The following is a 144179-nucleotide window of genomic DNA, read 5'->3' as shown; positions in this document are numbered from 1 at the left end:
TGTTCTTGATTTGAATATAAATCAATTTATACCAGTTTTTGGAAACACACATAAAAGACCCAGCAATTTGGTTGGGAGACACAAGACCTGGTTTTTAGCTCCTTCTTGGTCGTTAACTAGCTGTGTGATCATAGGGCAAAATCCTAAACCAATAATATGAGCATTACTAGTAATTGACATTTGCATATCATGTTGAAGTGTATAATGAAATTTCTCTGGGCCTCAGTTTCCTCACCTGCAAAATTTAGGAGGCTAGATGAGATGATCTATATGGTCTCTTCTATCTTTAAACTTATATTATTTTGTAACTCTGCGACTTCCTTAGGTTACTCCTTGTACTTGTTTAGGGGTTCTAGAGTAATACAAAATTGTTACATCTCCTTTGAGAAAGTACCAGTCTTGATGGGTATTCATTTATATGACTATATATTGTGGAGCTAGCTGTAGGATATAAATCTGGGAAGTTCTTAAGGATTTCTATAGCAGGAGAGCATTAGCGGTGACTTCATCATGTTGAGAGCAAGAGGAAACTCATTCAGTGTTGGTTGGTACTTGTGGCATGATGTGATGTCCATAACTTATGCTGGAAAATCTGATGGTGCCAGATCATTAGGTAAAGTTTCCATTGCCCCCCCCTTTTTCTCCCCCTCCACCCAGAAAAAGTAGTCACTAGACAGAATTTACAGAAAATCCAGACTGTGGAGTATTGTACTAGCCACTTTGTCAAGGAAGAAAGAAGATACAAAGAAATGAGATCACATGAAGAACCATGAGGAAAATATCATCTACCTATAAGTACAAGGTCATTGAAACTTAGAATCAGGATGTATCCTCAAGACTAATATAACAAAATCAGAATTTCAGAGGTGGAAAGGACCTTGGAGACCATCTACTATTACTGGTTCCAAAAAAACCCTCTATAACATTACTAGCTTTAGTTTGAAGCACTCAGGGAATAGGGAACCCAGAATCCATCCCATCCAGCAGGCATCAGGAAGTCCATTCTACTTTTGGATAATTCTAAAGGATTAGAAATTGGTTTTTTTTCTTTAAATCAAACTTAAATTTGCCTTTTTACTATGTGCTCTCAGTTCTGTCTTCTGGGACTAAAAAGAATAAATCTAATCCATCTTCCATATGATGAACCTTAAATTGTTACAAGTAACTATTAATCACTTATTCAATAAGCATGTATTAAGCATGCCAGGCACTAGACTAAAAACTGAGGATAATATGGTACTTGTTGTCAAGGAGGTCACAGTCTAAAGAGGGAGATAAAACATACTCTGTACAAAACATAAAACAACTCTGTACAAAAAAAGAGGTATACAGGATAAATTGGAGATTATCAACAGAAAGATGGGCACTAGGGTTAGAAATGAGTAGGCAGATTAGGTAAAAGATAAAGAATCATTCTTGTAGAAGCTGGGGTTTGAGTTGGAATTTGAAAAAAGCCAGGGAAGTCAGGAGGTGGCTAGGAAGAGGGAGAGAATTCCAGACAGGAGATGGGAGTATCTTGTTCAAAGAATGACAAGGAGGTCAATGTCACTGGATTGCAGAGTATGTGCAGATCAGGTGTGAGAAGATAGAGAGGTGGGAAAGTCAGATTATTAGAGGGCCTTGAATGCCAAACAGAGGATTTTATATGATTCTTTCTTCCAGTCCTATTTGTTTTTTCCTCCAGGCTAAACAATCCCAAGTCCTTCCATGACTCAAGTGACAAGATTTTGATACCATTTGCTATCTTGGTTGTTTTCTTCTGGATGCTTTTCAGTTTATCATTCTTAAAATGCGATGACCAGAACTACAGCCAGGGCTCAAGATGTAGTCTTACTAGGAGATTCAATGCTGCTGCAATCTCTTCCTTTTCATATTTTTTAAATGTTTATTTTATTTTTAATTTATGAAATAAAATAAGTATTTCCATAGCATAAGTATAATAAAAAAGATGATTGCATATGAAACTTCAAACCTACTATGCATAACTTGCTATTCTTTTAAAATATGCAACAAAGTTATCATGTCAATTTTTTCTTTTTTTTCTTCCTCCCACCTCCCCCCATGGCCAATTAGACACAAACAGGCATATATATATATATATATATATATATATATATATATATATATATATATATATATATGTATATATATGTGTATATATATATATATATATGTATACATATATATGTATACACACATATATATGTATACATATACATATATATATGTAAAATTACTCTATACATCTATTTATCAGTTCTTTCTCTGGATGCAAATAATCTTTCTTCATATGTCCTTCATAGTTAATCTGGGTATGTATAATAAAATAACATTTGCTCAAAGGCATTCTTAAAACAATATTGTTTGCATACATTTCTCCTTTCTCCATAATACCTCACAAAATTACCAAAGTCAATTCTCCTCTTCCAACACTCCCCTCCCCGCCCCCAACTCCCCCAACTTACTTATATCAGGGCAGGAAATAGGGCTTTATAATGTATGATTACATTTTAGGGAAGATTGGAAGGGCCTCCCCCAACTTCTGAATTCCACTATTCAGATAATCTTTTTATCTTAAAGCTTTGATCCCAGGTAAAATGCAAATCTCCTTTATCATCAATCATTTACACCATAGTGTGAAAAGAGTACATTTTGAAAGAGAATGAGAACTGTGGCCAAAGTTTAACTACTTCACAGTGTTGCCTGGTTCTCACCCAGATTCCCACAGAAAAGCCACAGTTCTTATTTTTTATCCACTTCAGTTATTTTCCTGCCCTCTTTATTTCATCCTTTAATTTACTTTCCTATCCTGCTCAAGATTTCCTGGCCCTTAAAACTTTGTTCCAACAGTTCCCCAGGGAGGGTAGGCACCACACTTGAGAAGGCTTAGTAGGGAATATTCAAGTTTTGGATTGCCCAGTGAACTCAGATATTTTGTTTCATGTCCAAGGTTAAGATAGCTTTCTTCTTTGCTTGTTATCCCAAAAAATGTGTTTTAATAATGACTTGTGACCAGAAAAAGTAATCAAGCACCTTCTGCCTTCTAATAGGAACATAGAGAGAGCACACATTGCAAAGGAAAGGGGAAAAGAAATATTTTCTGGCAGTCAGAAGAAACCTTAATCTCTTTCCAGTTTAGGCGGTGTGACAGGAATGTCCTACTGAGGAATGAGTAAGCAAAATGCCCATCTTATAAAAGGAGTGGGAGAGAGAGAGAAAAAAAATACAAGGCTTTAAGAAGTTCACTCTCTAGGCAGATTACTGTAAGTTAGCAGTGATCTCATTTTTAGCCCCCAAAGTTGGCCAAAAATCAGAATATTGAAAAGTGATGAAAAACAAAGGACCATATTTTGTTTTTGAATTCATTAGTGTTAATATTAAATTAATAAGTCTTCCTTAGCATCTTCTGTCCCCTTTTCTGAGAAAGGAAATGGCTCAGTTATGGATCAGAAATGAGGAATAACAGATGGACAGCCCAAGTTCAGTACTAGTGTGCAGAAGTTATTAATAATGGCTAATAGTGAGCACTTATGGGGTGCTTCAAAATTTGTAGAGCACTTTACATATTTTATCTCTTTTGATTCTCACAATAAACCTCTGAATTTGCTACTGTTATTATCTCTATTTTACAGATGAGGAAAACTAGGGCCCAGGAAAGGCCTTAGGTAGATCTTTAAGGGGCTGAGAGGTGGGGTTGTAGGGAAAGATGTAAACAACAACTATTGGGGAATGAGAAGGCTTAAGTGCGTTGTGATCCATTCATATCAGTAAGATTAAGGGTTCATCCAAATATGGAATGCTAATAATGATATCCTCCTTAATGCTAGTACTTCCTTTTTTTTTAAATCTTTAATCTGTTACATGTCTGATCTCATTGTTGTGTGCCTGTGAAACCTGGACAGTATACCAGCACCATACCAGGAAACTGAATCACATCCATTTAAATTGTCTTAGGAAGATTCTGAAGATTATCTGGAAGGATAAGGTATTGGACTCTGAGGTCCTTTCTTGTACTAAATCACCAGGCATTCAAACTCTACTGCAGAGAGCAAAATTCCAACAGGTTGACCATGTTCAAATGCCAAACATACGCTTGCCTAAAATACTATTTTATGAATAATTCACACAAGGTAAGTGCTCAAATGGTAGTCAAAAGAAGCAATACAAGGACACTCTCAAGGTTTCCCTGAAGAACTTTTGAATTGATTGTGTGACATGGGAGAATCTGGCAAAGGACTGCCGCCTAGTGTGGCATTCCTGCCTCAAAGAAGGCTCTGAGTTCTATGAACAAAGCAGAATTGAAGTAGCTCAAAAGAAATGCAAGATGTGCGTGTTTAGAGAACTCATCCTAAATGTTCACTTGGATTATTTGTGCCTGACCTATGGGAGAGCATTCTGAGCTCCTACTGGTCTGATCAGCCACAGCTGGACACAAGGTAAATTGACTCTAACATAGTGATGTTATTTTGGTCCACTTCAACAATGAGGGATAACAACCAATCAACCAATACACCTTGTTTGTATAAAATTGTTTGCATGTTGTCTTGCCCATTAGACTGAAAATTCCTTGAGAATAAGGATTGCCTTTTACTTTTCTTTGTATCTCCAACGTTGAGCATAGTGTCTGGTACTTAAACACGTACTGACATTTACATAGCATTCTAAGTTTTGCAAAGCACTTTATACACATTATCTCATTTGCTCTGTCAGCATAGCCATGTGATGACTGTGGTTGAAGTATATAAGTTCCACCCCTCTCTCGGCTCTCTGCCACTTCCAATCATCCCTTTGTCCCACACTAAGTAACTTCTTGTTTGAGCTCTGCTCTATCTGCCCAGATATCCTCCAGTTCGGTCCTTGTTGGCCTCATCCTATTCACTCAATGGGCGTTACCTTCCTCTAAGTGAGTACCTGAAAAGGCCAAGGTCTCCCAGTGCATCCTGGGTCATCTCCAGTCATCTTGATGGATATCTGGTCACTGGACCCAGATAGCTCTGGAGGAGAAGTGAGGCTGGTGACCTGCACAGCTCTCCCTCCCTCAAAACAAAGTCAAGTCCAAGTCATGTCATCATTTCTCTGATGTTATGGTCTTCTTCAAAAATGAAGGATGAACATAGACAGAGATAAATACTTTTATGGTCTCCATTTTACAAATGAGGATATTTGGAGAAATTAGTTGGGTCACACAGAGTGCCACAGATTGTACTATGCATCTGAAGAAAGATTTGAACCATCTCCCCTGTTCCTAGTCCATCACCCTCATCACTATAGATATACATATGCAAACTTTGCTTGCACTGGTGTCATCAACTCTTATGATACAGGGGATCATAGAACTACAGGTAGAAGGAACCTCAGTCATCTAATCTAAACTTCTTGCTTATGAATTACCCAGATTCTTTGCTTCATTGACTTCACTTTTCTGCTAATGACCCTCTGGTTTCTTAACTAGATCATGGGTAGCAGAAGGTACAGGAGATGAAATTCAACTTAATCTATTTTACTCTCCTGAGACTCTAGCTAAAATAATAAAATGATAAAATGAATGTAATCCAGAGTTCTCTGGGCATGCTCAGTTTACCTAAAAGGGAGTTCACTGCATCCCCTACCACATGAGTAGGGGTGGCCTCCTTTAATTGGCTACTTGCATCTTTAAAATGGGAAAGACTGAGCCATTCTTTCTGTTTCTGTTGCTCTCTTATTGGCTGTATTCACCCACAACAAAGGCAACATGAACTGAGTAGGTGAAAAAGCATTTCTCCCCCTCCCCCTCCCCCTCCCCCTGCCCCTCCCCTCTCTCTCCCCCTCCCTCCCCATCTCTCCCTCTCCCTCCCTTCCCTTAGACAAACAAATCTAGGGGTGTCTGTTTCTGGTCTATGTTGTTTGTCCTCCTTAGTTTCAGGTGCCCAAGATGATCTTCATAGGACCAGTGAGTTCAAGTCACTTGGACCTTAGAACCAGGATTGCAGGCAAAAGGGTGCAGCCAGCCAGCTGAGCATGGAAGCGCTGAGAGGCCAAAGTGTCTGGGACTTGAGCCTGAGGAGGGGACTGAATTTGGGACAAGGGAACTGAGCTAAGCTATGAAACCAACCCCTTCCCCTCTCCCAGAGATGGAGGTGGTGTAAAAGGAGGAAGTTTATACTTTCCAAGTGTTGGGGGAATAAGTTTGTGTATTTGTAATTATAACATTTGAAGTAAATGTTTCTGGGTAAAAATTCATCTGACTTAATGGTTAATGATATTAGATGCAGAGAGCTTACCACAATTAAGGGGGGGGGCACTGAAACCAATGACAGAGAACCTAGACACTCCCTGTCCCTTTAAGGGTAGCAGAGAAGACAGGATATAGACTGAGATGCGGTCCACCTGGCCATCAGGCAGTAGTAGAAGCTAGCTTAGTCACAGTTTCACATTAATAAAGTAAAAATGCAGTCTGGGGATGGCCAGTACATGTCAGTTATTTGTGGTAACCTTGAGCTCCATTTCTATGGTTGATAAAACTTGTTTTCTTCTAACATTCAGTTTAGTTGCTTTCATATTTCTAATTAGGGAGAAGAATAACTTAATTTGCTTGGGCTTTCCATTACTAACAGTAACTCATATTTATACAACTATTTAAAGTGTACAAAGGACTTTATATACATGCTCTCAGCTTCTGTCCTCACAACAACCCTTTAAGTTAGGTGCTATGTTTATTTCCATTTTACAGATGAGATTCAGAAAGATTAAATGACTGAAGCTGGTAAATATCAGGGGGGAAAGTAGAACAGTGACCCCTCATACCTGTGACCATCTGGTGAGGTAGATAATGCTTGGACTATCTCTGTTTTACAAATGGGGAAATACAGGTACAATGTGATCAAATAAATGGACCAAGACCATATAGCTAGTAAATGAGAGACAGGATTCTTCATTCATTTCACAAGCACTGATGATATAAGTCCTATGTGCCAGGCACTCTGTTAGATACTAGGAATACAAAAGCAAAAACAAGACTCCCTGCTCTCACGTAACTTACAATCCACCGAGGAGGAGAAACAGCACATACACAGGAAAGTAAATATAAAATGCATGCACCAGAAATACAGGGCATTGTGGGAGAAGGGGAAGAAGAGATGAAGTCAGTATTGATGGAAGTGAATTCAAATAGACTTCCTGTAAAAGGTGGCTCTTGAAATGAGTTGTAAAGGAATCTACTGTTGTTGTGGAATCTAGGGATTCTAAGAAGACATGATAAGGATGGGTATGATAACTGTAATTTTTAAAATATATTATTTGATGTTGTAGTTATAAGGGACAGGACTCCAATATGGAGTCACTTAGGTGAAGTGGTCCTAATGACCATAAACATATAAGTAATTGCAGACAGATTATACTTTTCCACTGTCCTGATTCATTCTGCCCATGACATAAACACATGAACAATAATGGCTCCTCATTGGACAAGACTTCTAGCCAACTGTGCAGCTGAGTACCAACATCTGTTTTTGGGATCTCTAATTACAAATACAATTTTTAGTTCTGATTAGAAAACTTCCCTATCCCTGGTACTGATATGTGACCTGAGAATTTCCTTACCACATCTGTATCTGATTAGGAATGGCCCCTCCCAAATCTGGCATCAATTACCTGTTCTCAACCAAGCCCATCTTTAAGCCCCCACTGCATTCTGGGCAAGGAAGTAACATGGTCACAACTATGCTTTAAATTCATGGATTATGGAACTGGAAGAGACCATCTAATTCAACCAAGTTATTTTGAGTTGAGTTGAGGAAGCACAGGGAGAGGGAAACTGAAAGACTTGCTGAAGGTAACATAAATATTAAGAGACAGAGCTGGGATTTGAACTCAGGTCTCCTGACTCCAAACCTAGCACTCTTTCCCTATAATATCAATTTGACAGCTATGTGGAAGGCAGATTCCAGAGAACAGTGATTGGAGCCAGGTAGAGCATAATAGTAGTATATAGTGGCATGTGCCTTACAACATCTCACTTGGTTTACACAGTCACCCTGGGAGATAGATGCTGTTTTTATCCCCAATGGACATTGGAGGAAATTGAGGCAACCAGAGGTTAAGTGATGTGTTCAAGGTCACACAAGTAGTAAATATCTGAGGCTGGATTTGAACACAGGTCTTCCTGACTCCAAGCCCAGCCCTTTATCTGATATACCCCCTAGATGCCTTAATTAGGAAGCTATTGCAGTAGTCCAAGTGAGAGAGGATAAGGGCATGAACTAGGATGGTAACACTGGGAATAGAGAAGAAACAAATGACAAGATATGATGGAGACAGAACTGTCAAGATTTGTTAACCGATTGATCAAATAGTAAGTGTGAGGGAAAATGAATCTAAGCTCACAAGCCTGGGTGATAGGAAGAATCTCTGTGAGCTTAAGAGAAACAGGAAGTTAGGAAGAGGGTAGGGCATAAAGGGACAGGAAATGAGTTCTGTTCAAGCATAACGAATTCAGACGGTAGCAGGACACTTGAATAGGTAATTGGTGACATGTGACTGGAGCTCTAGGGTTTGATTAGCTATCTATCCATCCATCTATCTATCATCTATTGATTTCCATGCATATCTATGTCTACATGTATATCTATCTGGGAATTTATCTATGTATAAATAATAGTCAAATGGGTCTTCTGACTCCAATTTAAGCATCCTAGTTGCTATCCCAGTACTTATTTTAACTTGCTTCAGGGAAGACTGGAACCTATGAAAAGAAATACTTGCCTCTCAAAATATTGCAAGTAATATTCATTCTTTTTTTTTTTTGCTCTTTTCACAGCTTTATATCATATGCCCACCATGGCATCAAAATAATGATTTCTGTCAATTTAAATGTTAAAAATTAGAGATTCTGCAAAGGAGTTTTGGCAGGATATGGGGGCAAGAATAGTACCATAGACTAAAATAATAGGAAAGGGGATAGGAAATAGGTCAACAGATGGCCTTGATGATGTTGGCTACCTGAAGGGGCAATTGATAGGTTGTAGGGAGGATCTTAAAGCCATAGAACCTGGGCCCAAATTGGTTGGCAGGCTGCTTGGGCTTATACTCAGGATTCATCATGAAGAGCATATGGGTAAAGCCAATGCCAAAGTAAGGATCATCCGTATGGTGGCGCCTGAATGATTTTGGTGTGTAAACATTCATGCACTTGGGGCAGAACAGCTTTACTTTGGCAACACCTGACATGTATGACAGTCCAATGGACAACATGGGCTGGTTTCCACAATATACCTAGGGACAATAGCCAAAGTTTCCCTGCTGGTATTTTTTTTAACATCTGGGCAATGCCATGGTTGAAGAAGATGTATCAGGCACAAATTAGCCTACGTAGCATACCAACTGACTGCTCAATTAGATCACTCTGGCTGGGGGTCATCATCTAACAGCTCATCAGGTTCTGAGTACAGTATCATGTCTAGTACCTGCCTACAGTGGGACACATTCATTGAGGGCTGTGAGGTTGAACTTCTCCTTGATATAAGCCTCCCTCACCTCAAGAATCCGCTGACAAAAGCCTATAGAATCATGAGATCCAAGACTACTTCCTCTGAGCCACTCATCTTTATATCAGTCATCAGTCTGGGGCTGGGGAGCAAGAGGAGAAGGTTGATCCCACTGGGCAGCAGGGTTAGCAGCTAAAGTCCTACAATGAAGGCCTAGGATCCCATCAGGCCCTGCCATGGCAAACAATAGTAATGTCCACTCTTTAAGGGTGTTTTCTAATCCCTTTATTATAGAATTTTTGTAAAGCCAGATACAACATGGGCTTCGACGTGTGTATTCTAAGGTGCAGTAGAAACTCAAATCAGTTTTATTCTCCTTCTATGTGTATGCTAAAAAATTCAGAATTAGAACTAGAGAATAATAGTCTTTAAAAAATACAAAAATGCTAGCAAAGAGTTGTTAAGCAAAGAAAAAAGGGGGAGGGGCTTGCTTTTAGTCACCTGATTAAAATCACCAAATCAGAAACAGTTGAAAGTAGCTAACATTTTGATAGAGAAGGTTAATGTGGGTTGGAGAAAATGATGTAGACTATTTAGACCCCACAGTGGAGTTAGTGAATGAAATATAGAATTTGGTTGGGTAGGAAAAAGAGGAGGAGAATGCTTGGGGATAGAGGGCCAGAGGAACAGTACCTGAATAGTGCAGAAGATGGTAGGGACAAATATAGTGAGTGTATAAAATAGAAGGAGATCTGCTGGACTAACATAATATTCAGAATGGGAGTTCTGACTAAGGACAAAAGGCATCAGTAATTTTTTTTTTTAAGAAAAGCAATTTTAAAAAGTAAAAATTCTAGGACAAGACACATTCTTCACTCTTCCATACAAGGACAAGTTGTTCTGGATTTCTCTCATGTATACCCCACCAAGGTTATGACGAATTTGAAAATACCAGCTCAGACTGGGTTATGACCTGGGTCCCTTTAAATTTCTCCTGTGGATGAATCTGGATGAAACTTTACAAAAGGCATGAAGGGGATCCCAGGACTTGGCTTCCAACTGACATGAAATATTGCTTTAATACTCTCAGGTCACAGAGCAGAACTTATGTACAGTATATCCTTAAGAAGATCTAACCCTTCCCCAACAGTCATGACAACACTCAAACTAAACAGTTTTGTTTTGTCCTCTTCTGAGTTGTACCAACGAGATCCCAGAGTGTTCTGAATTTTCTGTGTCTGGATTTTGGCTACTCCTACACCATTCCTTTTGGGGATGTAGATGTCTGCTTAGACTCTTATTAGATTTCATTGCTGCCTGAATGACAGGCTCCATGTGTCCTAACCTAGCATTCAAGTACGATCCAAATCAGTAGGAGGAAGGAGGTTTAAATCATTTTTCCTCCAACATCTGGTTTGATACCTAGAACTTTAGGGGCCTCCACCACAGCATTATCTTCAGCTGTAAGAATCAAATCATTGTCTGTCCTTCGGGTCTCCCAGCCAGGAAGAGATGGAACCACTTGGCGAGCTGCAAAAATTGTGTGGAATGCAGAATTCCAAGCAGTTACTCCTAGCTTTGACCTAGGAGTAAAGAACAATTTGAGGCTCTCCTAAATAGTACCCTAGACAATAAACATTCAACCAACACATCAAGGCTTTGAATCCACTGTAGTATATAACCATTACACAATGTTTTACTACCATGTCAGCTTTAAAAGTAAACTTATTGTGGGTAGTAGTACACAAATTACCCAGTTCTCCTGGCTGAGTAGGGTACCATATTTCAGACTCAGCAGAAAGCATATCACCACCATCCCTGTTCCCCTCCCAAACCTTAGTAGAAACTTTCATGCTATATTTAATATTTAAACTTGTTACCTTAGAACCTTATTCAGTATACTCTCCAGAGTTCCTTATGAATTACATTTTCCGAATTTGTGGGTGGGGACTGAGGGCAAAGAGGAGGCAGGGCAATCTTGATATAATTGGCAAGAAACACATATTTTGACCTATGCCCTCTCTGGAATTCTGCTTAATAGCTCATCTTCAAATCCTCTCTTGGAAAAGGAATTTATATTACATAATCATGAAAAATAAACCCAACATGAGCTAACATGTTACAGCACTTCATGGTCCCAGGTGATTAATCTAGTACACAGTTTCATGGACCTGGGTGAAAACATGGACAAATAAAGTCTGCCTCCTTGAGCATGAAATCATGTTAGAGTCCACCTAGTGGACACGAAGACAGATCATTTACAATTTCCTACTTATTTCAAAGGTATTTGGAAATTTGATAGTAATTAAAGGGCTTGCTAGGGCAATTTAATAAGAAGGTTCTTCTAGATTGGAAATTAACTTTGATTGATAATAAGGGTTTAACCAGACTTGATATATTGGATAGTTTTTCTCAGATACTGCCCAAATCCTCCTTTCTCTTCTTTGTTCCTTGCTATAAGAGATGATTCCTTGCAGAGGGAAGAAGGAAAGGATAAATTCGGAAGAAAAGATGATAGAAAACCAAGCTATTGATAAAATTTTAAAAGGGGCAAGTGTTCTGCTGCAAAGTATTGACGGATCTTTTAAGTAATGTCTCAACTCAAGGATTCTTTTCAAAATTGCCTATTAGGATAATAAGTTTATTCATTTGAAATTTGTTTGCAATTCTTCTGACTCTCATCGATTAAAACCTATGAGGCTCAAGAAAAGATTAATCCAAATGTGTCCTAAGGCTTTTGTCTCAGACTTCCCCAAGGAATCTATTCACAAGGTTGCTGCATTGGATGTGTTGGCAAGACACAAAAGAGACAATAGTAATTTCATTCCACACCAGGCACGTGCATCCGGCAGGCAGAGATTAGACCCAAATTTCTGCATTTCTGCTATCTTCCCTTCAATAGTAAAGTAAAGTAAAACAAAACAAAACAAAACAAAAAACCAAACCCACAAATACCTTGACTAATCAGTAACAGCAGGGTGTAATGAAAAGTCTTGGAATCAGATCATTTAAATCTTTCTGTTCCTCAGTTTCTTCATCTGTAAAATTTGGATAATAATACTTGCCCCATCTACATCACTAGGTTGTTTTGAGGAAAGTGCACATGCTATAAACCTTAAAGTATTATGAATAATATGGATTTTTTGCTGGAAGAATTCTTAGAGGTCATTTGGTCCAACTCCCTAATTTTATTTTTTTAAATAAATTTTTGATATCTTTTTTTTAACAAAACAATAATTTCTAGATATACCAATTTTTCACCCATTGAACCTACTTTTGTAACAAAGAAAAATAACAAAAGCCAAAGAAACCATATAGGCTGTGTATGAAGGCATATGCAACATTTCCCACCTGTAGGCCCCTACCTGTATCTCAGAAGGAGAGTTCTGTAATCTGTTCTCCTCAGTCCATTTTTGGTCATTTTAATTATTCAGAGTTCAACTTGTGTTTACTTTCTCATTTAATTGCCATAATCATTAGGTATATTGTTCCTTAAGTTCATTTTCCCTCCACTCTATCACTTTATATGTTTTCCCATGTTTCCCAGAATTCCTCATATTCATTGTTCCTTATGGATAAGGAATAATATTTCGTTACGTCCATATATCACAATTGTAAGTCATTTTCAAAAAAATTGATATTCAAGTTTTTCTACCAAAGAAAGTGATACTACATATATGTTGGAGTACATAAGTCCTCTTTATATTTCTAATCTCCTTGGTTAGATTATCCATAGTTAGATTACTAGGGCAAAAGGTATGAATATTTGAAAAGGAAATTGAGGTCCAGAAAGGTTAACAAGATTACTTTTGTACTAAATAGCAGAGTCAGGACTGGAATACAATACCTCTAACTCTAAATAAAGCATTCCTTTCATAACACTACTTGCTTCCTACTAAATCATCCTTCCTCATATTACAATGTGCTATAATTTTAATGCATTATTAGCAATATTTAATTGACACCAATAATAAAGTTGGGCTACTAATTTAAAATAACATTTTTTCCCATGAAACTTTGTTATAACTGTCCTCCCAGAAAGGGAACTCTATGTCTTTGACTTTCTCATAGCATTTTGTACTTCTCCTTGGCATTCATATTCTAATTTATATTGGTAATGGGGACAGCTAGGTGGCGCAGTGGATAGAGCACCAGTGCAGGAGTCAGGAGGACCTGAGTTCAAATCTCACCTCAGACACTTGGCACTCACTAGCCGTGTGACCTTGGGCAAATCACTTAACCCCAATTTGCCTCATCCTGGGTCATCTCCAATCATCCTGATGAATATCTGGTCACTGGATTCAGATGGCTCTGGAGGAGAAGTGAGGCTGGTGACCTGCATAGGCCTCCCTCATTCAAAACAAAGTCAAGTGCAAGTCATGTCATTATTTCTCTGATGGCATGGTCTTCTTCAATAACAAAGGATGAATACACACTATATTGGTAATAAGGGTTGTCTTCCACATGTAACATGGTGGGGGTGGGGGAGGGGGTCTATTGTGTGACTTAAAGGCAGATAAAAGTCTCTTCTCCCCCTACCCTTCTCAAAGGGTGACTTTTATTCCTGGTAGGAGGGGAAGTAAGATGTTGGAGCCACAAGCCTCTGCTTTCCTCAGAGATGAAGTGCCAGGCTAGAATTATATCTATCTGCTTCCTTAAATACTATTAATTAGCAGATGTGGTTTTCAGATTCAAGCTAACTTCTGAGCATTGTTTCTTTAATGCAAGAGCAGGACTCCAAGGTTTATAGACAAGATTTAACTCCCTTCCCATGAACTACCAGTTCTACCATGAAACAGATAGGAAGCAGGAAAGAAACCCATTTATCCAAGTTCATATACAAGTAGAAATACATAGAAGAATATATACCAGACAATATAGAATATAAAAAACTCTCCCATTGGGAGTGAGGTAACAACTCTTAGTTGAACTCATCTTAGCTCTCATCCTAGATCTCATCCCAAGGGAAGTTCCCCTAAGTCTGTATAGACTGGGCATAGGGACATGATGGAAATTGCCAACTCCTGTCATGTTGGTTTCTTTCTAGAGTCTTTTCCTTCCTGAAGTGGAGTTGGCATCTTCCATCTTCTTTTTTAAAGCTGGAAGCCAGAGGCATCTGAAAGGACTGCAGATCCAGAAGAACCCCTAAAGACTCCCAAAAAACTGAGGAAACAGGAAAGCTTCTAACATGAACCTTTCCTCTGTCCCTCTCTCACCAGTTCCATCCTGCCCTTCACATAGGCCCAGGGCATTGATTTCCACCAGGGAGGACAGAATCCCATACCAATAGGCTTGGGTACTCAGATTACGTATTAAAACTATTTGTGCAAACTTGCTTGCCCTACTATCGGAACATCTTTGAGGGCAGTGACTATGGAATTTTTCAACTTTTTATCTCCAGAGTCCAATACAGTGTTTTGGATATATGAAGTCTTTTTTTCTTTTTCTTTTTTTTAAGTATTTGTTAAGTTTCAGCTTTCTTGTAGAAGAACTCTAGGGATCAACATCCCAACTCTCACTTGAAAGAATGAAGTGGGACCTTATGATACTGGCTATTTACATTGTGCCCTCAGCATTCTGGGGGTACCACTGAGAGATTGTGCTAATAGGTCAAATAATCAGTCTGCTGCGTTCTCTCTATTATCAATTACCAGTCATAGTCAGCATCTCCCCATTATCACTGATTGTCCAACTATTTAACCAGTTAACATTAATTAGCTTTTACAAATAGATATTGGCTAAGAAGACATAACAAGAACCAAAGTACAAAAATAGCCCTCCTTTCATACTTGAGTATACTTTTCCTCTAGCACCTCAGTCCTTTGGGGGAGAGTGCATTTAAAATGGTTGCTACAAAGTATTTGTGATACCAAATTCATTTCAGAATGCAATATAGGCTCAGGGTGAATCATTTTCTTGCTTCAGAACACAGCATCTTGGTTGCCTTCAATCAACTGATATTTTGGGTCAAAGCAAATTGCTCATCTAGTCTTGGCCAGCAAATCCTAGTATGGAATCCAGTTCTTAGACCTTTGTCAGCTTACTCTTCAGACCTTTGTCAGCTTACTCTTCTGACCTTTCCAGGCTGACTAAATTGCAGCTCTCTCCAATATTCCTTCACCTAAGAGCAGGATAGAATAAAAATAATAGGGTCAGAAACAATAGAAGAACCTTGTGTTCCCTGATTATGGACAATCCTGGCAGGGAGAGAAGAGTCTCTTCCCACCAAAAGGCTTACAGCATTTAATCCTCTTCACCCAACCACAGCCAGGGAGAGCAAGATCCCTTCCACCCGTGAATTCCTTTTGAATTCATTCTCCATTCTGTTCAGCAACTAATCAAAAAATTGTTTTTTGCTATAAAGTAAGCAAACATACTTGAAATTAACCAGGGCCCTTCATACACATCTGGAAATAGGTTCACCACATGTCTACCTGGAGTATTGCAACAGGCAAAAAATGCTGTGCATGTCACTGAAGATTGGGTCCTCATTGCTCTGTCCTTTATTGCACTGCTATTTAATGCACCAAAAAAAAAAAATCCTGAGTTACCCAGACCACTTTAGCTTTTCCACAAGATATTTTAGGTGATTAGATAAATAGCTAAGAAGTATTCTGGTATAAGATAAAATGCTGGATTTGAAATAAAAACAAACAATTAGAGTTCAATTTCTGCTGACATATACTAATTGGTCTTGGACAAAACACTTTGCCTCCCAGTGACTCCAGGCAATTCTCTAAGCCTATAAATTACAGATGAGTGGTATCACTTGCAAAGGTGGGAGGAGTTTATGTTCTAGGAGTTCCACCATACCTTCACCTTTTAGTAAAAGGGAGCTCTGGTCAGAAAAAAAAATCACCTGATGGTCAACATTCCAGAAATGATCTGTTCAAGAAACAGCTAGGCTGAAGGCTGGTCCTTAGTTGGCAAACTCTAGTTCATAGAACCTGCCCAATTGCTCTCTCTTTCTCTTTCTCCCTCTCTCTCTCTCTCTCTCTCTCTTCTCTCTCTCTCTCTTCTCTCTCTCTCTCTCTTTCTCTCTCTCTCTCTTTCTCTCTCTCTCTCTTTCTCTCTCTCTCTCTCTCTCTGTCTTTCTTTCTATATCCCCAAACCCCCAAATTAACACTCCAGTGGCAAGTTGCTCGAGGAAGGAGAATGATTTTATTTTCTCTAACTCTCAACAGGTCACCAGATACCTGGAAAGCAAATACGGTACCATTTTTTTTAAAGTGTCTATCAAGGATTGACCAGCAGAAGTTATTTCCTTTCACCTACTTTTTCTTAACTTTTGATACATTTTTTCTCGCTTTCTGTTAGGACAAGGGAAGAGGGATAGTTTTTACTCATTTCCCAAGTAGATGGGGAGACAAGGGGGAAAATCAGAAATTCTCTCCTGTCTTGTTCTGCACTGTTATCCACTCAGGACACCTTCATTTCAATTCAGCAGGTTGATTTCAATAAACTTCTTCAACAGAGAGCCAGTGGATCTGCTAGAATCCTTGAACTTGCCTTTTAAAGAAAGATTATTCCAAGAAGCTGGTGGTGCAGTGGATAGAGCACCAGTGCAGGAGTCAGGAGGACCTGAGTTCAAATCTCACCTCAGACACTTGGCACTCACTAGCCGTGTGACCTTGGGCAAGTCACTTAACCCCAATTGCTTCATTCTGGGTCATCTCCAGTCATCCTGATGAATATATGATCACTGGATTCAGATGGCTCTGGAGGAGAAGTGAGGCTAGTGACCCTCCCTCACTCAAAACAAAGTCAAGTGCAAGTCATGTCATTATTTCTCTGATGGCATGGTCTTCTTCGGCAACGAAGGACAAACACACACATTCAAAGAAGCCAAAAGAAGGATAGCATTGTATCTAAGCAGGGGTCTTGGGACATCTGCCAAAAAAATATACCTATTCTCAAGAGAGTTATGGGGAAAAGGAGTGAAGGTGGAGGATGCTACAATCCAGTTTCCGGTGTATAACAGAAAAAAAAGCAGTTTGGTCAGGAGGGATCCGTTTCTAGAATGTCAACAGCCAAATAATCATGGAATATTAGAGCTGAAAATCAATTCTGAAATCATTTCATAGAGTTGGATCATTATATATGTAAGAAAATTAGGGCTCAGAGAAATTAATTGATGCAGGTTACATGGCAAAGCCAAAATTAGAGCCTGGATCTTCTGACCTACAGGGATCTCTCTCTCTTTCTATTTGGAAGACTTCCTCCTAAAGAGAGCATTGTAACAATAAACAAGAGTATTGCCAGGAAGTAGGACTAGGGGGAGGTCAGGGACTCAGGTATTAAAGGTGTGTCCCTCTCTAATGGATTGCAGAGCTGTTGGTTAGAGCTATTTGCTCTCAATTCACAAAAGATAAGAAGGATCCTTTCAAAAAATTTTGCCTGGAGGCTCAGAATTTAAATTTATTTTCCTAATCTCTTTCTTCCTCTGCCAAGTAAAGGTACATTCTCCCAGTTTCCCCTACCCATCTAAATAGGTAGTGTTTCTAAATTCCCTTTTAAATCTGATCATTTAAGTTCAAGTCAATATCATACAGGGCTGGCGAAATTTGAAACTTCGAATCTGTTCAAATGCTGATGTACATATTTGATCTTCTATCTCCATGCTTTCTTAAAGAAGACATCCCAACTTTTCAAAGCACCTTCTCCCCAACTCAGCCTCTTTCAACCATTATCTTTGTGATGCGCAGTTGATCAAAGGAGTTCCCAAATTAATCTCATGAATTTACCCAAGGGTGAATGATTGTTTCTCGCTGTAGGGCAGTGGTTTTTGTGTATGAGTATGTATGTATGTTTGCATGTTCTAGAACACTTTGGCAATCTGGTTAATCCTATTGACCCCTTCTCAGAATATTTTTATATACATAAATACATAGAATTACAAAGGAAACAAATGATATTGAAATGCAATGATCGAAATAATTGAAACAACAGTAAATCAAATCTCCTCCAATAAATGAAGATCTCTCCATCTACTAGGCTAGCCTCCCTCCCACCCCGCAAATTCCACTGAGGTTTCCCCAAACCTGTTGCAAGAGCTTCAAGGGTGTGATGGAGATGGGTGTAATCAATAACTTTAATTAGGCACTACCTTTGCTCTCTAAAGGCAAGTGGTGTTTCAATAGATAGAATGCTAGGCCTGGAAGAAAGCAATCAATAATAAATATTTATTAAGCATCTACTATGTGCCAGAATCAGGAAGACTTCAGATCTGTTCTCCAACACTTACTGGCTGTGTGACCCTGGCCAAATTACTTAACCTCAGTTTCCTCAACTGTAAAATGGGGATAACAACAGCACATACCTCTCAAGGTTGTTGTGAAGATCAAATTAGATAATATTTGTAAAAAAAAAAGAAGCACTTAACACAGTGCCTGGCACATATTGGGTACTTAGTAAGTGCTTTTTCCTTCCCCTTCCTTTAATGGAAGAGGCAAAGGAGCTAGCACTAATTGGTAGAAACTCCAGAACATCAGGGGTTTGAGCATGACTTGCAAAAGCGGTTACCCAAAATACTCCATAATGAACCTAGGAAAGTATAATAAGAGTCATTGTTTTCCATAAGACCTTTATTATATGACATTTCCCCAGAACCACAAAATCTGAGTTGGAAAGAACTTTGTAGGCCCTCTCCTCTCTAAACCATATTTTCCTCCTCTTAAAATTGAGGCTATTGGACAAGAACACTGGGTGATAGTGGAAACTAGAAGGGACCTTAGAGATCATCTACTTCAGTTCCTTCACTTTAGGGATGAAGAAATAGAGGTAGAGATAAGTGTAATAACTTAATACTAAGGTTCCTTATGCTTTAAAAGCCTATGACTCATTCTCTGAGATAAGGAATTACTATTCGTATGGTGTTCATCTCTCCTCAAGTTAATAGCTCTTTGGAAATTATCTTAATTGTTCTTATTATCTCATTCTATTGTGTCAAGTTACCTAGATCTTGGGATGTCCAGATATGTGCCCCAATGTCTTGAGGAAAATTCTATTGAAAGTGAGACGAAGGGAGTTTGACCTTAAATTATGACATGATGACATAGAATTTCATCTCCTTAAGCAAATTTGTTTTGGGTCTCAGCTTCCACCATTTTATTTTGGGACCTTGAACTTGGACAAGAAACTTCAAGAATTTTTTCTTCCTCTTCTTCTTCTTCTTCTTCTCTTCCTCCTCCTCCTTCTCCCCCTTCTCCTTCTCCTCCTTCTTCCGTTTTGGCTCTTATTAGAAGTTAAGAAGCAGAGGATACAATGAACATAGAGTTATAAGGAGACAACAATTGAATGGGGTAATTTGGAAAACAAAGTAAGACAAGCTTTCTTTATATAAAGTGCCATGGATAATAACTTTTTAAAAAATGGTTTGTTTTTTTTTTTACAGAAGGTAGATTTTTAAGACAATAATTGCTTCAAGATTCACAAGAAAATATTTTGTTTCTCAAAAGTGAGAGATTTCCAACAATAATCTATCCTGCTCAAACTCATAACTTCATTTGTACTTTGGCATTTTTAGCAATGGAGATCTCTTCAAAAAGAGCCAAAGGATGACTGGAGATTATCATGTCACCTTATGAATTTGTTAATTAATTCTAATTCAATTCTTCTAATCACTAGATATATTTATGATCATCTTTTGAAGGTGTTTGTAGTCACTGTTAGCAGGCTACCTGGGGAAGGATTGTTTTCTGTACTTCCAAAATCAAGGGTACTTATTATCTGTCAACATATTTTTGCCAATTTCTCTTCTCTTATGAGCCAACAGAGAAAATGAGAGAAAACTTGGAGAATACAGAGAGAATAGCAAGCATATTCAAGCAGAAAGCTGTTTTTTAAAATCTTTCTAATGTAGAGGGAATCACCTAGTGGCAGAAATAGAAAAAGACTTTTAAAAAGTTTTATGATCTCTTTCCTTTAGTTCAGCTCATAGGACTGCTTGGTCTTTTCCATTCTTCCAACATTTCAAAGCACAGGTCAGTGGGCAAGCAAAGTTCTTGCACAAATATGGAGGTCAGTCCTAGTGGCATCAGAATCGTGTTTCAGAGAATTTACGTCTTGGGTCGATGATGCCATTTTCTATGAGATGATTGTTTTCAAAATATTGAAGATGCATCTGAAGTGTTCTAGCTGAGGCATTCCATAGTAATAATGAGGAATGGTTCTAGATTTCTGCTACGTGAATTGTTTGTCTGAGTTGACTTATTCTCAAAATCTCTACTCTCATTAAAGAAGGTCCTGATAGGAAAGGGAAATACTTATTGAAATACTTGAAAGAGAAATACTTCTCCTTTAACACTTTGGCCAAAGTAGCTACAAACTGAAGAGATGCTCTGATTCTGTGTGGGGGAAGGGGGGAGGGTCTATGTATACTGGATAAAGTGATCAGTCGGTACAAGGATATTGTCGGTATACTTTTTTTTTTGTCTAAAGAATTGTCTCTTACTTTATTAGCCTCTGTCCACTATATCTTCTTTTTTTAAAAATTACATAGTTTTTTTTTTCAATTAAATGTAAAACCGTTTTTAACATTTGTATTTTGTAATCTTGAGTCCTTCAATTCTGTCTTTCCATCACTTCTTTCCCTCCTTCATCCTTGAGAAGGCGAACAATTTGATATAGATTATACATGTGCAGCCATCCATATACTTCTGATTCCTTTCCAAAGAGGTTTATGTACACAGCTTTCAAAAGTTCACTAGTTAGTCAATAAACGTGTTGCATCTCCCCTCCTTTCCCCTCATCTCTCCTCCCCTCTTCTCCCCACCCCTCCCTTCCCTTTTCCTCTCCTCTCCTCTCTTCTCCTCCCTTCTCCTCCCCTCCCTTCTTCTCTCCTCCCCTCTCCTCTCCCCTCCCCTCCAGTTTAAGGGGCAGAGAGTACTGATGAGATGTGAATACCAGCCAGATTCAATCTATTTGGTATACTTTTTAGCTGTCTGGCAAGGCTGGAATAATTGCCTCCAAGGATGCATAAATTGTAGATACTCTGGCAGTTGCATTTTTTTGAAGCTAAGAAGAAAAGACTCTTATCATGAAATCATGATAAGAATTAGTATAGGAAATCAGTATAAGAGGGTGGAGCTTTTGGTACAAGGAGAATTTTTAAAGCCCTCTGGTGGGTGTAGTGGTACATGCTTGTAAATCCCAGTTACCTGGGAAACTAAGGCTAGCTGGTAAATTCTAATCTGCAGTGAGCTAAAGTGGATTAAATGTGTGGTTTAGTCTAGTATCAAAATGGTCCAATGGGAGCTAGGGAGTCACCAAGTTGCCTAAGGAGGGGAGATGCTGCCCAGGTTGGAAATGGAGTAGGTCAAAGCACCCATGCTGATCAGTGGTAGTGTGATTGGCCCATGAGAAGGCCCTGCATTTTCAGTCTGGGTGAAACAGTGAGATTCAGTCTTTAAAAAAAAAACAAACCCAATCTATCTGTAGAAGGATAAAAGAAGACTTGGAAACACTTTTTGCAAAGAGATTTTTTTTTCTTAGCATACACATTTACTAAGATAGCATAGTAAAAATAGTAGCTACAAAACATTTACCACTACATCCTCTCCACTCCCCATCCCGTAAACCTAGGGCACACTCTCCTAAAAACATGTACTTCAAAAAAGCAGCTAGACCAGAGAGATCGAGACAAAATAAGGGCCTTGTTTTTTGCTGCTCAGTTGTTTCATTTGTGTCCAACTCTGTGACCGCATTTGGGGTTTTCTTGGCAGAGATACTAGCGTGGTTTGACATTTCCTCTCCAACTCATTTTACAGATGAGGAAACTGAGGCAAACAGAGTGAAGTAATTGTCTAGGCCAGATTTGAACTCATGCTGATTCCAGGTCTGGCACTCTATCCACTGAGTCACCTGAGCTGTCTGACTTTTGCTAGTTAGTACCTTTTGAATATACTCCAGTTCCAGCTAAATAGCCCTACTTTAGATATAGATGGTAGTCTGTCTCTTCATCACATTGTTAAAAGATCTGGACCAGGTATGGAATGTGTGTGTGTGTGTGTGTGTGTGTGTGTGTGTGTGTGTGTTCCAAACTGGGGAGCAGGACATTTTATTATAATTTTCTGAAAGTAGGTTTCCCATCTTCTTCTCCATGGGAGTTTGTTGCAACTGTTAAATAAGTTGAGAAATTTTATGTGCTGTGCTTTTGTGTGTGTGTGAGAGAGAGAGAGAGAGAGAGAAAGAAACAGCAGATTCAGTTAACTCAACTTATTATCACTATCAAATTATATTTCTACACTAGGCTTGTGATATGTTTCCTGAATTCATATTTCTGTTTACATGATAAGTAATATACTCTGATGACAATATAATTTTTTTTATGACTACTGATATTCATCTAAATGTTTCACCACTTTTCTGGATTTCCTTGGAGGAATAGATCTTCTTACTATATGATGCTCCTAACCCTTAAGTGGTTCTCAAACTGATCTGGAGACCCCCTCAGGATCTCCATGACCCTTTCAGGGGGTTTAAGCAGTCAAAATTATTTTCACAAAAATACTAAGATATTTTAATTTCCAATATAGTATATATATCCCATGTAATCAAAAACTCCTGGGGGGGCAGGGAGTCCTCAATTATTTTTAAGAGTGTAAAGGAATCCTGAGTCTAGAATGCTTGAGAACTGTTGCCATGTCTGTATCCTATTAGAGACAGGTGATCCAGTGGATCAACTGCTGGACCTTGAGGAAGGAAGATTTGAGTTCATCTGTGATTTTACACAGTTACTAGCTATGTGATTCTGGGAAAGTCACTTAAATCTCTCCTTGCCTCAGTCTCCTCATTTGTAAAATAGGGATAATAATAACACCTTCTTCTTAGGATAGTTTTGAGATAAAATCAGCTAACATTAATAAAGTGCTTTGCAAAACTTAAAGTGCTGTATAAATATTATCTATTATGATTGCTATTACTATCATCCTGTTCCTTTCCACTAAGATATATATCCTTCCAGAAGCATATTATAGTCATGGGTCTCATCTTATCAAGTCTTAATGATATGTATGAGATAAAATTTGCTTCCTTATGTTAGGATCTTCAGTACACCTTGCTTATCTATACAGTTTCCTCAGCTGTAAAATAAACTGGAGAAGGAAATGACAAAATACTCAATTTCTTTGCCAAGGAAAACCCAAATGGGGGTCACAAGGATTCAGACACCACTGAAACACCTGAAAATACTTTCAAAACTATACCCAACTTAACATTTCTTTCTCCAGTTTCTTGGGGAAGGTATCTTATCTGAACTAATTTTATGTGAGATCTTTGATGTCTTTTTTTTAAATGTCTCTTTTTGTCTTCTATTTCCTATTTCCATGGCTCAAGATCTTTCCCTTCCTCTTTTGCATATTTTCCATAGCTCTTTTCTTTTTGCTCTATTTCCTCTTTCTTATGTCCTTGTATTCCCTTCCTTTTCTTTCTTTCTTTTTTGGAGGCAGTCAGGGTTAAGTGACTTGTCTAGGGTCACCCAGCTAGTAAGTGGGGGCTGAATTTGAACACAGATCCTCCAAACTCCATGGCCAGTACTCTATCCACTGTACGAACTAGATGCCCCTTCCTTTTCCTTTTTCAGTTCTAGTCCTTCAACTTCTCTTCAAATATTAACAAATATTTTCTTCTCCAATTCAACTTCTAACCTTATTCACAATTTCCAAACCCTCTAAATCATGTTCACAACTTTTCCTCGAGATTATATCTTTTCCCTTCTACTTTTTCTTTTAGTACTTTCTCTTCTAGAAACTAGAGATAGAACTGTTTAAGAAGATGGCGTCTGTGACTATAAAGTGATAATTATTAAACCTACCTAATACTTGATTTTTAAAAGTAGATCATAAGAGTGAGGTTTGTGGGGCATATAACATGCTATTTCACTAACCAGCATTTCCCCTTCTATCATTTTATGGACCTTAACTGCTGTCAGATCAGAAAGACCCAGAACAAAGCGAGGTCTTTGCTTTTGCTAATTAGTATCTCTTTAATGGACTCCAGTTCCAGCAGATTTGCAAAATACACAAAGCTACGAGGGATAGATGATATCTAGCTAACAGAGCAAGTTTCCAAAAAGGTCTCAAAGGACTAGAAAATTGGGTTGAATTTACTAATATGAAATTAGAAATAAATATCACTGTCAAACACTAGGTGTCACTGGTGAACAAGGCAAGATGAAGTCTCAGCCTGTGTCACCATCAGAGGACCTGTCCGAAAACCTGACTGGACAACTTGACCCTTCTCCCTTTGAATGGATGGATGGAACTTCCCTAGCTTCCCATCAAGACTATGTCTTTCCCTTTCTAAGCCACTCATTCTCCCTACTTTTGTAGAGTCATGGCTTTATTTTCATACCCTGCCAAATTTCTACAGCCAGGGGGAACAAAAAGAAAGAAATAATTTTGTTAATAAACCTAGGTTTATTAAAAGTTATTGATTTCAAACTAGATACTCCTAGGATTTTTTAAAAGATTTTTTTTTGGTCAGGCTAGTAAACAGTTCAATACTAGTTCCCCTCTCCCCACTCCTCCCTCCCACCTCCACCAAGACCTCCAAATTTTTTTTTTGCCTTAATTACTTCAAGTCAGGAGTGTGCTGGAGCAGTTCATACTGGGCTCCCCTTCATCTAATTATTCAATTTTTGTGTGCGCATTTAAACCTTGGAAATTGGCAAATGCTATAAATTGATGCTTGGTTTATTATTTTATTGATTTCTTCACTTAAGAAAATGATGGAGAAAAATGTAAATCAAGCAGATTAAACTTAAAAGTGTGTCATAAGTTTTAGAGAGCTAGCTGTTGAATATTTACCAGGACACTCCTGCTTCAGGTCCCTCGCCTAACTAAAAAAATGGTGTCTTTCATCTCTAGATAGAATCTGCCCAGTTCCCCCCAGCCTCTTTCATCTAGAATGATTCTTGGGCACTAAGCAAAGCTGTTGTGGATTGTCATCATCATCATCATTATCGTTACACTTTTGTCACAGGTAGAAGTAATAGAAACTAAAGCAAGTCTTTAAAGAAAAGATATGAAAGAGGAAGAGGATGAGGAGAAGAAGGGGATTCACTTGCTACTGGCCCTAAGTCAGCAACATGGAGATTCTCAGCAGTTTCCAAGTGCAATCAGTTTTGGTCTCTCCTTCAGCCCAGAATGATAGCTCCTGTGACACCCTGTTCGTTATTTTACATCCACTTATTTTTTTGAGGAGCTTCCTTGCTCCTCTTCTCGCTCACTTTCCTGGTTTTTCTGTCCTCGAGATCCTTTCCCAAAGTTTGGTGAGCATGTTGAATTTGAGATTCTTTTAGTGTCAGCCAGTGGCCACAGTTACAAGATTTCCTTCCTTCCCAGTCTCTTGAATTATTGTCTCCTGTGGACATGGCCAAAGACTGTTTATTTACATATAGTTTTACAAGCAATGAAAAAAAATCAGCTTCAGAAAAGAAACACGGGGAAGGCATGGCTAGATAGCCCAGCTGACAACTAGGTGGCACCTTGGATAGAGTACTAGCCCTGGAGTCAGGAGCACCAGTCTCAGACACTTACTTAGCTGTATAACCCTGGACAAGTCACTTAAACCGTTTGTCTCAGTTTCCTCATCCAGTAAAATGAACTGGAGAAGGAAATGGCAAACCACTCCAGTGTCTTTGCCATGAAAACCCCATGACCAATTGACTAAACAATAACAAAAGTAGCTAGACAGCAGTTAATCTGGAAAAAAAATTGGAGGTTTTAGTGCACAGCAAACTCATATGAGTCAACAAAATGATATAGAAACTAAGAGAGCTTAATATGATTTTATGCTGCATGTTGAGAGTCTAGGACTAGACAAGTATAGCTCCACTATACTCTACTGTGATCAGACAGTATATGGAAAATTATTTCAGTTATGGGAATCATGTCTTAGGAAGAACATTGATAAGCTACAAATACCCAGAAAATAGTACAAGATAGAAAAGGGCCTCAAGTTTATACCATATGAGGATTGAAGGAACTGAAGATGTTTCTCCTGGAAAAAAGACTTGATATGAGAGGGGACATGATATTGTAATTAAATTTGAAAATGGATTTTTTTTTTTGCTTGCCTCTAAAGTGGTCATCAATGGGTGGAAGTGACTATAAGACAGATAGATTAAGGGAGTGGTGGATTGTGAGTGAGGTTAGGCACTACTAGGTGCTGAGTTGCTATAGTGACACCAATGGAACATGCTCTATTAGAGCTTTTTCTGATGGAAAAGCATGGAGGTGCAGCTTTCTTCTCTCCTCTTCAGAATTTGGCTTTTGAAACAGTGGAAAAGCCCTGAGTAACTCTCACTGAAGCAGTAACCTTTACTTTCCCACCACATAATGTTTTTGATTTCCTGCCTCCTTTATGCTGAAACAGGAAGGTATCTACAGAATTCTCAGGCTTGGAAACTTTTCAGGGTTTATGAAAGTCTACCAGCAATCCTCCACTTTCCTCTCCCGGTCAGCTCTTTCCCAGCCTGACCTACCTTGACAGAAAATACCTCTTCTCTATAACAGAGAAATTCATTCCCCCTCTCACCTTAACTATTCTCTCTGTCTTTGCCTTTATACAGTATATAGAGTGCCAAGCCTACTATTAGTAAGACCTGAGTTTTCTGGCCTCAGCTACGAGATGTGTGACTCTAAGTAAGTCACATAACCACTGTTTTCCTCAGTTTCCTCATCTACAAAATGGACATAATAATAGCTACTAACTCCCAGGGATGCTGTGAGGATTGAATGAGATAACAATAGTAAAGCATTGTAGCTGACAGTCTGCGTCCCTACACAGCTCAGTGATGTGGTGAAGAAGAAAGACACGGGAGGTGGGAGAAGAAAGACCAACTCCGTTTATTGATCTGAGGGTCCGGGTATTTATAGACAGAAACTGCAAGCCTAGGGACATTCTGCTTGTCTCCAGCCCTAGTGATTAAATCAGTCTTATAAGACTGATTAAATCAGACTGAGAGCCTAGAGGGCATCTATTTTACATATCCCTTGTTTTCTGTAATTCTCTTGTTTGTCTCACGGGGACAGCAACATCTGGGGGGCATGGAGAGCCATTCCAGTTGATAACGAACACGGTCTCAAAGAACATCGTCTCAAAGAACAGTCCGCCCCCCAAGGTCTATACTGATCTTGTCAACCGCACTCCATCCTGGCCCTCAACAAGCACTTAGTAGAGTGTCTATCACATAGTAAGTTTTATATAAGTGTTAGCTGTTGTTATTATCTGTCTATCTAAACATTAAGTAAAATACAACAATGTAGGGTTTCTATTGGCCAATGAGTTTTATTATATTTTGGAAGTTCAAGAATGAAGACGAACATCTAGAGAAAAGATTGAAGCTTCCTAAGTCTCTTAAGCTATTTCACCCATCTTGGAAGGAAAAATAGAAGGAGTTATAATGCATAAATGACCCATGGGAACAATAGGCTTCCCTGTGGAGAGAGGGATGTGTCACTGTTTCTGTCTCTTTTTCTCTCAAGCCAACAACTGATTAGCAGTTCAGTTTTTGTCTAGTTCATATTTCATTCTCTAACTGTCCTCATCACTGCACTATAGGACTCTGCTTCCATGTAATCATTAACGGTGGAAGTAGCTTTTATAAAAGAATATTTATTTCAAATGTAAGCAAATATACAAGCATATTATATAGCACAAGAGAAACAAAATCCTTCCCTTCTCCCTGTTCACCACCTCAATTTTTTTCTTTTTGGTAATGGGGGTGGGGGAGAAGGAGGTGAGGAGATTAGGTTTATAGTTTAGCTCTATTCCAATACATCACAGTACCAGTTCCAAATCTAAAATCTTCCTTGGGTTTTCAATTTGGGTTTGGATTTAGATTTTGGGTCTGAGTCCCAGGCATGCTGGTTTCTCATGGCTTCCCTCCTGTGTTGGTTGACTACAACGTTTCACAAAGATTTCTGGCTTCAGGGTCTCCATGGCTTGAACTTCCAGTTCTAATGGGGTTACCACCAGCACCTGAAACCGAAGACAAATGAAAGAGATTAGAAACAGAAATGCCTTAAGCTATAGGGTCCTAAAGGAGAGAATGAAGGTATGCATTCCCTTTCTCAGTTATATTTATGGAACCTGCACTGTGGGTCCACAAGAAGGTGCACCCTCTGGATGTAGCAGAGAGAGAGAGAGAGAGAGAGAGAGAGAGAGAGAGAGAGAGAGAGAGAGAGACAGACAGACAGACAGACAGACAGACAGAGATACAAAGAGAGAGAGAGAGAGAGATGGAAGACAGCCAGGTACACACATATACATATTAGAATTCCCTTTGTGTTTCTCCTAACTCCTATGTTTGTCCTTCAAAATTTCTATGCAGATCTTGTCTTTTTATCAGGAACATTTGATAGTCCTTTATTTCATTAAGTGTCCACTTATTCCCTTCTGGTATTATAACATTATTTTTAGTAGCAAATAAAACATTTATCATCTGAGAAAGCACAGATGAAAGCAGGATATAAAAAAAAAATACATATGCAAAGAACTATGGATTTTCTGAGCCAGACAGACATTTATGTAAATTGTCTTCCTATTACTTCACAAAAAATCATCTGTTTCAATCAGCAAAGTCCAGCCTTCTCACCCTATTCTCCACTTGAAAACAAAAGAAGAAACAAGACCTATTACAAACACATATAGTCGATCAAAACCTGTTTCCATATTGGCCATATTAAACATTTAATTTTCCTTTATTAATTGAACTCCTCCCTACTCCGGTGCTTTGCTTACCCCAAAGTTTATATGATAATCCTTTGAATGTTGCTTTGCAAATATTAAAATCTTGCCAAAACAGCAGTATCTTCCAGAGTATCTGAAGGGGCAGCTAGGTGGCTCATGAATAGATGGGCAGAGCAAGGCTCATCTTCCTGAGTTCAAATCTGGCCACTTCCTACCCATGGGAGCCTGGGCAAGTCAATTCATCATGCCTGCCTCAGTTTCCTCATCTGTAAAATCAGCTGGAGAAGGAAATGGCCAACCACTCCGGTATCTTTGCCAAGAAAGCCCCAAAGCGGGTCCTGAGGAGTTAGACGGGACTCAAAGCCCGACAAAATCCCAGCAGAGGATCCTGACTGTGGGACCCAACGGGAAACAAGGAGGGCGAGTCAGCTCCATTGAAGACACAAGGTTTGTTGTAGGGCAAGAGCCTTGCGAATGAGAAGGCGGTCTACATCCAGCCCTAAGTTATTGGGGTCTTTTGGGGCTACTTTTAAAATGACACCAGAATGTCAGAATGCGCTTTTCTCCCCCATTTTTCTGTCTCTTTACTCCCTAACGCAGCCTTCCAGGAGCTTCCTTTTTATTTTTTAACCTGCTAAAGGACACTCTCTTTTTCAGCTCTAGGGTTTTATCCACAGGCACATCAGGAACAGGTTCAGTGCTTGGCGTCATTATTTTTGCTTCAACGTGGCAGCTACTATTTACAGAAAAACAGTCCTAGCGTGGATGGATCTGGTGCGCCTGCGTCCGAAGAAGGGTACGGCGCCGGGTCAGAAACGATGAATAACAACGCTAGTGGAACAACCCAGAAGGGAAAAGCCAGGGCGGGGGCAGGAAAAAAGAGCCCCGGCATCTGCGGCAAGAGCCAGCAGGCGCGCGCGCCACCACGGAAAGAGGCGAAGCCAGGATAATCCCCGGCGTCTGCGGCCTCCAACGGCCGAGCAGCCAGCAAGCGCAATGCCCCGAGCAGCTGGGGCCGGCGGGGGCTCGTCAGCGCCGGGATTGTTTTTTAAAAACCATACAAACGCACCAATCAGAGGCCTCGTCCCCGGAGTGAGGAAGTGGATTGGCCCGGCCGTGGAGGCTCTGGACCAATGGGCTACAAGAGCGCTCTGCGCATGGTTGCGCTGCTTAGGTAAGTGACGTAGCGGGGGCGGCGCCGGCTTTGAATCTGCGGGAGTTTGTGGGTCGCGAGTTAGTAGACGCTGCTCCGGACCGTTCCGGGCCGTGGTTGGAGGTCTGTGTCCTGCCGCTGTGGGGTAAGGTAAGGACTGGGGCTCCCCCTGGACTTGTGGGGGGGAAAGAGGAGGAGGGGGCCCGCGCGCGCGCGCGTGTGTGTGTAAGTGTACGTAAACGATCGCTAACTGTTGAAGTAAAACGAAGGGGTGCTCCCTGCACCCCCCGTTCCGCACCCCTCCATCTCCTTCCCTGCCTCTCTCCTCCCCCCTTTACCCAAGGGACCCCTCCCCGCAGGCCCACCGTCCCTCGTGGTATTCTAGGTATCCCTGCCCCTCCCCCATAATGAAGGTGGCCCGCCCCAACCCCTGCATTCCCCACCCCCATTAAGACATCCCCTGCCCCTTAGCAGGGAAGAAAGGAACCTTTGCCTCCCAGAATCGCCTCTCGGCTGGTGGAATCCCCTTTGTTGGCGACTGGGTTATTCTCCTGCTTTACTGATTCTCCCCCACGTTGGAGTGAATTTGCTGACCATTCCCGGCCCCCGTTCTCAGACTGAACTCTGACCCTGTAGTTTAAAAAGGCTTCCCGCACTCATTCACAGTTTTGACCTAGGAGTGAGAATGCCAGACGCAAATCGGATTGTCGAGGGCTTTCAACTCCCAATAAAATCATTTCTATTTTATCCTAGAGACAAATAAGGAAGCCCTGTCACCTTCTCTTTCCCACGTTCAGTGTAGAGTTTTATTTTGATGCTGGGTTAAAAAAAAAAACAAAACGTATTCCGACATGTTTTTGGATCTTTTAAAAAAAATAACAGATTATTTGCTGTTCACCATATCAAATTGTTTTTTAAAAAATTTAAAATTAAGCATTTATTTTGTTCCCCTTCCATCTCCACTCCCAATAAAATAAAAAAGAAAAAGTCATTGTAACAAATAGACATAGTCACACATAGTCAAGCAAAACATTCCCACTGTGGTCGTCCACAAATGTTTGTCTAATTCTGCAACTTTTGTTCATTCCCTCTGTCAGGAATTGTGAGTGGTCCCTACACCGTGCTAGAGTTCTTAAGTATTTCTAACATGTTTGTTTTTACAGTAAATCACTTCACTGTATCAGTTCATATTGCGTTTGCAGGTTTCTCTGAAACTACCCCTCTAGACAGGAAAATGGGATGATAGCTGAGGGTTTTGAAATGAAGAGGAGAAGGGGATTGTGAGAGGCTTTCACTTTTTCATTAACTGATGGAGGAGGCCTTCAGCTGAGAAGGTTGAGCTGTGGGCTGCTCCAGGAGAAAGCAATTGAATAGATTATGTGGGGGGAATGAGTAGGGGAATCAATTTAGTCAGGAATAAAAGAATTGGGCTGTAGGGGCCCATTTGAGGTTAGATTAACTTGTAGTTTACACAGCTTAGTTGTGGGACTTGGTTTAGCTCTATTGAGCAGTATGAGAGTAGATGGTGAGAGTAATAATACAAGGTTTGGGTTTGGCCAAGAAGGAGTGGCAATAAGATGAGAGAAGGGATTAAAAACATCTTGGAGTTCAACTGTTTAGCTAATAAAGTTGAGAGTGAGAAGAGGTTACTTATTGGCTGTGGGGTTGGAGGATACAGTATGGGCAGAGTAGGTTTAGGATGGATAAGGTATGAGGGGAGATGGAATGATAAGCTCTGATCAGATGTCAGAGTTATTACAAAAGTGGAACACTTGTGGGCAATGGAGAGATTCATGGTGTGATCTCTGTTACTGAGATGGAATGGAGGAGTAGGTCATTAGATTTGGGACTATTGAATAACTGAAAGATTAGAGTGTGTGAGGGAGCATCAGTATGAATGTTGACTTCTCCTAGTGTAAGGACTGGAGTTGGGGAGAAGAAGATGAATTGAGGACTGGAATCCTTGAGAATTCAATTCTATAGTCTATTTGAGAATTGAGAAAGGAGAATGATTTAGAACCTAGGCAACAGCTGCCATGATCTGTATTGGTTGAAAAACTTTAATAAGATGGGTATGACCCCAAACAGATAGTTTCATATATTTTGTACTTGTTAGGAGTAATTCAGGGTTTGGGTTTTGGAAAGGGGTGAGCATTTATAAGCCCCAAAGGGACCTCCAGCCTTTTACCTGGGGACTCTCCTCTAGCCTAGTCCTTAGGTTTCCTACTTCTCATTAGCCCTCCTACTTACCCTGTTGGACCTTTTCACCAGAGAGCTGTAGTCTCTTCACCTACCATGTATCTTCCAGAGCCTGTTGCATCTGACTCCTGATTTCCTGTTGCTGTGCCTTTTCTCAGGGTCTCTACATACCTTCATCCTTTAAGCAGGAGTGCATATGGAGCTTATAGGCACTTGAGGGGCGCACAGATAAGTGGGACAAGTTCCTAAAGGGCCTTCTCTTAAAGAATTCCTAGCCTCCTATCCTGAGATTGAGTCATGGCTTGAAGTGAGTGCCTTCACTGAACATGGCGTACGCATGTGCAGATGTCATACACCTTCCCTCCAGACACACTCTTCAAGATCATTCAGACATACATGCACACAGACATCATACACACACTCCTATATTCTTTGCTGGGAGTGTACAGGGCAGGCCACCTGCCTGGATGCCTGCCCCAACCTTCCCTGGAGGTCACTGAGGATCTCCTCAAAGTAATGTTGACTGTTTCTATCAAACTGAAAAATGATGAGTGGTCCTTATATTTTGTGAGTAGGTTAGACTATGAATGTCCACATATCAGTCCTGTGAGACTTCATGTCTGTGTGAGGGTAATGCCCATGAGATGGTCTCAGTGGTACATATATGGCTAAGGAATTATGAGTGGATTGTTGTTTTGTGTGTGTTGAGGGCTTCATGGCATATTGAATTTGAGGGACAAGTCATGTGTTCAGGGTATGGGTATGGTGTGTATGAGGGGGATGTCAGGATCGCTTTTGTGCCTTCCCATCACCATCCATGATGCCTGTTTGGTTCTTTTTCTTTTTTGTGCTGGCAACCTTCTTTACCGCAGGGTTTCTTCCTTTCCTTCCATACCATGTATATCCTTCATGGGAATGCCTCACTGCTTCCCAAACCCACTTTCTTAGGGCAATCTCAGGGTTCTGGGATCTGTCTGACTAATAGAAAATATGTTCTTTAAGGGTAGGGACTCTCATTTTGTCTTTTTATGTTCATTGGTTAGTATAGTACCTGCCACGTAATAAGTGATTAAATACTTTTTGAATGATCTAGCAGAGGAGACTTGCTAAGGAGTACTTAGACAAATTGGAGATAAACAGTTATAAGTAGTGTCATAAAAGTCTAGTTATGAGAATACCTAGGTTATCAGAGGAATAAAAAAGGATAAAGAGTAGGAAAAGATTTAATAACTAAGAAATTTTTGGTAGCCTTGGAGAGAAGTTTCAATTTAGTGTTGGTGTGAGATACTTTATTGGAAAGGCTTTAGAAAAGAGTGGGAGGGTGAAGAAGAGGAGATGACGTGTACAGAAGACTTTGTCTATGAATTTGTGTTTTAAAAGGGTGAGCAAGTTTAATTTTGGATGTTAGCTTGAGGGGGATGGTGGCATTAAATGAAATTTTTTTTTTTAAGGATAGGCTGATCTGGACATGTTTGTAGGGGACAGAGAAGGAACCAATGTACAAGGAAGATTAAAGATGAGAAAGGGTGATTTATCTGCGAAGCTCCTACAAGAAATGGGATCAAGGACAAAACTAGGAGGGTCCAAACTTGGTAAGAAGAGAGACCACCTCTTCATCAGAGACTGGAGCAAAGGAGGAGAGAATGGGGAAGGAAGTCAAGGGGTTTTGAGATAGAGTTGGAGAGAAGAGGGAGGCATCAGGACAGGTGCCTTCTGCTTTTTCCATAATGTAGTAGGCCAGGTCTTCTGTTAAATGATGAGGGGTGGGGGAAAGGAGAAGGAGATAAGGAGAGAAAATAGAGTTTTGAACTGCCCTTTGAGAGACATTCTTGAGCAGCATGTGGTAGAATAGGAAAGGAGACGCTGAATGGGGGGTGAGAGTGGTAACAGGCATTAGTGGTGAGAGATAGGACAAGGGAGTAAGAATTTGATGGTGTAGAAATGGTTAATTATATGGTCAAGATTTCAAAGAGAAGAAGGGATGATGAATTTGGAAGAGAAGGGAGGAGGGTATGGAGTGACTGAAGCTCTGGTAAGTTGGAAGAAGTAGTTTAGGGGAAGTGAGGGGGAGGGGGAGAGGATAGGAAGTTGTAGTTGGAGAGAGGTTTATTATAAAGTTATAGATCATAAAGCCTCAAATGACAGTTAAGTGTTAATGATGAAATCGAAGACATGACTATCATTTTGTAGAGACTGAGGTTGAGTGAAGGTATAGATCAGGAGAGATGAATCAGTGGGTTTGGGGAAATGTCAAAATCAGTCTCTCCCTCTCCCCTTCTCTCTACCTCTTTCTTCTTTCTCCCTCCCTCCCAGATAGAGATGTAGACATATCTCTATTTCTTTCTCTGTAGACAGATACATATATAGACATAGACATACCTATAATTGTTTCTCTCTCCCTCTCTATATTAAGTTTTGGATGGAAAGGAAGACTGAGCCAGATGCTGAACTTGAGGAAGGAAGGGAGAATGGAACTGTTAGATAACTACAACCCTGTTTGGACAGACCTTAATTGAATCTCAGAGGAGAGGTTTTAGAGTAATGGCTACGTGAAGGATCTGGAAATGGCAATGAAAAGCAAGGAATGTTTTAGTAATCCTCTTGGGCCATGAAAGAAGGTGCATCCAGGACAGGAAAGGATAGCAGAGGGTTCAGTGTCTTCTCTTGGGGGTGAGGGAGAATGCGATGGGGGTAGAGAGATAGGTTTGACTAAGTAATTGAAAGCTAGAACAGGTTTCCAGAAGGTACAACAGAAGGGGAGGGCAGAGCAGGACATGGGAACTGTGTAGGGTAAGGATATATATAGGTAGTTGGGGATGAGACCGTCGGAAGTGGTAGCAGGAAAGGCTTGTTCTTTTTTTTTCTTTTCTCCTTTTGCTTAGGTGTCCTGGAGATTTAAAGAAGAGGGAGAAGTTTACCAGCTAGAAGATGATTGATTTTCTCTCCCTTCCCAATTAGCAACAGGAGCTCTGCTGTAGTCTCTGCCTAGGTAAAGGATACCTCCATTAAAAAGGATGATAATACCTAGCTTGTCTGACCAGTGGATGGTTGTGAGAAAAGTGTTTCACAGTCCTTAAAGCTCCTTTAGGAAGTGAATTGTTGTTATGGAAATGGTGATGAGGCCTGAATCCTTGACTGCTCCTGGTATTTCCAATATTCCTGACCTAGTTCATATTCCAAAAAAGGCCAATCTTGTAAATAATAAATTTGTACTACTTGCAGCTTTTGCTTTTTTTTTTTTTTTAAGTCACCCGCTTTATAGGATCCTAGCATTTTGGGATATTATAAAATTTCTTGAAAAATGTTGTTTTTGGTTGCCAGTGATAGCATCTCATTCGGATAGACAAGATTGGTTTCAGTGAAAGGGAAAGACTTCAGTATAGCAAGATAGCTAAGGTGATTGGGCGGAGAAACTTTTGAACGTCACTTTAAGAAATTTACTTGGGAGATGAGGGCACAAGAGAGCTATGAGTAGCTGAGTGGCCTCTTTGGAAAGCAGCCTGGGATAAAATAGGTTATTCCCTTGGCAGCTAAGACTCTCTTTGTAAGGATTTGATACTTAATGAATGAGCTTGGTCCTTTGTATCCTCTCTTATGAGGTTTGGTCCTTTCACCACTTAGAAAAACTACTTTCAAAATTTGACGCATTTTGTTTAGTCCCAACAAACACCCAACAACCCTCACTATAAAGTACAGAAAACCTGAAGATGTGTGGATTTTAATTTTTACAATATAGTGCTAACATTGATGACTGTATTTAAACAGTTTTGTTTCCTCTTGATATTGACTTTATTAACTTGCCTTTGAGTATGTTCTTTTTTGGCTGTACTTTCTTCACTCTTTATTATTTCCGCACAAGTAATCTCATCTTTCTTTGATTACTCTTGGTCCTCTTTTATAGTGAAGTATCAGAATTGGAAAGTTAGAGTCGAACTCAGTGGAGGACTAGTCTTAACTCCTACACAAAAGTAATCCTTGCTATAACATTCTGGATAAACTTTCATTTATCCTCTACTAGAAGACCTTCAAGGAAGTGAAACCCACTAGCTTTCTAGGTAGAATATTCCCTTTATGCACAGCTCTAAATTGTTAGAAATTCTTTTCCTGACATCAAAACTAAATTTGTTTTTCTGCAACTTGCACACTTGTACCCCTTACTTCTGATACTTGCTTCCTGGAGATAAACAGAATAAATCTAATCACTTTTCTACATGATAACTTTTCAAATACTTGAAGGCAGCTATCATGTCTTCCCTGAGGCTTGTCTTTTCTAGGCTAAATATGTCCAGTTCCTTCAACTGATTCTGTCATGTCATGGACTCAGGACATTTTATCATCCTGATTGTCCTTCTCTGGACACTCTCTGGCTTATCAACATTCTTCCTAAACTTTTGTGCTTTGAATGGAACATAATGCTTTGGGTGATGAGCTCTGCTGAGGGCAGAGTACAATGTGATTATACCTCCCTATTTATAGAAGCTGTGCCTCCTTTTATGAAGCCCCAGATCACATTAGCGTTTTTGACTGCTACATCGCACTGCTGGTATTCAGCTCGGATCCAAAACTCTTCTGTCTTTTTCAGAGCAACTGCTGTCTATCCATGCTTGCCCCACCCTTTACTCATGCAGCTAATTTTTGTGCCTAATTGCATAATAAGATTCAGCCTAATAATTCTCTCACCCGTCAGGATCTTTTTGGATTCTGACTTATTCACTGTGCTAGCTATACTATCCAGTTTTGTGTCAGCAGATTAATTGAGCACCATCTATCCCTTTATTCAGTTCACTGATAATATTAAACAGCCCTGGGCCAATCACAGATACCAAGGTACTTTTCTGGAGAACTTCTTTAATGTTGACAATGAGTCATTAACAACAACTGTGCCCAGTCATTTCACCACTTCTGAATCCATCTGATTATCCTCTTCTCCATTTCCCACCTCTCCATCTTTCACACAGACAAGTCTTATGAAATCTTGGTAATTTATATTTATAGCATGGAGTGATCCTTTCAAAAGAGAAAATGAAGTTAGTCTATGATAACCTGTTCTTGATGAAGTCATACTGGCTATTTACATTCACTGCTTTCTTTCACCATTTCTTTAGCGAATTATTCTAAAAATTTCCTGGGCATCAGAACTAGCCTCACTGGCATATAGTTTGCAGACTCTGTCACTTCCTTTTTTGAAAACTGGGACATTGGTCCTTTTCCAGTCTTTTGGTACATCTCTTATTTTCCATGATCTTTCAAGTTATTATTGATAGTGGCCCAGCAATCCCTTTCACCAGTTCTTTAGTACTCAAGGATTTAAGTTGTCTGGGCCAGGTAACTTGAATTCATGAAGACAAGCATGAGGGTTCTGTTTTAGTATCTTCATTATCTTGGACATTACTTCCTTGACAATTGTGTGTACTTTTCATTTCCGTATTTTGAGGCCATTCATGACAGAGAAAGTGGAAGCAGAAGAGAATTGAACCATTCTTTTCTCTGTTGTTGGCTATCATGATCCTGTTTACCTCAAGCAAAGATTCTATCTCTTGGGTTTTCATTTTTCTCTTAGTATTACTACTACCCTCCCCATTTTTTTTTTTTTGTTGTCGTTAGCTTTCCTTACCAGCCTTGGCTTGTTCTGAGTTTAGCATTTCTGACACTACATTTCCAGGGCCATGACATGATGATGTATTTACCCTCTGTTCTCTGGCCTTCCTTCCATCTTCTGTACGTTTCTTTAAAAAAAAAAAATCCTCAGTGGGTTGTTCAATTCCCTAAACATCTACATTTGTCTTTCCAGATGAACACCATTTTTCTTCCTTGGAATTGTTTCTTTTTGCGTCTTCAGGATAATATTCTATTACGTTCACATACCATAATTTGTTCAGACATCTTAGCTCTGGAACAAGAAGGGACCTCAGTGGCTGTCTAATTCAACCCCTTATTTTTAAAGATGAAGAAATTGAGGTTGAGGGAGGGTAAGTGACTTGCCTGGTAGTGGTAGTGTTTGAGGTGGAATTTGAACAATTTAGTAACTTTTCTTGCACAATTCCAAAGTGTTTAGAATGTTTAAGCCAGTTCACAGCTCCTCCGCAGCGAATTGGGGTGCCTGTCTTCTTGTCTCTCTAGCCATGAGTTTTCCCATCTTTTAGAATAATATGAAGTGTTACCTCAGGATAATTTTTATGTTGTATTTCTGTCATTATTGACTTTCACTTCTTCTTAATACATAGCACCTAACAAACAGCATTGGACTCTTTAAACACTTGTTAGTTTTGATAATGATGCTAGAAGGAACATAAATCCTAAGGTTCTAGGGGGTGGAGGCATAACAGAAAATGAAGAGTTACAGTTATTGAGTTCTGATTCAACCAAACTAAGCCATATACTTTTTGCCATAGATAACAAGCTTGAAGTTACTGTTACCTTTCCTACCATAATAGCTTCATTGTTGTGTACCTCAAACAAAGGATTAGAATATTTTCATCTCTGCAGTGCATTCCCCTCCACTCACTCCCCAAGAAAACAAGATTATGGTCGTTGCAATGACAGTTTAAGTGGCTGAGAGGGAGACATCAGTTTGGAGTACAAAGAGCTAACATATACAAAGGAAAGCACCCACCTGGCATTGGGAACATGTAGAACCTCGATGGCTGCTTCTGAAGAATAACAGAATGCCTTTCCTCTGGAAAAAAAATCAAATTTCTTATTTTAGTAATAAATGTATAACACTGTGTATAAAATTAAATACCTTTTCATCATAAGCAATGGGACAGTAGAAAACTTTATAAGAAGGCAAAATTAAGATATAAGAAAACACATAGGCTAGAAGAAGAAGGGTCAAAAGGAACTATTATTAATTTGTTATTGTACCATTGTACTACGTGTCTTTGTTCAAGGTTATTGTTGATTTAGTAGAAAGAAGAAAAATAGCTCTAGATCAGTAGCTGGAATCTCATAGCTATGCCTGGAACGTAGATTTAAATACCTGCTCTCTGGATCCTGTGCTAACTGGACATTACTTTTACCTTACCTCTACAGAACTTGGATGTGAACAGATTGTTTAGTCTCTGAGACTGAATTCTTTTTTTATTTTTATCATTTTCCCCCCTTAATACCACAGGAGCAATGATTGGATTCTTCTTTTCAACTTATTTTTAAATGTTGATTGAGTAATAAAAAGGTAGAACAAAATGAGTTGGGCTTTAGAGGAGTGGAAAGAAGGTCTGTCTACCAGAGCCCTTCAGAAAATTCAAGAGCTTGAAGGACAGCTAGACAAACTAAAGAAAGACAGACAGCAAAGACAGTTTCAGCTGGAATCCTTGGAGGCTGCCCTGCAAAAGCAGAAGCAAAAGGTAACATATGATTGATTTAAGCATCCCTAGGGGAGAGACAAGCATTATAATTTCTTGCTTACATCTTAGTTTTCATTGTATAAATGATGAGTTATTCTATTATATTTTGAGGAAAATGTTTTTGTTACTTCATCATAGGTCACTTGTTTTTTTAATCTTTCAATTTTTTTCTTCTTCAGTTCTAAATTCCTTAGCTTGCTGATGTTGGTAGTTCATAAGTCCCATTCAATCTTCTAGAGGTTATTTTGGGAATTACTTTGGAAGTCTTGACTAATAAGCCAGAAGTTCCTGGCTCAAACTCTAATACGGCAAATCAGTGTTATCAGATAGTGGAAAGGGAGGTGGCATTTCTTTTTTCTGAAGTGTATGGGATGGTAATCTTAGATTTTCACCTTGGAATAATTAAAAACAAATAAAATAACTTAGGGCTTGAAAATGAAAATATGAATTGTAATCTCCTAATTGTGTGCTTGGTCTAATTGGTAACAATTATTCTGATTGCCAAATAGAAGCAAATGTATTTTAAAATTTGTAACCAAAAATGTACTTACCAAGTAATTATGTGTTATCCTAAAGTATTTGTTTATGTATGTATATACATCTATATATACATCTATCTATTTTTTAAAAATGTCTCCTCATTTTTTATGAGCCAGAACAATTTTCTGCTTTTCCATGATGTCTTTTTATTTCCATGGCACTAGGAGAATGTACTCACAGGGCTGTTGAACATTGGAATAATTTTCTTAGAAAGTTTTGGAGGAAGAATTTTAAAAATACAATGCAGTCTCATTTATCTGCATAGTATAGGTGCAACCCTGTCTGAAGGCAAACAGCTGTGTCTGGATGATCTTCTTAAATCTTTTAAAAAAATTTTTTTTTAGACTTTAAAAAATGTTAACCTGAAAGTTTCCTTATTTCCAAGATATAAAACATGAATTATTAATAAAATACCTTAGCAGTAAATTTTTTTTAGTGGTTGTCACTTTTACTAAATTGTAAATTCCAGAAATAGAAAACTAGTGATATGTATACATAAGACACTGAAATTTCTGTTCAATATGCTACTTATTGATTAATGAATGCTTTAGTTTTGGCAGCAAGTTTGGTAAATTTAGAAAGAAGTTCCTTATTTTAAATTCCTAAAAATATTTCTAATGATTTTAATTAGGTTGACGATCAAAAAAATGAAGGGGCCACCCTCAAAAGGGAGAATCAGAGCTTGATGGAAACATGTGATAATTTGGAGAAAATGAGGCAGAAGATTTCTCATGAACTTCAAGTCAAAGAATCACAAGTGAATTTCCAGGAAGGACAGCTAAGTTCAAGCAAAAAGCAAATAGAAAAACTGGAACAGGAACTTAAAAGGTAACTTTTGATAGGTGTTTTAGCTTTTTATTTATTTTATTTTTAATTAAATTCATTGTAGTTTTTATTCTTTTTTGTGGAAGCTAGACTTTTTAAATTTGTGAGGAGTCTAATAATAAACTCTTAAGGTATTAAAATTGTAAAACTATTCTAAGAATTTTGGTATACCCTTTATATTGGAAGTCTGTTAGCATGGTTTATTAGAAAGATTGGGTCAGTTGAGAAGTGTCATCATGTAGGGTTTTGTGTAAAGTTTGAAGTCAGACTCTCTAGGTTTTAATTCTAGCTTTCAGACTTATTGTCTGAGCAAGTTATAATCTCTCTTTCTTTAGTCTCCTCACCTAAAAACTGACAGGGCTTAGACATGATTTCCAAAGTCTTCCTTCTCCAGTCTATAAACCTGGATCTTGATCTCAGATCTTTACTGGGCTGTTTACTTGGGTGATAACCTTTCTAGGAGTGGATTTTAAGATCATAAGAGCTGGGAGGACACTTTGAAATCTTGTAGTCTAAATTTCTCATTTTCATATGAGGAAACTGGCCCAGGGATTCTTGGACAAGTCACTTGACATCTCTGGGCCTTAGTTTCATCGTCTGTAAAATGAAAGGGTTGAATTAGACTTGGTATCCTAGGTTGATGTTACTGTGACGACTAAATAACTTAGTATCAGAAATTAGAGGATTCTAAATTTTCAATTATCTGGCTCCAAATCCAGCATTCCTTCCGTAGCACCACCTGTGTGGCATAGTTTCTTTGGTACTTTCCAGGTCTTTGCTGCTGAAGTAGTTCATTGGGAATACTTGAGTTCACATGCTGCCTCAGGCATGCATTGTATTTATGTTCCTGGACAGATCACTTAACCTTGATCTTACTCAGTTTCCTCATCTGTAAAATGGGGATAGTAGTAAATCTACCTCCCTGGGTTGTGAGGATAAAATGATAAATGTTTGCAATGTGCTTTGCAAACCCTAAAGTGCTATATACATGTTAATCTGTTATTCTGTAACTTGTTGAATTGAGCCAAACTTTGATATAAAGTACATGTACATTAAAAGTATGTGTCTTTCCTATTGTCCAGCACCAGTTTTAGGAACATATTTTGTTTGGTTAACCAAACTTTAGTTATGGAAAGAGTTTTAGTATTTGACATTTGCATTTATTACTAGTTTTTCATCACAAAATTCAGGGGTACTATATTCCTTATAACAGCTTTTGGTGTATGTAACAAACAGTATACTAATGGGGCCAAATATGACTGATTGGACTTGGAAATGAAGATCCAGGTACTTTTTGTTGCCCCCTCTCCCAAACAAAATGGATTCTTGTCAGAATAAGAAGAAATCACAGGAAAGAAAGTACTACTTTAACTGATTCCCCTAAATTTAAACCTGGGAATATTTATGAGGAGTATCTGCTATCTGACATTTACCTTTTCCCTCCCTTTATTCTCTCTTTCATCTCACCTTTAACCTCTCTCTATTTACTGGTTCTTGCCCTGTGGCCTTCAAACATGCCCAAGTCTTCCATTATCCTTAAGGATACTGCAGTAGGCTCAACCATTCCCTCAAGTGAGTCCAGACCTTAATAATATTGCTAATTGGAACTTTTTGGAATTGCTTACATGATGTTTTTAATGTATTTAGTGGTAGACAGTCTTTCTTTTTGAGGGTCAGTTTAATTATCTGAAAGCAGTCAAAAATATTTTGGAGCTAAACCTGGCAAGCAGTAGTGATCAAACTGGATCTGTGTTGACTGTCATGGTCAAAATTTGCCCAAGATGAGAAGATATGAATGGATCATGATTTTTACCTTTGTAGGATTCAGATAAGATCATACACCTATTGAGACTGAAGATCAACCTAGATAACAATATTAGTATTGGGATTTTTTAATGTGGTATGTAAACAATACATCTAATGTAAATTCACTCTGAATACAGTTTCAGAGCTGTTTTGAGTAATTCTTACATAGTCTCCCTGTATGACTAATCTGAAAGGGTATACATTTGGATGGTAAATAATATAAAACTTTAAGCCTTGCAAGTACTTTAAAATACCTCATTTTATCCTCACAACAGCCTTGTGAGATAGATGCTAATGTAAGCTTTTTTTTTTTTTTTTTTAAACAAATGAGAGGTGCCCAGGGTTATGGTTACATGTGCATCTAGGAAGTTTCTGAATCTTCCTAACTCCAAGACTGCCCTACTAACTGCTGCGACAGCCATCTGATTGACAATATGTTTGTAGAGAAAAGGAAGAAGCTGGATTGGGGGTTGGTTTCAGTTACATGGTGACAGGAGAAAATTTGTGGTTTGGAGAGTCCTCTTTTTTAGTGTAAGGTGTGGAAATGGTAGGGGAATGTTACTGTGTCCATCATATTTTTTTTTTTTTTTTGGACAAGAAGATGGCAATACCAATCTCAGATTTTACCTACAAATGGGAAGTTTTTAGTGTTCATTTCCCCTTGTTCCCAGAAGTTCTTTTCCTTCTTTTCATTTCTATTTTCTATCCAACTAGTTGTCATAGGCCAAATGTGGGTCCTTTATTGGAAAAGAAGCAACAATAGTAAAAATTGGCAGTTATTTTCTTTTTGCGCTGGCAGTAACTAGAATTAGATAAAGTTGAACCTTGGGCTAGATCTGAAGTGGAGACTGGGTATTTTCCACTTTTGTCCTAATAAGTTTATGTTGATTTCAAGTTGCTTTGTTGTCTTCTCTCCTTGATAGTAGGGATTGTTTTCAGTTTTCGTATTCCTGGGTGCCTAACTATATAGATAAATAAGTACTTATAAATGTGAGTCAATGGATTTTATTGCCTGGGTACCTTGAAGTACTAAGTGACTTTTTGAGAATGAAGATGTTTCTATTCATAGGTTAATTTTTTGTTGTTGTTTAATCTTATGCAACTTTTCCTGACCCTGTTTGGGGTTTTCTTGACAGAGATTGAAGTGGTTTGCCATTTTCTTCTCCAGCTCATTTTACAAATGAAGAAACTGAGGCAAACAGGGTTAAGTGATTAGTCCAGAGTGACACAGGTAGTAAGTGTTTGAGGCTAGATTTGAGTTCACAAAGGCAGTCTTCCTGGCTCTAGGTCTAACATTCTATCCACTGCATCACCTAGCTACCCAGGTTAATGTTATTTATGTAACATTCAAATAATCCTTTTTCTTTTCATGCTCTTATAAATTTTGTTATTATTTTATTATTTCATGAATAATAACAAAATATGGGACATTATGTTGGTATTTTCAATTTGTACTTTGCAATAATCAAATATGATTTGTAATACCAATTTTTTAAGGAGGTGATGTAGAGGTAATTAGAAATATGTAGTTTCTATAATTCATCTGCTGTTTTCTATAATTAGAGCACATTTCAAAATTTGTTTTCTAACAGATGTAAATCTGAACTTGAGAAAAGCCAGCTGACAGTGTTGCCAGGAGATGTCTCAACACTAAACAGTACGCCACAGAAGAGTTCTGTTGCTTCCATACAATCAAGTCATCAAAATGGTATGGATTTGGAACTTGGGTTGTAAGAGCTTAATGCCAGGACTTTAGACAGAGAGTAGAGTAGAGTAATGTACTAGAATTCCAGCACACAGTCCTGCCTGAGGTTTTATTTTTCTTACTTTCCTCCATAATAGGACATAACTTGGAGTTATTGGACTCTCAGCTCTACCTCTTTAAGTATCTACGTGTGTGCATGCATGCGTGTGTGCATGTGCGTGCATGCGTGTGTGTGTGTGTGAGAGAGAGAGAGAGACTGAGTGAGAGAGAGAGACTGAGTGCACCTGCATCAGTTTTGCTGTAGGCCTTGTCTTTCCTGTCTACAACCTTCTCTCCTTGTTTTTTCTATCTGGCTTCCAGAAATCCCATATTTTCCCCGCCTGGACAAAATATGGATACAAGTTTTTTTTTTCCTAGAGCTGTTTTGTTTCTGGCTTTCTATCCCCAGGGCTTAACCTTGCAAATATAGTATTGAGTAAAAAGTGTAATAAATGGTGTTTGAGTTGAACTAAGGGGAAATGGCAAAAAAGAAAAAAATTTGTTCAATGAGATGGAGGATTTTGGTTGGCATGACTAACCTGCTTTTGCTCCTACCTAAATATTTTCTTTTATGTTCAGCAGTTGTGCTTATTTTAAGAGAAGAAGCTAGCCTCTAATTATTCCCTTCTCAGATCCAATTCTGGCTTCTGTCATTTTCCAGGTCAAGGCTGGTGATACTTATTGTCTTTCCTAATTTTTGGGATCAGAGTGCATCCTAGGTCATGTTAATTTTTAGCTCATTTGAATAATTGGAAAAGACTGACATAGCTGGGTTCTATAAAACATTTCACATCTGTCTTAGCCAGGTTACCATCTCTAAGCACTTCTCTCTGCTCAGTTTGAATTATGGCTCACATTTCCCATTCTGTTACTTCCCCTTTTCCTAGGCATCTATCCAGAGTCCCTATAACTTTACAACAACACATATACAGCAATAACAGAATGTTTTTTTCCAGCAACATTTTGAGAATGATGATTTCATCACAGTTTCCTCCAGTTTAGAAAAGCAATGTATAGAAATTGTTGACTGATTTAGTTTGAGTATATTTGTTATTCTATGTTCAGCACAAGATATTTCTCCAAACTATAGCTAGCAGGTGTCTTAGAGACCTATTCCTATAGCTCATGTTTTTTTCTCCTGCAACAGCTTCCAGAAAAAAACAAACTACCACCAACAAAAAACCATCCTCCTTTCCAATTGGAAAACATTTCTCATCTATAATAGATGTTTTACAAGCAGCTGCTTTGTAAATCTATCCTCACAAGTAATTATTGGCAGTATGCAATCTTACACTTTTAAGCATCTGTATCCACAAGTTATACAGAAGAATATAGTTTATCAATTCAAGTTAATTTAGGGGAAAGGAATATATAATGCCTACTATGTGTCAGGCACTGTTTGCTAAGCAATTTTTACAAATATTATCTCATTTGATCCTTACAACAACCCTGTGAAATAAGTGCTATTATTATCTTTGTTTTATAGTTGAAGAAACTGAGGCAAATAGGTAAATAACATGGTCAGGGTTAACACAGTAAGTATATGAGGTCTGATATGAACTCTGGGCTCCTGTGCTTTATCCACTGTACCACCAGCTGCTTCTATTTATACTCTTTATACTTTGTACCTTCTCCTTGAAAGGCAGGATGTGAAAATATTGAAGTAAAAGACTCAGACTTTAGGTCAAAGTACTTCAGAAAAGTAAAAAAAGAATGAAAAAACCTACAGTTTTAAAAAGAACAAGTCTGTATATTTTTCTGATTCCAAGTTCTCTTTCTGGGGTGAACATGGTTTGTGAAAGTATAGTGGCAAGGTCTTTGAAGAGGAATTCATGAGACCCTAACCCCAGTCCTTACTGTAATAATTGGCTATCTAATCTTGAAAAGTGCATTTTCAGTTTATTTTTTTAACCTGATGTATTTAGATGGTTAAAACTAAATATGCATCTAGGTCTTGTTATGAAATTAAACAATTTAGATTTGACTGCTAATCTTACATTGTATATCTTTAAAAGGAATTTTGTATTTTTTGTGTGCAGCCCTTGAGAAATTTTTCTGAAACCTATGTTCATAGTATCTTTCACTCTATATATTTTTAAAGTTTTTAAAAAATAATTTAGCAGTTGTGTTGTCATGACAAAATCATTTTGTTTTCATTTGGAATTTGAAATGTTAATTTTTAGATTCCCAAGTATTTGGGATGGATACTTTATGAATTTTGCTTTGTTGAACTGAAATTAGTTGTGTTTCATATTTGGTTTTAGCTTCCAAGTATGAAGAACTACAAGAAAAATACAGTAAAGAAGTTGAAGAACGAAAAAGGTTAGAGGAAGAGGTAAAAGCTTTACAAATTAAAGTAAGTTAATTCTTTGAAACATATATCTCAAAAAACCTGTTTGGTCACAATTTAGTATAAAATTAGATGACGTTTTCCCTGAGTTGTTGACAGATTTTTATTTACTTAGAAAAGTAAGTTACTTGTTATTGATAGTTTGCGTTATTTTGCATGAAAAATGGAAATATAATAGCCAAATACAAAATAAGAAAATAAGATAATGACAGGGATGGTAAGTTTGTCTTCATCCTTACATATAAATCCTAATGAAAGCATTAAACAAAACCCCATAGTTTAGTTTATAGACTTATACTCAACTATGGAGTTATTTTTGTAGACATTGAGATGTGACAAATGGAAGAATGCTTGGGAAGGCCAAGCTCTGACTGACTTGATTTCTTAACTTGAACTAGTTGCTTCACATCTTTTGTTACTTGTGGAAAATGTTCCTCACATTTATTTCAGGCATATTGCTTTCTTACAGTGCCTCTTCCATCTTACATTTGTGAGATTGATTTTTATATTAAACCCAAGACTTTATGCTGGTCTGTCCAAATCTTTTTGTGTCCCTATTTTGTTGTCCAGTGTACTAGTTCTGTATAATCTCCAAATCTGACAAAGATAGTATCTGTGCCTCTATCCAGTTCATTGATAAAATTCTTAAGTACAACAGAGTCAAGCATAGATTACTGGGGTACTCCACTGAGATCTCCTGCCAAATTGACATTTGAATCGTTAGTGACTTCTACTTGGCAGTTCCAAATCCTGCTAATTGTATTATCATTTTGCCAACATCTCCCATCTTTTCCATAAGAATTGTATGGAGAACATTGTCAAATGCTTTCCTAAAATTGAGGTAAAATATATCTGCAGAATTCTTCTGATTTGCCAGTTTTGTAATCCCATCAAAAAAGGCAACCAATTAGTTTGGCATAATCTGCTCTTGGTGAAGCTGGCCTGGTTCTTTGTAATTGCCTCATTTCCAGATGTTCACCAACCACCTCTTTATTGATCCCTTGTATAATTCCCTTGGGAGAGATTATAGAGATTTTAACATTTTTTTGTCTTTGGTTCCTTTGGCAGTCTGGTAGTGAATCCTATAGACTTCTAAGCATAATGTTTTTTTAAATGCATAAAATATATGGTATTACAAAGGAAAGCAATTATTTCAAAATACACTTAACAAAAAACAAAAACACTAAAACAATAGACTATAGGTTAGAAACTTTAGGTAGCTTTAGAATTGCAAATTCTTTTTTTTTTTTTTTTGAAGGTTGGTATTCTTTTCTTTTTCAAGTTGTATAGTATCTTTCCTGTTTTCCATGATCTTTCAGATATCAGCAATAGTGGCTTAATAGTCATATACATCTCTGCCTGTTGTTTTTTAAACATAATTATTTATTTTTAATTTTCAACATTCACTTCCATAAGATTCTGAGTTTTACATTTTCTCCTCCCTCTCCCCCATCCCCAAGATGGTATGGAATCTGATAGAAGCTCTGCTCATACATTCATGTTAAACATATTTTCACATTTGTCATGATGTAAAGAAGAATTAGAACCAACGGGAGGAACCACAAGAAAGAAGAAATAAAACAACAGAAGAAAAGGAGAGCAAATAGTATGCTTCCATATGCATTCAGATTCCAAAATTCTTTCTCTGGATGTAGATAGCATTTTTCATCATGAGTCTTTTGGAGTTGTCTTAGATCCTTGCATTGTTGAGAAGAGCTGAATCTATCAAAGTTAGTTATCAAACAATGTGTCTGTTACCGTGTACAATGTTCTCTTGGTTCTGCTCATTTCACTCAGCATCAGTTCATATAAGTCTTTCTAGGTTTTTCTGAAGACTACTTGCTCAAAGTAGTATTCCATTACATTCATGTACCACAGAATGAAAATTTAAAATTGTATTCCATTACATTCATGTACCACAGAATGAAAATTTAAAATTGATCATTTCTGGTTCTGCCTTTTCCCTCTTGTCATTTCACATTTTTTTTTCCTCCAAGTAATGGGCCTTGCCCTTTCTGCTGGGCGTCTTTTCCCTCTTAGTATAGCTAATAAACACTTGTTTATTGGCAGTCATTGTCACCTTCAGCTCATTCTGAGCTTTATCAGTTCTGACAGCCATGAGGCAGCTAGGCAGTGCAGTGGATAGAGCACGAGTGCAGGAGCCAGGAGGACCTGAGTTCACATCTCACCTCAGACACTTGACACTCACTAGCTGTGTGACCTTGGGCAAGTCACTTAACCCCAATTGCCTCATCTTTGGTCATCGCCAGTCATCCTGATGAATTTCTGGTCACTGGATTCAGATGGCTCTGGAGGAAAAGTGAGGCTGGTAACCTGCACAGCCCTCCCTCGCTCAAAACAAAGTCAGGTGCAAGTTATGTCATTATTTCTCAGATGGCATGGTCTTCTTTGGCAACGAAGGATGAACACAGTTCTGACAGCCAGGTGTCAAACTTAGTCTCTTGCATGTATGGATTAGTGAATGAAAAGCATTTATTGATAGGTACTTACAGGTCATTAGTGATTATTAAATGCTGGGGATACAAATACAAAAAGCATGGGGGAAGACAGCTCATAGGCAAGTTGTGGTCAAGGAAGGATATTGTGACCTCTGTATTTACAGGGGGAGTGAATGGAGTCATAGGAAAATTGATCAACATTTCTTTTCCAGGAGTGTGGAAAGTGGGAAGGGGGATAGTTGTGACATTTTAAGTGGTGATGGTATCAGAAGATGATCTGAATGCATTAGGGTTGGTCTGGGGGTACCTGGAACACCAGCCATGAGGACAGGTTTCCATGACAGGAGCTGGAGTTGTGAGTCTGAGGAGGAGGGTGAAGGAAGGTGATAAGGCATGAAGATAGTGGTAGTGCATCATAGTGGGTTTGCAAGTACAGAGAGATGAGTAGCCCAATGACACAGGCACCCAGGTCTCCAAGGTAGAGGAGGACAGTGGATTGCAGCAACATGGCAGGAATGTGGCTGGTACATAGTGGATAATTCTTAAACTTTCACCTAGATCTAGTTAATCTGTTTAATGAAGGAGGAACTTAATTGTATCCGTGCTGTATTGTATCTTAAATTGGACACTATATTGCACGCAGACATTTCCTTTCCAGAGGAAATTAGAAGGTCTTGTTTATTACCTTTTGGCCTATCTTATACTGATAAAACATGGCTTGTAATTGCCAACTCTGCCAAACCACAGAGCCAGATTTGCTCCAAGATAACTGGACATAATGCTATTGTCCATCTCATTCCAGTATAGGATGAGAGAATCATATCTCATGTATAAGTGAATATGTCTCTTATTTACTCCCATGTATATCCTTATATTTCTTGGGCAGCTCTGTTGTCCCAAATCTTTATCTTTCTTTTCATGTTACAGTACTGTGTACCTTGGTGTGGTGAGTACTCTTGCTCCATCCCCTCTCCCCACTTCTGAGGTCTTATGAGGGCCTCACTTTGTAATCATGATGTACCCCCCTGTATGTATATGATTACATAAATATATTAGTGTGCCTTTTACTGCCTTGGGGTTCATCTCCAAAAGGAATGATTCTCCAGCTACATAATAAACTTTGATTAGCCTATCTGTTAATAAGAATGTCATGTTACTGTTACTTGTTCTCATTGCATCTTCTGTATTTTTGAAAAGTAAGTTGAGTTCCTTATGCTAAAATTATACCTTTGTCTGATTGGATGCAGTTTATGTTCTAGATTGGTGCTTTATAGATGTTTCTCTCCCAAATATTGAAATGCTGATAACAGGTACATCTGTTGAAAAGAAAGTTGATGTTGATATTTATTTCTCAGTGGTAACTTAAACCTGATTGTTTTAGGAATTTGATATATATTAGTGATTGTGACTTTTATCTAAAAATAAACATCCTTGATTGACCATGGAGACTTTTTTAAAGAAGTCTTTAGTTGTTTTTTATTATCTTTTCACAGAAAGCAAGTAAGACAGTTCCCCTAAACACCATGAGTCACAGGGAAATTGCTCGACATCAGTCTTCTTCATCAGTATTCTCATGGCAACAAGAAAAGACACCTACTCGTCATTCAGCCAATGCTCAAGAAACTCCACTTAGGAGAGGTCTTACTGCCTTGCGCGTTTCTTGGGAACAAGAAACAACACCTAATAGCTTGTCAAGTTGGCAAACAGAGAGGAAAGATACTAATTGCAGTTTCCATGAAAACCTGAGTAATACTCACTTGCTGGATCAGATAAAAGCCCAGAATCAAGGTAATTATTAAGTTTTTAAGTTTAAATTGCAACATGATTCTTAGAAAACTTTTAAAAGTGATTCTTGAACTTTTACTAGAAGTATCAAAAAGTTTAAAATGTTAGAATGGGCCTTAGAAATTACCTTTAATGTTGGGAATAATATTCCCTTCATTTTGTGGATGAGCAAACTGACATTGAATGAAATGCTTTTTCTTTTCTGCTTATTAATGATAGAGTTAGGATTAGACTTCAAGTCTCCTCTGACTCCTAGTCAGTAAAATTTCTTCTGTATAATGTATCCTGTTATTACTTTAGAGAGCCAAAACATTTTTTGATCTTTAATTTTTTTCCTCTCACCTACTACTCTCACATTTGAAAAAAGAAGGAAAAACAAAATCCTTGTAACAAATGTGCATAGTCAAGCAAAAAAGATTCCCTCATTGATCATGTCCAAAAATAAACGTCTCATTCTATTTCTTGAAGCCATTACATCTGGTAGGACATTTGGGTACGATGCTTCCTCCCTGGACTTCTATAACTGTGATTGGTCATTGCATTAATTGGAGTTCCTAAGTCTTGAACATCTGTTTTTCTTTGTAGTATTTTTGTATAAATTGTTCTCTTGATTTTACTCACCTCATTGCATTAATTCATACAAATCTTTGCAGGTTCTTCTGAAACTCTCCCTTTAATCATTTCTTATGGCACAATGTTATTTCATTACATTTATTTACCATAATTAGGGCAATCATCCTCCAATTGACGGGTGCCACCTTAGTTTCTAGTTTTTTGTCACCACAAAAAGAGGGTGCTATGGATATTTTTGTACATATGAGTTCCTTTTCATTTTTCTTTGGGACATTGGACTAGTAGTGATATTGCCGGGTCAAAGGGTATGTGCAGTTTAGTGATTTTGAGTATTGAGTTCCCAACTGCTTTCTACAATGGTTGGACCAATTCATAGCACCACTAACAATGTATTGTAATTTGCCTTTTTTCACCCGATATTTATTTTGTCATTATCCTTTTTCGTTCATTTTTGTCTACCTAATTTTGTGAGATGGAACCTCAGAGTTGCTTTGATTTGCATTTCTCTAATTAGTTGTGTCTTGCTTCAGTCACTTAATATCTGTGTGACCCTGAGCAAGTTACTTTATCTTTCTTCCTATTTCCTCCTTTGTAAAATGGGAATGATTAAAAAAAATAATAGACTTGTGAGGATCAAGTTAATTGAGATAAGATATGTAAATCACTTTAAAAACATTCAAACACTCTAAGTGTTAAGTTATTGTATTGTAAGGGATAAGATGTGAGAGTGACAAAGGCAGTGTGTGATGCAGAGTTCGGTGTTGATCATTGACTTATCCTTTCCAAGCTAAATATTCTCTTTCATCAAAAGTGCTGCCCCCAAGGCAAAATGACTACCAGAAGAATTAATGTCAACAAATTAGAGCTCTCTGAGTGTGAACAGTTTGTTGCTAACTTGGAGAGAAAGTTGAGCCTACACACAGTTGACAACAGGGGAGCAGAAAAGGAGTGGGTAGCTTTCAGAGATCTGGCACAGCACTGCGTTTGCTCATCTGGGTCAGAATGCTAGCAAACACCAAGACTGATTTGATGAAAATGATGGAGAATTCACAAGCTGCTAAACAAAAAAACAAGAACTTGTCAGGATTTATTAGCATGATAGTTCATCTGCTTCTAAGAAGGCAACATTTAATTCCATCAAGAACAAAGTACAAGCAAAGCTTAGAGACATGCAGGATTCCTGGCTCAGTAAGAAGGCGGATGAAATTTCAGTTTTATGCTGATAGAAACAATCCCAAATGCTTGTATGATTCCCTGAAAGCTATTTATGGACCAAAAACCTATGGTGCCTCACAACTACACATAAGTGTGCTGATGGAACCACATTGATTAGTGATAAGGACATGATCCTAGAGATTTGGGCTGAACACTTCCATGGTGTTCTCAACAAACCATCATCAGTCAATGCTGAGGCCACTGACCATTTACCTCAGGTTGAAGTAAATCCCTCTTTAGTTGAACTTCCAACTGAAGAAGAGGTTTTGAGGGCCATTAGGCTCCTTTCATGTGGCAAAGCACCTGGTGCTGATTCAGTTCCAGCTGAGATTTACAAGGTAGGGGGACCATTGCTCATACAAAAGCTGACTGATATTTTCCAGGTTATATGGCAAGAGGAGGTTATCTCCCAGGAGTTCAAGGATACCTCCATTGTCCATCTCTATAAAGGTAAAGGGAATATAGATTGTCCTGCAACAAGTATGGGGGGGGGTGTCTCTCTCTTAGTCACTGCTGGCAGAATTCTTGCTAGAGTCCTCCTTAATAGGCTGATCCTTCACCTGGAAGATGGTCATATACCTGAGAACCAGTATGGCTTGAGGAATAGTCAGTATGGTGTCTTCTGCCCACCAACTCCAGGAGAAATGCCAGGAGCAGAACAGAGGTCTGTACACGTTTGTAGATCTGACCAAGGCCTTTGACACTGTTAGTCATGAGGACTTATGGAAAATTATGTCAAAATTTGGTTGCCCAGAGAAGTTCATCAGTACTGTATGTCAGTTTCATGATGGTGTGTTTGTCTGGGTTCTAGATAGTGGACAATGCTCTCTTGCCTTCCCAGTAACCAATGGAGTGAAACAGGGCTGTGTGCTGGCTCCCATACTTTTTAGCATGATGTTTTCAGGCATGTTGTCAAATGCATTCAGTGAGGATGAACACGGCATCAAGGTCAACTACCATTCTTATGGTAAGTTCTTCAATTTGAAAAGGCAACAAGCCAAGACCAAAATGGAGGGAGTTTTGGTGTGTGATTTTCTGTTTGCAGATGACTGTGCGCTCAGTACAACTTGCTCTGAAGCTGAGATGCTTCAAAGAATGGATCAATTCTGTGCTGCCAGTGCTAATTTTGGCCTAATAATTAACACCAACGAAACACAAGGTGCTTCATCAGCCACCACCACACCATCCATACATTTAACCCTTGGTTACAACAAATGGAGAAGTTTTGAATGCTGTGGATAAGTTCGTTTACCTTGGTGTAGTGCATTTTCCAGGGATGTACACATTGACAATGAGGATGATGCACATGTTGCCAGAGCTAGCTCAGGGTTTGAGAGGCTCAGAAGAAAAGTTTGGGAGAGAAGAGGTATTAGACTGACTATCAAACTCAAGGTCTACAGAGCCATTGTGCTGACCTCATTGTTGTATGCCTGTGAAACATGGACAGTTTACCAGTGCCGTGCCAGGAAGCTGAATCGCTTCCATTTGAACTGTCTTAGGAAGATTCTGAGGATCCACTTGGCAGGATAAGGTACAGACACTGAAGTTCTTGCTCGAGCTGAACTGCCAGTCATTCAAACTATGTTTCAGAGTGCGCAACTCTGATGGAATGGCCATGTTGTTTGAATGCAAAATGTACATTTGCCAGAAAGACTATTTTATGGAGAACTCACATGGTGCAGGCGATCACATGGTGGTCAGAAGAAGTGATACAAGGACACTCTCAAGGTCTCTCTCAAGAACTTTGGATTTCACTGTGCAACATGGGAAACACTGGCACAGGACTGATCAGCATGATGTGCCCACATCAGAAAACGCGCTGTGCTCCATGAGCAAAGCAGAATTGAGACAGCACAAAGTAAATATAGGATGCACAAATTTGGAGTAACCACATCAAATGTTTCCATGGACTCTCTGTGCCTAACCTGTGGTAGAGCATTCCAAGCTCATATTGGTCTGATCAGCCACAGGTCGGGCACACTGAAACTTCACTTTATCATGGTGTTGTCATTTTGGTCCTCACAACACCCAACCAACTAGTTATTGTATTAGTAGTAATTCAGAATATTTTTTCATATGGCTTCTGGGAGCTTGAATTTTGTCCTTTGAAAAGTGCTTGTTTGGAGACTTAACTTCTTGTTCATATCCACATAAACCAAATTCCTGAACTGTTCCGTAGAAGGCTGTACATTGCTACTATTTGTCCTTTGCTTTGTATTTATTTTGGGAAGAGTGTATTTTCTATGTTTTGGATCCTCTCAGTAAAGCAGGCATTTGAATATTTTCTAGGAGAACTGGGATGAGTTACATTGAGTTAATTCACACTCAGCTGACTTTTTCTTTACAGGATCACAAGTCTCCAACTTTGATGGTTGCTAAGCAAGTTTGGATGCAGTATCAAGTTGCCTATAGGGGGAGCAAATACTTGACCTTATCTTCATTAACACAGTGTTGCAGTTAACTGTGTCAAGTGACTCAAGTGTCATTTTTAAAAGACTTAAATATACTGTTTTTTGAAACTTTTTTTATTTTTCAATTTTTATTTTCAAAAACTTATTTATTTATTTTAAGTTTTCAGCAATCATTTCCACATAATTTTGAGTTCCAAATTTTCTCCCCATTTCTCCTCTTCCCCCACCCCAAAATGCTGAGCATTCTAATTACCCCTACCACCAATCTGCCCTCCCTTCTAACATTCCTCTCTTCCCTTATCCCCATCTTCTATTTTGTCCTGTAGGGTAAGATAAATTTCTGTACCCCATTACCTGTATTTCTTATTTCCCAGTTGTATGCAAGAACAATACTCAACAGTTGTTCCTAAAATTTTGAGTTCCAACTTCTCTTCTTTCATCCCTCCACACCCATCCCCATTGGGATGGCAAGCAATTCAATATAGGCTACATATGTGGAGTTTTGCAAATGACTTCCGTAATAGTCATGTTGTGTAAGACTAACTATATTTCCCTCCATCCTATCCTGACCCCCATTTCTTCTATTCTCTCTTTTGACCTGGTCCCTCCCCAAGAGTATTGACTTCTAATTGCTCCCTCCTCTCGTTGCCCTCCCTTACATCATCCTCCCCCACCCTTCTTATCCTCTTCTCCCCCACTTTCCTGTGTTGTAAGATAGGTTTTCATACCAAAATGAACGTGCATTTTATTCCTTCCTTGAGTCAAATGTGATGAGAGTAAACTTCATGTTTTCCCTCTTACCTCTCCCCCCTTTTTCCCTCCATTGAAAAGTCTTTTTCTTGCCTCATTTATGAGAGATAATTTTCTCTATTCCATTTCTCCCTTTCTCCTCCCAACATATTTCTCTCACCCCTTAATTTCATTTTTTTAGATATGATCCTATTATTTAGATGTGATATTATTTAGATATGATCCTATTCAACTCACCCTGTGCTCTGTGTGTGTATGTATGTGTGTATGTGTGTATGTGTGTAATCCCACTGACTACCCAGATACTGAAAAAAGTTTCAAGACTTACAAATATTGTCTTTCCATGTAGGAACATAAGCAGTTCAACTTTAGTAAGTCCCTTATGACTTCTCTTTCCTGTTTACCTTTTCATGCTTCTCTTGATTCTTGTGTTTGAAAGTCAGATTTTCTTTTCAGCTCTGGTCCTTTCATCAAGAATGCTTGAAAGTCCTCTATTTCATTGAAAGACCAATTTTTCCCCTGAAGTATTATATTCAGTTTTGCTGGGTAGGTGATTCTTAGTTTTAGTCCTAGTTCCTTTGACTTCTGGAATATCATATTCCACACCCTTTGATCCCTTAACGTAGAAGCCAAGGCTGGGCTGGGGTGGGCTCCACGTCTTGTGTAACAGACCTTTCCTGCCAGCCTTTCAGATCACCCTGGGCTGGAAATCTCCACTCTGTTGTTCTGTGGCTTCTGCTGCTCTAGAATTTGTTGAGAGTTCTTTCTTTACAGGTATTTTATGGGCTGTAGGGGAAGAGGTAGTGTATGTCCATCTTTTTACTCCGCCATCTTGGCTCCTCCCCCTGAATGTTTTCCATTTGTGTAGAAATATGAACTCTCTTGTTTCCTTTATTGTAGTTAAATATGGGAGAGAATGGAGATGAAAATATTGCAACTTAATCCCATTTTTTATTTATGTTGTATTCAGATTAAGTGGTCTAAGGTGAAACTAATTGAAAGCTCCCTAGTTGTAAAGTGAAAGATGTGTTGTCAATGTGCTTATTTTATGTTTCTTTTGTGATTTAAGATTTAAGGTGCAAAGTTAATGAATTGGAACATCGACTGCAAGGACAACAAAAAGACATAAAAGGACACATGAATAGATGGCAAGAAACACAGCTCCAACTAGAGAAAACAAAAATGGAGTTAACGGAAAAAGAGAAAGTTTTGAACAAAACTAGGGATGAACTGATGAGGTTAACAGCACAATTTGATCAGGCAACAGCCAAGGTACTTCTGGATGAGTGGATGGGGATTTGTTAGGAAATTAAATGACATAAGGATGATGATGATGATACCTATAACAGAAATTAGGAACCTGTGTGACAGGTTATGGTGGTACTTCTAACAGCAAAATGAGTATTTAGAGGACCAGATTTGGAGCTAGGGTAGAAGAGATCTAGTCTGTTTTAGATATGTTGAATTTGGGGTCTTGGTGAGATGTCCAGCAGTGAGTTGGCATGTATTGATGCTTTGGAGAAAGATACATATATTTGGGAGTTATTTGTGTAGATATGATAACTAAATGTATGGAGACAGACTGAGACTGAGAAGAATAGAGGACCAGGACCAAATCCTAGGAGATACACTGGGTAGGAGGGGAATAATCATCTAGCAGATGAGACTGAGAAGGATTGGGTCATCACTGGTAGGAGGAGAGGCAGCATAGAATGTAGGATGCCAGGATTATTATAGATTGTAGCAGAAAGAGACCTTTGAGCTCACCTCATCTAACCTCAGTTTACAGATGAGGAAACAGACCCACGTATGTTAAATGACTTGTCGAAGATCACTTAATGAGTGTTAAAGGCAGGATTTTGAACCCAGGCCTCTGCTATTTGAAGGGTTATAGGGTGGGGTAGGGATAGTATCCAGTAAGAAGAAAAGCTGGAGAGATCTCAAAGTAGATATGTACTGGCAAAAGATCATGTGTTTTAACATTTAAGAAATCTTTGGTAACCTTTTAGAAACTACTTTCAGCAGTGGAAGAAGGGGTTATGTTGAAGCAAGGTTACAGGGGATTGAGAAGGGGGTGATGAAGTTAGGGAGTATAGAGAGTTCTTTCCAGTAAATTGATCGTGATAAGAATGATGTGACAGTATTTCAGGGCATAGTAAGGTCATTTTAATAATAATTTTAAGAGTTAAGGTGCAAAGTTAATGTAATTGGAACATCGACTACAAGGCTAGGTTTGTTATCAAGGATGAATCCTGTACGTAGGGAGATAGTAAAGATGGCAGCTGGGTTACTCTTTGGATAAAGTACTGGACCTGGAATCAGAAAGATCTAAATTCACATGAAGTCTTAGACGCTTACTAGTTGTGTGACACTGGGCAAGTCTTAACCTCTGCCATGATTTCCTTGTCAATAAAATGGGGATAATATTGCTTCCACAGTCATTATGAAGATGAAATGAGATAATTATAAAGTGTTTTACAAACCTTAAAGTGCTCTATAAATGTTAGCTATGTAAGATGACAGAGGGAATGATCAGTGGAAGGAAAGGAGACTCTGTATGAATCAATTTAGGAAGCTCTTTTTGAAATCCCCAGTAAAATATCAGACCCAAGTTTATAAAAAGAAGAAAAGGAGCCCCTGTATAAAATAACTTAGAAGCTCTTGTGTGCCACTTACCCCTTTTTATCTTCTTTTTCCCCATGCACTTTGTGGTAGGAATGTCTTGATTCTCTGAAAAAATCCATCATGCTTAAATGTAGATTTTAACTTGATTCCCTTAACAAACTAGAATACTATACCCTTTGGTTTATATTGATTTGGTAATTGATGTTGGAATTCTCTATTTTGGATTAAAAAATGACACTTATTTTAGGTTTACTACAGACAGTTCCTGCTTTATGTAAATTTGCCCTATGCAACGTTCTGAAAGAATTTTTCTTTCTAAAATCCTCTATTAACTTTATTATGCAGTAATGTACTCTCTCCACTTTTGTCCCTCAAGTTAGTGCTCATTGGCTTCCCCTAAAAAGCCTGCTTAAAGAACCCATTTAAAAAATTCCTCCAAATGAAAACTGAACAGACAGGTGGAGCGACCACCACCACTGAATTTGGGGCTTGGAGGGAGACCTCTAGCACTGACAGAGGACACCTTTGTCCCTCTTTCCATGCCTGTTTTCATTCATACATGCTTGGGTGTCCTATGTCTGTCCCTGGCCCCTACATGTCACCTGTCATCTCGTGTCTGTGTCCAGCTCTCGCGTGACTGGCCCTGGTCCCCTGAGTGTTCTTCCTCCTGCTCCCGCTTCTCTGTCCCTGGCCCCTGCATGATCTTGTACTGTGTGCAGGTCCCCTCTCTTCATGGGTGCAACTTCTTTCCTGCCTCCCTATGTCTGTGAGCAAAATTGCATTGTATAAAATCGCTTTACTTAGAAGTCTGCTTAACTGTTTACTTACATAAAGCAAGAAATGCCTGCATTTTGTTCCATATTTCTCATTGTATCTTTCCAAGAAAAGGAAACTCAACTAAAAAAGAAATCACACTTTTATTTGATTTAGTTGAAGAAGTTTTTATATTTCATTGAATTGTTTCGTTTATTGGTAGTGTACAACGCTGGAGCAAAAGTTGAAAAAAATGTCTGAAGATTTGAGTTGCCAAAGACAAAATGCAGAAAGTACCCGATGTGCTTTGGAACAGAAGATGAAGGACAAAGAGAAGGAGTATCAGGAGGTGAGAAAGAAAGAACAAAGTATTCAGTATTTCTGGTGCATTTGTACATGGAAGTATGTTTGTAATTTTGAGCATCTCTCTGGAATATATTCTGGTTTTGGTGGTCATAGTGCTTTTAAGGCATGAGATTCTGGGAAAAAATGTAAAGGCAACATGGTGTGATGTGATTAGCAGAGAAATAGTTTTGTGATTCTCGTCAGCTCTTTATCATTTTTATCTTCACATTCATCTTTTCACATCTTTCACAGAGTTGTTTGTAGAATAGACAAGCAAAAATCATTTCTATTTGTTGTTTTCAGTCTCTTTGGAGATTTGTTAGAAGGTAAGAAAAAACAGTATTACTTTTTTGAATCATGATAGCTGTTATGGCCTGCCGTGAAATAGACTGTATTACCTTTCCAGCTTTTGCAGCTTGGCGCACATGGGGATTGTTAAGGGAAAGTGCAGGTCAGGCCCTGTGATAAGGAGAGTTGACAGTTTGCTTCTCTTAGATTAAAGTTGTGTGTTAACATAATTTGTTTCTTTCTGATATAGCCAATATAAGTTCATTTGTGATGATTCTGGTTATCAGAATGGATTGGTGGCTCTTAGAACTTTCACTTTTCTGAACTTTTTGAATAGTGTCTTGTATACTTCTTTCTTCAGTGGATCTGTAATCTCACCATGTGTCTACTCCTTTCTTTGGTTCAGATCACTCCCTGTCTGTGCTCTCTCATTTTATTTTTTTGCTCTTACTTATGTCCTCCCATAAATTTTCCACTGGGTATCTTATCAGTTGTGCTGGGAGTTTTCATTTAGGTCTCTTAATATATATGGATGCCACAATGTATATTGATATGTGTCCCTTTATCCTGTGTTTTCATTGCATCATTAGCTTTTTTCCTTTATTATTCCTCTTATCTTTTATAATGCATGTTACTCAACTTCTTATATATTTGCTAAAGTCACTCTGTTGCTTTTGCTATCTGTAATTCGCTCTTTCAGCAATTCTGTTGTTTGGGGTGTTCAAGAAGCAAATCATCTTTTTTAGGTTTGTTTTTTTTTCTAAAAATGTTTCAGACCCTTGTTTATTATTGAATATTCATCTTTTATTCTATAAAGTTAAGCTCATATTTGTAGGATAGCTCACCCTGGGCTCCATCCTGAGCTCTAATTCTCTTTTGCACAATTATTCCATTTCAGCTCCATTTTTCTAGAGTAATATTGCATTATTTAAATATCTTTTCCTTCATATTTGATGATCTTTTTCCTGATGACTTGTGGAACTTGTTTCTGAATTGAATCATTAAATTTAACCACTATGAGTTTTGGAGATTGCAGCTGTGAGTTTTTGTTTTTTTTTTTTCTGTGGGTTCTCTGAATCCTTTCAGTTGGAATTTCATTTTCTGTGTTCCAAAGTTCTGGGCAGTGCTCTATTTTTTCTTTCATTGTGGTGTTAAGGTTTTTTTATCCTGTTGTGTTGTTCTGAAATAGAGCTTAGATTGTTTCTGTTCAATCTGTCTTCAGTATCCATATGTTTTGCTTGTGTAGTGAACATGTTTTCTTTTAATGTTTTTATTTTCTGCTTCTCTTTTAGTTTGTCCTTCACTTCTGTGTATTTGAATTCTTGATCTTTTTGTCTTTTCTGTTGTTTCTTTGGTGAGGCTTGTCATTACAGATTTCACATTTTTGATTCTGTTCATTATTTTTGCTGTGCAGGACATAAGTTCTGTCTCATAATTCTTATTTCTCTTTTAAACCACTCAAGAACACTATGTTGTAATTTCATGTTCTCCTCAAATTCTGTAGGGTTCTCTGTCTCATAAAGTGTTGGATCATTTTCCTTCATTTTGCTGTATTTATAGATTCCTAATTTTTTTTAAACTAGATCTGGATGCTATATTTCCTTCTTTTCTATGTTTTTCCTGTTGGTTTTTCTGTTTATGTTCAAGGTCTTTGGGATTTCTTCTTCCTGAAATCTTTGGTATTTTCAGTCGTCTACCCTCACCTCCCTTTATTTTCCTTATTACTCACTTCTTGTTTTCCTGCCTTCTGATTGTATTTCCTTGGGGATGGATCTCAAAGTTTCTTAGCCCCCTCCCACAATGGACAATTCAAAGTTCTTTGTTGCAGTTGACTTTTGGGTGGTCTAAACTGGCTCCAGTTGGACGTTGGGCTCTTTCCTCTGGCTTGGTGGAGTGCTGCATAGGCAGGGTGTCCTGTCCTAGTGACCTGTCCCATTCCTTCTATTCCTAAGTTCTGTGGCAGTTCAAAGCTTTGCAGTATTGGTACTTCTAGGTGGCAGTCCTCAATTAGGCTTTTGCTTCTGAAGGACCGTGGCCACACTGGGTGTTGAGGTCCAAGCAAACTTAAGCAGCCTGGATTTGGAAATTCTAAGGTATTGGAAAAAGGGAAAGCTGTGTCAGGTACAGGCATGGGTTTTGATGTAACTTGTGTCCATGGTAGCGTGGGAGTTGAGCCAAGGGGTGCTGAGTCAGCTCTGGGTCAGTGAATATTAGTCTGGGTTTTTATCCCCCTTTTTTGGAATTTGAATATCCTAGACTACCATGTAACAGCTGAAGTTGCTTAGCTTTGGTACATAATTTCTATTTTGGAGATGTTTATGTAGTCATGTGGATCAGAGAAAGTATCTAGTTTGCCATGTTGTTGCTTATGTGATCCATTCTCCTAGAATGTACTCTTTTGAGAGATTTTGGGTTTCATAGATTCTGCAGTATTCTAGAACTTGATGTATTCAGTAATACAAAGTCATTCATAAATAGGAACATCCTTCACATACTATACGATCAACCCAACTGGCCTTCTTTCTGTTCCTTATGTGATATTCCATCTCCCATTTTTCCTAAGTCTCTCTGTTCTCTCCTCATATTTTCATTAAGTGTGCTCTTAATATGAATGCTGCATATATGGGTTTTAAAGTCTTTTATTTCTTCTGGTTGAACAGAATTGTTAATCTTAGTAATCTCAGTTGTATTAATGTATTTGAAGACCTTTTTGCACAGTATTCCAAATAGAAAAGAAAATTAACTTAATATTCTAGTAGAGGGCTAACATATTACTTTGAATCTAGATTACTGTCTATATAGTATTAGTACTTGTCTATTCCCTACCTTAACAGACCTGGATTTGATTACCAGAACCAGTACTAGTGTTAATTATATTTTCTTATAAAATTGATGGGAAGTCTGGCTCCCTATTGTCTGTAGCTCTTATTTTTTTTAATTCCCTCTTCTCCTGAACGATAGCTATTATTTATTTTTGTTCTTTTAATTTTTAGGAACTCTCTCGTCAACAACATACCCTCCAGATGCTGGACCAGCAAAGCACTCAGATAAAAGCCAAACTAAACCAAGAGTTACAGCAAGCCAAAAGCACTCAAAACATATTGCAGGCTGAACTTGATAAAGTAAGTTGATGTTCATATTTTTCTGTTTCACTGCAACCCCACTTCTATACCTTAGTCTTTAAAAATATCCTGTCCATACCACGTACACATTCAAGAAGATTGTTTTATGCTTTCCTCAACATCTGTTCTTTTTGGTCAAAAGTAGAAATGACTTATTTTGGTTTAATCTCTCTGGGACTCAGTTTTTTGTTTTAAAAAATTTGATTTTGTTTTCTGTTCTGAATTCTCTCCCTTCTTTCTTCTCTTTCCTCACCCATTGGGAAGGCAAGAAAAACAAAACTCATTCCAAATAGGTATAGTCATGCAAACAAATTCCTTCATTAGCAATGTCCAAAATAAGAAAAAGGAAAATAAAGGAACACAGGAAAATATACTTTGCCTTTCTGAAACAAGTTTTCCTCATTTTTGTAGTAGTAGCTGACAAATCTTGTGTGATCCTGAGTGAGGCCCCTTGATATGCGAATGCTTTCTTTTTAGGTGCTAGTTTTTTTTTTTAATTTAATTTAATTTTTTTTTTTATTTTTTAATGTTTAACAATCACTGCCATACAATTGAGATTTTATCCCCCCCACACCTACCCCCCACTACCCCCCTCCCTCCCCACGACTGCGTACAATTCTGTATAGGTTCTACATATACTTTCCTATTGAGTACATTTTCACTATAGTCATGCTATGTAGTCGGACTAAAATAAATGGAAGAAATCATATAACAAATCATAACATGATACACAAAAACATACACATACACAAACCTGATCTGCTACATTCTGCGAATGACTTCCATATTTCTTTCTCTGAGTGTGGAAGGCATTTTGCCTTAGAAAACCACCATTGGGATTTTTTTTTTTTTAAGAAGTTCTTGCGTTATTACGAAATTCCAAGTCTACCAGAAAAAACTCTCGCACACTGTGGTCGTTGCTGTGCACAAAGTTCTCCTGGTTCTGCTCCTTTCACTCAGCATCAGGTCATATAAGTCCTTCCAGGCCTCTCTGAAGTCTTCTTGTTCATCATTCTTATGGCACAATAGTACTCCATTACATTCATGTACCATAATTTATTCAGCCATTCCCCAATTGATGGGCATCCCTTTGACTTCCAGTTTTTGGCAATAGGTGCTAGTTTTTGGCTATGATGTTTTCAATTTGTGATTCTTTTCAAGAAGGAGATTGTATCTATATCTAATGCTTGCTATGATGCCAGAAAGTATAGAAAGTACTTTACAAATATTATTTTAAGTGAGAAATTCTATTTTCCTTTCCCTCACTTTTTAAAACATTTTATTACAAATTTTCTTCAATTAAGTATTTTTTTTCTCCCTCTCAACTTTTCAGCCCCCTCACCCAAATGAATAAACAAAACCATAGAAACAAATATCAGAGTTAGGCTGCATTAGTCATGTCCCCAGAATGAATCTGTGTCTGAACATTTTGAGTCTACATTTCTATCAGGAGGTGGCTATTTGCTTCATCATCAGTTATCTGGACTCCTAGTTGGTTTTTGCAGTGGTCAGACTTCTTAAGTCTTTCAGAGTTATTTTTCTTGGGACAGTTTTTCAAATTATATAGTTCTGCTCATTTCACTCTGCGTCAGTTCATATTAATCTTCCCCGGGGCTTCTTAACTTTCCTTTTATCATTTCCTACAGCATGATAGGATTGTAGTACATTCATTCACCACAGGTTAGTCAGTCATTCCCCTGTTGATGTGCATTTTCTGCCAATATTTATTAAGACAAAAAGAGGTGCTATGAATATTTTATGTATACATAGATCCTTTTCCTCTTTCTTTGATCACACTGGGAATTTAGTATGTGTTGTTATCCTGAGATTAAAGGGTATGTACAATTTAGCAATTTTTGTAGCTTTCTGGTTCTAAAAAGGCCTCCTTTGTTTTTTGTCATGATTTTTTGAACTATAGTATCCTTTCTCTTCGTCCTGACTTTTAAAGTAGTTTGATTCTTATGTTTTTTAACCTGTTATCCAGATCTGTTGTTTCTGAGAAGGTATTTTATACTTGCATTTTTTTTATCTTTTAAATTTGTTTTAATATTTCTTACTGTTTTGTAGAATCATTAACATTTATTTTGTCTATTCTGATTTTCAGAGAGTCTGTTACTTGGATAAGGTTTTGCAAATCTTGTACCAAGGTGTTAATTCTTCTTTCAAGTTTTACTGGTATTCTTATTTTTTTCCTAATTCTTCTTTACTTCTAATTTAAGTTAAAATATGATTTTAAACTCTTGCTCTATTTCTGCCAGGAGTTCTAAGTGACCTTGTGATCAAACTGTTGGGTTTTTTTTCCTTCTCCTCTCCTTTATCGTCTCCTTTCTTTTCTTTTTCTTTTTTGTGTGCGTTTGTGAGTGTGTGTGTGTGCATGTGTGCGCATGTGTGAGACATCACTTGCAGATGTGGAGTTATTTGCTTCCTCTGAAATTTGTGTTGGTTATCCTTGGCTCCATAATAGCTCTATCATCAATGCCATTTTTTGTTTGGGACTTTTTTTGGTGTGAGGGTCAGCCTCTGCACATTTCTGGATGGAATGCTTAGACCCTATATGACTATGATTTTTATCATCTGGAGTACTGCCAGTGCTTTCTCTGGGTACTGAGAACCCCCAACCCTCACCCCAGTAGTCTTAGGCATGGTTCAATCAAAAATCAACAGGCATTCATTAATTCCCTACTGTGTGGCAAGCACTATAGGCTCTGGTATACAAGTACAAGGAATGAAATAATTCTTGCTCAGCATGTTTACATTTTATCAAAGCATATAATAGTTATATGTAGAAATATAAAGAATAAATAAGAAGCTAATGTAAATAACACAAAGTAATCAAATATAAGGTAGTTTGAGAGGGAAGGCTAATTTTTGGGTGGGGATTAGTAAAGATTTCAGAAAATGGTGCTTGAGGTGTAAGTTAAAGAAGAGAAAGGTTATATGAATTTGAGATGAGGGATTGAATTTTAGGCTCAGGGAGGGGCCTTAGCAAAAATCATGTGGACAGGAGATGTAGTACGAAATGTAAGGTATAGACAGAAGGCTAGTTTGGCAGCACCCAAGAGTGTGGGATAATAGCAATAATCATAATACTATTACTACTACTAACTTATATATATAATGCTTAGTGTATGCCAGGCACTATGGTAATAAGTGCTTTATGCTTTTCTCATTTGATATTATAATTATCTCCTAAATAAAATTAATGCATTTAGGATAATAAGGGGAAGTGGTCACATGTTGAAAAAAATGTTCGTATCAGATTTCTCTGATAAGGGCAAGGTTTGGTTTCCAAGATATAAACAGTTAACACACACACGCACACGCACACACACACACACACACACACACACACACACACACACTCTCTCTCTCTCTCTCTCTCTCTCTCTCTCTCTCTCTCATACTCACATCAGAGGGCAGGTAGTTAAAGGATATGGGGAGATAGTTCTAAGAAGAATTGCAAAGGCTCAGCAGCCATGTGAAAGAATGCTCTAATCACCAGTAAGGAGAGAAATGAAAATCAAGGCAACCCTGAAGTTTCACCTTGCATTTCATTTTTCCTCTTTGTGGTTCTTTCCATTTACATTGTTGTAGTCAGTTTATGTATTTTTGTTGGCTCTGTTTCACTCTGCATTAGATTATTTAGATGACAGTTTGTTTAGCCATTCCCTCATTGTGACTGAGGGCATTTACTTTGTTTCCACTTCTTTGTTGCCACAAAAAGTGCTGCAAATGCTATTTTAGTGTGTGTGGGGACTTGGCCCTTCTCAGTGACTTCCTCACCCCAGTAAATTTCTACCAGTGTACTAAGAGAACCCATGATAAAGAAAATCGTAAAAAAAAAAAAAAAAAAAAGAAAAAAACTGCTATAAACCTCTCCATTTAGTCTAGGACTGAACAAAAGATTGCCAGAATCTTTTGGATGTCCTGAGCATAACATAAGCCAGGGTAAGTGTAAGGCAAAGGGTGCATGTCATAACCATGGAAGGAGTCGGGGCCTTCCCAGTGTCCAGGCAGTCCTGCCTAAGGCAGAGTCATCAGCCAGGCCACACTCAAGCCTGTTCTCTCAGTGGTGAGTTTGGAACCTTCATTCCCTAGGAAGGGCCCAGGACAGTTATTTTAACTGTTATTCCTCTCCTAATTCTGCATCTGCCCCTTACTTCGCTACCATGTGGATACCTGCCCAACTCATTTTTAGCTGCCTTTTATGCACTGTTTGCCCCATTAGAATTTAAACTTTTTGAAGGCACATATAGTCTACATTTTTGCTTGTATTTCTATTTCTAGTGCTCGTTACATACAGGGCCTGGCACATAGAAAGTGCTTAATAAATGCACAAGCCATAGGAGAAGGAAGTGTCAGGTCAGCACCTGAGCACTTCTAGACAGATGCTTTGTGGAAGGATATGGAGAAAGGAGACAAAGGCAAAACCACTGGGTGACTGAGCCAAAAATCCTGGAATTCCTGAAGATAGGATCTAGTCATAGCATTTATATCTGTGACCAAGCATGGCCTGCCCATACCGTCTAAGGGTATGGAAGGGAGCCATTTCTGACTCAATCACAAAGGCCCCGGTAAAGAAACTGAGGTTGGAGATACAGATTCTGATCTGTCAGAAGCCCAAGTGTGAAACTCAGAAGAGAGTCAGTCCACAGATCCAAGTAGAGCTTCAGAGGAAAAAAAATGCCCAGGCTTTAAGACTTAAAAGAATATCTAGAAGAAATGAAATGACATTAAAAATGTAATGCTAAAGGAAACAAGAGCCAAGTAGGAAAGAATGACAATGAATATTAATAATTAATATTAATACTAAAGACGAGACAATGAGTAAGCTTCCCAATAACTTCATAGCTCAGAGCTTTTAGGTCTACCAAGAAGTTACTGCAGGTTGTCAAAGAGAAAGAGATCAAGGATGAAGAAGTGCAGAAAAATCACAGAAACATTTTCAGCTGCCAGAGAGAAGAGCTCAGAGCTTTAGTATTCTAAAAGGCCGAGGGTAAAGGTTTATAATCAAGAATAAACTATCTAGGAAAATTGCATAAGGTCCTAATGGGAAAACAAGGGATCACCAATGAAAAAGAGGACTTCTAAGTATTTCTAATGAAAAGGCCAGAACCAAGTATAAACTTCAGAATGCAAAAAGCAAGAGACCCAGAGAATAGTAAATACATTTGATCAGTTGGAAGAAAGTATAAGATGATTGTTTTTATAATTAATAGGGCTATCAGAAACAAGTTTCCTCTCAGATTCTAATGTTTTCAGGTGTTACTGAGAAAAGTAAGACAGGCAAAGTGCCTTTATATGGTTTTGTTCTTTTTTAATCATCTTAGGAGCAGAAGGAAAGAAGAGACTATATTGGGGGGAAAGAAGGAAGGGGAAGGAACTCACTTTTTCACAAGGTTAGGGTACAAACAAGGAGGAAGGGGTTGTGGGATAGAAATGGTATCACATGAACCCAACAGATGAAGGAAGAACAGATCTCTCCACAAAAAGCATGGTACATAAATACATTAAATGCAACAGGGAAATAGGTGAGAGCTGTGGACAAGGGGGGCAGAATAGGTGAGGAAATAGTCATAAGCAAAAGTAAAGGGTGGAATGACGGGAAAGAAAGTATCAACCTGTGATATGAAGGCTAGTTATTGAATTTCAGCTTTCAAAGAATCGAAATTGAGAATTAACTAGAACATTTTGGAGAAGCAAATGCTAGGTGTGTGCACGCTGCAGAATGTTAGAAATGAAGATGTGAGTAAGAGAAATAGTGCAAAGAAGTCAATGCTTTAAGTCCTCGGAAAAAAGAATGAGCTGAGACAATCTGGAAATGAGATACAGATCTGTAGAAGAACTTAAGAAGTGATTTTCTCATTTTAATTTTTCCACATGTAAATATTATTGAATATGTGAATTTGACATAAAATATGTGATGTATTTGAGTTGAGAAAACTTTCTTGGAATGAAAGCTATTTAAAAATAAAATGAGGTGCTTCTGGAGTCAGTGGCTTCTCATTAGAGGTCTTCATCAGAGTCATCAGACAGTTGTTGATAATGTCGTTGGAAATTATTATTCAGGTACAGGCTAGATTAAGTGGATTTTAAGGTCCTTTCTAACTTTCAGGTTTTCTCATTTTGTTGTCATGCTTTCGAAGGTAATTTTTTTCTTTCAGCCACTCAAGAATTAAATATCATGGAAAATGTTATGTGTATTATTTGTCAGGAAGGAAGGAAAAGAATTGAATATGCTCTTCTCTTGGCTAGGTGGTAGCAGTGAAACAGCAACTGGAGAGAAATTCAGACGAGTTTAAGCAGAAGCTCTGTAGAACTGAGCAAGCATTGCAGACAAGTCAGATAAAGGAAAATGAGCTGAGGAGGAGCGTGGAGGTAAGTGAGAAGTAACGATTGTCATGCATCATATTAGCAGATGAGGGGGTGTCAACGATGGGTGTTTGCATGATTCTCTACAGCTGCATTTGTTGGGGGCAGCATTTTTTTTTCACATTTATTTTTTGCTTATCTTAGAAACTGTGGGTTATATGTTTTCAAGCAAAAAGTAGCACATTAAGTTTACCAAATATGTATTCATCCCATGTAGTATAACTTGGAAAAATTACTAGTGTACTATAAAAATTATAGAAATATGCAACTTGCATTAAGAGAGCATAAATATCTTGTTAATATTAAGTATGTGACCCTTTGAGGAGGGAAATAAAAAGGAAATTTGTAAATATAAAAGATAAAAACTCGAACAAAGTAACAAAAATTCCAGGAACTCTTATTTCACTTGTTGAATAGAAGAACCATATTATTGAGTTCCTTTTCGAAGTCCCTTTACAGTTCAAGGCACTCTTTGGGTATGACTTCCTCTTTGAAGCCTGTGTGGACCCTCTTGTTACTAAAGGCCTTCTCCTTCCTTGGATTATTGTGTACTTATCCATATACCAGCTCTTAAAGAGCAAAGACTGTGCCATTTTGTTTTTGTACAAAGTTCCTTGCATATAGTAGGATTTCATGCTTTATTGAATTTAGTTGAATGGAATCCTCATAGATGTAAATGGAACATTGGCTTATGTCTGTAAACGTTGTTTTGCATGAAATTTCACTGTTAAAACTTGAATTAAAGTAACCTCCTTATGGTTTATACAGTGCAAGAATTTAACCTTAGTATTCAGTATAAGTACCTTTTCTCCAGTGTTGGCATGGCTTTCTGTATGTTATATTATAAGCGTGGTCAGTAGAAGGATTCTCAATGGCATGTGTATTAGGAACAACTCAGTGTGTTTTTCCTAGGCATAATTTTGCCACTGACATACTTTTTAATTTATAACTCATTGGTTTTATTCAGGAGACTTGGGAGTTTTGTTTTGTGGCATTATTAATTTGGAGGCAGTTAATAAACTGATGCTATTTGAAGAGAACTGAGAATCAGTGTTGAAATGGTTAAAAACATTTTTGAAGGAAAGGAACAGCAGAAGGGCACTTTTTAATAAATTTATTTATTTATTTTTCAACAATCACTTCCATAAGTTTTAAAAAGAATGGTACTTTTTTTCTCTGTTAAAGAATTTCTAGAAGCTTCATGGCACAGTAGATAGAGTTCTGGGCCTGGAGTCAGGAGTCAGGAAGACCTGAGTTCAGAGGTGCTCTCAGACACTATACTCAGTAATGTGTGACCCTGGATAAGTCACACTTTTCTTCTGTTTGCCTCAGTTTTCTTAGCTGTAAAATGATAATAACAATTATAAAGCACTTAGACCAGTGCCTGGCACATAGTAAGTACCATGTAAATGTTAGCCATTATTTTTACCTATTAAATGATTTTGAAGAGGATTCAGTTTTGTAACTAAACTAAATGATAGTTCAGGTACTTTGTTTTAGCAAGCAAGATTTTTCCCGATTTTTACTGATTTGTCAATTGTTGAGAATATATGGAATTTAAAACTACAAATCAGACATTTTAAAGAAAACTTTGAAATCTTTGTGTTCAAGAAATATAATGTTAGGGTAGAAATAAATGGTTTCTGAAGAGTGTTCTATTTGGAGAAGTAAGTGAAAAGCTGCCAAAGTCCAAGTAGAGAAAACTTCAAATCAAACGTTGATTTTATTAGCAAACATTTTGAAATGGAAGTGTTTGTTTCAGGAAAACAAATGTTTGCCTTTTGGCCAGGGGGATCTACTAACAGATGCTTCTGCTGACATAGCTACAGGCGGACTGGCACTGAACAGTGTCCTCTGTGAGCTGTATTTTGAGCCAGTTCTCATGTGATGTTACTGGCTGCTGGTGAAAACATTTTGTAAAAACAATCGATTGATTAGGATGGTTAAAACACTTATAAAATTTGTCAGCTTGGCCAAATCATGGTGGCAGTCCAGGCATTCTTGCAGGATTTTTTTAGATTCTTTTTTGCATCTTAACTTGCCTAAGATATTATGATTTTATGGTGTAGATACAGCTGTAGAGTAGCTAACCCCAATTATGCTCTAATTCATAGATTTTCTTACCCTGAACCAATTCAGAGGTGTTTCTAATGTCTAAGAGAAAGCTTATAAACTTGGTCTTATAAAACCAAGTCCAAATCTTACGTGATAATTAAACATTGTTTTCTTATATAAGGGTATAGGATTTGGGGGAGATTGGTGACATTAATTGTACTTTGAATTATGGTTTGAGATTGAAAAAATGATTTGACAAGTTTCGTTTGCTTCTTTAACAGCTATTATGCCTCTTGGTTCTTGCCACTATAGCTACTAATGTTCATTTTTACTTGCACCTATAAAAAATGATGTGGAAGTGAGGCATATTTTATATAGAGTAAATATTTTAAGTGCTGAATGACTTTCTGTCTTTTTGATCTTGGTAATTGAATTTTAAATTGTATCTAATTCTTAGTTAAGTGGAAAGTTTAATATACTTATACATTTTTGGATACAGAAATAATATTAAAGGTATACTGAACACTTTTCTTGTCCCAGTTGAGTAAATTAATATGGTACTTATAATAAGTTATCAATACTAGAAATGTAACTTAGTGGTCTAATCATGGATAAAGTTACCCTGTAGTATCAAATCAGATATAATACAGAAATAACTATTCAACCAAGTTGCAGTGCCAACTCAGTAGCATTATGATGTAGTGCAGTAAAATGCTATCATGTTGACAATCCAAATCTATGAACATTTGCCTGGGGTCTTTTCCAGGCATGGAAAACTGAATGACTAAGTACTCTGAGGAGTTTGTTTTGGCACATAAGAATGGGTGAGATATATAGGAAGAAAAATAACCCTTCCAATCACCATTTCCATGATGATGCAGACTTTCTCCATCAGGAGACATTAAATTTTATTCATGGATGGAGCTGAGAAGTACCAAATAGAAACTAAAATGTGTCTTCTTTAGCCTTAGGAAATGATGGTTCCCTTGTTTCTCCTAAAAATAGTTGGTTCTGGGTGGTTTTGCTTGCTGAATACTAGTGTTGGCACGTAATTATAGGGATTTTTATTGTGTTTTTCCAGGGTAGTACTCAGTTTTTCAAATTATGTGAGGATGCCTAGGAGAATATATCCTTGTATACTTATCTCATTTTTATTGACAAGCTACCCAATCAAGTCTAAAGTAGCTGCAGCCACAGTGAAACTAATTGCTTATGGATGCTAGCCTGAAATTGCATTTTCAGATGTTCGTTTTTGTTAATCTTGCCCTTTTAAAATTCTTGAATTTTGTAGCAACTGTATATCCTTATTAGATTATTGGTCCCAATATTGACCTTATGCTTCTTATAAACAAGAATTTGGTGAGGTAATTCCAGAAGAGGGAGAACTCGAGACGAAATGATCTTGTTTGAGATTGACTTTTTTCAACAAAATGTTTTGAAAAATATGGATGCAGGTAAAATTCTTTGTGCAATAATATGTTAGCTTTTCCAAATACATTCACTTCAAAGTGTCTCTTCCTCCTCATCCCTGTCAGGACCTTTGGAACAGATAATATTTGTCTTTTAGGATAAGAGATTATTGCACAAATATTAATATTTAGTCTGTAGTTTGACAAAACTTCAAGCTCTGTTTAACAGCTGGATCATCCAGTTATTCTTACCATTAATCAGAGAGGCCTGACTCATGTTTAAATGTTGGGTTGAATAAGGAATATTGACTTTCTCAGTTTAGAGATATTATTTATGAAAATTCCTACGCAACTATACTTTTCAAATTATTTATAAAATTCTAATTTTTCCTTAGAAATATCATCAACTAGATAATCTTGACAGTCTAAGTTGATACTTCATCCCTGAGAGAGGCTGAATTTATTGTAGTATCATTTTGGTGAATAAAGAGAAAGAGACTAGGAAACAAATGATTAGAGTGAGATCAGATTCCATCTGAGTAACAAAATTAAAAATATATACACGAAGAGACAGCTGCCAGTAAGATTCCAAGTACTTCTCCCTAGTCCTCTCTTTTCTTGCATTTGGCTTTCTTACATTGGTACCCATCTGCTAGTAGTAACTAGGCTGATAATTGAAGGCAATATTCCAACATAGCATTGCCAGCACCATCTGTTATCTAATAGTGTAGCCGGGTACTGGGGGGGAGGGCAGTACTTGTATTTTTTTTTTAAGAATCAGTTTTGTTTCGTTTTTAAGTATGATCTTGGTGAGACATTTAAAGTGCAATTGCTAACAAGGCAAAACTTAGTTTAACTGTTTCACCAGTACCTCTCTTTTCTTTCCAACTTGATTATAAACCCCTAGACGCAAGATGTCAGAGTAAGCAGTAAATCTCTGTCACTCTCCCATATTCATGTCCAAACAAGCATAGAAACAATGCCCCAAAACAAATCATGGAACAGCACAACCAGCAAAAAGGATAGGGTGAAACGATCTTTTAGCCTAAGAAACGTGAAAGATTGGCAAGAAAAGTCTGTCTCACTTAGGTAAAAGGTGAGAGCAGTGCAAGACAGGAAGCATCTCAGCAAATCAGGAGCAAGCCCCACCTCAGCAAACGAGTGGTAGGTGCTGAGCTCTGATGTGGTAGAGCAGGCAAATGCCAACAGGTATCTTAGCATGGTCAGGGGAACTGGCAGACTCTGGCTCCAGTAACCACCATGTGCTTTAGCATGGCCCTGGGCAAACAGGTAGCTTCCATTGGCCAGACCTCCACATGCTTCACTACAGCCCCAGGGAAACAGGTGGACATCAACCCTATAGGTGCCTAAGCAAACAGGCCCCCAGCACATGCTCCAGCATAGCCTGGAGGAAATATTGAAACACCCCACCTTCCTCAGCACATACCAGACACCAGCACCAGGTAAGCTGCCAGACCCTTACGGCCTCTAGCAGCACTAGTCATCCCCCACCACAGCCCCTCAGTGTGCAGCATCAGAGCATCATTGTGTAAACAGGACCTGTGTTCTGTTGCACAAGAAGACTGAGACAGTGTCCTTTCCATCCCAGGAGCAGAGCCCAGCATCAAAAAAGGTGACCAAAAACCAACAACAAAAGAATCTGACTATAGAAAATTATTATGATGACAGGAAAGATCAAGACACAAAATCACAGGACAACAGGATCAAAACACCTGTGGGCAAAGCCCCAAAGGAAAATGGTAAATGGTCTCAGGTGTCCAGAAAGAACTCATGGAAGAGCTCAAAAAGGAGCTTAAAAATCATATGAGAGAAGTGGAAGAAAAATTGGGAAAAGAAATGAGAGTGATGCAAGAGAATTATGCCAAAAGAATCAACAGCCTGGAAAAAAAGACAACTGCTTAAAAAGTAGAATTGTCCAAATGGAAAAGTGCAAAAGTTAACTGAGGAAAACAACTCCTCAAAAGTTAGAATTGGGTAAGTAGATGCTAATGACCCTGAGATATCTAGAATCAATCAAATTCAAAAAGAATGAAAAATAGAAGGAAATGTAAAATACCTCATTGCTAAAGCAACTGACCTGGAAAATAATAGATCCAGGAGAGACTGTGGCAGAATCATTGGACTACCTGAAAGCCATAACCAAAAGGACCTAGACAGCATCTTTCAAGAAATTATTAAGGAAAACTGCCCTGATATGGAACCAGAGGGAAAAATAGGCATTGAAAAAATTCACCAATTATTTCAGGGAAGTGATCCCAATATAAAAATTCTAACAAACATTACAGCCAAATTACAGAACTATCAGGTCAGGGAAAAAAGTGTACTGCAAGTGGCCAGAAAGAAACAATTCAAGCATCAGGCAGTCCCAATCAGAATCACATAGAACTTGGCAGGTGCAACATTAAAAGGCTGGAGGTCATGGAACATATTTCAGAAGGCAGAGGAGCTAGGACTACAACCAAGAATCACCTACCTGACAAAATTGAGCATAATACGTCAATGGAAAAAATGATTCAGTGAAATAAGAAGGATTTCAACACTTTCATAAGGAGAAGACCAGAATTGAACAAAAAAGCTGATTTCCAGTATCAAGATCCAAGGGAAACATAAAAAAGTAAAATGGGAAAAGAAAATTGAAAAACTTTTGCACGAATCAAACCAATGCATCCAAGATTAGAAGAAATGCAGAAAGCTGGGAAATAATCTTTACAGCAAGTTTTTCTAATAATGACCTCATTACTCAGATATTTAGAGAATTGAATCAAATTCATAAGAATATAAGCCATTCCTCAATTGATAAATGGTGAAAGGATATGTATGAACAGGTAGTTTTCAGACTGAGAAATCAAAGCTGTCTATAGGCATATGAAGAAATTCTCTAAATCACTTTTGATTAGAGAAATGCAAATTAAAATGACTGAGGTAACATCACACCTATCAGATTGGCTAATATGACAGAAAAGGAAAATAATGCTGGTGGAGATAATGGGAAAATCAAGACTAATGCATTTTTGGTGGAGTTGTGAACTAATCCAACCATTCTGTAGAGCAGCATTCTGTAGAGCAATTCCCCAAGGTGCATAAAGTTGTGCATACCCTTTGATCCAGCAAAACTGCTACTAAGTTTGTATGTCAAAGATAATCATAAAAAAGAGAAAAGGCTCTCCATATGCAAAAATATTTACAGCAGCCCTTTTCATGGTGGCAAAATATTGGAAATAGAGGCGATGTCCATCAATTGGGGAATGGCTGAACAAACTTTGCTCTGTGAATCTAATGGAATGCAATTGGGCACATTTCAGAAAAACCTGAAAAGACATGTACAAACTGATACAAAGTGAAATGAGCAGAACCAGGAAAACGTACACAATATCAGTAACATTGTGTGATGATGCACTATGAATGGCTCAGCTCTTAGCAACACAGTGATTTAAGTACAAAGGACTCAGGAAGGAAAATGCTGTCTACATCCAGATAAAGAGCTGATGGACTCTGAGTATAGATTAAGGCATAATTTTTTCACTTTATTCTTTTTCATGTTTTTTTTTTTTGATCTGTTTCTTTTTTTCACAACTGTGGCTAACATGGAATTATGTTTTACATGATAGCACGTGTATAACTTACATCCAATTGCCTACCTTTTTTTTTTTTTTTTTTAGGGGGGGAGAATATTTTGGAACTCAATTTTGTAAAAATGAATGCTAAAAATTGTCCTGATGTAATTGGGAAAAATCCTATAAAAAATAAATAGTAAAAAGTAATTGAAAAGCTAAGCATCATTATAAAGAAACGTGGAAAATATATTTACCTTAAGTAAATGAAATATTTGGTTCTTTTTCGTTCATGGTGATATAAGCCAATTCTTACCACTTGGGCACCATAAACAAGGTTATCATACAGAAATAAAATCCATATCTATACTTCCTTGTTAGAGTAATTAATTTTATGTTTCTCGATTAACATAGCATTCTCCTCAAATGGACTCATTTTGTTTCTAGCTCAGAATTTCCTCTCTCCCTCCAAACTCTTCCCTCATCCATTGAGAGGGCACAAAATAGTATACCCATTATAAATATGAAGTCATTGAAATCATTCTCACATTAGCCTTGTTGCAGGGAGGGGAAAAAAGGCAAAAAAAGAGAAAGTGAAAGAAAATAAGCTTCAATCTGCACATAGTTTATCAGTTCTTTTCTGAAGATGGATAGCATTCTTTATCATGATTCCTTTGGTATTATCATGGATCATCGTATTGCTAAGAATAACTAAGTCATTAACAGTTGATCATACAGTATTGCTACTGCTGTGTACAGTGTTCTCCTAGTTTTGATCACTTCACTTTGTATCAGTTCATATAAGTCTTCCTAGATTTTCTGGAAGTTATCTGTATCAGTTCTTAAAATGATAGTATTCCATCACAGTCATACACACACATGCGTACACACACACATTTAGTGATTCCCCAGTTGGTGGACATTCCCTCAATTTCCATTTCTTTGCCACCACAAAAAGACCTGCTATAAATATTTTTGTGTAGATGGGTTCTTTTCCTTTTCCTTTGATTTCTTTGGACCTAGTAGTGGTATTGGTGGATCAAGGACTATGCACAGTTTTATAGCCCTTTGGGCATATTTACAAATTGTTCTTCAGAACAGTTGAACTAGTTTGCAGCTCCACCCACTGTGTTATTAGTATCCATATTTTTCCATATCCCCTTTAGCCCCTCGTTTTCCTTTTCTATCATCTTGGTCAACCTGATGAATGCCTCAGAGTTGTTTTAATTTGCATTTCCTTAAATTTTTAGTGATTTAATGTATTTTTTCATATGACTGTTGATTACATTGATTATTTTTCTTCTGAAAACTCATATCCTTTGACCAATTAACAATTTAGAAATGCCTCATAAAAATTTGTTTCCATTATATTTGGGGAATGGGACCTTTACTAGAAAACATTGCTACAAAATTTTTTCCTAGTTTCTTGCTTTCCTTCTAATGTTGGCTGCATTTTAAATTTAATTTTTTTTAGTGCAAACCCTTTTAATCTAATGTAATTAAAATTAGCCATTTTACCTCCTGTGATCCTCTGTATTTCTTGTTTAGTCATGAACTTTTTCTTTATATATCTGACAGATAGGTTTTTTTTCTCCCATGCTCCCCTAATTTGCTTATATCACCCTTAATTGTTCAAGTCATGTACCCATTTTAACCTTTTCTTGGTATACAGTGTGAGTTGTTGGTGAATGCCTAGTTTCTGCCAGGCTGCTTTCTACTTTTTCCAGCAATTTTTATCAAATAGTGAGTTCTTGCCCTAGTAATTTGGACCTTTGGGTTTATAAAACGCTAATTTATTGTGGTCATTTACTATTATGTATTATGTGCCTAATCCATTCCATTGGTCAACCCACTGCCATACTTAAAAAACCCAAAACAGCAATAGCCCTGCATTTTGCATTTTTGTCAGTATGGGGACCTCTGGTTTGGTTATCATTATACGTAATTACTACTTCTTTAACTCAGTCCTTTATAGCTGCCTTTATAGTCCTTTTTAGTTGTGTTAATTAACCATTGTTACGCAGTCAATATGTGTCATAAATGAGATTTGAACCTTGGTCCTGCTGATTCTGGAGGCAGCTCATCCATTGGTGTACATTGCATCTCATACATAGACTTTTGTGGTGGACTTTCAGAAAAATTCACAAGATTTCATCATAAAATATTCATTATAAAAATTGTTATATGACTAGAGAAAAGTAGAGGTATATTCTCCTGGATAAAATTTGTATATAACTGTACAGTATTAAGTTTGGTTTTATGATTTTTTTTTGAGTTTTTTATTGTAGTCCTTGTGTATATAGTTTTCCTATTTCCATTATTCATATGCCACAATTTTTTTAGACATTCCTCATTATAATGGCACTCCCTTCATTCTCAGTACTTTGCTGACATCAAATTGCTGCTATACATATTTTGCAATATAATAGGCCCTTCTGTATGTAGTCTCCTTGGAGGAGTAGATTTCTAACAGTAGAATCTCGGGTTCAGAGGGTATGAATACTTTGGATACTTTTATTTCTTAATTCCAACTTATTTTTTAGTAATTATTAGAATAATTCAAAGTCTTTACGACCTGTGTATTTGTGTGCCTGCTTTTCCATAGCTCCCAAAGGACTTTTATTTAATGAAGCACTAAAATAACATTGTGATTAGGTGATGTCACTTATTTAGTGACTTCCATGTACAGGTTCTGAGGACAGCATTACATCAAGTTTTGTTAGATTTGATTCTTTCCTAAATGAATACAAGCAACATAAAGTAATGTTTTACACTGTAATTTTGGGATTTTATATGTATTTAGGAGTACCTCTGGTGTTTGCCTTTTGAGCACCTTTATATCTGGATTCTTTGAATCCCCTAAAGGAAGCTCAAATAGCCAGCATTTTTTTCCTGTGGTACTATATAGATGGAAAAAGACCTATCATCATAGCCCATGCTGTGTACCTACCTTTCCTTTCTATTCTTAAAGTATTTTATGTTTATGTTTAAATTAAGGTGTCTGTCTTCATTAAGGAGCTTAACTTAAAAGTTTTGAGTTGGTATCCATTAGTCATATTTTCATATCCCACTATCTTACCAACATAGCAGCTGTTATTTTAGTCTGCAATGCTCACATTATTAGTCACTAAGAATTAATCTCTTATTTTCTTTTAGAAAATTTTTTCTTGAGTATAATTAAGTTTTATTATTAATATTTTAGGAAATGATGCAGGAAAAACAACTTTTTAGCCATCAGTTAGATAAAAGAACAAGAGAAATCTACCAACTGGAGGAAGAACTCAAGAAAACCAAAAATTATCTAAGGGAGAATCAGAATCTTGCAGAAGAAATGAAAGGTAAGTTGAATGACTGTTAAGTATTTGGTATCTAAATGGTTGTTTTCACTAAGAGAAGAAGATATAGATATTTTTTGAATATCCTGAAGATGAAGTAAATTGTTAGTTTGCCTTGGATAATGTCCTTTGTTTTTGGTTAGGAGTTGGGAAGAGAATGAGACTTTTAGTGCACATTTTTACATGTAATTTATTTTGACAATTTGTTATGACAGTTGGGATTATTTTTAATTAACTCTCCCCAAATGACTGATTTATAGTTCTTTGAAAACAAAATGGTAAAATCTTCCAATAAGAACTATATTGTCAGTAAATCACTTTTCTCACAATACTGTTTTTTTTACGTCTCAAGTGTGTTAGTTATACCAGGACGATTGATTTCATCTTTCATTATAACTTTTCTTATGAAAATTGAGAAAATAAAATCAATTCTGTTTTTTATTGATTTCATTCTGTATCACGCTTGACATTTTTTAACTGTCCTAGTCATGTTTCAATAATTTGAGAATTAAGTTTGGAAATCCAGCTTTTCTGTAAGTCATTCATTGTGTCTGAACTAAGTTTAAAAGTTGAGGTCCTTCTCCTGCTAATCATTGTTCTGTTCTTGTATTGAAGAAATCTGTTATCTTTGAAGGATGCAGGTGAATGCCAAGGAATCTGGTCTGTTATCCAAGGAAATTTTGTCCATTATTACTAAACTTTCCTTGCATATGGACTCAACCAGTGAACTTTTTTAGTGACAGGATGGAAGGAAGCAGTCAGTCATGTTTTTCATCATACCAGATTGTAATAACTAATCGTTGTTTTCCCCATCTATGATGCTATAAGCTTTGTAACCATAATAGTGTTTTCCTGATCTGTGATGCTGCCTTCTATTCTGGATCTTTACAGAAAAGGCCCTTCCTTTTGTCTATAAAATAAAGCTATCCCCCTCATTAAGCGTCTTCTGGCTTGTCGTGTATCAGGGAACCTCCTTTTATTGGTAGTTGCAAGTCTTAGTGTTCAGAACTTCGTGCCTCAGTTTACTCTAATTTTCAGTATAACACTTTTTAACCAACTTTTATTTAACTGTATTGTTTCCCAAGCCCTTGATGACCATTTTCTTAGATTTCTTATTTGATTGCATGATTTTTTTAGCCAAATAATGTTCCCTTAATCACAACTGAATTTATAGTTTAATTTTTTGTGTATATTTTTGCCATACCTTATTTATATATATTTATTTGATTACCTCAAATTTGCTGATTAAGGGATTATACTTTTCTGTGAATTTCACAATACTTACTATTTCTAACTTCTGAATTTAAATGATTTCATTTGTTTAAAGAACTTTTCATCTTCCCTGTTTTCAAAACAACAGCTGGTATAAATATCAATTATCTCCAGTTTTCCTGAAAACAAAAAAGGGAAAGTCATGTAGTTTGCCATTACCATTTCCAAAAATAGACTGGAGTGGTGTGATGCATCAAAGGCCTCTTGCCACTATTTTCCTAGCTATAAAATATAGATGATTTGGGGCAGATAGAGGAGTTTTCCCTCATTGCATCTGGTTTATATTTTCAGGTGCCATGTTAAGATTTTTGTTGTTGTTTTTCAGTTGTATCCGACTCTTCCTGATCTCATTTGGGACTTTTTTTGTAAAGATATTGAAGTGGTTTTCCATTTCCTTTTCCAGCTCATTTTTCAGATGAGGAAACTGAGGCAAATAGAGTTAAATGACTTGCCCAAGGTCACAGAGCTGGTAGTATCTGATACAGATGAGTCTTCCTGATTCCAGGCCTGGCACTGTGCCCTATGTTATGATAACCATATGCTGTATGTTTGAAATTCTTTTTGTTCTAAGTAGTTATAGGTGAATCTAGCAGTTTTTCTTAGAATGACAGGGACAGTATAAACCTTTCAAGTCATTAAAAAAACAAAAAACAAACCAGAAGAGATTATAGGAACAATATGCATTAGGAAATGGGGTGATCCCTTCCTTGTTTTGCTATGATCTGTTTGTTTCTTTGTCAGTGATTTATAAAATTAAATTTGCTGAAAAAGAATATTAAAGCTTGAAAAGTACATTGAAAAGTAATGATTGCTATATGTTTATTCTGGTGTTATTTTTGGTATTGTCTGAAAAAAATTCACTACCTGATCTCCTGTAAATAATAGTTTCCCTCTTCAAGTATATAAACTTAAATAATGAGTTGAAATTAGTCAAGAAAGGTATATAGGTTATTCACCGTAAACTTAAATTTATTGTCCCATAGATTATAATTAATAAAAGCATTATGTTTTTTAGATAAGAATGCCACTCAAGAGGAAGCTTTAAAAGCTCTTCAAGAAAAAATGAATCAACAGGAAAAATCTTTGACTTTGGAGAAACTGAAGCTTGCAGTGACTGATCTAGAGAAGCAACGGGATTGTTCTCAAGATCTGCTGAAAAAAAGGGAACATCATATTGGACAGCTGAATGATAAATTAAGCAGAATAGAGAGAGAGTCAGAAGGGTTACTGAGTACCTTGGAATTAAAGGAGAAGGAATGTGAAGAACTAAAAAAAGAGACAAATCTATTTTCTCAGTGGAAAAGTGAGAAAGAACAACTTTTGAATCAGCTTTTATTGGAAAAGGAAGGCTTGGAAAGCAAAATGAATCATTTGGAAATATGTCTGAAGACTCAGCAGATGAAAAATCATGATGCCAGTGAAAGTTTCAAAATAATGGAAATTGAAAAAGAAAACCTAGGGTTGGAGATCAGAAACCTTCAGAATGCAATAGAAGGAAAAAATGTAGAATTAGAAGCACAGAAAAGAGCTTATGATGAACTCCAGCTAAAAGCTGAAGGCTCAGATCAGAAATATAAAAAGGAAATAGAAAATCTCTCTTGGAAAGTAGTTCAGGTAACTGAGGAAGTTGAACATCTGAAACAAAAACTACAGTTAATGTCCAGTGAAATGCTGGGGAAAGATCAGCGTTATGAAGAATTGTGTATACAATATGAAAGGATCAATAGTCTAATAAAATCCAAAGACATTTCTCAAATGACAAGTGATGATCACTGTGGGGATCTTTTGATTTTAGACCAGCCAGTTTTGAATGATTCTTTTACAAATATACTTGAAATTCAAGGCAGACTACCTTTAGAAGGGGGAGATCAGAAAATGAAATTACATTTAGAAAACCAGAGTGTAAAAAGTACAGCTGTACTACAAGATGAAGTTTCTTCATTTGAGCTTTCAATAGAGTCTCAAAAGCAGATGAACTCAGACTTACAAAATCATTGTGAAGAGTTGGTGCAAATCAAAGGTGAAACAGAAGAAAATCTGGTTAAAGTAGAACATATGCAGGAAAGTTTTGTGGATAAGCAGTTTCAAATAGTGAGTGAACAACAGGAATCTGGACAAGCAGAGATTGAAGATTTAAAAATCAATAACCAATTACTTGAAGAGTCAGTAAAGGAACAGCAGTTGATATCTGAAACCCTGAGTTCTGAGAAAGAGGAAATTAATTCAGTTCTTTTTCAAAACAAGCAAGAAATTGAAGAACTGGCCCAAGAAAATAGGAATCTCAAGGAAATTAATGCAATTTTAAATATAGAAAAAATGAACTTGATACAAAAAAATTTAAGTTTTTCGAACTGTTTAATTGAAAAGGAGAAAAATATTTCAGAGCTTTCTGATAGAAACAAAGGGGAAGAGCTTCTTTTGTTAAAGAGATGTGAAGAAGCTGAAAAGGGACTTGAACTCCTTAAAGAAAATTACAAATTAATGGAGGAAAAGAACATAAAATTGGAATGTATCTTAAGTGAACATGTGGATAGTCTTTATGGAAACAGAAATAATGAATTAAAAGACTTGGAAGAAGCTTTTGCAAGAGAACGTGAAGATTTTGTAGGCAAGTTAGCCTTAGCTGAGGAAAAAAATGAGAAATTAATTCTTGAGAGGGAGACAATACAGTGTGGACTGAGAGCTGAAATTGCAGCTATTCAAAATAGTTTGAAGATTGAAATTGATGGCTTAAGACAAGAAATTTCAAATTTCAAGTGTGAAAAAAGCAAAATGCAGGAACAGTATCATGTCTTGCTGCAAGAGAATGATCGATTGATGAAATTAGTTAAGGCAAAAGATGTGCAAAGGAATGAATTGGTTCTTACTGGCAGCCCTGCCTCTGAACAAATCAGTGAGTCTTTAAATGAAAATGGGAATGAATTAGATAATTTTAAAATGATTCAAGATGAAATGTTTCATTTGAATATTGAAGCTAAAGGCAGTTCTTTAAATACTTATAATGCAGAAGAGGTACAACTTGAGGAAGTTGTCAAACATATGGAATTGAGACTTAAGGAAAGTAAAAAGGAGAAAGAGATCTTACAGCAAGAATTAGAAATGATTAGAAAGGACTTAGAAATTAGAGATTCAGAGGTAATGGAAACTAAGCAATATGATCAGTCATTTGAAGCCAACAACTATGAGGACTGTGAAAGAGAAATGGATGAAAAGTATATTTCAGTTCTACATGAACTATCAGCAAGTAGAAAAGATAATGCACAACTGATGACTTCATTGCAGACAGCAGTAAATAAACTAAATGAATTAGAGAAGATGTGTGAGAGTCTACAAATTGAAAAGTTAGAACTAACTTCTGAGCTGAATGATTCAAAATCAGAATATATCTTAGCAACTACCAAAATGGCAGAAAAAGTAGAGAAACTAGTGAATGAAGTTAAAACACTAAATAATGCAAATAATGACCTTGCTGGTGATCATACTGAAGAGAATGGTGAAGATGAATTTGGGGAACAATATAATGAACCAAAGTCTATTTGTTTAAAACTTCTAGAGGGCAGTATTGAAAATGGTGGTGACTATGAACATTTGAAACTGTCCAACAAAGAAGTTCAGATGCATTTTGTTGAGTTACAAGAAAAATTTTCATCTTTGCAAGTTGAACACAGAATTTTGCATGAACAGCACTGCTCCTTGAGCTCCAAGTTGTCAGAACTATGTTCTTACACTGACACCCTAAAGGCTGAAAATTCTGTATTGTCAATGAATCTTAAAAACCTACAAAGTGATTTGATGAAGCAGTGCACTCCTGGTAAAGAAGAATTTGCCCTAGAAGAGGGTGAATCTTTATCATCCTCTTGTATGAATGAAATCCCCAATCTTACAAGTTTTGTGGAATCTTCTTTTTGTAAGGACTTATTTGAAGAAACAAGAGAAATATCCTCTTTGAGCAGTTTAGAAGAAAATATTTTAGACAGTCAGTCCAGTCCTAATGTAGAGAAAACCCCTTGTAGCAGTCCTGAGGTAGACTGCATGACTAAGAAAATTGCTAGATCTGATCCCAGTTTGAATATTGAAGAACTTGAGATTCTTTGCCAAACTTATCAGATGTCACTGAAGAATCTTCAAGACAAATATCAAAGTCAAGATAATGTGAAAGATAAAGAGATTCAAGAGCTTAAACAACTCATAAATTCTGAAAGAAAAGAGCTGGAATCTCTTAGAGAGCAATATTTATTAGAAAATGAGCAGTGGCAACAAAAGCTGGCAAGCGTGACTGTGGAAATGGAGTCAAAGTTGGCAGCAGAAAAGAAACAGACTGAGTACTTGTCACTTCAACTTGAAGTAGCAAGACTTCAATTTCAAGGTCTTGATTTAAGTTCCCATTCATTCCTTATTGCTGAAAGTGAAGATGTAAGTATGTTCAACAAGCTTATTTTTCCTTAGCATACCTACTTATGTTCAAAGAATAAAAGGCATTGTTATGCTAAATCCAGCATGATGATTAAAGGTTCCCTAAATATTAAAACAAAATAAACCTAATTAATTTCTTATATTTGAAACTTGTTTAAAAAACTACATTACTACTTCAGGAAAACAAATTAATGCTTGGTTTTAGCAAATTGTTACTGTGATTGGCATTATCACAACCATGGTATATATGGAACTATTGATGGTGACTGCTTTTAGCAATATTATAATATTTGAACGTGAACTTGAAGGAATGAGTACATGTTATTCACAACTCATGAGGTAGTGATTGTATAGGCTTATCCTGCCTACTATTGTTGATTGGTTACATGATGATACAAATTATTTGGAGCTTACAGGAATTCTTCTGGGGATCATTTGCTAGATCACATCAATGGGGATCATTTAATGTGTCTTCTAGGTGACTGGTTAAACATTAAGATTTCATTTTTATATTGTGTGAATTTTATTAAAAATAGCAATAATATAATTGTTAAATGATGTTGGTTAACAACATTAGCAAGTATGTGTTTGATGTAAATTTGGCTTGAAAACACAAAGTTGTGAGATGGTTGACCTCTGTGACTTTTCAGGAAGAATGTTATGTTTTAGAATTACAGCAATTAAGAAAGAATTCCTTATAATTAGTACGTGTGTTTGAAAACTTTTGGCCTGGTAGCTTACTATGACATATCTAATTTAGTTCTACCTACTTAAAACACACCTTTGTTTTACTGAGCAACTATTTTAGTAGATTTTAATTTTTAGATATATTTTAAACATTCATTTTTATTTCAAATAACTGAAATCTTAAAAAAAAAAAGCCAAATTAATATTTACCAAGTGAAAGATGAGTAGATTGGAATTTACCTGCCATTATTTTTGGACAGGAGAAGGGAAGTTTTACATTTCTACTATTAATGTTTCAAATCTCCTGCCCCAATTACATTTAATACAAATAGGCTACAATTATCTACCTTAAATAAAATAACATTTAAAGTGATTACTTTGACAGTCCTAATGGAGAGTTGAGGGCCAGTTTGGGAGATAAGAGGACAGTTGAATGTTCACCTTTCTTATTGTGGAAAAAAATATATCTGGAAAATAGTTTTTAGCTTTCTATATTTCTTTGTGGAAGATAAAATACTTTATTGTTGGTATTTTGTAATTACAGGCAATGAAGAATGACCAAGAAAGCAATGTCTCAGATAAATCAGAAGAACATACTTCATTCGTTGATGAAAAGATAATTAAGAGTGACAGACTACACATTTGTGAGCAAAATATTCAACAAACCTTAAATTTGGAGTGTGAGAAAATAGCTGAAATTGATGGTGTCAGCACTGCATTAGTAAATTCTAAGGAACTGAACTTAGAAAATGAACATAGAAATTCATCAGATAAAATGCCAAGCAATTCAGAATGCATTCGTGAATTATCATTTTCTAGTAATGATCCTTCAGCAGCTATGGATTTCCTGGAGAATCAGGTACTCATCCAGAATCTTCAAATGCGGGTAAAAGAGACTTCAAATGAAAACTTGAAGTTACTCCATGGCATAGAGGAAAGTAATAAAAAAGTTGATAGATTACTCAGTGAAATAAAAGAATTAGACTCCAAGCTGGGTTTACAAAAGGCTGAACTAACTGCTAAGATATGCATGTGTTCAGAATTAGAAAAAGTCATTCAGGAACTTCAAAAAGAAAAATCAGATCTGAGTGAGAAACTGGAATCCCTCTCTTATGAAAATCAACAATTACTTCAGGGAGTAACATCTTTGGAAAACTTAAATTCTGGTTCAAGACCATACAAAGCTATATTCACGGATACTGCAGATGTTGAAGATAATATAGCAATGGTACATAAAGACTGGAAAGAACAATTTCTTGAAATTGAAAATGAATTGAAGAGGGTAAAATCTGAAAAGATTAACATTGAGAATCATGCCTTCTCCCTTGAAGCTGACTTAGAAGGTCTTCAAACAAAGAATCTCTGTTTAGAAAAAGATAATGATAATAAACAGAAAATGGTGTCCAATCTTGAAGAACAACTTTCTGTGGTTATATCTGAGAAAAACCACCTTAGCGGAGAACTAGACATTCTGTTAAAGGAAAAAATGCAAATAGAAGACATATGTGAAAAACTGAAGGAAAAAATTGAAGTGTTTGAGTCAACTCAAAGGGGGTCCTTGCAACATATAGAAATAATGGAGTCTGAGGTAAGAGACAAAACACAACTCATTCAGACTATGTCATCTGATGTAAACCAACTTTTAAAAGAAAAGGATCATCTCCAAGAACAGCTTCAGAGTTTAGAGAAGAATACACAGGTGCTTAGTTTGGCAAAAGATGGCTTAAAAAATGAACTTGATCAATTGACCAATGAGAAAGAGCTACTTATAAGAGAATCAGAAAACCTGAAAGCCAAGTTGAATGAATCAGAAGCAGAAAATGCAAGCCTTTCTAAGGTTTTAGAGAATTCTCTAATCGAAAAAGGTGAGATTGCAGCAAGATTGAATTCAACACAAGAAGAAGTACATCAGCTCAGAAGTGGCATAGAAAAACTAAAAATCCGCATAGAGGCTGATGAAAAGAAAAAACACTATGTTATAGAAAAGCTGAAGGAAAGTGAACGTAACACTGACTCATTTAAGGACAAAATTGAAGCACTTGAAAGAGAATTGCAGATGTCAGAAGAAAATCAAGAAGCAGTGATTCTTGATGCTGAGAATGCAAAGTCTGAATTAGAAACACTGAAAGCACAAATGGAGGAGTTAACCAAAAGCCTAAAATGTTCAGAATTGGAATTATTTACCTTAAGAGCAGAAAGAAATATGCTGAATGGGTTGCCAGAAAATCAGGGTCAGCAGTCTGAATTGAAAGAGTTGACCCAAACCATAAAATGTTTAGAAACAGAAATTACTGCTTTAAGGACAGAAAAAGAAAATATATTGAAAGAGTTACAAGAAAAGCAAGGTCAGGTGTCACAATTGGAACAGTTGGCCCAAAACTTAAAATTTGTTGAAACTGATGTTTTTTCTCTAAGGTCAGAAAAAGAAAATATATCAGAGGAATTGCACAAAAAGCAGAGTCAAGTGTCTGAATTAGAAGAATTGACTGAAACCTTAAGATGTGTAGAAACTGAAGTTGTTTCCTTACGGTCGGAAAAAGACAATGTATTGAAAGAACTGCAAGAAAATCAAGATCAAGTATATAAATTAAAAGAATTGATTGAAAGCTTAAAATGTTTAAAAGTAGAAGTTGTTGCTTTACGGTCTGAAAAAGAAAATTTATTGAAAGAATTAACAGGAAAGCATGATCAAGTTTGCCAGTTAGAAGAATCAATTAAAACCCTAAAATGTTTGGAAATAGAAGTTGTTTTCTTAAGGTCAGAAAAAGAAAATATACTGAGAGAATTACAAGAAAATCATTATCAAGTCTTTGAATTAGGAGGATTAGTCCAAATGCTAAAATGCTTAAATTCCGAACTTATCACTATAAAGTTAGAAAAAGATAATCTTTTGAAAAACCTACAAGAAAAACAAAATCAAGTGTCTGAATTAGAAGAGCTTATCATTAGCTTAAAATGTTTGGAAACTGAAGTTGTTTCCTTAAGGTCAGAGAAAGAAAATATGACAAAAGAGTTGCAAGAAAAGCGGAATACAGTCTCTGAACTGGAAGGGTTGACCATAAATCTAAAATACTTGGAAACTGAAGTTGCATCATTAAAGTCAGCAAAAGATGATACGTTGAAGGAACTACAAGAAAAGCAGGATAGAATATGTGAATTAGAGGATATGACCGTAAGCCTAAAATGTTTGGAAACTGATTTAGAAGAGTTGACCAGAAGTCTAAGATCTTTGGAACCTGAAGTTACTTCTTTAAGGTCAGAAAAGGAGAGTCTGTTGAAGGAGTTGCAAGAAAAAAAGGATCTCATTTGTGAATTAGAAGACATGAACACAAACCTAAAAAGTTTAGAATCTGAAGTTGCTGCTTTAAGGTCAGAAAAAGAGAACTTGTTGAAGGAGCTGCAGGAAAAGCAAGGTCGCATTTGTGAATTAGAAGAGGTGACCATAAACCTAAAGTGTTTGGAACCTGAAATTACTGCTTTAAGATCAGAAAAAGAAAACATGTTAAAGGAGTTGCAAGAAAAGCAGGGTCAAACTTCTGAATTAGAAGAGTTGACCAGAAAGCTAAAGTGCTTGGAAACAAAATTTACTTCCTTAACATCAGAAAAAGAAAATCTATTGAAGGAGTTAGAAGAAAAACAGAGTCAAGTGTCTGAATTTGAACAGTTGACCAAAAGTCTAAAGAATTTGGAAAATGAATTTGCTTCTCTCACATCAGAAAAAGAAAATCTGTTGAAGCAGCTGTATGAATTAGAACAATCAACTAAAAAGCTAAAATGTTTGGAAAATGAAAATGTTTCCTTATTTTCAGAAAGAGAAAATATTTTGAAAGAACTACAAGAAAAGCAGGGTCAAGTGTCTGATTTAGAAGAATTGACTAAAAGTCTAAAGTCTTTGGAACCTGAAGTTGTTTCTTTAAGATCAGAAAAGGAAAACATGTTGAAGGTCTTGCAAGACAAACAGTGTCACATTCGTGAATTGGAAGAGATGACCTTAAACCTAAAATGTTTGGAACCTGAACTTGCTGCTTTAAAGTTAGAAAAAGAAGCAATGTCGAATGATTTACAAGAAAAGCAGAATCAAATTTCTGAATTAGAAAAGATGAACATAAGCCTAAAATGTTTGGAAACTGAAGTTGTTTCCTTAAGGTTAGCAAAAGAAAGCATGTCAAAGGAGTTAGAAGAAAAGCAGAGTCAAGTGTCTGAATTAGAACAATTGATCAAAAATCTGAAGAGTTTGGAATCTCAAGTTGCTTCTCTAAGGTCAGAAAAAGAAAGTCTGTTGAAGCAACTGTGTGAATTAGAAGAGTCAATTAAAAACCTAAAATATTTGGAAAATGAAGTTGTTTCCTTATCATCAGAAAAAGAACACATTTTGAAAGAACTACAAAAAAAACAGGGTCAGGTTTCTGATTTAGAAGAGTTGACCAGAAGTCTAAGATCTTTGGAACCTGAAGTTACTTCTTTAAGGTCAGAAAAGGAAAGTATGTTGGAGGAGCTGCAAGAAAGAAAGGATCTCATTTGTGAATTAGAAGAGATTACCACAAACCTAAAATGTTTAGAACCTGAAGTTGCTGCTTTAAGGTCAGAAAAAGAGAACTTGTTGAAGGAGCTGCAGGAAAAGCAAGGTCGCATTTGTGAATTAGAAGAGGTGACCATAAACCTAAAATGTTTGGAACCTGAAATTGCTGCTTTAAGATCAGAAAAAGAAAACATGTTAAAGGAGTTGCAAGAAAAGCAGGGCCAAACTTCTGAATTAGAAGAGTTGACCAGAAAGCTAAAGTGCTTGGAAACCAAATTTACTTCCTTAACATCAGAAAAAGAAAACATGTTGAAGCAATTATGTGAATTAGAGGAGTTGAACAACACCCTAAAATGTTTGGAAACTGAAGTTGTTTCCTTATCATCAGAAAAAGAAAACATTTTGAAAGAACTACAGGAAAAGCAGGGGCAGGTGTCAGAACTGAAAATGTTAAATGTTTCATTTGAAAACCTACTGAAAGAAAAAGAAGAGGAAAAGAGAAAATCTAAAGAAGAATCCAACCATACAATAGAGTCGCTTCAAAAACAGTTGAATGATCTAAATGAGAAAATAGAATCCTTACATGAAGAACGTAACACATGGAAGGTCAGTGAACAGGATCTAAATTGTCAAATGGATTGTCTAAAGAACGAGAAAATAAATTTGCTGCAGCAGCTTGAAGAGAGCAAAAATAATAATGCTGTGCTGAAATCTACTATGAATGACTTCATTCAAAAACTGGAAAGCAACAAACAAAAATTAGAGAAGGCAATGGAAGAAAACAGAATACTTCAAAAACAAGTTGAAGACCTCAGAAAGCTCTCTTCTATGTTGACCCAGATGAAGATAGAGCAGCAACTCTTGGAGAAAGAAAAATCACAGCTGGAAAATCTGACATTAGAGTTACAACAGAAGATCCAAGAACTATCCAAGAATGAAACATTGTTTGACAGTTTAGAAGCTCTGCAAAGTTCTTATGCAAATCTGGAGAATGAGCTTGAGTTGACAAAGAGGGAAAACTTGTCTCTTCTTGAAAAGGTGAATTATGAAAAAGTGAATTATGTTATTTGCATCTTTGTAGATATTCATAAGATTTTATTTGAGTAAATATTTTGAAAATCTTTAAATACTATATGAATATTGCTGTTATTTCAAATAACAATTAGTGGGAAAATAGTCCTGTAGTTTCCAAGTTGCGTTACTAGTATATGTAATTTTAAAATTTTGTTTAGACCTTGAATTACATTTGTGTAGGGAGTTCTCAATGTAGAAATGTCTACCCATGCAGATGGTAACCCTTTTGCAACTTCAGGGAGCTACTGAAAGGTTAAGTGACTTCCCCAGGTTCATGCCATAAATATATTTATCAGAGGTAAGACTTGAATATTACTCATCCTGATTGCCCTGCTATCTGTCTATTGCTGTCTCATGTTCATAATATAGATCGTCACGATAATGTGATCCATATTCATGTTTTCAAAGTATGAGGGAATAGAGAGGTTTTGAGGATTATGGGTGGTATCTGCTCTTGATATTTAGTAATATTTACTATTGATGTCTACCCTAACCATAGCAAGATATAATTTAACCAGAACACTTGATGGCTAATTTTGCTTTTTAGAGAGAGATAAATTATAAGACAACTGATATCAGATATTAATATTAGGATGATTTTTGCCCTTTTGCTTTCACAAAATTTTGTCGTAGAAATTAATGTTCAGAATTAATCATCCAAAAGACATTATGTTCAATATATTTCTAATATTAAAGCAAGAAAGGAGATTGGTTATGTTTATATAGAGATTTATTTCCAGGGTTGTTTCACACTATCCCCTTCATGTTTTTTGTGTTTTAGCCACACTGAACTGTTTCCAGATGAATTCCTTTTTGTGTCTGTTCCTGCATTCATTCAGGCTGTCTTTTGTGCCTAGAAGAGATTTCCTCTATATTTTTACCTGTTGAAATCTAACTTCAGTATTCAAATGGGTGTTCCCCTCCTTCCATTTCTCCCATACACATCCCTTTGCTGAAGGCAGCTGGTAGTAGAGTGCATGGAGTCCTGGGACTAGAGTCAGGAAGCCCTGAGATCCAATCCTCATATACCAGCTATGTGACCTTGAGCAAAGTCACTTAACCTGTTTGCCTCAGTTTTCTGGACTGTAAAAATGAAAGCAATATTGTCTACCTCCTGGAGTTCTTGTGAGGATTAAGTGAAATAATCTGTGTAAAAAGCACTTAACATAATGCCTGCCATGTGGCACGATAGAAATACATTCTTTTTCTTTCTTTCCCCCTTGCTGGAAGTGTTCCTTACCTCCTTATATTTTTTTTTTTAGTAGCTTTTAACTTTTAATCTCCCTTTACTCTTTTTACATTCTTTTTTACAATCTTCTTTCTTGTGTAAATGTTTTTTCGTTCCCCTAAAATATTGTAAAGTCCTTGAAAACAACGGCTCTATTGTTTTTCATTTTTATATTACCAGTGACTAGCACATAGGATCGTGGATGCATAGTAGATACATAATGGTTTTTCCCCCTTTAATAGCAAGAGTTAAAACATAGAGTAGTAAATCAGAAAATTTACTTATGCAGAACAGTCTGTTTTCTTAAAGCACTTTGGGTCTTTTCTATACTGTTAGACTGAGATAGCTGTTACTTTAGAGATGGTTAAATTCTTTCATCTTAAAACTAAGTATTCATAAAAGTAGCTCTCTAGCACGTTCTAGTAAGGATGCTTCTTTTAGATTCGCATACGATGGGGATTAGCAGTGAATCTAGAGCCAATCAAATCCAAAAAGTAGTTTCATAGTTTTTTAATATGCTTTTCCTGAATGTTGTTTAGGTTTAATTCGTAATGTATGTTTGTGAAGGATTTGAAGACTTAGTAATATCCTTTGATATTATCCCTCTCAGTTGTTTTCTGTAAAATCTTCACTGAGAAGGAAAGAATGCTTTTGTGGGTTTTGAAAATTCTTGGAATGCTTTAATGAGGTGAGAATTGACCAAGTTACATTGTTTTTTGAAGGCTAAAGTAATTATCCAGAATATGTTGTAGAGAAGTAGTTGATTTAGTTAAAAATCCACATGCCATCTAAGTAATATTTGGGAAATTAATTAAACATTCTGTTTCAGATAAATAAAGCGACAGATAATGAAGCACTGCTAAAGAAGGAAATGAATGAGATGATGCAAAAGATGACAGTGTTGCAAGAAGAATATACTGGAGAGAAGAATAGAAGAGAAGCAGAAGCAGAGAAGAGTAAAGTAAGTTGCTCTCTGAAATGCTGGCTACATTTAAATAATTTCAGATTAATAAAGCCACCTTTGTTATTTAGGAAGTCTTGTATGACTCATGAAATATCTTTGAAACCTTTGCTTTCCAATACAGTGATACCCAGTCCATCTATTGATCAGACTTCTTCATCTTCTCACTTTTAAAAATGGAGATAATGGTATCTGTCAGATCTGCTTACAAGAGTTCTTGTGAGGCCCGAATGAGATAAGGAATGGAAAGGGTTTTGTAAACCTTAATGCTGTGGGTAAACGTTGTTGTTATTTATTATTCAACCCATCTGGAATCCTACTTAGGAAACTAGCTTAGGAACAGGCAAATAAGTGCTCATGAAATAAAGCCCACTATTTCTTAGGGGACTCTTGGTGCCTCTTGATCGATGAGAAACTTTATTTTTTGCACAATTCCAGTAATCAGTAGCAGTAGCTTAATTCAGGTTAAAAGCTTGAATCTTATGAAGAGTAGACACAAAGGTCACTGACAGTGAAGGAGAAAAAGACAGCTATGAATGTACAGCTTTCTAGAGTCATCTGGTGTAGGAGCGAGTAGCTATACACACTCCAGCTTCTCAGAGCAATCTTATTTTGATGTTTATAATGACCTTGAGTCATCAAGAAAAGTTTAAAATTATATTTAGACAAGTAAATAAAACATTTTATGTAGGCTTTCATTTTAAAATGTTTAAGACTTTTTAAAATGCATTAGAGTATTAAGGTTATCTCAGAAATTTCCTTATTTGGGACCAATAATTCTCTGACAGTGTCAAGTTAATGAGGTGTTCCTGAAAAAATAGACACAGTTAGAAAGGAAATTGAATTAGCTTTTCAATTTTCTAAGTTAACTGAGTTTTCTAAACTTGGGACATATTCATATGTGTTATTATTATTTCTGTTATTCAAAACCTGTAAGAGGAAATAACTAAGATATCAAGTTAGATGATGAACATTAAATTGAAGAAAATTATCCATGGCTCACTAATCTAGTCATATTGTTTTCATGTTTATTTAGCTAACAGCTTCCTCTGATACGTACTCAAAATAATATAAAAATGTTGTGTTGTGATATATTAATTGATGTATAATATTAGTTCAAGTTTAATATCATTAAAAAATTTGTAACTAAAACATATTATTTGATTCTGTTTGTGTTCCTAGGTAGTTTTTTTCCCTTCAGAACTTAAAATTTCGTGGGCATGTACTTAGGTTTTTCCACTTTTAAAAAAAGGAAAATAAAAAGTTTTATCAAAAAATGATCAACTTATTCAAACATCATTTTTGCATTTAGATACAATTGGATGAGTTAAGCCTTGAAAAGTGTGAATTGAAGAAGAGTTTGAATTGTGCACAAAAAGAACTGAAGGAAAGAGAAGAGAAAGGAAGAAATGAAATCTCAGATTATCAGTGTAGACTTCAGGATTCCAGTAAGAAATATGAAACTTTACTCATGGAAGCAAACAAAAAGGTAAAAAACTATTTATGTGTGCACGTGCACACGCGTGTATCTGTGTCTGTGTTTGTCTCTGTCTCTGTGTCTGTGTGTGTCTGTGAGTATATTCTTATATAAGGAAAACTTCCTTATAATCAAAGCTGTCTAAAAATGAAATGGATTGCTCACTTTCCATGTTATAGGTCTCCAATTGAAACTAGGTAGATACTTCTTTTGGTTTTTTAAATTTAATTTTATTGTTTTTCCAGCTAACAGGTATGTATAGTCAAGCAGTATTGACCAAGTTATCCTATTGGCCAAGACTAAAAAATTTATACTCAGTATTTTAATTTCATCATCTCTGACAAGAACTGGGTTGTGTTCTGAAATTGATTGATCAGAGTTCTAAAGCCTTTCAAAATTGTTTTTTTAAAAAAATAGTGTAATTATTGTATAAATTATTCTCTTAGTTCTCACTTCACTATTATATTAGTTCATAGGAACTTTCCTAATTTTCTCTGAAAACAATTTATTTCATCATTCTTATGGTGCAATAATATTACATTCACCTAGCATAATTTATTTAGCTCATTTTCAAAAGGTGAGTTTCCAGTTTTTGCTACTGTAAAAAGAGCTGCTGTAAATATTTGTGTACATATGGATCCTTTTCCACTTTCTTTGTTCTCTTTGAGGGGTGTATGCCTAGTAGTGGTATGACTGAGTCAAAGGGGCATAGTTCTAAATCACTCTAGGGTGCTTTAACAACTACTCCATCAGCAGGTCATTAATGTGCTTATTTCACTGTAGCTGCATCAGCATCTGTCATTTTCCTTTGTTGTCATCTTTGCCAACCTGATGAGTATGAGGTAGAACCTCAGAGTTGCTTTAATTTTAATTTCTCTATTTATAATTTGAAGCATTTTTTTTTTTGATATGGCCTTACTTTCTTCCCATGAGAACTGCCTCTTCACAATCCTTAGTTTGTTATGTTTCTTGGAGAGGAAGAGCTTCAGCAGATAAACCTGTTCAGGTGTTTTCCCTGTTATTTCTGTTCTAGCTGCTTTTATTTGCAAAAACCTTTTAAATTTACCTTTAAATTTACATGCATTATCTTTTTATCTTTTGTAATCCTTTTTACTTCTCCTTTAATTGTGATTTCTTCCCGTATCTACTGATTGAAAATTGAATTTGCAATCCTCTTAATTGACTTACGATGGTGACCTTTCCATTTAAGTCATTCTGTCGATTTGGAGTTCACATTGTTGTGTCTGTGGTGAGATGTTGATCTATACCAAATTTTTGACAGACTGCTTTCCAGTTTTCTAAGCAGTTTTTGTGAGATGAATCCTCAATTTGGTAACTGGAATCTTTAGATTTTACCACACTCTGTGCTACTGTGTTTGCTTCTGTTATGTTGCATTATTAATATGTTCCACAGATTGATTTATCTATTTTTTAACCAGTACCAAATCATTTTGATGATTTCTCTTTTTTCCTAATGTGGTTTAAGAATTGTGAGGCTTTTTCTTAACCACTTCTTTTCATTTCTTCCTTTGAGATTCTTGACCTTTTGTTGTTCTGGATGACTTGCTGTTATTTTTTGTTTTTCTAGTGCTATAAAAATAATCCTTTGGTAATTTCATTGGTACATCCCTGAAAAAATGAATTTAGGTAGTATTTGTCTTCTTTATTGTATTGGCGTGAACTACCAAAAAGCATTTAGTCTTTCTTCAATTATTTAGGTCTATATTTCTGTAAAGAGTATTTAGTAGTTGATTTATATAGTTCCAGTGAGTGTTGTGGTAGATATTCCCACATTTTTATAAATTCTGTAGATAATATAAAATTTCTCTTACAGGAATGCTAGTGATTTATGTGTACTTATTTTACACTGGATGACTAGTTTTCAGTTACATGAGGTCCTTTCTACTTTTGTTTTTATGAAGTTTCCCCCACCCCCAACTCATTCTGTATAACTTAGAAAAATACCTTTTGTTGTGCCTTTCAGTTTTAATATATCGCTATATTATGCTGTTTATTGTGATAGGAAATTTTCATGGTAGAACATGTAGATTTGTGAAAACTAATGTGGATAGTTAATGCTATTTAATTTATATCTGGTAAGCCAGCTTATGTGCAGCTGAAAGTCATAAATATGGATGCTGATGGAATTTTTGGATTACTCCGTTATCCTTATGATGCAATTATACTAGCACTTCAGTAAAATAATGACTTCACAGTAGCGTATTTCTTTGACCTTATCTAAATAGGAGTTGGCTCTGCTATTGGTCTTATTTTTGTCTAGAGCACTAAGTAGTGTATCAGAGCAAGCAAGGTTTTAATGTATTTGTCAGAGTTGGGGTTGAGATTAAAATTAGGATTGGGGAATACATTTACACACAGAATTTCATTTAAAAGATAGAACTCTAATGTACCAATTGCAAAAAAATATTTTGTTCTTTTAATGGTGTCTTCTTTAATTTTTGTTGTCTACTTCCTTTCTCATAGTTTCTGGACTCCATCAAATCAAATTTGTTGAGCCAGTGAGAATAGTGTGTTTGGAAGGGTCCTGATTGTGGAGTCAGGTGGCCTAGATTTTAGTGCTAATTCTAGTAATAAGTAGTTGTGGACTATGGCCAAGTCACTTGTGTTTTTCTGACCTGTAGAAACTTAGAGTTGAGAGAATCTCAAACAGAGGTTGTGTAGTCCAGCCCTATACCTGACAGCCTATAGCTCTACAATAACTGAGATGGTCATTAACTGGGTGTCAGTGATAGGAAATTTACTGCTTTCCTAGATAGTGAGTACAATTTTGGACAACTTTAATACTTAGAAAATTTTCCTGACGATCAGAAATCTTTCTTCAGCTTTTACCCAATGCTTTTAGGGTTCAAACAGAAAACTCCAGAATCATAGGATTCAGTGCTAGAAAGAGCCTTAACGATTCATTCTAATCCTCTCATTTTATAGCTGTCATGGGTAAAAATTCCAGGAGATAAAGTTCTGGGTAATATAAATTAATTTATTAATAGACTAGCCAATAATAAATTAATGGTCAATGATTTCTCTCAGTAACCAAAGTTCCTTGGAGAGTGGCGGCGGCAGTGGGGGAGGGGGGAAGGTCAGCTGAGAATGTAGCCTGATCATGAAGTATGAGTCTCCTTCATGACCTGGGTCACTCTAAGGGGGGGGGGGGGGGTGTCGGGAGAACCTGTGTCCTTCTACGTCTCTAGGTGTGGCCTATTGACTGAGTCCAAGTTTTATAGAACAAATCCTTTTATTAAAGGGATTTGTTCTGTGAAGTTTGGATTCAATCAAAGGGCCACACTTCAGGACTCAAAGGGCCATACTTCAGGACCCAAAGGGCCATACTTCAGGACCCAGATGGCCACATGTGACCTCTAGCTCTAATGAAGGGGAGAGTAAGGATAGGAGATCTTTCCGCAGGGGAAGGACCTAAACCAAACTGAATCCTGTTTATTCTATAGGCTAGATGCCTTGGAGCTGGAATGCTTATGACATTGTTTAGCCAAGGAAAGACTTCTCTTTAAGCTAGTCTTCAGTCAGTAGGAAATATCACAAACTATTGTTAATAATTAAATAATACATTAAAATTAATTTCTCTCAGAGTAGGAAAATTAAGGATATAAATAAGTGACCTGTTAAAGGTTACACAAATAAGTAGAGATTTAAACTCAAGTCCTCTGGCTCTGAATCTGGTGATTTTTTTTTTTTTAACCACCCTCACTGTGTTATACTGCTATCATAATCCTTTTTCAACACAGTAGTTCTTTAAATACTTGAAGATAGTCTAATTCCATCTTTCCTCCTCCTTTTATCATACATCCTTTGATGATTGATTTATTGGGAAATGACTCTTGTTCAAGACCTTATAGGTCTTTAATATGAGACCTTTATTAGATAAATTTGCTATAAAAATTTTTGTTAGAGGGATTTTTTTTTTTTTTTAGGAGGGATGAGAATTGATTTAAGGCTTTGAACATGTAGGATGAACTTAAACTGTGTCCTTGAAAAGTATCTTGCTTTATATGAATTTTTAACATTATTGTATAGGTGATATGCTGCTAAGAGGGAACCGTTTTGTGCACGTCACATAACACATTCTCAATACACTTGAGTCATATATAAGCACATCATGTGAATATTCGTATACCTGAATTTGTGAATAAACTGACTGTAGAACTGTGTTAAAATCTTTGTGATAATCAGCAAAGGAAGCATATTGTATTTACTGGCAATTTATTGAATAACTATTGAGTTAAGAAATGTATTTGTATACCCTTGGAGCTTTTTAGCAAATCCCTTTTACCCTTAAGATTACTCTTAAATGGCAGTCTCTTGACCTTTCAAAGATACAGGTTGCCCTGGTAGGCAGCTCTAAGGTTCCTTTAGTCTCTAAATCTATAGTGCAGTTGTTAGGACCTTTTTTTTTTTTTTTTTTAAATCAGAGCTGTGATTTCAGTGGTGTAAGTAACCTCCAGTGTAGGGTTTTCTTAACCGAGGTAGATTGTCAACTTCTCTACAAAATGTAGTCTTAGGGAATATCCTGAAAGGTTAATTGTTTTGACCAAGGTCATACAACTCTTATGTGTTGGAAGTGGGATTTGTTGACATCTTCCTGATTCTGAGCGAAGCTTTCCACTATACTGCACTGCTTGTCTTAGTATGTACATTTACTGATAAAATTTTAGTCTAGAGGACTGCTGCTACTATTACATATTTCCTGACAGAGAAGTGATGGACTTAAAATGTAGAATGAGAGACATTTTTGGGTGTGGACAACATGGTAATTTGTTTAACTATATTGTGTATACATGTGAAAGGGGTTTTCTTTTTTCTTTTTAATTGAATAGTGAAGTGAACGAGAGATTATAAATGTTTGTAAATACATATGTATGTATTTTAGACCTCTTTCCTACAATACAGTGATAAAAATGCATTTGTTCTTTAGAAAAAAGAACTCTTTACTGAGGGGGTCCTGAAATAGAATTCTGTACCTTTATTGTTGAAGGTATAATTCTGAAGCCCAGAATTCCAGGCCATGAAATATTTTGTTTTGTTTTGACTGTGAGGTGTTATATAAATTTGCTCTGTTACTTGACCAACACTATATTTTATCTTTCTTAGCATGAAATGGAAATTGAAGCATATCAAGAGAAACTAATTTGTAAAGAACAGGATCTCAGCTCACTCAAGTCAGAGATGGAGATTTTAAAGTCCAATAAAGAAGAATTAACTAATTCTCTGAAAACTACTAGTAAGATATTAGAAGAATTAAAGAAAACCAAGGTATTTTCCCTGATAATGTTCAACATGTTATATATTAGGGGCATTAATGATATAGTGACACCAATATGAGTATTTGGTTTATGTTGACTTTACAGAGTTGAAGTTTAAATGTGTCCTGCTTTTCTCTTAACTTTATAATAACTCATGCTCAGAGCGCTACTATTGAAGTCATAGGCTATGTTGCTGACGAGACTGATAAGTGATTAGTTATCTTTTTTAGCTATCTTTTCTGTGCACATGTAAACATGTGACAACTTTTCTCCCTGAGTTCTGTTGAAAGGAGATTAAGGAGCTGTGGAGATGATTGAGAAGGAGTTGGAATGGATATGACATTGTTTAACCAGGGAAGGACTTCTCTTTAAGCTAGTTTTTAGACAGGTACGAAATATCACAAATTATTGCTAATAATCAAAAGATACAACATTAAAATCAATTTCTCTCAGAGTTGGAGAATTAAGGATATAAATAAGTGATCTGTCCGAGGTCACACAAATAAGTTGGGATTTAAACTCAAGTCCTCTGGCTCTGAATCTGGTGATTTTTTTTTTTTTTTTTAACCACTTACCGTATCATACTGCTATCATAATCCTTTTTCAACATAAATATTTCCCAGAGCTTCCCAACCAGTTGCTTGTGATATACCAGTAAATCTCATAACCTTATTGCTAGACCTATTACTAAGTCAGTTCCTTCAGTTTTATCCTTAGTGTTTGAGGCATATGTGGAGATAACCAGGTCAGTACCTCATACTTTCAGCTCTTTCCTATATATGTTCCCATCGTAAGACAATGGATAAGGTCATGTAATCCTAGTCTAGGGATTTTTTATTGTGAAAAATATTATAGTAAATGACTCAGTAATCCCTCACTTTTAGAGGAAAAGTTATTGTGAATTAGTTAAGTGGCAGAATTAAATATTTAAAAAAAAATTCTTGAAATTTCAGATGTATAGGAATTTAAGCCAGAATAATGAAATATTTGTTTTCTTAAAATTTTTTTAAACATTAATAATTTCAATGCTAGAAAAGGACCTTAGAGGTTATTTTAATCCCTACTTAAATAAGAATATTCTCTTAGTGCATTCTTGACAAGTTGTCATCCAGTTTCTTTTTGAATAATTACACTTTCTTGTAGCTCTAAATTTTGGGAAATGTTTCCTGCTCATTGTACCTATTCACAATGACACTATTATTAGGCTTTAAAATACTTAAAAACTTGTTACCCGTCAGTCTTCCATATACTAAAACTTCCATTTAGTATATGATTTTTAGTTGTGGCCTACTGTAGTTCCTTTAGATATATCATTCGATCCGGATCCTTGTGGCAGAGAGTTGCAAAATCCTAGGTTTTTATCCCTACTTCCACCGGGAGTTCAGTACCTGGCTCAATGTTCCTTTCTATTGCAACTTGTGCCCTTATGACAAAGGAGTTAAGGTAACATCTCTTTCTTCTTTCCTCACATATTGCCTTTAACAATTTTCTTGGATTTATATCTGTAAGTTTCATTCATGAATCATTTGTTATGCAATTAATCCAGTGGTGAATATTTAATTTATGTCATGTGATTATAGATTCAGAGGATCTTGGAGGTTCCCCCAGCCATTTAGAACTAAAGGATCACTACTTAAAACTTGTATCTACCTTCATGTCTTAATATATATAGTTCTAGTTATTAAATACACCGAAACTGGCAAATTCAACATGTTGTTTATATTTCTAGGTTGTGAAATGGTTAGACTTACGTTGAAGAATCATTTGGAAAAGTTAGCCAGTGAGGTAGTTGGTTTCTTAGATCTGAAGAAAAGCTAGTCTTTAAAATCATTACAAAATGTAATGATTCTTGTTGTTATGTACCATTGGTGAGATAGTGTGGTGGCATAAAGTGTAGCATAGAGAAGGTGGTGAAATGGATGGGAGTAGAGGGACTCAGCTTTGAAGCTTTAGCCACACAAATGGTAGGATGCTTTCATCCAAGTCACTTAACTACAAGCCCTCAGTTACCCCACCTAAAATGAGTGATGATACTCTCTGTTGGGGATGCCCATCTCACAGTGCTGTTGTAAAGGGGGCAATTTGCAAACCATAAAATGTGAGTTTTCATTGCCATTGGAATCCATTGAAGACACTTTCTGTAGGTACAGAGACATTATTTAAGTGTACGAGGTTTTAACCAGAAGTGCTTTTGTTTTGCAGGCAGATAATACGAAATATGTAACCCAGCTGAAGAAGGAGAATGAAAATGCTAGAGGAAAAATACAGTTGTTGATCAAAACCTGTAAACAACTAGAGAATGAAAAGGAAACATTACAGAAAGAAATTATTGACCTTGAAGCTCCACAAGAGAATAAGAAACAAAGTAGGCATGATAATTAGAGGAATAATAGCCAGAATTTTTTTTTCCAACAGAAATGGCTCATTTAAAGCATGGTAGTATTTGAGACGTGTCACTTTGTTATTCAACAATAGAATAATTCATATTCTTCTGAATTTTTCAAATTTTCTATTAAGAGCAAACCGGCTTTTTCATGTTGTAATAACTGTGACCTTCAGATTCAACAAAATTAAGTCTTCAATTTGTGCAAACATTGTGCTAGGAAACAAGGATGAAAAGCTATATCCTGCCTGCCTTTGAGGAGCTTTCAGCCTACTAGGGGGAGTGTAGCATGTTTTATATACGTATATAGTAAAGTATAATGCATGGTAAAGAGTCTGATGGAGGAGGGTAAGATAAAGGTATTTACAAAGTGTTAGAAAATTTGATATGGAAGACCACTTGCCCCAAAATCACAGGAAACAGGCTGAGATATATATTGGAAGGAGAGAGTAACTTAGTGACCTTGGTAGTCTGAAACATAGAGTTCATGAAGGGAAGCATTGTGATTTAATACTGAAAAGTTAGGTTGGTTCCAAATCATCAGGGCCTTAAATACCAAGGCTGACCTATTTGTTGGTAACCGCAGAAGATTTTTGAGCATGAGAGTAATGTGGTCAGACTTGTGCAAATAATAAAGGTAGAGTAAAGCAGGTGAGATTGAAGGCAGAGAGATCATTGAGGAAAGGGGCAGGTGAGACTGATGACAGGATTTGGCTACTGTGTGGGCATGGTGACAGAGGTTTAGGCACAAGGACTGGGGAGAAATAAAGGACAGTAGTCTTAAGTAAAAATACCATCAAGGAAAAAAGTTTTTTTTTTTTTAAGGTGACCTGTGTGGAAAGAGTGAGTAGATAAAGGCCTACCTTACATTTAATAACGAGATTAGAATCTGTACTGTGGATAGCTTTGCCTTCTCCTAAAACTTTCACATACCTGCCCATCCATCCATCCATGACTCAACTGAGCAAGGTTTTATGTGTGACCATGATCACTGGTGAATGTGTTCCTTCAGCAGTACACTGAGCTAACAGGTCACCTATGTCAGGACTGTTTCTTCCATCTCCTTTTGATCATTTCTTTACTTATTGTCATTGTTAGCAGAAGGTATGGATAGAGAAAGTGGGAAGTGAAATTCATAGTCATTAATTTGACTTTGTAAGTACCCCTGGGAAAAAGTATTTTCGCGGAGGGGAGTCTGCTTTGTTTAGCTAAGATCATATGTTGAGTTGGATCTAACATAATCAGGCCATTACATGTACATTTTCAAACATAATCAGGAGCTTGTCTAATCTGTATTAAAATGTATTTTAATAGTTATAATTTTGTCCTAAGGTCACCTGTTTAAATGTTAGTGATTTGTACTAACAATTACAACCTCTTTAGTTACTTAACTATGATATGACATTTCTTTTTAAACAGATAATGCTCCGGATGTCAATGTAGAAGAACTGATAGCTGAGGTGAAAGAACTGAAAGAAACTATTGAAGAAAAAAATAAAGAGACTGATGAATACTTGGATAAGTATTGCAGCCTTCTTGTTAGTTATGAAAAGCTGGAAAAAACTAAAGAGATGTTAGAAGCACAGGTCACTGTCCTGAATTCTCTGCAAGAAAAGCTTCCCTCTCAGACTTCTCCTTTGCTAAGCTCAGTTGATTCAATACATTCTCCAAGTCCTCCTGTCACTGACAAGAAGACATTAGCCAGTCAAAGTAAAGTCTCAAGCAAGAGACGAAGGTCTTGTGGTGCCAAAGAAAGTGATGGAGGATCAGTGCCATCTACACCGGAGACTTTTACTAAAAGGATCAAAAAAGGAATGACCCCAAAAGGTGTTGCATGCCTCTCACTCGGCTTGGAGAACACTGACTATGAGCCAGAAGGACTACCAGAGGTGGTGAAGAAAGGTAACTCTTTATTTCTGAAATAGCTTCTCTCTTTTCCTAATGTGTGAAGTAAAATCCTTTCTCTGACAGTATATAGTCTCTAGAGCATTTATGGATATTACTATATAATTTGGCCTGTATCGCTTGTAAATGAAATTGGCCTAGACTCTTCCTGCCTTTTTTTGTGATAGATAAACCTTCATGGCAGAGTACATGAAAGGTAGGTTGATTTGAATAACTAAATAAAAATAGTGCTTGGGATTAAAAAGCTACAGCTTTTAATCTCTTTCTGAATTTCAGTTCCAGGAACTTTCCTATAAGCCATAGTAACTTTGATATCTTAATTACCTGCCATTTAGAAACTAGGTGTGCCAGTTTGAGAGTATTAGTGATATCCTCACCTAATATCCCTACTAGGCCTTTTATATTTTCTTTCGTTTTAGCCCTGTGTGTAAGTCATAAATAGCTTATCCTGTAAAGTATCTTATTAAAGAACAGGAAGTACCTTTAAAAAAAAAGTTAAAAATACTCTGTCATTGTGCCCAGATGGCCAAGAGAAAACTGGTCATTTTAGCTGAAAGTCATAAATATGACTTTTAGTTAATCAGTGACTATTTAGTACTTACTATATACCAGGCACATAGGTACTGGGGATACAAAGGCAAAAGTGACAGTTCCTGGCCTTAAGGAGCATTTTGTACACAGCAGACAGGTGATTTGGGAACAGGGGGCCCCCCCAGCTGCTGTCTGGGACGAGGATGGGGCTCATGGAGAAGGCAGTACGTAAGCTGAGGCGTGAAGGAAAAAGGCCTGAGAGATGGCAGTGATAGAATGCATTTCAGGTATGGGTTATAGGACTGAGAAAGAGGGTCAGTTATGCTGAGAGACCTTAACTTTTTTTTTTTTTTTTTTGAGATGGAGCTTAAGCACCACCTTCTAAAACAATGACTATTTAATTCCGATTTCCCCCCAACTTCTAGTGCTCCTTTCCCCACTAACTGCATCGTATTTAACTTTGTATTTACTCTGAATATAGTTATCACACTTCCAATTAATATATATGTGTGTGAATACACATCCAATTAATATATAAGCTCCTTGAAAATAGAGAGTGTTTCATTCCTTGGTTTATATCCCTAGTATATAGCACAGGTGCTTGTTAAATATTTTAAATTGATTTATGTGTATATTATTCTGATTTTCCTTTCTTCACTGTGTGTTAGTCCATACAAAGCCTCCTAATATTTCTTTATATTCCTACTATTCATTGACCCTTTTAAAAATTGTTTGTTGATTATTAATAGCATGATCATATTTTATTACATTGGCATGCCACAGTTTGTTCAGCCATTTCACAGTGGTTGGGCATAAAGCTTTGTTTACGGCTTTTTGGTGCCACAAAATGTGCCGCTTTGAATATTTTGCTGTATACGGTATCTTTCTATTATTAACCTTCAGGTATATGCTCAGTGGCGTGAGCGTTAGGTTAATGGTGAACAGTCTGTTGTTTAGTTGGAGGTAGTTAATGCTATAATCACTGGGGACCACTTAAGTTTGTGGCTTTCGTTCATCTTCTACTCACAAATAATGGGTTCTGCTCTTTCTTTTTCTCCTACTTTCATTTTTTTCTTTCTTCCTTGACTGTGCCTTAACCCAAAGCATGGCGTTGTCCCTAAGGCTGCAGAACTGATGATGACTCGGTGATTTTTTTACCTCATTTCTTGTCAGAATCTTCATGACACATACATGTGAATGTGCGCTTCCCTCTAATCTTTTTAATTCTTTGTGAAGGAAAATCTTATTTGAGGAATTTTAAGAAAATTCCCACTAGTAGATCAAAATGCCTATGCCATGTTCTATGGCCAGTGTGAAACGTTCATGAAAATTATCTTTATAATAAATTAACTTTAAATAAATTTAACTTTAATTATTAAATATAATAAATATTTCCTTTCTGAAGATGAATATTATTTTCAACTCTAGGTTAGAATAAGCCTTACTATTTCTATCTTATTTCTAAGATTTCTATCTTATCAAAACCAGCCATATGTTAAAAGCAAACTTGTGTCACAGGATTTGCTGATATCCCCACTGGAAAAACAAGCCCTTATGTCCTTCGGAGAACAACCCTGGCCAGGAGGACCAGCCCCCGTCTGGCTGCACAGAAGTTATCACCTCCTTCTCTGAATCTACCTAAGGAACAGTCAGAAAATCTTGGTGAGACCTCCAAACCAACAGCTGGTGGCAGCAGATCACAAAAGGTACCTGACTACTGTGCATAGTGCTTTTGTCTGAAATCATAGGAAATTCATGCATGTCATTTAGGGGAGAATCTGACACTATACTGTCCAACTCCTCTTGGCTTTTAATGTCTGACCCTGCCTGTACTGTGGTGTAAATAAATTGGTAAGGATAACCCAGTGAAAACGCCTAAGGAAAACATTGTCCTGTTATTATTATGCAGACAAATCTTTGACCATGTAGGATACTGCAATGCTTTGTGTAAATAGTTAATAAGAAATAGCATTACCTCAGACTCCCAAAGGAGATGGCGAGAAAAAGATTTCTAAGTTAGTAATGAGGACTTTGGGGCAGCTAGGTGGCACGGTGGATAGAGCACTGGGCCCGGAGTCAAGAAAACCTGAGTTCAGATTTAGCCGCTGACACTTACTAGCCACGTGACCCTGGACAAATCAGTTAACCAGCCTTCTTTGCCTTGGCTTCCTCATCTGGAAAGTGAGCTGGAGAAGGAAAGGGCAAACCCCACTCCATTATCTTTGCCAAGAAAACCCCAAATAGGGTCATGAGGAGTTGGACATAACTTAAAACAACTGAACAGCAATGAGGGCTTTGAGGCAAACACTCATAATTTGCTTATTCAAGGCTGCATGTTTGTACTTCAGTATTTTTCAGTACTCAAAATACTGCTTTTACTGAACCAACAAGTCTCTTGATTAGGAGTCTTTGTTCTCATTGAGGTATTTGCAGAGGGTTGTAGACATTTGAATTCTAGCAGAGAAAAAGCACATTATAGCTAAAGGTACTAAGCATAGTCCATGTTTTTCCTGTTCACAAATTAGCATACGTATATTTTTTCAATGTGGCCTTTGAATTTGTCATGTTAAGTCATAGCAGAAAGTGAAATCTTCACCATAGTCCAGAGGAAGGAAAGATGATCCTCTTCTACCCAAAAGCCACACTGTTTGACTAGGCTCCCGTTTATGGCTTACCCTTGTTTGTTTTGCTTATATCAGTGTACTAGAGTTGACTGTGTGAATGTATATGCCTATTTTGTACCCATGATGTCGTGCAGTTTTTCTATATGCAGTGGTAATAATTTGCATAATGTTTTAAGGTTTACAGAGAGACTCAAAAGGAAGGTAGTGGAATTTTTTGTTATTCCCATTTTGTAGATGAGAATACTATTACTCCTAGAGATTGTGATTTGCCCAGCGACATAGCCAGTAAATATCTGAGATATAACTTGAACCTAGATTTCCTGCTTCTACTGTCCATGTACTTTCCTCAGGACCACAATGCCATGTGCATACATAAATGTACAAATAATAGAACTTATTCTCTCTAAGAAACACTGGTGGCATTAATGTTTCCTAGTCTCACATTAATAAGATGAGCTTTTATGTTTTTAGTTTTAGGTGTTTTTTTTAAATCAAATAACAAGCATTTATTTTCTTTCACCCAATCTGCCTTCTTAAATAAGAGACAAAAAGAAAAAAATTCTTTGTAATAAATATGTATAGTTAAGCAAAGCAAATTCCCACATTTCCACTGTCCAAAAATGTATATCTCATTTGGCATCTTTAATTCTCTTTCAGGTGGTGGGCAACATATGTTATTATTTCTTTAACATTATAATTAGTCAGTACATTTTTCTTTATAGTGTTGTATAAATCATTCTAGTTCAACCAACTTCACTTGACATCAATTTCATATAAGTAGTCTGAACACATCCTTTTCATTATTTCTATTTGTTTATTTAATTTAATTTTCATTTTTGAATTCTTTCCTTCTTCCCACTCTCCCACCAGTTAAGACAAGAAAACAAAACTCATTAAAAGTATGTATAGTCATGCAAAACAAATTCCAACATTAGTCACATCCAGAATTAAAAAAAAAAAAAGTATGCTTTATTCTGCACTCTTGAGTCTATCAGCTCTCTGTCTGAAGTTGAACAGCATCTTTCATCTTGAGTCCATAAGAATTATGATTGTTTCTTGTGTTGATCCAAGGTCTTGGTCTTTCGAAACGAATCATCTTTATAATATTGTTGTTATTGCATCCATTCTTTTATAATTCTGCTCCTTTCACCTTGCATTAACTCATACAGCTCTTCCTTGATGTTTTTGAAATTATGCCCTTTATTATTTCTAACTGCACAGTAACACTCCATTATATCCGTATACCAAAATATATTCTGCCATTTCCCAACTAAGGGGTTCCTCTTTTGTTTTCATATCTTTGTCACTGCAAAAAGAGATGATAGCACTTTATAAACCACAAATCCCCCGAATAGTTGTTCTGTCCTCACTACCTCTCCAGATTTACCAAGGATCTCTAAACTGTCAAATCCAGTGGTCATTTTTCAATCCTGATTTACTCTTGACCTCTCTGCAGCATTTGACACTGTTGATTGCCTTCTCTGCCTGGATAATTTTGTCTGTAGGTTTTAGTCACACTGCTCTCTCCTTGTTCCCCCCGCTATCCCCCTGCATCACTTCTCAGTTTTCTTTGCTGATTCCTCATTAGTGTCATGATCACTAACTGTGATCCCTAAAACTGTCAAGGGCCCTCTCCTCTTCACTCTATAATTTTTCATGTGCTGATCTCATCAACTCCCATGAGTGCAGTTATCCCTGTAGATGATTCTCAGGTCTACATATGCAGCTCTTAATCTCTCTCTAGTATCACTACTGCCTTTTGGAGATCTTAATTCAGTATCTCAAATTTAATTGGTCCAAAATAGAACTTGCCTGTCTTTTCTCCAGATCTTCCTTTTTTTTTCCAGTTTCCCAGTTACTGTAAAATGTGTTGCTGTACAAGATTCACAACCTTAATATTATCCTTGACTTCCTTATTCTTACTCCATATATTTAATTAATTGCCAAATCTTGTCATTTCTGTTTTCCATGTATATCTCTTCTCTATATTTACAGCCATCATTTTAACCCTAATTTAACCCTCCTTACTTTTCATCTCAACATTTAAAATAGCATCCTAATTGGTCTCACCTATCATAAGTCTCACCCCAGTTCACTCCATCCTTCATTCAGCTGCCAAGGTGATTTTTCTAGAGCAACTAGGTAGTGCAGTAGGTAGACTACTGGGCTTGGAATAAGGAGGACTTGAGTTTGAATCCTGCTTCAGAGATTTAATAGTTATATGACCAGTGCAAGTCATGCAATGTCTATTTGATGATCCTCTGTTCCCTCATTTTACAAATGAAAAAAATTAGCAGCACCTCCCTCCCAGGTTGTTGGGAAGATTAAATTGAAACCATTTTGCAAACTTTAAAGTGCTGTGCAGGTCACCTACTGTTCTTATAGTATAGGTTGACTCTATGAGCTTCAGTGGTGTTCTTCCTTTAGGTTTAAATACCATCTCCCTTTGGCATTTAAAGCTCTTCATAAAGTGGCCTTTTCTTACTTTATTAGTGTTCTTACAATTCACTCCCATCTGTGTTCTCTGATCTACTGACATTGGCTTAGGTGCACAATCTTCCTAATTCACCCAAGCTCATGACTTAGGTGTCATCTTTACTCTTTTTTCCCTCACTTCTTAAATCTAGTCCTTTGACAAGTTATATACTATCTTTGTAACACCTCTACTGTATGACCCCTTAGACACTGCCCTTACCCTGGTACTAGCCTTTAACACCTCATTCTTTTGATTATTGTAATAGCCTGCTGATTGGTCTCCTTGCTTTCTGTCTCCTCAGTCTATTCTATCTTTTACTTAGTTGTGAAAGTGATCTTCCTGAAAGTCTGATCATGTCACTCCCCGACTCAGTAAACTTGAATGTTTCCCTGTCACCTCCAGAATCAAATATAAAATATTTTGTCTCTTGACTTCTGAAGCTCTTCCTAACCTAGTCCCTTCCTACCTTTCCAGTCTTCTTACTCTCATCTTCATACTGTATAATACAGTGATGGTGGCACAAGATACTCCCTCTCTTGATTGACCATTTTCACTGGCTATCCCCATGCCTTGAAGGCTCTCCCTCTTCCATTTCAGTCTTATAGTTTTCCTGCCTTCTTTCAGGCCTCTGCTCAAATCCTGCCTTCTGTAAGAAGCCTTTGCTGGGGCCTCTTTAAACCTAGTGCCTTCTCACCCAGTTATCCAGTTTATTCCATCTATATCTTGTTTGAACATAGTTGTTGGCAAGCTTTTCCCCCCTTAGAGAGTAACTTGAGGACAGGTAATTTCTTTGTGCCCCCAACATGGGGCATGGCACCTAGTAGGCACTTAATAAATGCTTCTTAACTGGACTGCAATCCTGATTCCTTTCAGACTAATCTCACATTCCACCTTCTGTAGGAGACCTTTCCCAGTCTACTCCCCACTAATACTTTCCCTTCTCAGGTTAATTATCTGAATTTATATTTACCTTATATATTCCCAGTTATTTTCATGTCTCTCTGCTAATTCCCCCCTCCCATGTCTGTGATGTAAACTTCTTGAGACCAGGTACTTAATTGTTTTCTGCCCTCTTTTTAACTCTAGTACTTTGCACAATTCCTGGTACATTGTAAACGCTTAATGTAAGTGTTTGTTGTTGACTGACTACTCCAAGATATTATCAAGTTGTCACTTGGGTTGTTACTAATCTTTCTCATAGTATTGTTTGTGTATATGTATATATGTGTGTGTGTGTATGTATATATCTGTGTATGAGTGTATATATCAGAAATAGCATAGCCTGTGAAAAATGGCCATATGGTATTTTTCACTTTTCATATGTGTTATTGACTTGATGGCAAAGTTAATTTGAATGTAGCTTCTACAATTTGCTGTCTAAGAAAAAAGCTTTGCACACTAGAGGCCTTCAATCCATATTATTTTCTTTTTCAACTATTTAAGAATTAATAACTGGTTGCAACACATTTACTGCCAAGTGAATTACATAGGCAGAGATCATTTGGTTTGTGGTTTTGTATCCCCAGTCCTTGACCTTACTAGGCATTTTATTTTTGTTTATTCATTTAGTAAATTTTGTTGAATTGAATTGAAAATTTGAAGTAGAAAATGCAGATGATAAGGCATTCTTTTGAAAGTGGACTTTTAAAAAATATCTTGACTCAAACTTCCTTTTAGCTTCTTCCTAGTCATTTTAAAAGATATTGCTGAATGCTTGCCTCTGACAGTGGGATGTATAACAAAGTTTAAAAATACATCAGTATCTATTCTTTAAATATCTATCAAAATATAGTGATAGTTTAGAAATTGACTGTTCTTGGCTCTCCATTTAATTTTTGTAACTGACTTCATGAATGAGAGAATTGATCAGATCAAGCTAATTAAGAAGTGAAATATTGAGTTTGTGTTATAAGCTAATAAGTCTGGCAGCTCTTAGATGATGAAGGATGTCTTTTCAATTCAAGTTCACTAGTTTATTCTCAAACACCTTCCCTAGTAATAAATAAGAATCTAATGAATATATTTTTATAATTTTCTCTTCAAATGAAATTGGGTAGTCCTGACCCACTGTTGGCCTTAAGTTTTAGCATATTGTTTAAATTGTATCTTTCCTACAGCCTGTTCTCCATCGTGATGAGTAAAGTGTCCTTTATGTTGAATTTGAAAAAAAGTCTAGTAAAGCTAATTGACCATTATGGGGAACAAACCTAAAAGGCAAGCTTTAATCAATTACAGATCATCATTTCCGAAACAGGTCATGGGTCACGATTACGGAGAAGTCAACATAAATGTAGCATACGATCTGACTGTTCAGGTGGCTGAGGTTAATGACAGTGTAGTGTTGGTGATCCACTTTACTTTTAGTAAACCCTGAGGTTGTGCCCCATTTGTTTAGAGATCATTGGGATCCCTTATTTCATTTTTATTGCTCCTGTTATTTTTAATAGTAGTTTCTGAATATGATCCCTCTCCTTTCCCTGTCTAGCTATCCCTTTTTACAAAGCATAAGATAGAGTTCAGAAAAATCAGCCAACCACGTATAACCTTTTTTGCTTCGTCTCGCACATCTAAAACGAGATGGGAGGGAGTTTTCTCCCTCCTTCTCACAGGCTGAGAGTATTGTTTGTTTTTAAACTGTTCTTTCAGTTAACATTGCTGGAGTCATTTAGTAGTGATTTACATTTGTGTCAGTCCATAGAAGTCTTACCGCGCTTCTCTGAATGACTAATATTTGTGGTTTCTGATGATGTAGTTGCTTTCCTGTATTCCTGTGTTACAATTTTTCAGTTGGTGGATGCTCTGGTAGCAAGAAACTGGAAACAGAGTGTTGCTAGGAATATTTTGGAGAATATAGGATATATCTTTCTTTCCTTTGGGTTATATATCTTGCCATTGGCTCTGGCTCAAAGCCTGTGGACATTTTGATCACTTTTTTTAAAAGCATGATTCCATATTGCTTTCCTTAGTGGCTGTACCCCTTCGAATCTCTATCAGCAGTATGGGTGTTCATTGTCCTCCCTCCAGCATTGAGAATTTCCATCTTTTGTCATCTTTGCAAATTTGCTAGGTGTGAAACCTTAGAGTTGTTTTTCTTTTTATTATTAGTGATTTGTAGCAATCTTTCATACAGTTGTTAACAGCTTGCAGTTTGTTTCTGAACATTTGGTTTCCTTTGAGCACTGGAAATGGCTTGTGGTTGTGTGTTTGTTCAAATTCCCAATATATCTGAGATATCAGTCTCTAATTGAAGATTCTTTATGTAAAGCTATTTTCTCCCTGTCACTTCTTTTCTAAATTTATGTGGATTGATTTTGTTCCTATCAAAGCTTTTCAGTTTCATGTAACTTTCTTATCTTTTGAGATTACTCCCTGTATTCCATTTTTGGTGAAGAACTCTCTCCTTGCCATGTTTGTGAGAGAGAATAATTGATTTAAAGCTATTTAGGGAACTTAGTTATCTAGTCCAACCCCCTCATTTTACAGTTGGGAAAACTGAGGCCCACAAAAGGTATTTTTGACAAGATCATACAATGTCAGAGCCAGAAAGTTGAACCCTAGATCCTCTAATTCCACATGAAGTGCTTTTGCCACCACGCTGCCTGTACTGAGGTGACTTTTAGCACGTCAACATTTAAACTTGTTTTAAGTATGAATTAGTAGAATTCCTTTTCTTTTTACTTGAACTACATGGTTTATGCCCTGCCTGTTTTAAAAACTGGTGGCAGTTGTACAGCACGGGAAGATTTTTAAATTATTTGATCTTTGGCTTGATTTGTCATAGTGTGTGTGTGTGTGTGTGTGTGTGTGTGTGTGTGTGTGTGTGTGTGTTCATTAGTAACCTACTATGTTCAACGCATATAGACTAGGGAGTAGCCTTTTCCTTTTGCCTTCAACTCCAATTATGTATAGCTTTTATTTGATATTATTCCTTTTTCTTTCTCATCATAAGATACATAAATAGCCCTGATTCTTCCCATCTAAAAACTCTATCCCCCTCTTATCTGCTCAACAGTTCTTTTCAACTCTCAGCTTTTATATTAGACTAGGAATTCTGTGAGGACAGATATGTTTTTCTAGACTCTAGCTTTTGCAAACCTAACAAAATATAAGCATGTTAAACGGTGGAATTGAATTTTAAGAAGCAAGTTCTAATTTAGTACATCAGGGAGAAGTTCTATTCCTGAGAATTGTCATCAGATAGTTGTCTCTCTGACAATGTTTAATCAAATATCTGAATCAACAATAAATGAAGAACACTATACGTTTCTTTACCTTTTCTAATACTTTAAAAATATATATATACTTTGAGGTCAGGCAGCATGTCATTTGTTGTAAATCACTGAAAAGAATTACTAGAGTTTTTGAGTTTAAATATATTATCCTTAGCATTGGATAATGAAAACAGCACTGGATTGGGAGTCAAGTGTTCTGAGGAGCACATGTTGACTTGAAGAGAAAGGGCGGGATTCAAACTCAGATGAAGTCAGTGGATTCCTAAATCCTGGGTTTTTCCCATTACTATGCTACCTCCTCCATTATGCCATACTTTTCTCCTCATTTCTTCCCTGATAAATAAACAACACATACAGTTTCTGCATAGAAAGCGTCTGACAGTTTAAAGTTGTTTGATGTGGCACTTTGTTCTTAATTTTGCAGAAATGTTTATAATCATTAAAACAGATATGTTTCTGTTATAGGCAAAAGATGTCCATCAGCACCAAGCAGAACCTCTTGTGACAGTCATGGAACCTACCACAAGATCTCCTCTTTCTGCAAATAATCTTTCAAAAAAGACTTCTGCTGACATCCCCAAAGAGAATATGAGAACCAAGCAAGTTAGACCTTCCCCAAGCCAACATGCTGCGCCTGAGCAAAGCAAAGAAGAAAACTGTAGAGTTCAATAAATTTTAAAAGGTTTCTATAGTGTATCAGTGCTGAACAACCTAACAAACATTTTAAAAAATACTTCCCATGGAGGTTTTGGTTTAGTCATTCTTACAGTTGAATCTGTGTGTGTGTGTGTGTGTGTGTGTGTGTGTGTGTGGTGTGTGCGTGCGTGCGTGCGTGTGTGTGTTTCAATTGGAAATGTCAGAACAAGAACGATTGTCTTGCCTTTGTGTATCATTCTCATTGTTCTGCCGTGTACAATAATGTAAATAGTTTGGTATAGAGTTATGTGGGAAAGTTGTAAAATATTTCAATTAAATAGGAAATGATGCATTAAACATGCAAAACACATTTTATGTTATATTCATTAATATGACTAATAGTAACAAAAATGTGTATTGTAGCTTTAGTCTATATCAGGAGACATACGAGAGATTTTGAGGAAGGAATTGTAATGACCCATATGTCTACTTGAATAAATAAAAAGAAAACTATGTATTTTAGGAGTAAGTAAAAGGTATGTATAGTTTATTTATAGTAAAATTATGATTTTGGAGTGTCTGTAACTAACATAAATGATTAAAAATAAAAAAATAACATTATTTGTGGAAAGTCATTCTTTCTGTTTGACTCCTGGTGTGGGAAGTGGAGAAATATGACTGTGGGTGAGAATGCTTAGAAATCCTGTTATTATTCAGATAATAAGTATAATGTTAATGTAAAGATCAACCCCTAAAAAAAAACCCAAATTGGTTCTCATTAAGATAAGGGTGGTTGACATTGTCAAAGGCCAACAGAGAAGTGAAAAAGGATAAGGATTTAGTATTTAGTCAATCAATAAATATTGTTATTAAGTGCCTAGTATGAGCCAGGCCCTGGGAATATGAAGAGAGGCAAAAGGTAGTCCTTGCCCTTAAGGAACTCACAGTCTAGTGGGGGAGATGGGCAGGCAGGCAAGCAAGCTGTGTACAGGATAAATAAAAAGACACCAGAATCATGAGGGATTGGAAAAAGGTTTCCTGTAGAAGGTGGGATTTTGGGTGGGATCTGAAGGAAGCCAGGAGGAGAAGATGGGGATGATGGAAAGCATTCCAGGCATGGGGACAGCCAGTGAAAATGCCTAAGCTATGAGGCATCTTGTTCGTGGAAGAGCAAGAAGGTTGGTGTTACTGGATCAAAGATAGAAGGGGTGAACTGATCATTGGTAATTCTGGAAAGAGTAGTTTCAGTTGAATGATGTGGTTGGGAGCCAGACTGGAAATTTAAGGGAACAAGGAAAGAATGTAAAGGTATCAATTGTAGATAACTTTATTTAGGAGATTATCTAGGAAGGGAGAAGAGATAAAGTAGGATAACAGGGATGGGTGGATCAAGTTAGGGTTTTTGAAGGAAGGAGAAAGATTTGGGCATATTTGTAGGTAAGAGGGAAGTAGTAGTTGGAGAGATTGAAGAAGAGAGGGCAGATGATAATGAGGTAGAAATCAGCTGGAGGAGAAAGGATGGAAGGAGATTGCTGGTTTACTTTGGCAGGATATAAGGTCTTGTTTATGAGAAGCAGGTAGAGATAGTGGTAGAAGGCATCCAGAAGATACAAGATGAAGAGGGTAAAAGAGGGGGCTCTTGGCTGATGATCTCAATTTATTTTCAGTGAAATATGAGGCAAGGTTCTCAGTTGAGAGGATAAGGGTCAGGGCAGCTGTGGGAGTTGAGAGAGAGAGAAGTAAAGGTGTGGAAAAGCCACTGGTGAATGATTCAGTTACAGGTTTGTGGAAGGATTGCCTTGATAGTTCCCAGTTGAGATTATGGAATACATTTGTAGGAGATCCAGTCAGCACAGTTTTGATTTTTCCCCAGCTTTGTTTAACAATGTGTATAGGTGCAGTGGTGTGAGTAATACGAATTAAGATCTTCAATAGGATAAGGAGGCAAAGTACTCAGGAGAAAAAAGACTAGAAATGGAACTGGTTCACCAGAGTGTAGGGTAGGTAGAGGGAAACCAGTAAGCTTTAGAAAGTGGTAGACTGAAGAAAGATTATGGACAACCTCAGTAGGCAATAGCAAACCAGTGTATCTTTTTGAATAGGCAAGTAACATGATCAGAGGTGTGTTTTATGAATGTGTGTGTGTTCATACTTCATTGCCGAAGACCATGTGTTTTATGAAGATGAATCAGTAGGTATGGCTTGGATAGAGGAAAGACTGGAAAAGATTGGGTGAGACAAATTAGGAATCTGTTACAGCAATATAGATGAGAACCAAAGAGGGTCTGGATTAAAGTGGGAAAAGTGGGAATGGAAAGAGTGGGATGAATGGTAGGAGGTGTTGTAGCAGATTTTGCCACTGAATGAATCTGGTGGATTGGGAGGAGGAGAAAACAAAGATGTCTGAATTTCTAAGTTTTTTCCCTATTTAGAAGACTTATTTCACTTCTCTGCTTGGCTCAATTTCATTATTCCTTAAAGAGGTGGATCAGCTCTTACTTTAATTATGCTTTTCCCAAGTACCCCAGATTTGGTTCTTCAGTCATGTCCAATTCTTTGTGACTCCATTTGGATTTTTCTTAGCAAAAATACTGCAGTGGTTTGCCATTTCCTTAGCCAGCTCATTTTACAGATTAAGAAACTGAGGCATACAGGATTAAAACGACTTGCCTGAGGCCTGATTTGAAGTAAGATCTTCCTGACTTCAGGTTTAACACATTGTGCCATCTAGCTCCCCAGCCTTTAATGATCACTAAATTTATAAGCTAGATTACTATCAGTATCCTTCATTTGACCCTGTTATATACTGCCTCTTATTCTTTTATGTACATCAATCTTATGCATATTTTATCTTTTTATGTATATTTTCTTTCTCCAAGTAGATTATAAGCCCATAAGGACATGAGTGATGTCATTCATCTTTGTGTGTCCTGTATAAGCTGCTAAATTAAAGCTTGTCCGTTTTAATGGAGATTGAATCTTATTTTTCCCTGTAGGATGTAAACTCTCCACAATTTTTGCATTTGACTCCCTAGCATCAAGTGCAGTGCGTGGCCCATAATAAGTGATTAACGAATGGTCATTGATTGGTTGCTTGAATTTCCTCAGTTCATAAGATGGATATCAAGTTGACACTGCTGAGTTGTTTTAGCCTTAGTCTTCCAGCATGTCTCAGAGCCATATCAAGACCAAGGCAAATGAAGCATTTGCCTCAGGCATGCAAAGCTGAGGGGCACAGAAAATTCCAATCCCACCTCACCATTAGGACATAGGAGCATATTTTGCACTCTTGTCTCAGGCATAAAGTTAGCTATTTATTGTGCTGGTGAGAGGTAAATTTGACTTACTTGTAGTAAGACCAAAGTTAAATGTATCTGGGTTACAATTCTTTTTCCTTCTCGCTGCTTTGAACGCTGGAGTAGGTAAAAATTACATGGTTTCAAGGTATAGCTCCAGAATTCCAGAAAGATATTTTGCATTGTATCACAATACAGTAGACAGAAATGCACTTATCCTCCCACTCTCAAGGGAACTATTTGCCTGACATCTAAGACAGCAAATTGCAAAAAAAAATTTTGAGTTTTTTTAGTATTTATTTTTCTCCAGTTACACATAAAAACAATTTCTAACATTCATTTGAAAAACTTTGAGTTTCAAATTCCCTCCCTTCCTCCACTTCCCCCCATTGAGAAGACAAGTAATTTGATATGTTAGTGGTGTGTAGTCATGCAAAACATTTTCATATTAGTCATGTTGTGAAAGAAAAAATTTGAAGGTAGCTATCATGTCTTCCCAAGATACTGTTTTCTCAAGCTAAACATCCATGGCTCTTTCAGCGAGTCTTTGTATGGTATTGACCCTAAGGATTTGGAATCTGTGATGGTTTAGATGCAAGTTAGATGGCAGCTAAGTGGTGCAATGGTTAGAATACCAGGCCTGGAGTCAGGATAACCTGAGTTCAAATCCATCCTTACTAGCTGTTTGACCTTAGACAAGTCACTTAACCCCTGTTTGCATCAATTTCCTCATCCGTAAAATGGGGATAATAACATCTATTTACCAGAATTGTTGCAAACGTGAAATGAGATAATATTTGTAAGTGCTTAGCACAGTGCCTGGCATATAATAAATACTATATTTTAGAGAAAAAAATAATAAAGTTTACTTTTGCATTATCCAACAAATAAAGAGTGTAAAAACACGTGTAGAAATAATGCTTACCCTAATTTTAACAATAACAATAGCTAGAGGCATGCTGGTAAATGTGTAATAATTGTTGTCCAGAAAAAAAGAAGCACACGTTTTTAAGTTGACTCTCCTTTATTAAATTTTCTCCATTACTTTCTTAAGTGTACGCAAACGATAAATTCAACCCTGATTTGTAGCATTTGCCTGATTTCCAAGGTATAGCAATTGCTCCCACCAAAATTGAACTATCAGGTCTCTTGAGCCAGTTTGAGCTGACCACAGCATGCCACTGACTGACTAGAGCTCATATTTATATGATACCTTATAGCTAACAAAGTACTGTTCTCACAATGACACACTGAGTAAGGTAGTTTAGATACTGTCCCTCCTATTTTATGCATGTGGAAACTGAAGTTCAGAAAGAGGAAAGAAGCATACAAAGTCACAGCTGGGAAATGAACTGGAACTCAAACCCACTCTTCTTACTTCAAATTCAATTTTCCCTGCTTTTAACTACATCTACTTAACAATTAATAGGCTTACTGTAAATAAATGATTCTTACTTATCTAATTCTTTACTACTGGCTTCTTCCAGAAAAGGTCATGAGAGGAATAATGAGGAGAACAGGCTTTGGGCTGAGTAAGAAGGAAGTTACAAAGGTGATTCTGAGAGATCTGATCTTGTACAGAAGGCTAGAAATTGAATCTGGGGAGGGAGACATTTGGTAGGATTTGAGGAATATGTGAAAAAGATCAGTCTCTAGATCCAAATTCTACTTTTACTTTTGCAAGGTAAGATTTTAGGAGAAAAGACAAGGAAAACAACCAAGATGGTGGGTTAGGAGGAAGCAGTACTGTCTAGCTCCCTTAGCTCTATATGACTCAGCCCTCAGAACAGGAGCTGTAGTGCTGTAAGTCAGATTTCTCCCATCCCAATCCATTCCTTGGTGAGGGGATCTGGGACTCAGCCCCAGGAGAATAACAGGGCTGCAGTTTGGTTGCTCTGAACTCAATTCCTTGAGAAGGAATCTGAATTGTGCTTCTTAGCCCCTTGGTGTAGGGTTTGTTGATTTATCCCTCTAAACTGGGAGAGACCAATGACAGTCCCAGGGCAATGAACAGGGCCTTCATATGGTTGTTTAGGTTTTCATGACATCACTATCTCCTGGTTCTCCTCCTACCTATCTAACTATCATCTAGGACACACCTGATCACTGGGGGTATCCTACAGGACACTGTTGTGGGTCCTTTTCTCTTCTCCCTCCATACTGTTTCACTTGGCAGTCTTATCAGTGCACATGGATTCAATTACCATCTCTATGCAGATGATCCTGAAATCTACTGATCTAGCCCTAGCCTCTGTTGACCACTAGTCTCACATCTTCAACTGCCCATTGGACATCTTGAATTGATTGTCTTATAGACAGCTTAAACTCAACGTGTCCAACAATGGCACTTAATAGCTTTTCCTCAAAAACCTCCCATCTTACTAACTTCCCTATTACTGTTGGGGGTACCACCATGTTCCCAGTCCTCTACTTTTACAAGTAGGTATTATCCTCAACTCACTCTCAAACCCCTCCCCCCCATATCCAGTGTCTTGCTAAGGCTTGCTAAGGCCTTGGTAACATCTCTCAAATATGCCTCCTTCTCTTCTCTGACACTGCCACCATCTTAGTATGGACCCTCATCATCTTATACCTGTACTATTATAGTAGCCTCTTGGTTAGTCTCTCTGCCACAAATTTCTCTTCAGTCCATCTTCTACTTAACTGTCAAAGTGGACTTCTAAATTGTAGGTCTGACCATGTCATCTTGCTACTCAGTAAACTATAGTGACTTCCTATTATCTCTAGAATCAAATACAGTTATCCTTTCTGCATCATGACTTTCCCCATCTTGGCTTCAGTGTGTTGTGGTTCAGCCTAAGAAATTAAATGGGAATTTTGGGGGAGTTTTGTGAAAGCTGCAGACAACATAGAAAAAGTTTAGAAACTCAGAAATGCATAAAATAAATGTATAGTGTATAATATCAACATATTTTATCCTTTAATACTGCAAACATCCCATAAAAGAAAGAAAAAATTCAGATCTTCTCTGTTACGAAGAGAGGGCCAAAAAAATTTATGCAGATTTTCCAGAACTTGAGAGTGCCTCTCCCCTAACCCCTGCAATGTGGAAGGGATAACTGTACAAAACTCTCTTTGGCATACAAAGATCTTCATAACCTGCCTGCTCCTTCCAGTCTTTTTACACCCAACACCCACACTCACTCTGCAATCCAATAGCACTGACCTTTTTGTTGTTCCTTGAATAAGACAGTCCATTTCCCAATTCTGGCTATTTTTCTCTGCTGTTCCCCATGCCTAGAATGCTCTCCCAACTCCACTTCCTGGCTTCCCTGGCCTTCTTCAAGTTCCATTTAAAATCCCTACTTCTATAGGAATCTTTTCCTGAATCCTCTTACTTGTTTCCCCTCTGTTGATTATTTCCAATTTATCCTGTGCATAGCCTATTTGTACATTGTTGTTAACTTGTTTCCCCAATAGAGAATGGGGGACTATCTTTTATGTTCTTTTCTCTCCCCATCACTTAGCACAGTGCCTGGCACAGAGAAAGCACCGAATAAGGGTTTATCAGCTGATGGACAGGGACAAAACCCCAGCTTGAATCTGACTCTCCCAGTGTGGCTGTGATTTTCCCTCATGCACTGTGAATATTGTGTCTTGTCAGAGCTTCATAGTCTTTCCCATTCCTTCCTATGTTTGTCATTGTGGGATTGCCGTAAGCTAAGCAATATTGTATATGGATTCAATTCAATTAATCAAATATTTATTGAACTTGTACTACAGCTAAGTGGCTCAATGCATAGAGTGTGGACTTGGAGTTAGGAAGACTCATCTTCCTGACTTCAAATTCAGCCTCTGACATTCACTAGCTGTGTGACCCTGGGCAAGTCATTGAACTCTGTTTAGCTCAGTTTCCTCATCTGGAAAATGAACTGGAGAAGGAAATGTCAAAGCGCTCCAGTATCTCTGCTAAAAAAACCCCAAACAAACCCAACTGAGATCATGAAGAGTTGAACATGACTGAAAATGACTAAACAATTCTGGTTCTAGAATATCAGGTCAGTTTTCCCTGATAATCTCTTGATAGATGATGCCAAGGTTCTTTTTTTGATCATAGCTTTCAGGTAGTCCAATAATTTTTAAATTCTCTCTCCTGGATCTATATTCCAGGTCCATTGGTTCTTTTTTTTTTTTTTTTTAATTTTATTTTATTTTATTTTTTTTATTAAATTTATTTATTTAACTTTTAACATTCATTTTCACAAAATTTTGGGTTACAAATTTTCTCCCCTTTTATCCCCTCCCCCCCCAAACACCAAGCATTCTAATTGCCCCTATGACCTATCTGCTCTCTCTTCTATCATCTCTCTCTGCCCTTGTCTCCATCTTCTCTTTTGTCCTGTAGGGGCAGATAGCTTTCTATACCCCTTTACCTGTTTTTCTTATTTCCTAGTGGCAAGCACATTACTCGACAGTTGATCCTAACACTTTGAGTTCCAACTTCTCTTCCTCCCTCCCTCCCCACCCCTTCCCTTTGGAAGGCAAGCAATTCAATATAGGCCATATCTGTGTAGTTTTGCAAATGACTTCCATAATAGTTGTGTTGTATAGGACTAACTATATTTCCCTCCATCCTATCCTGTCCCCCATTACTTCTATTCTCTTTTGATCCTATCCCTCCCCATGAGTGTCGACCTCGAATTGCACTCTCCTCCTCATGCCCTGCCTTCTATCATCCCCCCCACCCTGCTTGTCCCCTTATCCCCCACTTTCCTGTATTGTGAGATAGGTTTTCCTACCAAAATGAGTGTGCACTTTATTCTTTTCTTTAGTGGAATGTGATGAGAGTAGACTTCATGTTTTTCTCTCACCTCCCCTCTTTATCCCTCCACTAATGAGTCTTTTGAGTGCCTCTTTTATGAGAGATAATTTGCCCCATTCAATTTCTCCCTTTCTCTTCCCAATATATTTCTCTCTCACTGCTTGATTTCATTTTGTTTTAAAGATATGATCCCAACCTATTCAATTCACTCTGTGCACTCTGTCTCTATGTATGTGAGCGTGTGTGCATGTGTAATCCCACCCAGTACCCAGATACTGAAATGTTTCAAGAGTTACAAATATTGTCTTTCCATGTAGGAATGTAAACAGTTCAGCTTTAGTAAGTCCCTTATGACTTCACTTTGCTGTTCACCTTTTCATGGTTCTCTTCATTCTTGTGTTTGAAAGTCAAATTTTCTTTTCAGCTCTGGTCTTTTCATCAAGAATGCTTGAAAATCCTCTATTTCAATGAAAGACCAATTTTTCCCCTGAAGTATTATAGTCAGTTTTGCTGGGTAGGTGATTCTTGGTTTTAGTCCTAGTTCCTTTGACTTCTGGAATATACTGCTCCATGCCCTTCGATCCCTTAATGTAGAGGCTGCTAGATCTTGTGTTATCCTGATTGTATTTCCACAATACTTGAATTGTTTCTTTCTAGCTGCCTGCAGTATTTTCTCCTTGACCTGGGAACTCTGGAATTTGGCCACAATGTTCCTAGGAGTTTCTCTTTTTGGATCTCTTTCATGCGGTGTTCTGTGGATTCCTTGAATATTTATTTTGCCCTCTGGTTCTAGAATCTCAGGGCAGTTTTCCTTAATAATTTCATGAAGGATGATGTCTAGGCTCTTCTTTTGATCATGGCTTTCAGGTAGTCCCATAATTTTTAAATTGTCTCTCCTGGATCTATTTTCCAGGTCTGTTGTTTTTCCAATGAGATATTTCACATTATCTTCCATTTTTCCATTCTTCTCTCTTTGTTCTGTGATTTCTTGGTTTTGCATAAAGTCATTAGCCTCCATCTGTGCCATTCTAATTTTGAGAGAACTGTTTTCTTCAGTGAGCTTTTGAATCTCCTTTTCCATTTGGCTAATTCTGCTTTTGAAAGCATTCTTCTCCTCATTGGCTTTTTGAACCTCTTTTGCCAATTGAGTTAGGCTAGTTTTTAAGGTGGTAATTTCTTCAACATTTTTTTGGGTCTCCCTTAGCAGGGAGCTGATCTGCTGTTCATGCTTTGACTTCATGTCTCTCATTTCTCTTCCCAGCTTTTCCTCCACCTCTCTAACTTGATTTTCAAAATTCTTTTTGAGCTCTTCCATGGCCTGAGCCCATTGGGTGGGCTGGGACACAGAAGCCTTGATTTCTGTGTCTTTGCCTGATGGTAAGCATTGTTCTTCCTCATCAGAAAGGAAGGGAGGAAATGCCTGTTCGCCAAGAAAGTAACCTTCTATAGTCTTATTTCTTTTCCCTTTTCTGGGCATTTTCCCAGCCAGTGACTTGACCTCTGAATATTTTCCTCACACCCACCTCACCTCCTGATCCTCCCAGCCCGTGTTTGTGGTCTGAGATTCAAATGCTGCTTCCAGCCTCAGGGCTTTTGGCGGGGGCAGGGCTGCTATTCAGTATGAGATTATGATCTGGTGCTGAGATCGGGGCAGGGCCACCTCTCAGGCTCAGTTCCCTCAGGGGGTTTATGCGCAGACCTTCCGCAATGGATTCAGGCTCCCGCCCGCTTGGGGAGCCCCTGTCTGCAGCCGCCTCTCAGCTTCTACCTCCCGGGGGGGGCCTGAATTATGGGGGCACCCCACTCCCCTCTCGACCCGCCAAAGAGACTCTCTCACCCACCCCTGTCACCTGTGGGTGGAGGGACTTGTGCGGCCGCTGGAGATCCCGTCCCTGAAGCCTGCTCGGATCTGTTTCTCTCGGTGCCGCAGCCGTGGCCGCAGCAGGTCTCGGCTGAGCTTTGTGTCTGCAGCGCGACGGACCTTTTGTGAGAGGTTTGCAGATCCCTCTGTGGGTGGAGGGACCCGTGTGGCCGCTGGAGATCCTGTCTGTGAAGCCTGCTCGGATCTTTTCCTCTCGGTGCCGCGGCCGCGGCAGGGCTGCGCTCAGCTCCCAGTCCCGGCGCCCAGTCCGCAGCGCGAAGGACCCCCCGGCGAGAGGTTTGCAGGTCTCTCTGGAACAGAAATCTCCCTCGCTCCAATATTCCGTGGCCTCTGGGTGCGGAATTCGCCGTGAGTTACTTCCTTGTAGCCATTCTATGGGTTGTGGGTTCAGAGCTATGTGTATGTGAGTCTTTCTACTCCGCCATCTTGGCTCCGCCCCCCCCATTGGTTCTTTTTTTGATCATAGCTTTCAGGTAGTCCAATAATTTTTAAATTCTCTCTCCTGGATCTATATTCCAGGTCCATTGTTTTTCCAATGAGATATTTCACAATGTCTTCTATGGTTTTTTTTTCATTTTTTTTACTTTGTTTTATTGCTTCTTGGTTTCTCGTAAAATCATTAGCTTCCATTTGCTCCATTCTAATTTTTAAGCAATTATTTTCTTCAGTGAGCTTTTGGACCTCCTTTTCCATTTGGCCAATTCTGCTTTTTAAGACACTCTTCTTCTCATTGGCTCTTTGGACCTCTTTTACCATTTGGTCTAGTCTATCTTTTAAGGTGTTATTTTCCTCAGTATTTTTTTGTGTTTCCTTCACCAAGCTGTTGACTCATTTCTCATGATTTTCTTGCATTACTCTCATTTCTTTTCCCAATTTTTGCTCTACCTGTATTGATTTTCAAAATCCTTTTTGAGGTCCTACATGACCTGAGACCAATTAATAATTTTCTTGGAGGCTTTGGATGCAGGAGCTTTGACTTTGCTGTCTTCTTCTGAGTGTGTGTTTTGACCTTCCTTGTCACCTTAATAACTTTCTATAGTCAGTTATTGTTGGGATTGGAAGCTCAATTCCGTGTGGACAGTCTCGGGTGGGTAAAGGTGGGAGCTTCTAAATCTTAGAGCTCTCACGAGACCCTCCCAGGAAACGGCAGGGAATAGAGGTGAACCGAGCTATCTCGAGTAATTCCGCCTCTTCCTATGAGAAACGTGATGGGAGAGAGATCTCCCCGCCCTCGAGATGGTCCCGGATCTGGGCACACTATTGTTATCTAACAGCACGGTATTGAGATGCAAACTGTGTGGCTGAAGGTTAAGTAGGATTGAGGAAGCCTGAAAGCTCTCTTAGCACGTGAGGAGTGAAGAGGACAGTAGGCTCCGCTTTTCTTCCTTCCTCTCTCCCCTCCCCCTCTCTCCCCGCTTGTACTTCTACTTCCAATCCCTTAAGATCCTAGCCTCCTTAGGAAATCTCCCCCTCTTCCTCCTAAGGAAGAGCCCCCTGCACTTGTAACCTAGACCCTGAAATAAAGCTCAACCCTTGTTCGGAAAAAAAAAAACAAAACAATTTTTAGAGTCCACCACATTTCGGTGGGATCCAGGAGGAGATCTGGAGGTATCTATTATCTCCACCACACCTCCCTATGCCATCATACACCAAAAAGAGAAGCCCCTAGAGTGGGTATATTTAAGTAAAACAGGAAGTAGTTTACTAAACAAGTGGGAATTTCTAGGATGGTTAGCACTAGAGGCAGTAAGAAGAGCCACCCACATATACCAAAAACAGCCAATTCTTTATGCTACACTCACCACTAAGGATGTAGAAGAGTTAGCTCAGAATCATGTTTCTTGGGCCACTATACTCCACTGGGCCCAGATGAAACCAAATTCGACTTTCCTATTCAAAGAATTATTACAGTGGGCCCCAGCACCAGTGAAAAGGTACTCACCAAACCCAGTAGAAGGGCCTAACATTTTTACAGATGCCACGAAACATCACAAGGCATCTATTTATAATTCGGCCTCCCAAGAGATATATATAGTTAACACGCCCTACACCTCTACTCAACAGAACGAATTGGAAGCTATAATCCAAGCTCTCCAAATATATAGTGACATACCCATTAATATTATCACTGATAGTCAGTATGCATCTTTATTAATTTCACAGATTCAGGACTCTATTGTAGATTATCGGTCCAATATTTTTTCACAGTGTGAGCGGCTATTGACTACCATTAATAACAGAACACACCCTTTTTATGTTTTACATGTGCGCTCACATACAAATGGCACAGGACCAATTTTTGAAGGAAATCAAATAGCAGACAATTCACTATACCTGGTAGGGCACACTGTGGAACCACAAGAAAGGGCCCAAAAGGCTCATGATAGGTTCCACCTAGCCACAGAAGCCCTCTGCAAATTATATGGGATAACTCAGGAACAGGCCAGAAAAATTGTTAAGAGCTGTCTCCAATGTATCCCATTCCACCCATCTCTAGACCAGGGTGTCAATCCTCGTGGCTTGGCACCCAATGAAATTTGGCAAATGGATGTCACCCATCTTAAGGGCCAGTGCATACATGTGACAGTTGACACATGGTCCGGATTCCTTATGGTGACTTTACAGCCAGGTGAATCAAGTGCTAAAGTAATTCAACATCTTTGGCACTGTTTTTCTGTTTCAGGCTTACCCTTAGAAATAAAGACAGATAACGGCCCTGCCTATACTTCTCAAACCCTTACACACTTCCTCCGCGATCTAGGGATTCAACATGTTACAGGAATCCCCTACAATCCACAAGGCCAGGCCATAGTGGAAAGGGCCAATCTCACCTTGAAGGCGATCCTCGCTAAACAAAGAAGGGGAAAGGGTCGCCTAACACAGAGCTTGATACAGCTGTGTATACACACAATTTTTTGCATATCTCAAGAAATTCACATACTACTCCAGCTATGAGACATTTTGTGACTTTTCCAAGACAACCCCGCAAGGAAAGTAATACCCAGGCTGGATATAAAGACACATGGGCCATGGTAAAGGATATGGCCTCAGGGAAATGGAAAGGTTCGTATAAGATACTAATATGGGGTGCAGGGTATGTTTGTGTCTCCACAGGAAAAGGTGATGCGTGGATTCCCATTAGAAGGATCCGTAGGTGGGAACCGACGTCGGAGACGGTGGAGACACAGGAGGCGGAGACCCCGGAGAGCCTGGAGACCCCGGAGAAGGATCATACACCACCTGAGCCTGCTGCTGACAGCTTTAACCTTGCTGCCCAGAGAGGAGGCAGCACTCATCGCAACCGCAGACACTGCTGCTGACAGCTTCCCATCTAGGCATCTCTTTCCACCGGCTGAAGGAGGACTTTGATATCACAAACCCAGGACGTTGGGGGGGGGGAGGAGGTGACCAATTTTCCACCTGTATAGATCCATTTGCAAGATTAAGGGGGGTGGTGACGTGTAAGGTGCCTACACCAGCTGCTCCTCTTAAAATATGCTTTGGGATTAGTTGATTGCACTTCCCCTGTTGTAACTCAGCCATTTAGTTTCATCTTTGTTTTATTTGATGCCTCCCTTTGTCAGTTGTGCTAGCTGCAGATTTCTGTGTGAATGAAGTCTTGTTGTAGGGTACTCATATGCTAAAGGCCTTCCTAATCCACTCAGCCTCCAGCCACTGTTTGCTCTAGAGCCAGGTGCGCTCCGCGCATAACAAAGAAGGGGAGATGTTGGGATTGGAAGCTCAATTCCGTGTGGACAGTCTCGGGTGGGTAAAGGTGGGAGCTTCTAAATCTTAGAGCTCTCATGAGACCCTCCCAGGAAACGGCAGGGAATAGAGGTGAACCGAGCTATCTCGAGTAATTCCGCCTCTTCCTATGAGAAACGTGATGGGAGAGAGATCTCCCCGCCCTCGAGATGGTCCCGGATCTGGGCACACTATTGTTATCTAACAGCACGGTATTGAGATGCAAACTGTGTGGCTGAAGGTTAAGTAGGATTGAGGAAGCCTGAAAGCTCTCTTAGCACGTGAGGAGCCAAGAGGACAGTAGGCTCCGCTTTTCTTCTTTCCTCTCTCCCCTCCTCCTCTTTCCCCGCTTGTACTTCTACTTCCAATCCCTTAAGATCCTAGCCTCCTTAGGAAATCTCCCCCTCTTCCTCCTAAGGAAGAGCCCCCTGCACTTGTAACCTAGACCCTGAAATAAAGCTCAACCCTTGTTCGACTCTGGAACGTCCTTTCTCTCATATGAGCATCCGGTTTTGGCCAACCGAAGACCTCGGAGGTGAGGTAAGAAGACTCGGGTAGCCCACACAGGCCTCTAGGCCTGGCAAGTTATTTTTTCCTTTGAGTTTGTTTGCTCATTTTCCCAGCCTGTTACTAGACTTTTAACTGTTTGTTTAAAGTAGGGCTCTGTTTTTGTGGTGGAAGGCACAATGTCCCAAGCTTCAGGGGTTTTGTTGCAGCTATTTTCACAGATACTTCTAGGGACCTATACATTTTCAGTTTGTCCAAGGTTGTATTGATGGGGTGCTTGGGTGCTTGTTCTTGGACCCAGTTCCAAGATCACATTTCTCCCTAGCTTCAAAACACAATCCCTGACAATTTTCTCCCCAATCTAAGGATGCTACGCTTAGCAATAACTCATGAGTGGGTCCCAGTAAGACAAACTACCTTTTCCCCTCACAAGAACAAACTGACCTCTGAAGAAATTTTCTTGCAAAAACAAGACTATCTTGTAACCAAAGAATTATCATGTCTTGATTCCCAAAGTTATCATATTCAATCCAGAGGTCAAGCTATATATATCAGTTCTCAAAGCTGTCTTGTTACAGATGTAACAGACCAAAAATACACCCCTGAGAAACCCTTTTCCCTGGTTTCCAGTAGTGAATGATGCCTGTGACCAGCATTATAAGTTGTCACCTAATTGGCATATCTGCCAGATAATTCACTACTTTTCCTATTTAAGTTTTAGCATCTCTTCTGTTAAGTTGCAAGTTCCTTAAGGAGTGCAAGTTTCCTAAGGAGCTCTGCCTGCCAAATTGGCATTACAATAAACCTTTGCTACCTTGACTTGAAGAGTACTTGAGTTCGTGAATTCATTCCAGAGGACCTCTCCTGTATTTCAATCTTTGGAGGGGTCCCTGAATTCCCCCCTTTAAACCTCATCAGTTTGACCAAAAGAGAGGTCTTTACTCCTCTCCTGGCCTTTGAGGGATCATATGGCTTCTTTTCTGCTCTGGAACTGTGAGAAGGGTAGTGTTGCCCCATCTACCCCCAAAGCTCTGGTGTGCTAGTGCAATTCCCCTGTCCAGGCCTGGGACCCCATCCAAGTGGGGGCAAAGCAACAGAGTCCTGCCTCTATGCTAGCAAAGAGATTCCTGTGATCTCCTTCTGACCAGTTGCAAGACCCCCTTACTGTCTGGGTTGGCAGCCCTGGAAGCAGATGCACCTGCTCCTGCTCCTGTTCCTGTTCCCCTCAAAGTCTCCTCCTGGCCTACTGAGGCCCAGGCTGTGCTGACAGGACCTGTGCTGTAGTGCTCTATTCCCACCCTGGTGCAACAGTCTCTTCCTACTCACCTAAGTTTTCCGTGGTGTCTGCAAGTTGTGAGGTCCAGAAACCACCACAGCTGCCAGTAATTCAGTTCCCCAAGGCCTGCTGTAGGCTCACTGGGGCCTGGTCTGCGGTGGTGCAACCTGCGCTAGACTGCCTTCCTCTTTCATCCTGGTGCAATAGATCTAGCCTGCTGGCCTTGTAAATTGTTTTGGGCTGGAAATTTGTTTCACTCTGTCTTTTTATGGATTCTGCTGCTCTAGTCATTTTTTAAAGGTATTTGGAGGGTTTTGGAGAAGAGTTCAGGCATACTGAGTTTTATTTTACTCTGTCATATTGGCCTGTTGTCATTTTTAATGTTTAGTATTGAGACAGGGAAGAAAACACGGAAAAAGAAATACATCTACAGAGCTGGGTTATAGAATATAAATATTAGAACTGGAAGGGACCTTAGAGACCATGGAGTCCAGGGATTCTTAGAATTTTTTTGTGTTATGGAACTCTTGCAAGACTGGTAAAAGCCTATGGATTCCTTCCAGAATAATGTTTTTTGATTCATTAAATAAAATGCATCACATCACTAAGGAAACCACTGTTGGTCGAAAATCACTGTTCTTGTCCAAGATTAGGAAAGATGGTAGTGAGGCTCACAGGGTCTTAACAGGAACCTTGGCAATAAACAGTAGTTGCCTTGACTTGATGTCCAATTAGGGGGCTGAATGGGTTTGGCGCTCCAGTAGGGCACTCTATTACTTGGCACTAAAAGAAGCAAAATGTCAGCTAGTTAGGAACACTGAAATCCCTAAGATCAGTAAATAGGTAACTGAAGTCTGTTTTCTTCAACACCTTCTCTCCCCCTGCCCCCCGCCACCTGTACCCATGTGACTGAACTCCCACCCCAAAGAGAAGCTTGGTGTTGGGGACTGTGGTGCCCAAGAAAGCAGTTGATTACATAGCTGTTCTTGGAGACAGACTCATCATATGCACTTCTCAGAGAGTAGCTATGAGGCTCCAGGTGGAGAGTATCAGCTATTCAATCTCAGCCCAGTTATTGTTGGGAAAAATGTGTGACTAGAGGTGAGATCCAGCTAAGCCCTAGCATGGTAAAGCTCTATACAAAGCAAAGTATGGGAGAATTAGAGGCATTACCCAGATAATTTCAGGAAAAACTAACCATGGCTTCAGTTTAAGTGAAAGTAGGTTAGAGTGTAAATTATTTGAAATAACGCTTAATTCTCAGTCATCCTTATCAGTGGAAATGTGATTGGAGAAGGAAAAGTCCTTACTTCTGAAGCTGGTAAAGTTTTTACCACAGAGAAAATCACATTTCCATTACTCTAAAGGGCAGTTCAGTTCTTTGGCTGTTCTGGATTCTTGTTGTGGAAATCTTTTTGAAATACAAGGATTTTCATTGTAATGGTTAATATGCTATTATACTATTACATTTAGCCAAACTTTAAAAAGCATAACTGAATTTTGAAATGTAGGTAATAGTTTTCAGCTTCTCAGCCAGAGTATTGTATTCTTTCTCATATTTGTACATACAAGCTATTGACCCAGGGATTTCACTAATCAACTTAACAAATTTATGGGGATCAGGGTCAACTGTTCAGGAGTTTTGAAAGCATCTTTCTATGGAGGATATGGACATATACACTTGAACTTTGTTGAGAAGACTAAAGAAATCTAAGTTTCAGTCAGTGGTTTTGCCTCAAAGTTGAATGCGTTAGCTTGGAGATCTATCTTGGTACACCTGGAGAATGGATTTCACTCATGGGGGTTGTTCCAAGATGAATGAGGTGAATTAGGCTCAGGTGCTGGGAAGGCGGTCTCTTATGGGGGGGAGTCACACCTTTGCTCTGGCCTATAAACTGGACTCAGGCAAGAGTCAAACTTTTGTCTTCTTTTCTTCTTTGGAGAGCTTGCAGATATAACTGGTTTCATTGAGGTTTCCCATATTAAATCTCACCTACAAGAACTGTCAATGGCAACTTCCAAGAGGCAGGTAACAGAGGCAGCTGTGTAATTGACTACTGGACAATGAGTTCTTGAACCTCAGATTTCTGAGGGAATTCCTGAGGGATAGCTCTCTGAGTCTCAAGCCTGAGAGTCCTAGAATCTGGCCTTCTAGCTAGAGAAGGAGAAGGGAGACATACAGATTTCCTGGTACTGTCAGTCTTAGGGCTTGCCTTGTAAGTAACCCTGATTTTGAGCGTTTGGGTATCTGTCTATTGAGAGAAGAAGAATTTCCCAAGTAGCATGCCTCTTGGAGAGAGAGGAATATCTTCCACATTGGCTGTTAGTGTTCGTAGGAGAAGAATCCTCTGAGAGACTGAAGCCGAAATATTCAGGCAAAGGATTTGGACTTTGTGCTCCGCTATTATGGTGAGTCATTTGGACAGTGTAGGTCTGATGGGAAGGGGAATGCCTTTATAGTAAGCCCAAGTACTTTGGTTCTTGCCCTCAGAAAGTTGTGGTGGTAAGAATAATTATTCATTAGAATATTGTTAGGGCCTGACCTGCAGCCCAAGTATATTTTTTCCAGAGATTCTAAGCAACAGAGAGTGTGGTGAGTCTTGGTGGAATATTGCACAGTGCCCTTTCAAGTAGGGGTTGAAACCATAGTGTGGCGATGAACCTGGAATTTCTGTTGTTGAATTCTTTCGCTGTATCCCACTCTTCCCGACACCATTTGGGCTTTTCTTGGCAGAGATACTGGAGTGGTTTGCCATTTCCTTCTCCAGCTCATTTTACAGATGAGGAAAGTGAGGCAGAGTTAAGTGACCCGCCCAGGGTCATACAGCTACTAAAGTGTCTGAGGCTGCGTTTGAACTCAAGGCTTCCTATCTACATTAGCACTCTATCCACTACACCATCTAGATTCTCAGAACCCTATAAAAAACAGGACCCACTGCAAAGACAGGAGCATAGTACTGATTATGAACTACGGTGATTACTTTATGCATTTTTCATGTTATTTATTTTTTCCAATGAATCCTTTCTATCTTCTGCATTTTCTGTGGGTTGGATGGGTTTCTGTGGCTGTCCTGTTCCTGATCTCATTTGTTACCTTTAACATGCATAAAGGGTCATTGACATTTGGGAGACCTAAATGTGAGATATTCTGAGATTTCACAGAGTAAACTCTAGGTGAGAGTATAATGAGTCAAAAAGAAAGTGATCTTTTTGAGTTGCATTTCAAGATACTACTTGGTCTACATAAGCTAATTGCTAGGGGATCCTAGATTGTAGGTTACATATACTTTTTCTTTCTGTGAAAAACTTTATAATTTTCTTCATTTTCCTGAGCAACTATGCCATTGTCTTAATTCTTAATTTAGCCTCATTAAGTATGTAAATGAATGCCAATAAGATAGAAAATCACTGGGTCTTTCTGTTCTTTTATTATTCATGAAATTATTAGCAAGGATGATTCACTAAACACAAATTCAGAGTTCTGTGCTTCCATAAAATATATTCCTCCAAGAAATATAAATTATTTGAGAAAATATGCTGAGAAAATGAGCATTAAAACAGGCCAAGTGCCTAGGGGAGGCAAAGAGTATCCTAAAAGCTGCCACCTTCTGGTGCTACATTCTGTGTGATTTGCATTGCTTAGAGTAGAAAAGGCACAAGCCAGCCAATGTGGTCTTTTGCTTTAGACCTCAGTTTCCTGCCTTGGACATAGCTATTATAGGAACTCTTGAAGATGCAGAAGAAGGCTCTGTGTTGGGAGATTATGGAATATTAGAACTGAATGAGGCTTAGGTCACTGAAGTTGAGGTCTCTCATTTTGTGAGTGAAGACCTAGAATAAATGGTCTGCTCAAAGTCACACAGTTACTGTCTGAACTGGGACTTGTACTCAGCTCTTCTGACACACAGACCGATGTTCAGTTCACTCTTTCCTGCTCCCTGAAACACCTAACAATCAGAGCTGTCCAAATGTATGTTGGACTGTCTCTAGTGATGGTGAGTTTCTCAGTCTTTTGAGGTGTTCAAGCAAAGGCTAGATAACCACCTCTTTTAAAAATTGTTTTATGTGTTTTCAGTTTTCTACAATCACTTCCATGTATCTTATATTTTTTCCCCTCCCTCCCCACTCTTTTCCCGAGACAACGTACAATCTTATATAGGTTCTACACATACATTCCTATTAAAAACATTTTCACCTTAGTCAGATAACCATCTTTTTAGGGGTGTGGGAGAAGAGGGAAGGTCCAGACATACAATTTCATAGGAGCAGAAATTTCCTCTAGTATAAGAGCTGGGACTCTTCTACCACTTGGGTTGCTAGAGAGTTGCCTGGGAGCACTTGCCTATGGTCCCAAAGCCTGCATGGGTCAGAGGTTGTCTATGTCTTAGACCATCTCTCAATCCATTACACCTGCTGGCCTCCCACCCATTACTGATCATTGTGAAACTGTATCATTTGTAGACCACCACAGAAATCCAATACTGAAAAGATTTTATGGCATTTTTGCTAACTTGTTCAGGCAAAGACATTTAGAAGAGGAATATAAATAAGCTTTTTAATCATTTTTCTACCTTCTGGTTATTTGTATTTATTAGGAAAAGTGAAAGTCTCCTCTTTTCTATAGAATTTCTTCTGGTACAAAAGCTTTCTATTTCTGTTTAATTTTGCATCAATTCTGATTAAAAAGAGTGCCAGGAAGGACTTTAGCATTCATATCCAGTGAAAAATTGTAAAGCACAGCGCCCACTTAACAACTAATTTACTGTTATATATACTAACTAGTGGAAGGGAAACACTAATTATACAGACTTCTCAATGCATGCAATGAAACTTTATTAATGGAGGTAAACAATACCTTCCCAGAAGAACAAAGCATTAACCAGAATCTTAGAGGTTCTGATAAGCTTGAAAATCAGACTCATGTCAAGGTTCCCCCACTGCCTGGTCAGATGCCACAGGTCTCCCTCTCAGGTAGCTATTTGGCAAGTTTCTGTCAGTCAGCACTACCCTTAAGGGTACAGGGGATGCTTGAATCTCAAGTACGGGGAACACAGGAGCCAGTCTCAGGCATGACCCAAGTGCAGGTTGATGGTTAGAGCCTTTAGTGGACTTCTCATATTTCTAGCTATGGCTGTTCCTAATTTGTTTACCATTGTATCCATCTGTGTCGCAGTGGTGTGGCTCTAGTAACACTTTCCCCTCTCCAAAGAATATCCAGAACATGTGTGTTTGGGGGTGTGTGGGTGTGTGTGTGGCTGTGTGGCTACATGGCTACATGGCTACGTGGCTACCTCTTGGAATTCATCAGCCAAAGCTAATTCTTCCCACTACCCCATTTCAAACCCCACACCTCTACACACCTAAATACACCTATGCACACAAACACACACACAAAACTGCTTCTTTTCTTTTTACTGCCTCTACTGCCCCAGTGCTTACTTACTGAATGTATGCTCACTCTCTTTGTTGCCATTATCGCCCAGTTGTCATACATTGCTTAAAACAGTGTTTTAAGAATCTGTAGAAGATTAGGAATTTATATGAATTAAGGCAAAGTGAAAGAAGCAGAACTGAGAAAACAAAACAATGGTTAAATCGTAATCTTTAGTTTGTAAACTTCTTGAAGACAGAGACTTTCTTTTTATTAATTGAATTCTCAGTGCTTAGTACAGTACCTGGCACACAAATAGGTACTTAATAAATATTTATTGGATTACAAGAATGTAATTGGGAAAGATTATAAAATTGGATGATGTGATGACCAACATGCCACCCTCAGTCAATAAAAGTTTATTTATTTTTTCCACTTAGTCAATAAATAGTAAGTGCCTACTGTGACAATTAGGCAGCACAGTGGATAGAGCACCAGGCCTGCAGTCAGGAAGATCTGAGTTCAATGGTGGCCTCAGACACTTAACTCTGTTTGCCTCAGTTCCTCATCCATGAAACAAGCTGGAGAAGGAGATGGCAAACCAGTCTTTGCCAAAAAAACCCCCAATGGGGTCATGAAGAATTGGATGCTACTGAAATGACTCGAGAACAATAACAAAATGCCTACTATGTGTTAGTCACTGTTCTAAATGCTGGGGATATAAATAGCAATAAAAAGACAGACAATCCCTGCCCCCAATGAGCTTACAGTCTTATGGGGGAAGATAATACACAAAAGGAAACTGGAAATTAGGGTGGAGGAAGGAATTCAGCACAGGAGCATGATGGAGGGGACCAAAGAAGTCCCAAATCAGGATAGCTAGTGGGAAATGATGAGATGGGGGGAACATCGAATATACTGTTAGAATCAGCTGATGTATTGGCTAATTGTGCTGAAATGTTACCCATCCTCTCTTTCTTTTATATTTTTTGTTACGAGGAAATGGTTTTCTGGCAAGGGAGTGGGGAGAGATATATTTGAAAATTAAGTTGGTAGATCAGAAATAGTGCAAGTTAAAACTCCTCTATCCATCAGTAGTGGGACTATAAGTGACTGCACTTTCAACCTGGGGGAGAAAGGAGATATAGTTTTAAAAAAAGGAAATAAAGTTTACATAAAAGCTTAAGAAATCCATTAAAATGTTTCAAAAAGAAATTGTACTTCAAAGCAGGCTAGAGCTCTGGACTTGGAGTCAGGAAGACCTGATTTCACATCCTCCCTCAGACACCAGTTGTGTGAAAGTGGGAAAGAAACTGGACCTCTCACACATTCAGTTCCTCATTTGTAAAATGGGGATTATCATAGCACCTACCTCACCAGAGTCTTCTGATGATCAAATGAAATAACGTTTGGAGCACTTTGCAGAATTTAAAGCACGATATAGGTGCTAGCTATTGTTATTTTTTTGGAAATCAGTTCCTCTGTGGGCAGAGAGAAGGTTCTCACAGGCTACCTGTGGTAGTTACTGGGAAAGGTGGTTGGTTGTTTCCTCCCCATCCCTGGAAAGATTGAAAGGCTCTCAAGAGGTGTGCAGCAAAACACAGTACCAGGAGAGGACATTGGCATAGGATTAGAAAGTGAGAGAGCAACTTCAGGAGGCAATAGGGACAGACTGCCACAGTCACTGCTGTTACTGCTGCTTAGACAGTAGCCCTTTGTGCACAGACGCTGGGGGCTGAGGAAAGATGAGTGATGGAAAGACAGAGGAAAAGGGTAGTAGCCAGTTACAGCTGTCTCCGCTGCAGCATCAGCATCCTTCATTCAGTGAGCATCAACCTGAGCATGAAGCATGTCCTATCGATGGTGAACTTTCCTCTGCCTGAGATTGGTCAAAGTACCTCTTCCTTCCCTGGGGCAGCTAGATGGCACAGTGCACTAGGCTTGGATCAGGAACTCTCGTCCTAGACTTCAGATCACCTACGAGCTGTGTGTCTCTGGGCAAGTCACTTAACTCTGTTTACCTCAGTTTCCTCATCTGTAAATTATCTGGAGAAGGTAATGGAAAACTACTCCAGTATGTTTGCCAAGAAAACCCCAAATGGGGTCACAGAGTCAGAAATGACTGAAATGACTCAGCAACAAAAAACCTCTTTCCTTTTCCATTGCCTTTCATGGTTACCCAATTTTTCTTTTAAAGTTGCTTGTCTGTTGTTTTAACAAGTATCTAAACTGACCAGTTTAGATAAAGATAAGACCTCTAAAATATGTGCGTGTGAGGTTGTCTAAATATATAAAAGACTGCTCAGCTAGTGTTTGTCATGGATTGTGTTTGTCCTTCTTTTCGAAGAAGACCATGACATCAGAGGAATGATGACATGACTTGCACTTGACTTTGTTTTGAATGAGGGAGGATAGATGTCAGACCTAGTATGCGGGCCACCGCTCTCCAAGGATGAATGAAACTTCTGGATTTGTGAAGAATAAGAAGAAGAATGGTGGCTGTGTATTTGCTCTTTCCCTTCTGTCTTACCCTATCTTCAAACAGGGTGTTGGACTGGAGTTATATCTATCATACTTCAGATACTTAGAGTCTAGGTATATGATAATGCATTTGGAATAAAAAGCACTTATGATCACTCTTAAAGGGTGTCAGCTCTTAGGTTACACTTTCAGATGAGCTTGCTCTCACCAAACATTAGTATACAAAAGACCATCACGGAATTCTAATATCTCTTTATCAAACTAAGCAGTAAATAGAAATTGAGGAAATTATACAGATTATAATAGGCCAAAGAACCTGCAACGTACTGAGGCTCTTCAACTGGGAAAAAGATAAAATTTCAGCTTCGAAGTCTCCTCTTAGCAGTACCTAGGTTGTAAGGGCTAGGAGAGAAGTCTAGGGATGTGTTAGAGGACTAATGCCCCACAAGTCTGTGGTTCTGAGGGTTCCCAGCAGCCATTCAGAAGCCTATGTTTGCCTTTCCCAACCATTTCTCTCAAAATATTCCAAACGTGCCTGAAGATGATTTTTCCCAGGTATATAATAAAATGGTTTAGTGTTCTCTCGGTCAATCAGAAATCATATTCTCATACATGTGTACAATATTTCCTTTCTCCATTTCCCTCTCTTCACCAATGTTTACAATAAAGCTTTGCACTGAACTGACTTCCTTTGTTTTAGATGTTATTCTTAACACCTGAACTCATTAAGGGGTTGTTTCCCCCAACGTCTCTGGCTGGTCCTCGATCCTTTCCTTAGATGTAAACTGGGTCACTGGACAAAGACTTAACCTATTGACAACTGCACCTACACTGGGGGGGTATAACATAGTGAGACCAGTTGTATTAAGGGAGGGTCAATAGGAGAATCATACATCCTCCCAAGAGGGACTCCTGTATGCCAGAGGATTGTGTGTGTGCTCGATCTTCTTTACCAAAGACCATGTAATCAGAGAAATAATGACATGACTTGAACTTGACTTTGTTTTGAGTGAGGGAGGGTTGTCACCAGCCTCACTTCTCCTCCAGAGCCATCAGGATGACTGGAGATGACCCAGGATGAGGCAATTGGGGTTAAGTGACTTGTCCAAGGTAACACAGCTAGTTAGGGTCAAGTGTCTGAGGTGAGATTTGAACTCAGGTCCTCCTGACACCTGCTCTGGTGCTCTATTCACTGTACCACCCAGCTGCCTCCTACCAGAGGATTGTATGCTAAAATAGACTGGCATACAGCAGGTGCTTAATGAATACTTGTTCCCTTCAATTCCCCCCTCTTCCCTATACTTCTTTCAGCTTTTATGTATGTAATTGAATTCAGCTGGATCAGAATCCCATAATTATAATTATTTGGCAATCATTTATTATAAGCACCTACCATATAAAGGGACCGCAAGAAATAGTCTAATGCAGAGATGGGGAAACTGTGACCTCGAGGCCACATGTGGCCCTCTAGATCCTCAAGAGCAGCCCTTTGACTGAATCCAAACTTCCCAGAACAAATTCTCTTAATAAAACAATTTGTTCTGTAAAACTTGGACTCAGTCAAAGGGCTGCACTTGAGGACGTAGAGGGCCACATGTGACCTCGAGGCCACAAGTTCCTCTAGCAAGTACTGACCTTAGAAAGCCACTGACTGGCTCATCCATAGTCTTTCTTTTTCTTGTGTTTTTGTTTACCAGCCTCTATTGTGCATAGCAACTTAATAGGGACAGAACTGTACCCATCATTTCGACATTACTGCCCTGATTTATGTAGCCTGCTTGGTATTATTTTTCATAATTGTTTCTTTTTCTTTTTCTTTTTTTAACATTCTAACCTTCAGGTCAGAGTGACATTTTATTCTGCTGCTCCAGCCTTTAGCAGTAACTTGCTCGGCCTGGGCTACCAGAAGAGGCAACATTTCCTTTTCCTCGTGGTTACAGGACTCAGCAGAGAGCAATGGTAGGAATGTAATTCTGATTTCTCCAAACAAGGCCAGCATCCCATGGGCACTCAATAACTCTTCTTAACTGACTGACTCTCAAGAAGCAATTGACCAGTTGTGCCTTCTATCAAAACCCGGGTATCGTTATTTCCTTTGTTTTCAGCTTCTTTTGGTAGACATTTGCCAAAGCAGAACCTGTATTTAAATATATTTTTCTGCTCTGGTCCCCTAACAAATTGCTGGAGAAGAACTAGTTGCTAATCTGCTTTTCCTTTGACTTCATTCGTGTTCAAATGTACATCTCTATAGTTCAGTGGACATTTATTAAATACCCACTATATGCCGGACACTGTGCTAAGGGTTAGAGATGCAAAAAGAGGTAAAGCTCACAATGTAAGGAGAAGATGCCAGATTCAATCCAATCCAATAAACGTTTATTAAGTGCTTACTATGTGTCAGGCGTTGTGCTAATCTTTGGAGACACGAGTGAAAAAAAAAAGACAGCCTCTGTTCTCAAGGAGCTTATAATCAAATGTGTGGAGATAGCACACTAAAAGAGGCAGGAAAGTGGGGGACCCAGGAAATAGGTGCCCAGCATGGGGATGCTTCTTCAAAGGAATCAAAATTGGAAACAGATACGAAGAGGAGTGAGTGAGTTGAGTCTAGTTTTTGTCCTCTATAAAGGAAAACATTAGAGGGAGTTTGGTACTCCACCCCCCAACCCTCCAATTAGAAGAGACTGAAGGAGATGGTGTCACTTAGCAGCATGGTGGTGAGTTTGGAAGTGAAGAGTTTAATCTGGGAGGGGCATCTTGTTCTCTGGAGTTGAAATCAGACAGAGAAGCAGATGTCAAGCATATGTATGAACAAGGAGAAGGAAGGCACTAGAAGTAAGAGGCTGGAAAAGGCTTCCTGTTGAAAATGAGATTGAGACTTTAATCCAATCCCATCTCCAAGACCAGATCTTTCCACCATGCCATATATGTAACGTTTAAGATTTATAAAATACTTTAAATGCATTCTCATTGAATCCTCACAATATTCCTGTGAGGTAGGTGTTGCAATTAATAATAATAATAGCAACTAACATTTATATGGCACTTACTATGTGCCAGGCACTAAGTGCTTTACCAGTATTGTCTTATTCGATCCTTACAACAGCTCTGAGAGGTAGGTACTATTATTATCTCCATTTTACAGATGAGGAAACTGAGCCAAACAGAGATTAAGTGACTTACCCAAGGTCACACAGCCAGTAAGTGTCTGAGGCCTCCAGGTCTGGGGCTCTATCCCCGTGCCACCTAACATGTTAATATTGACAGTAGCTGTTGTCAATTAAAGATCAATCTGAAATTCAAGTACTCCTGAAATGTTATTTGAACTCGAATCTTCCTGACTCCAGCCCCAGCACTCTATCGACTGTGCTGCGTACCTGCCATATCTACTTATTAAGTAGGAATCAAATCACCAGTATCATACCAGCCATGATTTAAAAGGTGAAGTTGCTGGGCTGGGAAGGAAAAGTCAGCTGTGTTCCCCAACCCCTTTTTAGATGTCTGAGACACACACGCACACACAGACACAGAGATAGACACACACACACACACACACACACACACACACAGTGAGGGGAGGGAGAGCAGAAGCAGAAGAGGAAGAACGCATATATAAGCAAAGCAGGTGTTTTTTGTGATGTTATCACAGATTAAGGATATGCCCTAAGTATCCCTAACTTCTCATCCCCCACTGAATTCGAACTGCAGCACTTACTAATTTGAGTGATTGCTTAGTAGGTGAGTCACTTGTCTCTTTGAAATCCCATTCACATTATTCCCATCTATAAAATGGGGACAATAAAACTTGTGTATTTGAGATCCTTAGAAAGTGACAAAAAGATCAGCAGAGGTTCATTAAGGGAGGAGATGTGTGCGGCCATATGATGCCCAGAGATCTTTCCCTTTTGCCCTGAAAATGACTTTCCATCATAAGTTTTGCAAGTTTGGGGCTTGGAAAAAAGAAATGGCTGCTCACATTCCATTTTGGGATTTCTTTCTGAGTATCTGGAATGGGAAAAAGAACATTAAATTGTTGCCTTGCCACTCAAGTAAGGTATTGAGATTCCTCCTGGTGTGCTATGTGGAGCACATGAGGAGACCTGCAATCCTGGGAGCTTTGAATAGGAGAGCCTGGACTGAGGTCTGAGGCTGGATGGGTGAACTCAACAGTCATCAACAAAAATGAACATTTCAGTTCGCAAAGAATAGAAAAAGAGACTTGGTGAAATCTTGAATCTCTAGCAAGCTTTTATCTGGTATTCACATGCCCAGCCCCCTCTCACCTTTCCAGTCTTCTTACACCTTATAGCCATAAACTCTTCAATCCAGTGATGGTAGCCTCCAGGGTGTTCCAACAAGACACGCCATCTGTTAGCTCCAGGCATTTTCTCTGGCTGTTCCCCTATTCCTGCAACTCTCTTCCTCCTCATACCTGGCTCCTGACTTCTTTGGTTTCCGTCATGCATCAACTCAAGATGCCACCTTTTTTGAGAAACTTTTCTCAACCTTTGTTAATTGTAGTGCCTTCTTTCTTTTAATTATTTCCTATTTATTCTATATAGCTTGTTTATACATATGTTTATTTGTCTCTCTCACTGAACTCTTTGAGCATTCTCTATCTCTGTCTAACCTCCCCAGCTCCCTGTCTCCCTCAGTCTCCCTCCCCCTGCCTCACCACCATCTCCCCCATCCCTCTTCTCCCCTTCTCTTTCTTTCCCTATCTCCCTCTTTCCTTTTCTCCCCCCTCTTTTTTGCACTTTTTTGTATTTCCAGTGCTTAGGACAGTGCCTGGCATGTTCTAGGTGCTTACTAAATGTTTATTTTTTACTTATTTATTTTTAGCACAAGAGAAAATAGTCTGCTTCATTCTGTGATCCAACTCCACAGTTCTTTCTCTGGATGTGGATGGCATTTTGCTTCAAGAGTACATTGGGAATTTTTTAGGTCCTTGCATTGCTGT

The 144179-nt window shown here is 37.8% G+C and overlaps 1 protein-coding gene, 2 long non-coding RNA genes and 1 pseudogene across 7 annotated transcripts; 2 read left to right on the top strand and 2 right to left on the bottom strand.

The window, feature by feature from the left end:
- Positions 1 to 3446: 3446 nt before the first annotated feature.
- LOC140523144 (casein kinase II subunit beta-like) lies at positions 3447 to 12306 on the bottom strand (annotated as a pseudogene).
- Positions 12307 to 28059: 15753 nt separating this feature from the next.
- Positions 28060 to 30199, bottom strand: LOC140529295 (uncharacterized). The gene is made up of 2 exons (XR_011975489.1): positions 29208 to 30199; positions 28060 to 28445 (listed from the first exon to the last, which is right to left on the bottom strand). It is a non-coding gene; the product is annotated as an uncharacterized lncRNA (long non-coding RNA).
- Positions 30200 to 30309: 110 nt separating this feature from the next.
- Positions 30310 to 116503, top strand: CENPF (centromere protein F). Of its 5 annotated transcripts, XM_072647844.1 has the most exons (21): positions 33960 to 34100; positions 35391 to 35497; positions 39623 to 39854; positions 41026 to 41222; positions 44618 to 44733; positions 47034 to 47125; positions 51072 to 51366; positions 57382 to 57584; positions 59914 to 60039; positions 63317 to 63445; positions 69701 to 69823; positions 80056 to 80191; positions 82476 to 85873; positions 87105 to 92117; positions 94211 to 94342; positions 95655 to 95831; positions 100944 to 101105; positions 103298 to 103460; positions 104898 to 105380; positions 107433 to 107620; positions 115712 to 116503. In XM_072647844.1, the coding sequence occupies exons 3-21, from the start codon at positions 39693 to 39695 to the stop codon at positions 115916 to 115918; spliced, it is 11502 nt and encodes a 3833-aa protein (XP_072503945.1). In that variant the 5' UTR covers positions 33960 to 34100; positions 35391 to 35497; positions 39623 to 39692; the 3' UTR covers positions 115919 to 116503. The 5 variants fall into 5 exon arrangements, 4 of the variants coding, with proteins under 4 accessions (XP_072503946.1, XP_072503943.1, XP_072503944.1 ...); XM_072647845.1 differs by lacking the exons at positions 33960 to 34100; positions 35391 to 35497 and adding an exon at positions 30310 to 30459 and having other exon boundaries at positions 87105 to 87419; XM_072647842.1 differs by lacking the exons at positions 33960 to 34100; positions 35391 to 35497 and adding an exon at positions 30310 to 30459.
- Positions 116504 to 133199: 16696 nt separating this feature from the next.
- Positions 133200 to 141612, top strand: LOC140529293 (uncharacterized). Its single transcript, XR_011975487.1, has 2 exons — positions 133200 to 133779; positions 141063 to 141612. It is a non-coding gene; the product is annotated as an uncharacterized lncRNA (long non-coding RNA).
- The last annotated feature ends 2567 nt before the right edge of the window (positions 141613 to 144179 follow it).

The sequence above is a fragment of the Notamacropus eugenii genome, chromosome 2 (assembly GCF_028372415.1).
Source record: "Notamacropus eugenii isolate mMacEug1 chromosome 2, mMacEug1.pri_v2, whole genome shotgun sequence".
Taxonomy (NCBI): domain Eukaryota; kingdom Metazoa; phylum Chordata; class Mammalia; order Diprotodontia; family Macropodidae; genus Notamacropus; species Notamacropus eugenii.
This window is presented reverse-complemented; position numbering and strand designations above follow the sequence as displayed.

Excerpts from the sequence above, each read along its gene's own strand:
- CENPF (XM_072647842.1), top strand. The coding sequence starts at position 39,693 with ATGAGTTGGGCTTTAGAGGAGTGGAAAGAAGGTCTGTCTACCAGAGCC. Across the intron at positions 60,040-63,316 it reads AAGAGAAGGAGTATCAGGAG|GAACTCTCTCGTCAACAACA; the intron begins GTGAGAAAGAAA and ends TTTAATTTTTAG. Across the intron at positions 95,832-100,943 it reads TCATGGAAGCAAACAAAAAG|CATGAAATGGAAATTGAAGC; the intron begins GTAAAAAACTAT and ends TATCTTTCTTAG.